The 144,179-nt window shown below is 33.9% G+C and overlaps 4 protein-coding genes, 2 long non-coding RNA genes and 1 pseudogene across 14 annotated transcripts; 4 read left to right on the top strand and 3 right to left on the bottom strand.

The window, feature by feature from the left end:
* The first annotated feature begins 52,699 nt into the window (after positions 1–52,699).
* Positions 52,700–113,977, top strand: LOC148599116 (cysteine sulfinic acid decarboxylase-like). Of its 5 annotated transcripts, none has more exons than XM_088560399.1 (13): positions 52,772–52,841; positions 94,411–94,525; positions 100,468–100,813; positions 102,054–102,144; positions 102,975–103,081; positions 103,936–104,051; positions 105,539–105,673; positions 108,902–109,083; positions 110,482–110,560; positions 111,670–111,869; positions 112,389–112,440; positions 112,932–113,021; positions 113,766–113,977. In XM_088560399.1, exons 3-13 carry the CDS (start codon positions 100,477–100,479, stop codon positions 113,937–113,939), a joined length of 1,563 nt encoding a protein of 520 aa, XP_088416525.1. In that variant the 5' UTR covers positions 52,772–52,841; positions 94,411–94,525; positions 100,468–100,476; the 3' UTR covers positions 113,940–113,977. The 5 variants fall into 5 exon arrangements, with proteins under 5 accessions (XP_088416524.1, XP_088416525.1, XP_088416528.1 ...); XM_088560402.1 differs by having other exon boundaries at positions 94,411–94,545; XM_088560398.1 differs by lacking the exon at positions 94,411–94,525 and having other exon boundaries at positions 52,700–52,841.
* Positions 77,517–78,338, bottom strand: LOC148599118 (uncharacterized; annotated as a pseudogene).
* On the bottom strand, positions 104,046–109,012 carry LOC148599117 (uncharacterized). The gene is made up of 3 exons (XR_015918372.1): positions 108,886–109,012; positions 105,714–106,948; positions 104,046–104,354 (listed from the first exon to the last, which is right to left on the bottom strand). It is a non-coding gene; the product is annotated as an uncharacterized LOC148599117 (long non-coding RNA).
* LOC148599115 (uncharacterized) lies at positions 111,204–117,578 on the bottom strand. The gene is made up of 3 exons (XR_015918371.1): positions 117,423–117,578; positions 112,523–112,577; positions 111,204–111,920 (listed from the first exon to the last, which is right to left on the bottom strand). It is a non-coding gene; the product is annotated as an uncharacterized LOC148599115 (long non-coding RNA).
* On the top strand, positions 116,663–128,906 carry LOC148599113 (uncharacterized). Of its 5 annotated transcripts, none has more exons than XM_088560407.1 (2): positions 116,663–117,377; positions 122,554–128,906. In XM_088560407.1, the coding sequence occupies exons 1-2, from the start codon at positions 116,732–116,734 to the stop codon at positions 122,589–122,591; spliced, it is 684 nt and encodes a 227-aa protein (XP_088416533.1). In that variant the 5' UTR covers positions 116,663–116,731; the 3' UTR covers positions 122,592–128,906. The 5 variants fall into 5 exon arrangements, with proteins under 5 accessions (XP_088416533.1, XP_088416532.1, XP_088416534.1 ...); XM_088560406.1 differs by having other exon boundaries at positions 122,539–128,906; XM_088560408.1 differs by lacking the exon at positions 122,554–128,906 and adding an exon at positions 121,160–122,501.
* LOC148599114 (uncharacterized) lies at positions 125,302–128,906 on the top strand. The gene is made up of 2 exons (XM_088560410.1): positions 125,302–125,666; positions 126,258–128,906. The coding sequence occupies exons 1-2, from the start codon at positions 125,302–125,304 to the stop codon at positions 126,310–126,312; spliced, it is 420 nt and encodes a 139-aa protein (XP_088416536.1). The 3' UTR covers positions 126,313–128,906.
* A 6,566-nt stretch (positions 128,907–135,472) lies between these two features.
* On the top strand, positions 135,473–142,730 carry LOC148599112 (acireductone dioxygenase-like). Its single transcript, XM_088560409.1, has 4 exons — positions 135,473–135,906; positions 139,715–139,825; positions 141,236–141,415; positions 141,606–142,730. The coding sequence occupies exons 1-4, from the start codon at positions 135,787–135,789 to the stop codon at positions 141,717–141,719; spliced, it is 525 nt and encodes a 174-aa protein (XP_088416535.1). The 5' UTR covers positions 135,473–135,786; the 3' UTR covers positions 141,720–142,730.
* Positions 142,731–144,179: the final 1,449 nt, after the last annotated feature.

Genomic DNA, 144,179 nt, shown 5'->3' with positions numbered 1-144,179 from the left:
AGTACAGCTCATGTATCTACCATGTCAGAATAAACCACAAAGTTGCTTAGTTTGATTAATGCAGCAGCTTTTTATCAAAAGTAATATTTTCTGGCTAACATTGAGATATTAGTCTTATGCCTGGAATAGGGTACCTATATAAGAATTTTAATAGAAAACTCATGTTTGTAGCAGGGCAATGATATTCTGAATTTTCAGTATGGAAATGAATACTCTAGCAGAAAAACAACAACTTTTAGGATTATACTGAAATGTTTATTAGTAATAGGTACCAGTATCATATTGCATATCCCTGAGCGGGTGTACGTCAAAACATGGATGCCATAAAAATATAGTGCATTTTCTTTTTGCTTCTCTACAAACTAATGTTTTGTCAAAAGACATGAACGTTGACTTAAAAAATAGAGCAAACATCACACTGTAAGATGAAGAACTTTTTTAAAAGAAAATCTAACATAATATCATAAAAATGTTCCACTGAAAAGGTTGGTTTGGTGAGTGCAAAACGAAAGTGAAAGTAGGGAAAATGGCTATTTATAGTTCAAGACTACTTTTCTGTCCAATCTTCGTGGACTCACCCTATTTTCTTTGCGGGAAATTATTTTTTCACATGTCCTTAGAAATGCTACATAAGTGAAAGTTTTATTGAATCAATTTACATATTTTTTAAAAAATCCTAAAAATATGCACTTCACTATAGAAGTCTATGGGAAAATTAATACGATACTGAGACCTAGTAAGCCAGTTTTTCAAGTAAAGTTGGATATTCAGCAAGTGGTCTTTACCAGCTGAAAAAGTAGTACCCCAATACAGGTAACACTTTTAAGATGAATTAGCCAACTTTTGAACCTGATTTTTTATGGTAGCTCTGGTTTTTTGCATTTATGGTTAATCTTTACCAAATTTGGAAATGCATTTTGTTTTCATGAATTTGTAGGATATCAGTTCAATAAAATTATTATCTTGACTATTTATGATGAGCACATCTATATTCAGGTAACCTAAAGCAAGTAATACTCCTGCATAAAGGATAGTTTTCAAGTTACAACACATTTTAAGTATGTGGTTAGGACTTGAAAATAGTCATTTTCCATACATTGCCTCTTATATATGAAAAAATGAATATTTTTTTTATTTTTTGTTTTTCTTTCAAATAAATAGCTAAAATGAGTTGCCATATAACTGTGTGGTTTATTTAAACACAGAAATGTCACAAAAGTCATCAGCCAATTTTTTAGTGGACTTTTTTTAGTGGTTCAAATGGACAGATTCTAATGCGGCAAGAAAAATAATGGTGTTTTTTCATATAAAAACTGAATTTTTTCAAAAAGTATCTAAAGCAGACAATTGTTATTATAATATTTATGCCAGTAAACTATATTTCTTGCATCATAGCTATCTGTTTTAAAGAAAAAGTCCTTTTCCTGTCACATTGAGGTCCATTTGTATCTGCCTGGGGTACCAAAATGGCTTAAAATCTGTATTTTCTGCATATGAAAAGCTATATTTTTTTAAAACTATGATATTGGTATAATTTTTTCTGGATTTATTATAATTGAAATGACCATATCTATAGTTTAAAACAGTTGGTTGTACCGGTCATTATACTTTACTTTAAACAAGAGGCTCCCTTGAGTTAAAGACAAAAAAGGAGGTTCGGATATTAATATTTCCATACATGGAACTCACAAGTGGGGATTAAATAATGATTTGGAACTCATAGTACAGCTCATGTATCTACCATGTCAGAATAAACCACAAAGTTGCTTAGTTTGATTAATGCAGCAGCTTTTTATCAAAAGTAATATTTTCTGGCTAACATTGAGATATTAGTCTTATGCCTGGAATAGGGTACCTATATAAGAATTTTAATAGAAAACTCATGTTTGTAGCAGGGCAATGATATTCTGAATTTTCAGTATGGAAATGAATACTCTAGCAGAAAAACAACAACTTTTAGGATTATACTGAAATGTTTATTAGTAATAGGTACCAGTATCGTATTGCATATCCCTGAGCGGGTGTACGTCAAAACATGGATGCCATAAAAATATAGTGCATTTTCTTTTTGCTTCTCTACAAACTAATGTTTTGTCAAAAGACATGAACGTTGACTTAAAAAATAGAGCAAACATCACACTGTAAGATGAAGAACTTTTTTAAAAGAAAATCTAACATAATATCATAAAAATGTTCCACTGAAAAGGTTGGTTTGGTGAGTGCAAAACGAAAGTGAAAGTAGGGAAAATGGCTATTTATAGTTCAAGACTACTTTTCTGTCCAATCTTCGTGGACTCACCCTATTTTCTTTGCGGGAAATTATTTTTTCACATGTCCTTAGAAATGCTACATAAGTGAAAGTTTTATTGAATCAATTTACATATTTTTTAAAAAATCCTAAAAATATGCACTTCACTATAGAAGTCTATGGGAAAATTAATACGATACTGAGACCTAGTAAGCCAGTTTTTCAAGTAAAGTTGGATATTCAGCAAGTGGTCTTTACCAGCTGAAAAAGTAGTACCCCAATACAGGTAACACTTTTAAGATGAATTAGCCAACTTTTGAACCTGATTTTTTATGGTAGCTCTGGTTTTTTGCATTTATGGTTAATCTTTACCAAATTTGGAAATGCATTTTGTTTTCATGAATTTGTAGGATATCAGTTCAATAAAATTATTATCTTGACTATTTATGATGAGCACATCTATATTCAGGTAACCTAAAGCAAGTAATACTCCTGCATAAAGGATAGTTTTCAAGTTACAACACATTTTAAGTATGTGGTTAGGACTTGAAAATAGTCATTTTCCATACATTGCCTCTTATATATGAAAAAATGAATATTTTTTTTTATTTTTTGTTTTTCTTTCAAATAAATAGCTAAAATGAGTTGCCATATAACTGTGTGGTTTATTTAAACACAGAAATGTCACAAAAGTCATCAGCCAATTTTTTAGTGGACTTTTTTTAGTGGTTCAAATGGACAGATTCTAATGCGGCAAGAAAAATAATGGTGTTTTTTCATATAAAAACTGAATTTTTTCAAAAAGTATCTAAAGCAGACAATTGTTATTATAATATTTATGCCAGTAAACTATATTTCTTGCATCATAGCTATCTGTTTTAAAGAAAAAGTCCTTTTCCTGTCACATTGAGGTCCATTTGTATCTGCCTGGGGTACCAAAATGGCTTAAAATCTGTATTTTCTGCATATGAAAAGCTATATTTTTTTAAAACTATGATATTGGTATAATTTTTTCTGGATTTATTATAATTGAAATGACCATATCTATAGTTTAAAACAGTTGGTTGTACCGGTCATTATACTTTACTTTAAACAAGAGGCTCCCTTGAGTTAAAGACAAAAAAGGAGGTTCGGATATTAATATTTCCATACATGGAACTCACAAGTGGGGATTAAATAATGATTTGGAACTCATAGTACAGCTCATGTATCTACCATGTCAGAATAAACCACAAAGTTGCTTAGTTTGATTAATGCAGCAGCTTTTTATCAAAAGTAATATTTTCTGGCTAACATTGAGATATTAGTCTTATGCCTAGAATAGGGTACCTATATAAGAATTTTAATAGAAAACTCATGTTTGTAGCAGGGCAATGATATTCTGAATTTTCAGTATGGAAATGAATACTCTAGCAGAAAAACAACAACTTTTAGGATTATACTGAAATGTTTATTAGTAATAGGTACCAGTATCGTATTGCATATCCCTGAGCGGGTGTACGTCAAAACATGGATGCCATAAAAATATAGTGCATTTTCTTTTTGCTTCTCTACAAACTAATGTTTTGTCAAAAGACATGAACGTTGACTTAAAAAATAGAGCAAACATCACACTGTAAGATGAAGAACTTTTTTAAAAGAAAATCTAACATAATATCATAAAAATGTTCCACTGAAAAGGTTGGTTTGGTGAGTGCAAAACGAAAGTGAAAGTAGGGAAAATGGCTATTTATAGTTCAAGACTACTTTTCTGTCCAATCTTCGTGGACTCACCCTATTTTCTTTGCGGGAAATTATTTTTTCACATGTCCTTAGAAATGCTACATAAGTGAAAGTTTTATTGAATCAATTTACATATTTTTTAAAAAATCCTAAAAATATGCACTTCACTATAGAAGTCTATGGGAAAATTAATACGATACTGAGACCTAGTAAGCCAGTTTTTCAAGTAAAGTTGGATATTCAGCAAGTGGTCTTTACCAGCTGAAAAAGTAGTACCCCAATACAGGTAACACTTTTAAGATGAATTAGCCAACTTTTGAACCTGATTTTTTATGGTAGCTCTGGTTTTTTGCATTTATGGTTAATCTTTACCAAATTTGGAAATGCATTTTGTTTTCATGAATTTGTAGGATATCAGTTCAATAAAATTATTATCTTGACTATTTATGATGAGCACATCTATATTCAGGTAACCTAAAGCAAGTAATACTCCTGCATAAAGGATAGTTTTCAAGTTACAACACATTTTAAGTATGTGGTTAGGACTTGAAAATAGTCATTTTCCATACATTGCCTCTTATATATGAAAAAATGAATATTTTTTTTATTTTTTGTTTTTCTTTCAAATAAATAGCTAAAATGAGTTGCCATATAACTGTGTGGTTTATTTAAACACAGAAATGTCGCAAACGTCATCAGCCAATTTTTTAGTGGACTTTTTTTAGTGGTTCAAATGGACAGATTCTAATGCGGCAAGAAAAATAATGGTGTTTTTTCATATAAAAACTGAATTTTTTCAAAAAGTATCTAAAGCAGACAATTGTTATTATAATATTTATGCCAGTAAACTATATTTCTTGCATCATAGCTATCTGTTTTAAAGAAAAAGTCCTTTTCCTGTCACATTGAGGTCCATTTGTATCTGCCTGGGGTACCAAAATGGCTTAAAATCTGTATTTTCTGCATATGAAAAGCTATATTTTTTTAAAACTATGATATTGGTATAATTTTTTCTGGATTTATTATAATTGAAATGACCATATCTATAGTTTAAAACAGTTGGTTGTACCGGTCATTATACTTTACTTTAAACAAGAGGCTCCCTTGAGTTAAAGACAAAAAAGGAGGTTCGGATATTAATATTTCCATATATGGAACTCACAAGTGGGGATTAAATAATGATTTGGAACTCATAGTACAGCTCATGTATCTACCATGTCAGAATAAACCACAAAGTTGCTTAGTTTGATTAATGCAGCAGCTTTTTATCAAAAGTAATATTTTCTGGCTAACATTGAGATATTAGTCTTATGCCTGGAATAGGGTACCTATATAAGAATTTTAATAGAAAACTCATGTTTGTAGCAGGGCAATGATATTCTGAATTTTCAGTATGGAAATGAATACTCTAGCAGAAAAACAACAACTTTTAGGATTATACTGAAATGTTTATTAGTAATAGGTACCAGTATCATATTGCATATCCCTGAGCGGGTGTACGTCAAAACATGGATGCCATAAAAATATAGTGCATTTTCTTTTTGCTTCTCTACAAACTAATGTTTTGTCAAAAGACATGAACGTTGACTTAAAAAATAGAGCAAACATCACACTGTAAGATGAAGAACTTTTTTAAAAGAAAATCTAACATAATATCATAAAAATGTTCCACTGAAAAGGTTGGTTTGGTGAGTGCAAAACGAAAGTGAAAGTAGGGAAAATGGCTATTTATAGTTCAAGACTACTTTTCTGTCCAATCTTCGTGGACTCACCCTATTTTCTTTGCGGGAAATTATTTTTTCACATGTCCTTAGAAATGCTACATAAGTGAAAGTTTTATTGAATCAATTTACATATTTTTTAAAAAATCCTAAAAATATGCACTTCACTATAGAAGTCTATGGGAAAATTAATACGATACTGAGACCTAGTAAGCCAACTTTTGAACCTGATTTTTTATGGTAGCTCTGGTTTTTTGCATGTATGGTTAATCTTTACCAAATTTGGAAATGCATTTTGTTTTCATGAATTTGTAGGATATCAGTTCAATAAAATTATTATCTTGACTATTTATGATGAGCACATCTATATTCAGGTAACCTAAAGCAAGTAATACTCCTGCATAAAGGATAGTTTTCAAGTTACAACACATTTTAAGTATGTGGTTAGGACTTGAAAATAGTCATTTTCCATACATTGCCTCTTATATATGAAAAAATGAATATTTTTTTTATTTTTTGTTTTTCTTTCAAATAAATAGCTAAAATGAGTTGCCATATAACTGTGTGGTTTATTTAAACACAGAAATGTCACAAAAGTCATCAGCCAATTTTTTAGTGGACTTTTTTTAGTGGTTCAAATGGACAGATTCTAATGCGGCAAGAAAAATAATGGTGTTTTTTCATATAAAAACTGAATTTTTTCAAAAAGTATCTAAAGCAGACAATTGTTATTATAATATTTATGCCAGTAAACTATATTTCTTGCATCATAGCTATCTGTTTTAAAGAAAAAGTCCTTTTCCTGTCACATTGAGGTCCATTTGTATCTGCCTGGGGTACCAAAATGGCTTAAAATCTGTATTTTCTGCATATGAAAAGCTATATTTTTTTAAAACTATGATATTGGTATAATTTTTTCTGGATTTATTATAATTGAAATGACCATATCTATAGTTTAAAACAGTTGGTTGTACCGGTCATTATACTTTACTTTAAACAAGAGGCTCCCTTGAGTTAAAGACAAAAAAGGAGGTTCGGATATTAATATTTCCATATATGGAACTCACAAGTGGGGATTAAATAATGATTTGGAACTCATAGTACAGCTCATGTATCTACCATGTCAGAATAAACCACAAAGTTGCTTAGTTTGATTAATGCAGCAGCTTTTTATCAAAAGTAATATTTTCTGGCTAACATTGAGATATTAGTCTTATGCCTGGAATAGGGTACCTATATAAGAATTTTAATAGAAAACTCATGTTTGTAGCAGGGCAATGATATTCTGAATTTTCAGTATGGAAATGAATACTCTAGCAGAAAAACAACAACTTTTAGGATTATACTGAAATGTTTATTAGTAATAGGTACCAGTATCGTATTGCATATCCCTGAGCGGGTGTACGTCAAAACATGGATGCCATAAAAATATAGTGCATTTTCTTTTTGCTTCTCTACAAACTAATGTTTTGTCAAAAGACATGAACGTTGACTTAAAAAATAGAGCAAACATCACACTGTAAGATGAAGAACTTTTTTAAAAGAAAATCTAACATAATATCATAAAAATGTTCCACTGAAAAGGTTGGTTTGGTGAGTGCAAAACGAAAGTGAAAGTAGGGAAAATGGCTATTTATAGTTCAAGACTACTTTTCTGTCCAATCTTCGTGGACTCACCCTATTTTCTTTGCGGGAAATTATTTTTTCACATGTCCTTAGAAATGCTACATAAGTGAAAGTTTTATTGAATCAATTTACACATTTTTTAAAAAATCCTAAAAATATGCACTTCACTATAGAAGTCTATGGGAAAATTAATACGATACTGAGACCTAGTAAGCCAGTTTTTCAAGTAAAGTTGGATATTCAGCAAGTGGTCTTTACCAGCTGAAAAAGTAGTACCCCAATACAGGTAACACTTTTAAGATGAATTAGCCAACTTTTGAACCTGATTTTTTATGGTAGCTCTGGTTTTTTGCATTTATGGTTAATCTTTACCAAATTTGGAAATGCATTTTGTTTTCATGAATTTGTAGGATATCAGTTCAATAAAATTATTATCTTGACTATTTATGATGAGCACATCTATATTCAGGTAACCTAAAGCAAGTAATACTCCTGCATAAAGGATAGTTTTCAAGTTACAACACATTTTAAGTATGTGGTTAGGACTTGAAAATAGTCATTTTCCATACATTGCCTCTTATATATGAAAAAATGAATATTTTTTTTATTTTTTGTTTTTCTTTCAAATAAATAGCTAAAATGAGTTGCCATATAACTGTGTGGTTTATTTAAACACAGAAATGTCACAAAAGTCATCAGCCAATTTTTTAGTGGACTTTTTTTAGTGGTTCAAATGGACAGATTCTAATGCGGCAAGAAAAATAATGGTGTTTTTTCATATAAAAACTGAATTTTTTCAAAAAGTATCTAAAGCAGACAATTGTTATTATAATATTTATGCCAGTAAACTATATTTCTTGCATCATAGCTATCTGTTTTAAAGAAAAAGTCCTTTTCCTGTCACATTGAGGTCCATTTGTATCTGCCTGGGGTACCAAAATGGCTTAAAATCTGTATTTTCTGCATATGAAAAGCTATATTTTTTTAAAACTATGATATTGGTATAATTTTTTCTGGATTTATTATAATTGAAATGACCATATCTATAGTTTAAAACAGTTGGTTGTACCGGTCATTATACTTTACTTTAAACAAGAGGCTCCCTTGAGTTAAAGACAAAAAAGGAGGTTCGGATATTAATATTTCCATATATGGAACTCACAAGTGGGGATTAAATAATGATTTGGAACTCATAGTACAGCTCATGTATCTACCATGTCAGAATAAACCACAAAGTTGCTTAGTTTGATTAATGCAGCAGCTTTTTATCAAAAGTAATATTTTCTGGCTAACATTGAGATATTAGTCTTATGCCTGGAATAGGGTACCTATATAAGAATTTTAATAGAAAACTCATGTTTGTAGCAGGGCAATGATATTCTGAATTTTCAGTATGGAAATGAATACTCTAGCAGAAAAACAACAACTTTTAGGATTATACTGAAATGTTTATTAGTAATAGGTACCAGTATCGTATTGCATATCCTTGAGCGGGTGTACGTCAAAACATGGATGCCATAAAAATATAGTGCATTTTCTTTTTGCTTCTCTACAAACTAATGTTTTGTCAAAAGACATGAACGTTGACTTAAAAAATAGAGCAAACATCACACTGTAAGATGAAGAACTTTTTTAAAAGAAAATCTAACATAATATCATAAAAATGTTCCACTGAAAAGGTTGGTTTGGTGAGTGCAAAACGAAAGTGAAAGTAGGGAAAATGGCTATTTATAGTTCAAGACTACTTTTCTGTCCAATCTTCGTGGACTCACCCTATTTTCTTTGCGGGAAATTATTTTTTCACATGTCCTTAGAAATGCTACATAAGTGAAAGTTTTATTGAATCAATTTACACATTTTTTAAAAAATCCTAAAAATATGCACTTCACTATAGAAGTCTATGGGAAAATTAATACGATACTGAGACCTAGTAAGCCAGTTTTTCAAGTAAAGTTGGATATTCAGCAAGTGGTCTTTACCAGCTGAAAAAGTAGTACCCCAATACAGGTAACACTTTTAAGATGAATTAGCCAACTTTTGAACCTGATTTTTTATGGTAGCTCTGGTTTTTTGCATTTATGGTTAATCTTTACCAAATTTGGAAATGCATTTTGTTTTCATGAATTTGTAGGATATCAGTTCAATAAAATTATTATCTTGACTATTTATGATGAGCACATCTATATTCAGGTAACCTAAAGCAAGTAATACTCCTGCATAAAGGATAGTTTTCAAGTTACAACACATTTTAAGTATGTGGTTAGGACTTGAAAATAGTCATTTTCCATACATTGCCTCTTATATATGAAAAAATGAATATTTTTTTTATTTTTTGTTTTTCTTTCAAATAAATAGCTAAAATGAGTTGCCATATAACTGTGTGGTTTATTTAAACACAGAAATGTCACAAAAGTCATCAGCCAATTTTTTAGTGGACTTTTTTTAGTGGTTCAAATGGACAGATTCTAATGCGGCAAGAAAAATAATGGTGTTTTTTCATATAAAAACTGAATTTTTTCAAAAAGTATCTAAAGCAGACAATTGTTATTATAATATTTATGCCAGTAAACTATATTTCTTGCATCATAGCTATCTGTTTTAAAGAAAAAGTCCTTTTCCTGTCACATTGAGGTCCATTTGTATCTGCCTGGGGTACCAAAATGGCTTAAAATCTGTATTTTCTGCATATGAAAAGCTATATTTTTTTAAAACTATGATATTGGTATAATTTTTTCTGGATTTATTATAATTGAAATGACCATATCTATAGTTTAAAACAGTTGGTTGTACCGGTCATTATACTTTACTTTAAACAAGAGGCTCCCTTGAGTTAAAGACAAAAAAGGAGGTTCGGATATTAATATTTCCATATATGGAACTCACAAGTGGGGATTAAATAATGATTTGGAACTCATAGTACAGCTCATGTATCTACCATGTCAGAATAAACCACAAAGTTGCTTAGTTTGATTAATGCAGCAGCTTTTTATCAAAAGTAATATTTTCTGGCTAACATTGAGATATTAGTCTTATGCCTGGAATAGGGTACCTATATAAGAATTTTAATAGAAAACTCATGTTTGTAGCAGGGCAATGATATTCTGAATTTTCAGTATGGAAATGAATACTCTAGCAGAAAAACAACAACTTTTAGGATTATACTGAAATGTTTATTAGTAATAGGTACCAGTATCGTATTGCATATCCCTGAGCGGGTGTACGTCAAAACATGGATGCCATAAAAATATAGTGCATTTTCTTTTTGCTTCTCTACAAACTAATGTTTTGTCAAAAGACATGAACGTTGACTTAAAAAATAGAGCAAACATCACACTGTAAGATGAAGAACTTTTTTAAAAGAAAATCTAACATAATATCATAAAAATGTTCCACTGAAAAGGTTGGTTTGGTGAGTGCAAAACGAAAGTGAAAGTAGGGAAAATGGCTATTTATAGTTCAAGACTACTTTTCTGTCCAATCTTCGTGGACTCACCCTATTTTCTTTGCGGGAAATTATTTTTTCACATGTCCTTAGAAATGCTACATAAGTGAAAGTTTTATTGAATCAATTTACACATTTTTTAAAAAATCCTAAAAATATGCACTTCACTATAGAAGTCTATGGGAAAATTAATACGATACTGAGACCTAGTAAGCCAGTTTTTCAAGTAAAGTTGGATATTCAGCAAGTGGTCTTTACCAGCTGAAAAAGTAGTACCCCAATACAGGTAACACTTTTAAGATGAATTAGCCAACTTTTGAACCTGATTTTTTATGGTAGCTCTGGTTTTTTGCATTTATGGTTAATCTTTACCAAATTTGGAAATGCATTTTGTTTTCATGAATTTGTAGGATATCAGTTCAATAAAATTATTATCTTGACTATTTATGATGAGCACATCTATATTCAGGTAACCTAAAGCAAGTAATACTCCTGCATAAAGGATAGTTTTCAAGTTACAACACATTTTAAGTATGTGGTTAGGACTTGAAAATAGTCATTTTCCATACATTGCCTCTTATATATGAAAAAATGAATATTTTTTTTATTTTTTGTTTTTCTTTCAAATAAATAGCTAAAATGAGTTGCCATATAACTGTGTGGTTTATTTAAACACAGAAATGTCACAAAAGTCATCAGCCAATTTTTTAGTGGACTTTTTTTAGTGGTTCAAATGGACAGATTCTAATGCGGCAAGAAAAATAATGGTGTTTTTTCATATAAAAACTGAATTTTTTCAAAAAGTATCTAAAGCAGACAATTGTTATTATAATATTTTTGCCAGTAAACTATATTTCTTGCATCATAGCTATCTGTTTTAAAGAAAAAGTCCTTTTCCTGTCACACTGAGGTCCATTTGTATCTGCCTGGGGTACCAAAATGGCTTAAAATCTGTATTTTCTGCATATGAAAAGCTATATTTTTTTAAAACTATGATATTGGTATAATTTTTTCTGGATTTATTATAATTGAAATGACCATATCTATAGTTTAAAACAGTTGGTTGTACCGGTCATTATACTTTACTTTAAACAAGAGGCTCCCTTGAGTTAAAGACAAAAAAGGAGGTTCGGATATTAATATTTCCATATATGGAACTCACAAGTGGGGATTAAATAATGATTTGGAACTCATAGTACAGCTCATGTATCTACCATGTCAGAATAAACCACAAAGTTGCTTAGTTTGATTAATGCAGCAGCTTTTTATCAAAAGTAATATTTTCTGGCTAACATTGAGATATTAGTCTTATGCCTGGAATAGGGTACCTATATAAGAATTTTAATAGAAAACTCATGTTTGTAGCAGGGCAATGATATTCTGAATTTTCAGTATGGAAATGAATACTCTAGCAGAAAAACAACAACTTTTAGGATTATACTGAAATGTTTATTAGTAATAGGTACCAGTATCGTATTGCATATCCCTGAGCGGGTGTACGTCAAAACATGGATGCCATAAAAATATAGTGCATTTTCTTTTTGCTTCTCTACAAACTAATGTTTTGTCAAAAGACATGAACGTTGACTTAAAAAATAGAGCAAACATCACACTGTAAGATGAAGAACTTTTTTAAAAGAAAATCTAACATAATATCATAAAAATGTTCCACTGAAAAGGTTGGTTTGGTGAGTGCAAAACGAAAGTGAAAGTAGGGAAAATGGCTATTTATAGTTCAAGACTACTTTTCTGTCCAATCTTCGTGGACTCACCCTATTTTCTTTGCGGGAAATTATTTTTTCACATGTCCTTAGAAATGCTACATAAGTGAAAGTTTTATTGAATCAATTTACATATTTTTTAAAAAATCCTAAAAATATGCACTTCACTATAGAAGTCTATGGGAAAATTAATACGATACTGAGACCTAGTAAGCCAGTTTTTCAAGTAAAGTTGGATATTCAGCAAGTGGTCTTTACCAGCTGAAAAAGTAGTACCCCAATACAGGTAACACTTTTAAGATGAATTAGCCAACTTTTGAACCTGATTTTTTATGGTAGCTCTGGTTTTTTGCATTTATGGTTAATCTTTACCAAATTTGGAAATGCATTTTGTTTTCATGAATTTGTAGGATATCAGTTCAATAAAATTATTATCTTGACTATTTATGATGAGCACATCTATATTCAGGTAACCTAAAGCAAGTAATACTCCTGCATAAAGGATAGTTTTCAAGTTACAACACATTTTAAGTATGTGGTTAGGACTTGAAAATAGTCATTTTCCATACATTGCCTCTTATATATGAAAAAATGAATATTTTTTTTATTTTTTGTTTTTCTTTCAAATAAATAGCTAAAATGAGTTGCCATATAACTGTGTGGTTTATTTAAACACAGAAATGTCACAAAAGTCATCAGCCAATTTTTTAGTGGACTTTTTTTAGTGGTTCAAATGGACAGATTCTAATGCGGCAAGAAAAATAATGGTGTTTTTTCATATAAAAACTGAATTTTTTCAAAAAGTATCTAAAGCAGACAATTGTTATTATAATATTTATGCCAGTAAACTATATTTCTTGCATCATAGCTATCTGTTTTAAAGAAAAAGTCCTTTTCCTGTCACACTGAGGTCCATTTGTATCTGCCTGGGGTACCAAAATGGCTTAAAATCTGTATTTTCTGCATATGAAAAGCTATATTTTTTTAAAACTATGATATTGGTATAATTTTTTCTGGATTTATTATAATTGAAATGACCATATCTATAGTTTAAAACAGTTGGTTGTACCGGTCATTATACTTTACTTTAAACAAGAGGCTCCCTTGAGTTAAAGACAAAAAAGGAGGTTCGGATATTAATATTTCCATATATGGAACTCACAAGTGGGGATTAAATAATGATTTGGAACTCATAGTACAGCTCATGTATCTACCATGTCAGAATAAACCACAAAGTTGCTTAGTTTGATTAATGCAGCAGCTTTTTATCAAAAGTAATATTTTCTGGCTAACATTGAGATATTAGTCTTATGCCTGGAATAGGGTACCTATATAAGAATTTTAATAGAAAACTCATGTTTGTAGCAGGGCAATGATATTCTGAATTTTCAGTATGGAAATGAATACTCTAGCAGAAAAACAACAACTTTTAGGATTATACTGAAATGTTTATTAGTAATAGGTACCAGTATCGTATTGCATATCCCTGAGCGGGTGTACGTCAAAACATGGATGCCATAAAAATATAGTGCATTTTCTTTTTGCTTCTCTACAAACTAATGTTTTGTCAAAAGACATGAACGTTGACTTAAAAAATAGAGCAAACATCACACTGTAAGATGAAGAACTTTTTTAAAAGAAAATCTAACATAATATCATAAAAATGTTCCACTGAAAAGGTTGGTTTGGTGAGTGCAAAACGAAAGTGAAAGTAGGGAAAATGGCTATTTATAGTTCAAGACTACTTTTCTGTCCAATCTTCGTGGACTCACCCTATTTTCTTTGCGGGAAATTATTTTTTCACATGTCCTTAGAAATGCTACATAAGTGAAAGTTTTATTGAATCAATTTACATATTTTTTAAAAAATCCTAAAAATATGCACTTCACTATAGAAGTCTATGGGAAAATTAATACGATACTGAGACCTAGTAAGCCAGTTTTTCAAGTAAAGTTGGATATTCAGCAAGTGGTCTTTACCAGCTGAAAAAGTAGTACCCCAATACAGGTAACACTTTTAAGATGAATTAGCCAACTTTTGAACCTGATTTTTTATGGTAGCTCTGGTTTTTTGCATTTATGGTTAATCTTTACCAAATTTGGAAATGCATTTTGTTTTCATGAATTTGTAGGATATCAGTTCAATAAAATTATTATCTTGACTATTTATGATGAGCACATCTATATTCAGGTAACCTAAAGCAAGTAATACTCCTGCATAAAGGATAGTTTTCAAGTTACAACACATTTTAAGTATGTGGTTAGGACTTGAAAATAGTCATTTTCCATACATTGCCTCTTATATATGAAAAAATGAATATTTTTTTTATTTTTTGTTTTTCTTTCAAATAAATAGCTAAAATGAGTTGCCATATAACTGTGTGGTTTATTTAAACACAGAAATGTCACAAAAGTCATCAGCCAATTTTTTAGTGGACTTTTTTTAGTGGTTCAAATGGACAGATTCTAATGCGGCAAGAAAAATAATGGTGTTTTTTCATATAAAAACTGAATTTTTTCAAAAAGTATCTAAAGCAGACAATTGTTATTATAATATTTATGCCAGTAAACTATATTTCTTGCATCATAGCTATCTGTTTTAAAGAAAAAGTCCTTTTCCTGTCACATTGAGGTCCATTTGTATCTGCCTGGGGTACCAAAATGGCTTAAAATCTGTATTTTCTGCATATGAAAAGCTATATTTTTTTAAAACTATGATATTGGTATAATTTTTTCTGGATTTATTATAATTGAAATGACCATATCTATAGTTTAAAACAGTTGGTTGTACCGGTCATTATACTTTACTTTAAACAAGAGGCTCCCTTGAGTTAAAGACAAAAAAGGAGGTTCGGATATTAATATTTCCATATATGGAACTCACAAGTGGGGATTAAATAATGATTTGGAACTCATAGTACAGCTCATGTATCTACCATGTCAGAATAAACCACAAAGTTGCTTAGTTTGATTAATGCAGCAGCTTTTTATCAAAAGTAATATTTTCTGGCTAACATTGAGATATTAGTCTTATGCCTGGAATAGGGTACCTATATAAGAATTTTAATAGAAAACTCATGTTTGTAGCAGGGCAATGATATTCTGAATTTTCAGTATGGAAATGAATACTCTAGCAGAAAAACAACAACTTTTAGGATTATACTGAAATGTTTATTAGTAATAGGTACCAGTATCGTATTGCATATCCCTGAGCGGGTGTACGTCAAAACATGGATGCCATAAAAATATAGTGCATTTTCTTTTTGCTTCTCTACAAACTAATGTTTTGTCAAAAGACATGAACGTTGACTTAAAAAATAGAGCAAACATCACACTGTAAGATGAAGAACTTTTTTAAAAGAAAATCTAACATAATATCATAAAAATGTTCCACTGAAAAGGTTGGTTTGGTGAGTGCAAAACGAAAGTGAAAGTAGGGAAAATGGCTATTTATAGTTCAAGACTACTTTTCTGTCCAATCTTCGTGGACTCACCCTATTTTCTTTGCGGGAAATTATTTTTTCACATGTCCTTAGAAATGCTACATAAGTGAAAGTTTTATTGAATCAATTTACATATTTTTTAAAAAATCCTAAAAATATGCACTTCACTATAGAAGTCTATGGGAAAATTAATACGATACTGAGACCTAGTAAGCCAGTTTTTCAAGTAAAGTTGGATATTCAGCAAGTGGTCTTTACCAGCTGAAAAAGTAGTACCCCAATACAGGTAACACTTTTAAGATGAATTAGCCAACTTTTGAACCTGATTTTTTATGGTAGCTCTGGTTTTTTGCATTTATGGTTAATCTTTACCAAATTTGGAAATGCATTTTGTTTTCATGAATTTGTAGGATATCAGTTCAATAAAATTATTATCTTGACTATTTATGATGAGCACATCTATATTCAGGTAACCTAAAGCAAGTAATACTCCTGCATAAAGGATAGTTTTCAAGTTACAACACATTTTAAGTATGTGGTTAGGACTTGAAAATAGTCATTTTCCATACATTGCCTCTTATATATGAAAAAATGAATATTTTTTTTATTTTTTGTTTTTCTTTCAAATAAATAGCTAAAATGAGTTGCCATATAACTGTGTGGTTTATTTAAACACAGAAATGTCACAAAAGTCATCAGCCAATTTTTTAGTGGACTTTTTTTAGTGGTTCAAATGGACAGATTCTAATGCGGCAAGAAAAATAATGGTGTTTTTTCATATAAAAACTGAATTTTTTCAAAAAGTATCTAAAGCAGACAATTGTTATTATAATATTTATGCCAGTAAACTATATTTCTTGCATCATAGCTATCTGTTTTAAAGAAAAAGTCCTTTTCCTGTCACACTGAGGTCCATTTGTATCTGCCTGGGGTACCAAAATGGCTTAAAATCTGTATTTTCTGCATATGAAAAGCTATATTTTTTTAAAACTATGATATTGGTATAATTTTTTCTGGATTTATTATAATTGAAATGACCATATCTATAGTTTAAAACAGTTGGTTGTACCGGTCATTATACTTTACTTTAAACAAGAGGCTCCCTTGAGTTAAAGACAAAAAAGGAGGTTCGGATATTAATATTTCCATATATGGAACTCACAAGTGGGGATTAAATAATGATTTGGAACTCATAGTACAGCTCATGTATCTACCATGTCAGAATAAACCACAAAGTTGCTTAGTTTGATTAATGCAGCAGCTTTTTATCAAAAGTAATATTTTCTTGCTAACATTGAGATATTAGTCTTATGCCTGGAATAGGGTACCTATATAAGAATTTTAATAGAAAACTCATGTTTGTAGCAGGGCAATGATATTCTGAATTTTCAGTATGGAAATGAATACTCTAGCAGAAAAACAACAACTTTTAGGATTATACTGAAATGTTTATTAGTAATAGGTACCAGTATCGTATTGCATATCCCTGAGCGGGTGTACGTCAAAACATGGATGCCATAAAAATATAGTGCATTTTCTTTTTGCTTCTCTACAAACTAATGTTTTGTCAAAAGACATGAACGTTGACTTAAAAAATAGAGCAAACATCACACTGTAAGATGAAGAACTTTTTTAAAAGAAAATCTAACATAATATCATAAAAATGTTCCACTGAAAAGGTTGGTTTGGTGAGTGCAAAACGAAAGTGAAAGTAGGGAAAATGGCTATTTATAGTTCAAGACTACTTTTCTGTCCAATCTTCGTGGACTCACCCTATTTTCTTTGCGGGAAATTATTTTTTCACATGTCCTTAGAAATGCTACATAAGTGAAAGTTTTATTGAATCAATTTACATATTTTTTAAAAAATCCTAAAAATATGCACTTCACTATAGAAGTCTATGGGAAAATTAATACGATACTGAGACCTAGTAAGCCAGTTTTTCAAGTAAAGTTGGATATTCAGCAAGTGGTCTTTACCAGCTGAAAAAGTAGTACCCCAATACAGGTAACACTTTTAAGATGAATTAGCCAACTTTTGAACCTGATTTTTTATGGTAGCTCTGGTTTTTTGCATTTATGGTTAATCTTTACCAAATTTGGAAATGCATTTTGTTTTCATGAATTTGTAGGATATCAGTTCAATAAAATTATTATCTTGACTATTTATGATGAGCACATCTATATTCAGGTAACCTAAAGCAAGTAATACTCCTGCATAAAGGATAGTTTTCAAGTTACAACACATTTTAAGTATGTGGTTAGGACTTGAAAATAGTCATTTTCCATACATTGCCTCTTATATATGAAAAAATGAATATTTTTTTTATTTTTTGTTTTTCTTTCAAATAAATAGCTAAAATGAGTTGCCATATAACTGTGTGGTTTATTTAAACACAGAAATGTCACAAAAGTCATCAGCCAATTTTTTAGTGGACTTTTTTTAGTGGTTCAAATGGACAGATTCTAATGCGGCAAGAAAAATAATGGTGTTTTTTCATATAAAAACTGAATTTTTTCAAAAAGTATCTAAAGCAGACAATTGTTATTATAATATTTATGCCAGTAAACTATATTTCTTGCATCATAGCTATCTGTTTTAAAGAAAAAGTCCTTTTCCTGTCACATTGAGGTCCATTTGTATCTGCCTGGGGTACCAAAATGGCTTAAAATCTGTATTTTCTGCATATGAAAAGCTATATTTTTTTAAAACTATGATATTGGTATAATTTTTTCTGGATTTATTATAATTGAAATGACCATATCTATAGTTTAAAACAGTTGGTTGTACCGGTCATTATACTTTACTTTAAACAAGAGGCTCCCTTGAGTTAAAGACAAAAAAGGAGGTTCGGATATTAATATTTCCATATATGGAACTCACAAGTGGGGATTAAATAATGATTTGGAACTCATAGTACAGCTCATGTATCTACCATGTCAGAATAAACCACAAAGTTGCTTAGTTTGATTAATGCAGCAGCTTTTTATCAAAAGTAATATTTTCTGGCTAACATTGAGATATTAGTCTTATGCCTGGAATAGGGTACCTATATAAGAATTTTAATAGAAAACTCATGTTTGTAGCAGGGCAATGATATTCTGAATTTTCAGTATGGAAATGAATACTCTAGCAGAAAAACAACAACTTTTAGGATTATACTGAAATGTTTATTAGTAATAGGTACCAGTATCGTATTGCATATCCCTGAGCGGGTGTACGTCAAAACATGGATGCCATAAAAATATAGTGCATTTTCTTTTTGCTTCTCTACAAACTAATGTTTTGTCAAAAGACATGAACGTTGACTTAAAAAATAGAGCAAACATCACACTGTAAGATGAAGAACTTTTTTAAAAGAAAATCTAACATAATATCATAAAAATGTTCCACTGAAAAGGTTGGTTTGGTGAGTGCAAAACGAAAGTGAAAGTAGGGAAAATGGCTATTTATAGTTCAAGACTACTTTTCTGTCCAATCTTCGTGGACTCACCCTATTTTCTTTGCGGGAAATTATTTTTTCACATGTCCTTAGAAATGCTACATAAGTGAAAGTTTTATTGAATCAATTTACATATTTTTTAAAAAATCCTAAAAATATGCACTTCACTATAGAAGTCTATGGGAAAATTAATACGATACTGAGACCTAGTAAGCCAGTTTTTCAAGTAAAGTTGGATATTCAGCAAGTGGTCTTTACCAGCTGAAAAAGTAGTACCCCAATACAGGTAACACTTTTAAGATGAATTAGCCAACTTTTGAACCTGATTTTTTATGGTAGCTCTGGTTTTTTGCATTTATGGTTAATCTTTACCAAATTTGGAAATGCATTTTGTTTTCATGAATTTGTAGGATATCAGTTCAATAAAATTATTATCTTGACTATTTATGATGAGCACATCTATATTCAGGTAACCTAAAGCAAGTAATACTCCTGCATAAAGGATAGTTTTCAAGTTACAACACATTTTAAGTATGTGGTTAGGACTTGAAAATAGTCATTTTCCATACATTGCCTCTTATATATGAAAAAATGAATATTTTTTTTATTTTTTGTTTTTCTTTCAAATAAATAGCTAAAATGAGTTGCCATATAACTGTGTGGTTTATTTAAACACAGAAATGTCACAAAAGTCATCAGCCAATTTTTTAGTGGACTTTTTTTAGTGGTTCAAATGGACAGATTCTAATGCGGCAAGAAAAATAATGGTGTTTTTTCATATAAAAACTGAATTTTTTCAAAAAGTATCTAAAGCAGACAATTGTTATTATAATATTTATGCCAGTAAACTATATTTCTTGCATCATAGCTATCTGTTTTAAAGAAAAAGTCCTTTTCCTGTCACATTGAGGTCCATTTGTATCTGCCTGGGGTACCAAAATGGCTTAAAATCTGTATTTTCTGCATATGAAAAGCTATATTTCTTTAAAACTATGATATTGGTATAATTTTTTCTGGATTTATTATAATTGAAATGACCATATCTATAGTTTAAAACAGTTGGTTGTACCGGTCATTATACTTTACTTTAAACAAGAGGCTCCCTTGAGTTAAAGACAAAAAAGGAGGTTCGGATATTAATATTTCCATATATGGAACTCACAAGTGGGGATTAAATAATGATTTGGAACTCATAGTACAGCTCATGTATCTACCATGTCAGAATAAACCACAAAGTTGCTTAGTTTGATTAATGCAGCAGCTTTTTATCAAAAGTAATATTTTCTGGCTAACATTGAGATATTAGTCTTATGCCTGGAATAGGGTACCTATATAAGAATTTTAATAGAAAACTCATGTTTGTAGCAGGGCAATGATATTCTGAATTTTCAGTATGGAAATGAATACTCTAGCAGAAAAACAACAACTTTTAGGATTATACTGAAATGTTTATTAGTAATAGGTACCAGTATCGTATTGCATATCCCTGAGCGGGTGTACGTCAAAACATGGATGCCATAAAAATATAGTGCATTTTCTTTTTGCTTCTCTACAAACTAATGTTTTGTCAAAAGACATGAACGTTGACTTAAAAAATAGAGCAAACATCACACTGTAAGATGAAGAACTTTTTTAAAAGAAAATCTAACATAATATCATAAAAATGTTCCACTGAAAAGGTTGGTTTGGTGAGTGCAAAACGAAAGTGAAAGTAGGGAAAATGGCTATTTATAGTTCAAGACTACTTTTCTGTCCAATCTTCGTGGACTCACCCTATTTTCTTTGCGGGAAATTATTTTTTCACATGTCCTTAGAAATGCTACATAAGTGAAAGTTTTATTGAATCAATTTACATATTTTTTAAAAAATCCTAAAAATATGCACTTCACTATAGAAGTCTATGGGAAAATTAATACGATACTGAGACCTAGTAAGCCAGTTTTTCAAGTAAAGTTGGATATTCAGCAAGTGGTCTTTACCAGCTGAAAAAGTAGTACCCCAATACAGGTAACACTTTTAAGATGAATTAGCCAACTTTTGAACCTGATTTTTTATGGTAGCTCTGGTTTTTTGCATTTATGGTTAATCTTTACCAAATTTGGAAATGCATTTTGTTTTCATGAATTTGTAGGATATCAGTTCAATAAAATTATTATCTTGACTATTTATGATGAGCACATCTATATTCAGGTAACCTAAAGCAAGTAATACTCCTGCATAAAGGATAGTTTTCAAGTTACAACACATTTTAAGTATGTGGTTAGGACTTGAAAATAGTCATTTTCCATACATTGCCTCTTATATATGAAAAAATGAATATTTTTTTTATTTTTTGTTTTTCTTTCAAATAAATAGCTAAAATGAGTTGCCATATAACTGTGTGGTTTATTTAAACACAGAAATGTCACAAAAGTCATCAGCCAATTTTTTAGTGGACTTTTTTTAGTGGTTCAAATGGACAGATTCTAATGCGGCAAGAAAAATAATGGTGTTTTTTCATATAAAAACTGAATTTTTTCAAAAAGTATCTAAAGCAGACAATTGTTATTATAATATTTATGCCAGTAAACTATATTTCTTGCATCATAGCTATCTGTTTTAAAGAAAAAGTCCTTTTCCTGTCACATTGAGGTCCATTTGTATCTGCCTGGGGTACCAAAATGGCTTAAAATCTGTATTTTCTGCATATGAAAAGCTATATTTTTTTAAAACTATGATATTGGTATAATTTTTTCTGGATTTATTATAATTGAAATGACCATATCTATAGTTTAAAACAGTTGGTTGTACCGGTCATTATACTTTACTTTAAACAAGAGGCTCCCTTGAGTTAAAGACAAAAAAGGAGGTTCGGATATTAATATTTCCATATATGGAACTCACAAGTGGGGATTAAATAATGATTTGGAACTCATAGTACAGCTCATGTATCTACCATGTCAGAATAAACCACAAAGTTGCTTAGTTTGATTAATGCAGCAGCTTTTTATCAAAAGTAATATTTTCTGGCTAACATTGAGATATTAGTCTTATGCCTGGAATAGGGTACCTATATAAGAATTTTAATAGAAAACTCATGTTTGTAGCAGGGCAATGATATTCTGAATTTTCAGTATGGAAATGAATACTCTAGCAGAAAAACAACAACTTTTAGGATTATACTGAAATGTTTATTAGTAATAGGTACCAGTATCGTATTGCATATCCCTGAGCGGGTGTACGTCAAAACATGGATGCCATAAAAATATAGTGCATTTTCTTTTTGCTTCTCTACAAACTAATGTTTTGTCAAAAGACATGAACGTTGACTTAAAAAATAGAGCAAACATCACACTGTAAGATGAAGAACTTTTTTAAAAGAAAATCTAACATAATATCATAAAAATGTTCCACTGAAAAGGTTGGTTTGGTGAGTGCAAAACGAAAGTGAAAGTAGGGAAAATGGCTATTTATAGTTCAAGACTACTTTTCTGTCCAATCTTCGTGGACTCACCCTATTTTCTTTGCGGGAAATTATTTTTTCACATGTCCTTAGAAATGCTACATAAGTGAAAGTTTTATTGAATCAATTTACATATTTTTTAAAAAATCCTAAAAATATGCACTTCACTATAGAAGTCTATGGGAAAATTAATACGATACTGAGACCTAGTAAGCCAGTTTTTCAAGTAAAGTTGGATATTCAGCAAGTGGTCTTTACCAGCTGAAAAAGTAGTACCCCAATACAGGTAACACTTTTAAGATGAATTAGCCAACTTTTGAACCTGATTTTTTATGGTAGCTCTGGTTTTTTGCATTTATGGTTAATCTTTACCAAATTTGGAAATGCATTTTGTTTTCATGAATTTGTAGGATATCAGTTCAATAAAATTATTATCTTGACTATTTATGATGAGCATATCTATATTCAGGTAACCTAAAGCAAGTAATACTCCTGCATAAAGGATAGTTTTCAAGTTACAACACATTTTAAGTATGTGGTTAGGACTTGAAAATAGTCATTTTCCATACATTGCCTCTTATATATGAAAAAATGAATATTTTTTTTATTTTTTGTTTTTCTTTCGAATAAATAGCTAAAATGAGTTGCCATATAACTGTGTGGTTTATTTAAACACAGAAATGTCACAAAAGTCATCAGCCAATTTTTTAGTGGACTTTTTTTAGTGGTTCAAATGGACAGATTCTAATGCGGCAAGAAAAATAATGGTGTTTTTTCATATAAAAACTGAATTTTTTCAAAAAGTATCTAAAGCAGACAATTGTTATTATAATATTTATGCCAGTAAACTATATTTCTTGCATCATAGCTATCTGTTTTAAAGAAAAAGTCCTTTTCCTGTCACATTGAGGACCATTTGTATCTGCCTGGGGTACCAAAATGGCTTAAAATCTGTATTTTCTGCATATGAAAAGCTATATTTTTTTAAAACTATGATATTGGTATAATTTTTTCTGGATTTATTATAATTGAAATGACCATATCTATAGTTTAAAACAGTTGGTTGTACCGGTCATTATACTTTACTTTAAACAAGAGGCTCCCTTGAGTTAAAGACAAAAAAGGAGGTTCGGATATTAATATTTCCATATATGGAACTCACAAGTGGGGATTAAATAATGATTTGGAACTCATAGTACAGCTCATGTATCTACCATGTCAGAATAAACCACAAAGTTGCTTAGTTTGATTAATGCAGCAGCTTTTTATCAAAAGTAATATTTTCTGGCTAACATTGAGATATTAGTCTTATGCCTGGAATAGGGTACCTATATAAGAATTTTAATAGAAAACTCATGTTTGTAGCAGGGCAATGATATTCTGAATTTTCAGTATGGAAATGAATACTCTAGCAGAAAAACAACAACTTTTAGGATTATACTGAAATGTTTATTAGTAATAGGTACCAGTATCGTATTGCATATCCCTGAGCGGGTGTACGTCAAAACATGGATGCCATAAAAATATAGTGCATTTTCTTTTTGCTTCTCTACAAACTAATGTTTTGTCAAAAGACATGAACGTTGACTTAAAAAATAGAGCAAACATCACACTGTAAGATGAAGAACTTTTTTAAAAGAAAATCTAACATAATATCATAAAAATGTTCCACTGAAAAGGTTGGTTTGGTGAGTGCAAAACGAAAGTGAAAGTAGGGAAAATGGCTATTTATAGTTCAAGACTACTTTTCTGTCCAATCTTCGTGGACTCACCCTATTTTCTTTGCAGGAAATTATTTTTTCACATGTCCTTAGAAATGCTACATAAGTGAAAGTTTTATTGAATCAATTTACATATTTTTTAAAAAATCCTAAAAATATGCACTTCACTATAGAAGTCTATGGGAAAATTAATACGATACTGAGACCTAGTAAGCCAGTTTTTCAAGTAAAGTTGGATATTCAGCAAGTGGTCTTTACCAGCTGAAAAAGTAGTACCCCAATACAGGTAACACTTTTAAGATGAATTAGCCAACTTTTGAACCTGATTTTTTATGGTAGCTCTGGTTTTTTGCATTTATGGTTAATCTTTACCAAATTTGGAAATGCATTTTGTTTTCATGAATTTGTAGGATATCAGTTCAATAAAATTATTATCTTGACTATTTATGATGAGCATATCTATATTCAGGTAACCTAAAGCAAGTAATACTCCTGCATAAAGGATAGTTTTCAAGTTACAACACATTTTAAGTATGTGGTTAGGACTTGAAAATAGTCATTTTCCATACATTGCCTCTTATATATGAAAAAATGAATATTTTTTTTATTTTTTGTTTTTCTTTCAAATAAATAGCTAAAATGAGTTGCCATATAACTGTGTGGTTTATTTAAACACAGAAATGTCACAAAAGTCATCAGCCAATTTTTTAGTGGACTTTTTTTAGTGGTTCAAATGGACAGATTCTAATGCGGCAAGAAAAATAATGGTGTTTTTTCATATAAAAACTGAATTTTTTCAAAAAGTATCTAAAGCAGACAATTGTTATTATAATATTTATGCCAGTAAACTATATTTCTTGCATCATAGCGATCTGTTTTAAAGAAAAAGTCCTTTTCCTGTCACATTGAGGTCCATTTGTATCTGCCTGGGGTACCAAAATGGCTTAAAATCTGTATTTTCTGCATATGAAAAGCTATATTTTTTTAAAACTATGATATTGGTATAATTTTTTCTGGATTTATTATAATTGAAATGACCATATCTATAGTTTAAAACAGTTGGTTGTACCGGTCATTATACTTTACTTTAAACAAGAGGCTCCCTTGAGTTAAAGACAAAAAAGGAGGTTCGGATATTAATATTTCCATATATGGAACTCACAAGTGGGGATTAAATAATGATTTGGAACTCATAGTACAGCTCATGTATCTACCATGTCAGAATAAACCACAAAGTTGCTTAGTTTGATTAATGCAGCAGCTTTTTATCAAAAGTAATATTTTCTGGCTAACATTGAGATATTAGTCTTATGCCTGGAATAGGGTACCTATATAAGAATTTTAATAGAAAACTCATGTTTGTAGCAGGGCAATGATATTCTGAATTTTCAGTATGGAAATGAATACTCTAGCAGAAAAACAACAACTTTTAGGATTATACTGAAATGTTTATTAGTAATAGGTACCAGTATCGTATTGCATATCCCTGAGCGGGTGTACGTCAAAACATGGATGCCATAAAAATATAGTGCATTTTCTTTTTGCTTCTCTACAAACTAATGTTTTGTCAAAAGACATGAACGTTGACTTAAAAAATAGAGCAAACATCACACTGTAAGATGAAGAACTTTTTTAAAAGAAAATCTAACATAATATCATAAAAATGTTCCACTGAAAAGGTTGGTTTGGTGAGTGCAAAACGAAAGTGAAAGTAGGGAAAATGGCTATTTATAGTTCAAGACTACTTTTCTGTCCAATCTTCGTGGACTCACCCTATTTTCTTTGCGGGAAATTATTTTTTCACATGTCCTTAGAAATGCTACATAAGTGAAAGTTTTATTGAATCAATTTACATATTTTTTAAAAAATCCTAAAAATATGCACTTCACTATAGAAGTCTATGGGAAAATTAATACGATACTGAGACCTAGTAAGCCAGTTTTTCAAGTAAAGTTGGATATTCAGCAAGTGGTCTTTACCAGCTGAAAAAGTAGTACCCCAATACAGGTAACACTTTTAAGATGAATTAGTCAACTTTTGAACCTGATTTTTTATGGTAGCTCTGGTTTTTTGCATTTATGGTTAATCTTTACCAAATTTGGAAATGCATTTTGTTTTCATGAATTTGTAGGATATCAGTTCAATAAAATTATTATCTTGACTATTTATGATGAGCATATCTATATTCAGGTAACCTAAAGCAAGTAATACTCCTGCATAAAGGATAGTTTTCAAGTTACAACACATTTTAAGTATGTGGTTAGGACTTGAAAATAGTCATTTTCCATACATTGCCTCTTATATATGAAAAAATGAATATTTTTTTTATTTTTTGTTTTTCTTTCAAATAAATAGCTAAAATGAGTTGCCATATAACTGTGTGGTTTATTTAAACACAGAAATGTCACAAAAGTCATCAGCCAATTTTTTAGTGGACTTTTTTTAGTGGTTCAAATGGACAGATTCTAATGCGGCAAGAAAAATAATGGTGTTTTTTCATATAAAAACTGAATTTTTTCAAAAAGTATCTAAAGCAGACAATTGTTATTATAATATTTATGCCAGTAAACTATATTTCTTGCATCATAGCTATCTGTTTTAAAGAAAAAGTCCTTTTCCTGTCACATTGAGGTCCATTTGTATCTGCCTGGGGTACCAAAATGGCTTAAAATCTGTATTTTCTGCATATGAAAAGCTATATTTTTTTAAAACTATGATATTGGTATAATTTTTTCTGGATTTATTATAATTGAAATGACCATATCTATAGTTTAAAACAGTTGGTTGTACCGGTCATTATACTTTACTTTAAACAAGAGGCTCCCTTGAGTTAAAGACAAAAAAGGAGGTTCGGATATTAATATTTCCATATATGGAACTCACAAGTGGGGATTAAATAATGATTTGGAACTCATAGTACAGCTCATGTATCTACCATGTCAGAATAAACCACAAAGTTGCTTAGTTTGATTAATGCAGCAGCTTTTTATCAAAAGTAATATTTTCTGGCTAACATTGAGATATTAGTCTTATGCCTGGAATAGGGTACCTATATAAGAATTTTAATAGAAAACTCATGTTTGTAGCAGGGCAATGATATTCTGAATTTTCAGTATGGAAATGAATACTCTAGCAGAAAAACAACAACTTTTAGGATTATACTGAAATGTTTATTAGTAATAGGTACCAGTATCGTATTGCATATCCCTGAGCGGGTGTACGTCAAAACATGGATGCCATAAAAATATAGTGCATTTTCTTTTTGCTTCTCTACAAACTAATGTTTTGTCAAAAGACATGAACGTTGACTTAAAAAATAGAGCAAACATCACACTGTAAGATGAAGAACTTTTTTAAAAGAAAATCTAACATAATATCATAAAAATGTTCCACTGAAAAGGTTGATTTGGTGAGTGCAAAACGAAAGTGAAAGTAGGGAAAATGGCTATTTATAGTTCAAGACTACTTTTCTGTCCAATCTTCGTGGACTCACCCTATTTTCTTTGCGGGAAATTATTTTTTCACATGTCCTTAGAAATGCTACATAAGTGAAAGTTTTATTGAATCAATTTACATATTTTTTAAAAAATCCTAAAAATATGCACTTCACTATAGAAGTCTATGGGAAAATTAATACGATACTGAGACCTAGTAAGCCAGTTTTTCAAGTAAAGTTGGATATTCAGCAAGTGGTCTTTACCAGCTGAAAAAGTAGTACCCCAATACAGGTAACACTTTTAAGATGAATTAGTCAACTTTTGAACCTGATTTTTTATGGTAGCTCTGGTTTTTTGCATTTATGGTTAATCTTTACCAAATTTGGAAATGCATTTTGTTTTCATGAATTTGTAGGATATCAGTTCAATAAAATTATTATCTTGACTATTTATGATGAGCATATCTATATTCAGGTAACCTAAAGCAAGTAATACTCCTGCATAAAGGATAGTTTTCAAGTTACAACACATTTTAAGTATGTGGTTAGGACTTGAAAATAGTCATTTTCCATACATTGCCTCTTATATATGAAAAAATGAATATTTTTTTTATTTTTTGTTTTTCTTTCAAATAAATAGCTAAAATGAGTTGCCATATAACTGTGTGGTTTATTTAAACACAGAAATGTCACAAAAGTCATCAGCCAATTTTTTAGTGGACTTTTTTTAGTGGTTCAAATGGACAGATTCTAATGCGGCAAGAAAAATAATGGTGTTTTTTCATATAAAAACTGAATTTTTTCAAAAAGTATCTAAAGCAGACAATTGTTATTATAATATTTATGCCAGTAAACTATATTTCTTGCATCATAGCTATCTGTTTTAAAGAAAAAGTCCTTTTCCTGTCACATTGAGGTCCATTTGTATCTGCCTGGGGTACCAAAATGGCTTAAAATCTGTATTTTCTGCATATGAAAAGCTATATTTTTTTAAAACTATGATATTGGTATAATTTTTTCTGGATTTATTATAATTGAAATGACCATATCTATAGTTTAAAACAGTTGGTTGTACCGGTCATTATACTTTACTTTAAACAAGAGGCTCCCTTGAGTTAAAGACAAAAAAGGAGGTTCGGATATTAATATTTCCATATATGGAACTCACAAGTGGGGATTAAATAATGATTTGGAACTCATAGTACAGCTCATGTATCTACCATGTCAGAATAAACCACAAAGTTGCTTAGTTTGATTAATGCAGCAGCTTTTTATCAAAAGTAATATTTTCTGGCTAACATTGAGATATTAGTCTTATGCCTGGAATAGGGTACCTATATAAGAATTTTAATAGAAAACTCATGTTTGTAGCAGGGCAATGATATTCTGAATTTTCAGTATGGAAATGAATACTCTAGCAGAAAAACAACAACTTTTAGGATTATACTGAAATGTTTATTAGTAATAGGTACCAGTATCGTATTGCATATCCTTGAGCGGGTGTACGTCAAAACATGGATGCCATAAAAATATAGTGCATTTTCTTTTTGCTTCTCTACAAACTAATGTTTTGTCAAAAGACATGAACGTTGACTTAAAAAATAGAGCAAACATCACACTGTAAGATGAAGAACTTTTTTAAAAGAAAATCTAACATAATATCATAAAAATGTTCCACTGAAAAGGTTGGTTTGGTGAGTGCAAAACGAAAGTGAAAGTAGGGAAAATGGCTATTTATAGTTCAAGACTACTTTTCTGTCCAATCTTCGTGGACTCACCCTATTTTCTTTGCGGGAAATTATTTTTTCACATGTCCTTAGAAATGCTACATAAGTGAAAGTTTTATTGAATCAATTTACATATTTTTTAAAAAATCCTAAAAATATGCACTTCACTATAGAAGTCTATGGGAAAATTAATACGATACTGAGACCTAGTAAGCCAGTTTTTCAAGTAAAGTTGGATATTCAGCAAGTGGTCTTTACCAGCTGAAAAAGTAGTACCCCAATACAGGTAACACTTTTAAGATGAATTAGCCAACTTTTGAACCTGATTTTTTATGGTAGCTCTGGTTTTTTGCATTTATGGTTAATCTTTACCAAATTTGGAAATGCATTTTGTTTTCATGAATTTGTAGGATATCAGTTCAATAAAATTATTATCTTGACTATTTATGATGAGCATATCTATATTCAGGTAACCTAAAGCAAGTAATACTCCTGCATAAAGGATAGTTTTCAAGTTACAACACATTTTAAGTATGTGGTTAGGACTTGAAAATAGTCATTTTCCATACATTGCCTCTTATATATGAAAAAATGAATATTTTTTTTATTTTTTGTTTTTCTTTCAAATAAATAGCTAAAATGAGTTGCCATATAACTGTGTGGTTTATTTAAACACAGAAATGTCACAAAAGTCATCAGCCAATTTTTTAGTGGACTTTTTTTAGTGGTTCAAATGGACAGATTCTAATGTGGCAAGAAAAATAATGGTGTTTTTTCATATAAAAACTGAATTTTTTCAAAAAGTATCTAAAGCAGACAATTGTTATTATAATATTTATACCAGTAAACTATATTTCTTGCATCATAGCTATCTGTTTTAAAGAAAAAGTCCTTTTCCTGTCACATTGAGGTCCATTTGTATCTGCCTGGGGTACCAAAATGGCTTAAAATCTGTATTTTCTGCATATGAAAAGCTATATTTTTTTAAAACTATGATATTGGTATAATTTTTTCTGGATTTATTATAATTGAAATGACCATATCTATAGTTTAAAACAGTTGGTTGTACTGGTCATTATACTTTACTTTAAACAAGAGGCTCCCTTGAGTTAAAGACAAAAAAGGAGGTTCGGATATTAATATTTCCATATATGGAACTCACAAGTGGGGATTAAATAATGATTTGGAACTCATAGTACAGCTCATGTATCTACCATGTCAGAATAAACCACAAAGTTGCTTAGTTTGATTAATGCAGCAGCTTTTTATCAAAAGTAATATTTTCTGGCTAACATTGAGATATTAGTCTTATGCCTGGAATAGGGTACCTATATAAGAATTTTAATAGAAAACTCATGTTTGTAGCAGGGCAATGATATTCTGAATTTTCAGTATGGAAATGAATACTCTAGCAGAAAAACAACAACTTTTAGGATTATACTGAAATGTTTATTAGTAATAGGTACCAGTATCGTATTGCATATCCCTGAGCGGGTGTACGTCAAAACATGGATGCCATAAAAATATAGTGCATTTTCTTTTTGCTTCTCTACAAACTAATGTTTTGTCAAAAGACATGAACGTTGACTTAAAAAATAGAGCAAACATCACACTGTAAGATGAAGAACTTTTTTAAAAGAAAATCTAACATAATATCATAAAAATGTTCCACTGAAAAGGTTGGTTTGGTGAGTGCAAAACGAAAGTGAAAGTAGGGAAAATGGCTATTTATAGTTCAAGACTACTTTTCTGTCCAATCTTCGTGGACTCACCCTATTTTCTTTGCGGGAAATTATTTTTTCACATGTCCTTAGAAATGCTACATAAGTGAAAGTTTTATTGAATCAATTTACATATTTTTTAAAAAAATCCTAAAAATATGCACTTCACTATAGAAGTCTATGGGAAAATTAATACGATACTGAGACCTAGTAAGCCAGTTTTTCAAGTAAAGTTGGATATTCAGCAAGTGGTCTTTACCAGCTGAAAAAGTAGTACCCCAATACAGGTAACACTTTTAAGATGAATTAGCCAACTTTTGAACCTGATTTTTTATGGTAGCTCTGGTTTTTTGCATTTATGGTTAATCTTTACCAAATTTGGAAATGCATTTTGTTTTCATGAATTTGTAGGATATCAGTTCAATAAAATTATTATCTTGACTATTTATGATGAGCATATCTATATTCAGGTAACCTAAAGCAAGTAATACTCCTGCATAAAGGATAGTTTTCAAGTTACAACACATTTTAAGTATGTGGTTAGGACTTGAAAATAGTCATTTTCCATACATTGCATCTTATATATGAAAAAATGAATATTTTTTTTATTTTTTGTTTTTCTTTCAAATAAATAGCTAAAATGAGTTGCCATATAACTGTGTGGTTTATTTAAACACAGAAATGTCACAAAAGTCATCAGCCAATTTTTTAGTGGACTTTTTTTAGTGGTTCAAATGGACAGATTCTAATGCAGCAAGAAAAATAATGGTGTTTTTTCATATAAAAACTGAATTTTTTCAAAAAGTATCTAAAGCAGACAATTGTTATTATAATATTTATGCCAGTAAACTATATTTCTTGCATCATAGCTATCTGTTTTAAAGAAAAAGTCCTTTTCCTGTCACATTGAGGTCCATTTGTATCTGCCTGGGGTACCAAAATGGCTTAAAATCTGTATTTTCTGCATATGAAAAGCTATATTTTTTTAAAACTATGATATTGGTATAATTTTTTCTGGATTTATTATAATTGAAATGACCATATCTATAGTTTAAAACAGTTGGTTGTACCGGTCATTATACTTTACTTTAAACAAGAGGCTCCCTTGAGTTAAAGACAAAAAAGGAGGTTCGGATATTAATATTTCCATATATGGAACTCACAAGTGGGGATTAAATAATGATTTGGAACTCATAGTACAGCTCATGTATCTACCATGTCAGAATAAACCACAAAGTTGCTTAGTTTGATTAATGCAGCAGCTTTTTATCAAAAGTAATATTTTCTGGCTAACATTGAGATATTAGTCTTATGCCTGGAATAGGGTACCTATATAAGAATTTTAATAGAAAACTCATGTTTGTAGCAGGGCAATGATATTCTGAATTTTCAGTATGGAAATGAATACTCTAGCAGAAAAACAACAACTTTTAGGATTATACTGAAATGTTTATTAGTAATAGGTACCAGTATCGTATTGCATATCCCTGAGCGGGTGTACGTCAAAACATGGATGCCATAAAAATATAGTGCATTTTCTTTTTGCTTCTCTACAAACTAATGTTTTGTCAAAAGACATGAACGTTGACTTAAAAAATAGAGCAAACATCACACTGTAAGATGAAGAACTTTTTTAAAAGAAATCTAACATAATATCATAAAAATGTTCCACTGAAAAGGTTGGTTTGGTGAGTGCAAAACGAAAGTGAAAGTAGGGAAAATGGCTATTTATAGTTCAAGACTACTTTTCTGTCCAATCTTCGTGGACTCACCCTATTTTCTTTGCGGGAAATTATTTTTTCACATGTCCTTAGAAATGCTACATAAGTGAAAGTTTTATTGAATCAATTTACATATTTTTTAAAAAATCCTAAAAATATGCACTTCACTATAGAAGTCTATGGGAAAATTAATACGATACTGAGACCTAGTAAGCCAGTTTTTCAAGTAAAGTTGGATATTCAGCAAGTGGTCTTTACCAGCTGAAAAAGTAGTACCCCAATACAGGTAACACTTTTAAGATGAATTAGCCAACTTTTGAACCTGATTTTTTATGGTAGCTCTGGTTTTTTGCATTTATGGTTAATCTTTACCAAATTTGGAAATGCATTTTGTTTTCATGAATTTGTAGGATATCAGTTCAATAAAATTATTATCTTGACTATTTATGATGAGCATATCTATATTCAGGTAACCTAAAGCAAGTAATACTCCTGCATAAAGGATAGTTTTCAAGTTACAACACATTTTAAGTATGTGGTTAGGACTTGAAAATAGTCATTTTCCATACATTGCCTCTTATATATGAAAAAATGAATATTTTTTTTATTTTTTGTTTTTCTTTCAAATAAATAGCTAAAATGAGTTGCCATATAACTGTGTGGTTTATTTAAACACAGAAATGTCACAAAAGTCATCAGCCAATTTTTTAGTGGACTTTTTTTAGTGGTTCAAATGGACAGATTCTAATGCGGCAAGAAAAATAATGGTGTTTTTTCATATAAAAACTGAATTTTTTCAAAAAGTATCTAAAGCAGACAATTGTTATTATAATATTTATGCCAGTAAACTATATTGCTTGCATCATAGCTATCTGTTTTAAAGAAAAAGTCCTTTTCCTGTCACATTGAGGTCCATTTGTATCTGCCTGGGGTACCAAAATGGCTTAAAATCTGTATTTTCTGCATATGAAAAGCTATATTTTTTTAAAACTATGATATTGGTATAATTTTTTCTGGATTTATTATAATTGAAATGACCATATCTATAGTTTAAAACAGTTGGTTGTACCGGTCATTATACTTTACTTTAAACAAGAGGCTCCCTTGAGTTAAAGACAAAAAAGGAGGTTCGGATATTAATATTTCCATATATGGAACTCACAAGTGGGGATTAAATAATGATTTGGAACTCATAGTACAGCTCATGTATCTACCATGTCAGAATAAACCACAAAGTTGCTTAGTTTGATTAATGCAGCAGCTTTTTATCAAAAGTAATATTTTCTGGCTAACATTGAGATATTAGTCTTATGCCTGGAATAGGGTACCTATATAAGAATTTTAATAGAAAACTCATGTTTGTAGCAGGGCAATGATATTCTGAATTTTCAGTATGGAAATGAATACTCTAGCAGAAAAACAACAACTTTTAGGATTATACTGAAATGTTTATTAGTAATAGGTACCAGTATCGTATTGCATATCCCTGAGCGGGTGTACGTCAAAACATGGATGCCATAAAAATATAGTGCATTTTCTTTTTGCTTCTCTACAAACTAATGTTTTGTCAAAAGACATGAACGTTGACTTAAAAAATAGAGCAAACATCACACTGTAAGATGAAGAACTTTTTTAAAAGAAAATCTAACATAATATCATAAAAATGTTCCACTGAAAAGGTTGGTTTGGTGAGTGCAAAACGAAAGTGAAAGTAGGGAAAATGGCTATTTATAGTTCAAGACTACTTTTCTGTCCAATCTTCGTGGACTCACCCTATTTTCTTTGCGGGAAATTATTTTTTCACATGTCCTTAGAAATGCTACATAAGTGAAAGTTTTATTGAATCAATTTACATATTTTTTAAAAAATCCTAAAAATATGCACTTCACTATAGAAGTCTATGGGAAAATTAATACGATACTGAGACCTAGTAAGCCAGTTTTTCAAGTAAAGTTGGATATTCAGCAAGTGGTCTTTACCAGCTGAAAAAGTAGTACCCCAATACAGGTAACACTTTTAAGATGAATTAGCCAACTTTTGAACCTGATTTTTTATGGTAGCTCTGGTTTTTTGCATTTATGGTTAATCTTTACCAAATTTGGAAATGCATTTTGTTTTCATGAATTTGTAGGATATCAGTTCAATAAAATTATTATCTTGACTATTTATGATGAGCATATCTATATTCAGGTAACCTAAAGCAAGTAATACTCCTGCATAAAGGATAGTTTTCAAGTTACAACACATTTTAAGTATGTGGTTAGGACTTGAAAATAGTCATTTTCCATACATTGCCTCTTATATATGAAAAAATGAATATTTTTTTTATTTTTTGTTTTTCTTTCAAATAAATAGCTAAAATGAGTTGCCATATAACTGTGTGGTTTATTTAAACACAGAAATGTCACAAAAGTCATCAGCCAATTTTTTAGTGGACTTTTTTTAGTGGTTCAAATGGACAGATTCTAATGCGGCAAGAAAAATAATGGTGTTTTTTCATATAAAAACTGAATTTTTTCAAAAAGTATCTAAAGCAGACAATTGTTATTATAATATTTATGCCAGTAAACTATATTGCTTGCATCATAGCTATCTGTTTTAAAGAAAAAGTCCTTTTCCTGTCACATTGAGGTCCATTTGTATCTGCCTGGGGTACCAAAATGGCTTAAAATCTGTATTTTCTGCATATGAAAAGCTATATTTTTTTAAAACTATGATATTGGTATAATTTTTTCTGGATTTATTATAATTGAAATGACCATATCTATAGTTTAAAACAGTTGGTTGTACCGGTCATTATACTTTACTTTAAACAAGAGGCTCCCTTGAGTTAAAGACAAAAAAGGAGGTTCGGATATTAATATTTCCATATATGGAACTCACAAGTGGGGATTAAATAATGATTTGGAACTCATAGTACAGCTCATGTATCTACCATGTCAGAATAAACCACAAAGTTGCTTAGTTTGATTAATGCAGCAGCTTTTTATCAAAAGTAATATTTTCTGGCTAACATTGAGATATTAGTCTTATGCCTGGAATAGGGTACCTATATAAGAATTTTAATAGAAAACTCATGTTTGTAGCAGGGCAATGATATTCTGAATTTTCAGTATGGAAATGAATACTCTAGCAGAAAAACAACAACTTTTAGGATTATACTGAAATGTTTATTAGTAATAGGTACCAGTATCGTATTGCATATCCCTGAGCGGATGTACGTCAAAACATGGATGCCATAAAAATATAGTGCATTTTCTTTTTGCTTCTCTACAAACTAATGTTTTGTCAAAAGACATGAACGTTGACTTAAAAAATAGAGCAAACATCACACTGTAAGATGAAGAACTTTTTTAAAAGAAAATCTAACATAATATCATAAAAATGTTCCACTGAAAAGGTTGGTTTGGTGAGTGCAAAACGAAAGTGAAAGTAGGGAAAATGGCTATTTATAGTTCAAGACTACTTTTCTGTCCAATCTTCGTGGACTCACCCTATTTTCTTTGCGGGAAATTATTTTTTCACATGTCCTTAGAAATGCTACATAAGTGAAAGTTTTATTGAATCAATTTACATATTTTTTAAAAAATCCTAAAAATATGCACTTCACTATAGAAGTCTATGGGAAAATTAATACGATACTGAGACCTAGTAAGCCAGTTTTTCAAGTAAAGTTGGATATTCAGCAAGTGGTCTTTACCAGCTGAAAAAGTAGTACCCCAATACAGGTAACACTTTTAAGATGAATTAGCCAACTTTTGAACCTGATTTTTTATGGTAGCTCTGGTTTTTTGCATTTATGGTTAATCTTTACCAAATTTGGAAATGCATTTTGTTTTCATGAATTTGTAGGATATCAGTTCAATAAAATTATTATCTTGACTATTTATGATGAGCATATCTATATTCAGGTAACCTAAAGCAAGTAATACTCCTGCATAAAGGATAGTTTTCAAGTTACAACACATTTTAAGTATGTGGTTAGGACTTGAAAATAGTCATTTTCCATACATTGCCTCTTATATATGAAAAAATGAATATTTTTTTTATTTTTTGTTTTTCTTTCAAATAAATAGCTAAAATGAGTTGCCATATAACTGTGTGGTTTATTTAAACACAGAAATGTCACAAAAGTCATCAGCCAATTTTTTAGTGGACTTTTTTTAGTGGTTCAAATGGACAGATTCTAATGCGGCAAGAAAAATAATGGTGTTTTTTCATATAAAAACTGAATTTTTTCAAAAAGTATCTAAAGCAGACAATTGTTATTATAATATTTATGCCAGTAAACTATATTGCTTGCATCATAGCTATCTGTTTTAAAGAAAAAGTCCTTTTCCTGTCACATTGAGGTCCATTTGTATCTGCCTGGGGTACCAAAATGGCTTAAAATCTGTATTTTCTGCATATGAAAAGCTATATTTTTTTAAAACTATGATATTGGTATAATTTTTTCTGGATTTATTATAATTGAAATGACCATATCTATAGTTTAAAACAGTTGGTTGTACCGGTCATTATACTTTACTTTAAACAAGAGGCTCCCTTGAGTTAAAGACAAAAAAGGAGGTTCGGATATTAATATTTCCATATATGGAACTCACAAGTGGGGATTAAATAATGATTTGGAACTCATAGTACAGCTCATGTATCTACCATGTCAGAATAAACCACAAAGTTGCTTAGTTTGATTAATGCAGCAGCTTTTTATCAAAAGTAATATTTTCTGGCTAACATTGAGATATTAGTCTTATGCCTGGAATAGGGTACCTATATAAGAATTTTAATAGAAAACTCATGTTTGTAGCAGGGCAATGATATTCTGAATTTTCAGTATGGAAATGAATACTCTAGCAGAAAAACAACAACTTTTAGGATTATACTGAAATGTTTATTAGTAATAGGTACCAGTATCGTATTGCATATCCCTGAGCGGATGTACGTCAAAACATGGATGCCATAAAAATATAGTGCATTTTCTTTTTGCTTCTCTACAAACTAATGTTTTGTCAAAAGACATGAACGTTGACTTAAAAAATAGAGCAAACATCACACTGTAAGATGAAGAACTTTTTTAAAAGAAAATCTAACATAATATCATAAAAATGTTCCACTGAAAAGGTTGGTTTGGTGAGTGCAAAACGAAAGTGAAAGTAGGGAAAATGGCTATTTATAGTTCAAGACTACTTTTCTTTCCAATCTTCGTGGACTCACCCTATTTTCTTTGCGGGAAATTATTTTTTCACATGTCCTTAGAAATGCTACATAAGTGAAAGTTTTATTGAATCAATTTACATATTTTTTAAAAAAATCCTAAAAATATGCACTTCACTATAGAAGTCTATGGGAAAATTAATACGATACTGAGACCTAGTAAGCCAGTTTTTCAAGTAAAGTTGGATATTCAGCAAGTGGTCTTTACCAGCTGAAAAAGTAGTACCCCAATACAGGTAACACTTTTAAGATGAATTAGCCAACTTTTGAACCTGATTTTTTATGGTAGCTCTGGTTTTTTGCATTTATGGTTAATCTTTACCAAATTTGGAAATGCATTTTGTTTTCATGAATTTGTAGGATATCAGTTCAATAAAATTATTATCTTGACTATTTATGATGAGCACATCTATATTCAGGTAACCTAAAGCAAGTAATACTCCTGCATAAAGGATAGTTTTCAAGTTACAACACATTTTAAGTATGTGGTTAGGACTTGAAAATAGTCATTTTCCATACATTGCCTCTTATATATGAAAAAATGAATATTTTTTTTATTTTTTGTTTTTCTTTCAAATAAATAGCTAAAATGAGTTGCCATATAACTGTGTGGTTTATTTAAACACAGAAATGTCACAAAAGTCATCAGCCAATTTTTTAGTGGACTTTTTTTAGTGGTTCAAATGGACAGATTCTAATGCGGCAAGAAAAATAATGGTGTTTTTTCATATAAAAACTGAATTTTTTCAAAAAGTATCTAAAGCAGACAATTGTTATTATAATATTTATGCCAGTAAACTATATTTCTTGCATCATAGCTATCTGTTTTAAAGAAAAAGTCCTTTTCCTGTCACATTGAGGTCCATTTGTATCTGCCTGGGGTACCAAAATGGCTTAAAATCTGTATTTTCTGCATATGAAAAGCTATATTTTTTTAAAACTATGATATTGGTATAATTTTTTCTGGATTTATTATAATTGAAATGACCATATCTATAGTTTAAAACAGTTGGTTGTACCGGTCATTATACTTTACTTTAAACAAGAGGCTCCCTTGAGTTAAAGACAAAAAAGGAGGTTCGGATATTAATATTTCCATATATGGAACTCACAAGTGGGGATTAAATAATGATTTGGAACTCATAGTACAGCTCATGTATCTACCATGTCAGAATAAACCACAAAGTTGCTTAGTTTGATTAATGCAGCAGCTTTTTATCAAAAGTAATATTTTCTGGCTAACATTGAGATATTAGTCTTATGCCTGGAATAGGGTACCTATATAAGAATTTTAATAGAAAACTCATGTTTGTAGCAGGGCAATGATATTCTGAATTTTCAGTATGGAAATGAATACTCTAGCAGAAAAACAACAACTTTTAGGATTATACTGAAATGTTTATTAGTAATAGGTACCAGTATCGTATTGCATATCCCTGAGCGGGTGTACGTCAAAACATGGATGCCATAAAAATATAGTGCATTTTCTTTTTGCTTCTCTACAAACTAATGTTTTGTCAAAAGACATGAACGTTGACTTAAAAAATAGAGCAAACATCACACTGTAAGATGAAGAACTTTTTTAAAAGAAAATCTAACATAATATCATAAAAATGTTCCACTGAAAAGGTTGGTTTGGTGAGTGCAAAACGAAAGTGAAAGTAGGGAAAATGGCTATTTATAGTTCAAGACTACTTTTCTGTCCAATCTTCGTGGACTCACCCTATTTTCTTTGCGGGAAATTATTTTTTCACATGTCCTTAGAAATGCTACATAAGTGAAAGTTTTATTGAATCAATTTACATATTTTTTAAAAAATCCTAAAAATATGCACTTCACTATAGAAGTCTATGGGAAAATTAATACGATACTGAGACCTAGTAAGCCAGTTTTTCAAGTAAAGTTGGATATTCAGCAAGTGGTCTTTACCAGCTGAAAAAGTAGTACCCCAATACAGGTAACACTTTTAAGATGAATTAGCCAACTTTTGAACCTGATTTTTTATGGTAGCTCTGGTTTTTTGCATTTATGGTTAATCTTTACCAAATTTGGAAATGCATTTTGTTTTCATGAATTTGTAGGATATCAGTTCAATAAAATTATTATCTTGACTATTTATGATGAGCACATCTATATTCAGGTAACCTAAAGCAAGTAATACTCCTGCATAAAGGATAGTTTTCAAGTTACAACACATTTTAAGTATGTGGTTAGGACTTGAAAATAGTCATTTTCCATACATTGCCTCTTATATATGAAAAAATGAATATTTTTTTTATTTTTTGTTTTTCTTTCAAATAAATAGCTAAAATGAGTTGCCATATAACTGTGTGGTTTATTTAAACACAGAAATGTCACAAAAGTCATCAGCCAATTTTTTAGTGGACTTTTTTTAGTGGTTCAAATGGACAGATTCTAATGCGGCAAGAAAAATAATGGTGTTTTTTCATATAAAAACTGAATTTTTTCAAAAAGTATCTAAAGCAGACAATTGTTATTATAATATTTATGCCAGTAAACTATATTTCTTGCATCATAGCTATCTGTTTTAAAGAAAAAGTCCTTTTCCTGTCACATTGAGGTCCATTTGTATCTGCCTGGGGTACCAAAATGGCTTAAAATCTGTATTTTCTGCATATGAAAAGCTATATTTTTTTAAAACTATGATATTGGTATAATTTTTTCTGGATTTATTATAATTGAAATGACCATATCTATAGTTTAAAACAGTTGGTTGTACCGGTCATTATACTTTACTTTAAACAAGAGGCTCCCTTGAGTTAAAGACAAAAAAGGAGGTTCGGATATTAATATTTCCATATATGGAACTCACAAGTGGGGATTAAATAATGATTTGGAACTCATAGTACAGCTCATGTATCTACCATGTCAGAATAAACCACAAAGTTGCTTAGTTTGATTAATGCAGCAGCTTTTTATCAAAAGTAATATTTTCTGGCTAACATTGAGATATTAGTCTTATGCCTGGAATAGGGTACCTATATAAGAATTTTAATAGAAAACTCATGTTTGTAGCAGGGCAATGATATTCTGAATTTTCAGTATGGAAATGAATACTCTAGCAGAAAAACAACAACTTTTAGGATTATACTGAAATGTTTATTAGTAATAGGTACCAGTATCGTATTGCATATCCCTGAGCGGGTGTACGTCAAAACATGGATGCCATAAAAATATAGTGCATTTTCTTTTTGCTTCTCTACAAACTAATGTTTTGTCAAAAGACATGAACGTTGACTTAAAAAATAGAGCAAACATCACACTGTAAGATGAAGAACTTTTTTAAAAGAAAATCTAACATAATATCATAAAAATGTTCCACTGAAAAGGTTGGTTTGGTGAGTGCAAAACGAAAGTGAAAGTAGGGAAAATGGCTATTTATAGTTCAAGACTACTTTTCTTTCCAATCTTCGTGGACTCACCCTATTTTCTTTGCGGGAAATTATTTTTTCACATGTCCTTAGAAATGCTACATAAGTGAAAGTTTTATTGAATCAATTTACATATTTTTTAAAAAATCCTAAAAATATGCACTTCACTATAGAAGTCTATGGGAAAATTAATACGATACTGAGACCTTAATATGAACGTGAGTTAGAGTAATCTCCCTTAGTACTATAGCTTTTGATATTATTTTATACTTTAGTTACATTGTTTATCATTATTTTGTCAACTTTAATTACTAATAAAAATTCACTGATTTACGGATTGGCATTTCTAAAAGCCATGCATCAGTTTCAGTGATATAATATTAAACACCCTGAATGTTCTAAAACTTCTGTAGAAATTGTATCAGGTTTCGTATGATCGGCAGTACGATTCGCTGTGCTGCCGTCATCGTTGTTTACATATACATCTGTCTTTTTCTCGCTTGATTTCCGCCTTTCAGTTTTATCAAGTCTATCTCGGAGGCGGATATTTTCCTGAGTTTCTACTTTCTTTGATTTATTCTCAAGTTTCACTTCGACCTCATCGTATTGAGTAATAAAACGTTCCAACATTGATTCAATGTTTTGAACCTTCGATGGAAGGAGTCTGCGGCCTAGACAGACCCAGAAACCTACATCGGTATCGTTTTTGCCAGAATGGAACCAAATTTGGCAAAAGGTGCATCTGATCATGTCGACGTCTGACTTATTTTCATTGCATATACACAGGCACTGATTACTGAAGACTAGTTTATCAGTCTTTTGTGATTTCTTGCTTCTCCGAGGCCTTGAATTTGTCTCCGGTTTGTCTGAATCTTCAGCTGATTTTCCTGTTCTTGGCGCTTCATCGGTTTCGTTTGACCGTCTTAGCAACAGTGATGCTGTGGTGTTCGTTGCCGAAGTTTTCCTAGTTCTTCTCGGAAATGTTACGCCTGCTCTTCTTCGTCTACCTATCTCATCCTGATATTCAAAAATGAAAATGTTGATAAATGGTCAGATTTCTAAAAGTGTTCAGTAATTATATTCCATTATTAATGTAAGAGCTTATTTACACAATATTCTTTTCCGATTAATATTTCCTAAAAGGTACATGCTTTCAGCAATTCTCCGTCGGCATTTGACAAAATTTTCAGAACAAACATATAAAAGTTACGTCTTTTTGAAAATATCTAGCGAAATGTCATATGTCATCATTTTCCGGGTTCGTTGAGAAAATTTCATGTTCCAACACAATTCTACTATCAATTGGCAATTTCTTCTATGAAATAATGATACTTTGTAATTGTACATACACTTAGGATTGCACATATTTCATTTTTTATGGTTTAAACCGTTTAAAACGGACGAAATTCGAACAAAACAAATAATTTCCGCTTTAGATAACAAGAACCAGACACTTATACTCGTCTCTGCAATTACAACTATAGAACATGCAACTGAAAGAGAAAAAAATCGAAATCAAGGGGTTATAAATGGACTAAAAGTATCTGTTTTTGTGTTATTAACAAACGAAAGAATAACACAAAAAAATATAATAAATTCTTATAGTTTATAGGAATTCGATCGGAATAAAAAGGTATAGGAAAGCAGAATGCTAATAGATGAAATGAATACAGAAGAGGGAGTCATCAAATTTTTTTATTTAGGGAAACGCAAGTGAGCAAATGAAATGAAAATCAATGAGCGGCTATTAATGGGTGTTGATGAAAGCCCGATTTTCTGATGAATAGAAAGCTCTTTCAATCGAAATACTAAGTTGTGAAAGGTCCAAATTCTAGTATTAGTACATGTAACTTTGTAGGTGCAGTTTTTTTGGGCATAAAGTACAAAACTTAACTCCACTCTAGGGTTCTGGATTATTTTATTACGAAGAATTTTGAAAATCCTGTAATGAAATGGTTATAGTTAATATATATATTATCTCTAAAAGTCTGAAAAATTCCCAACGATGTTAGAACTGTCAAATTTGCGATGCAAATTTTTGGTCGTTCCCTCTGCGGGACTCGAACTCGTACCGCTGTGACATCTATGGCAACACCGCCTGCACAAGTCCAGTGCCCTAGACGACTGGGCCAGCTAGGCTATATAAAATATAGCTTTCGCTGGCCGGGTCATTCCTCCTCGTAGGATTAATCTAGGGCTGTAACGTAGTACACGATGTATGGTAGTACGGGGCAGTTTATTTAGATGTTATTATGTAGGATAGAGGATCAAATTAATGATGCATGTCACAACAAATCAATATTATTTCATCCTGAAATTCCCGTGGGAAAATATTGCTTCTCAATCGCAAGTTGTCGATCCGTAAATATGCGTGGGGTTTTGCGGTGGCATACTCGCACGATTTCATAAAGTAGTTTGTTTTTTGGGAAACATTTGTTGGGCCATGGTCATGGGCAATGATACGTCTCTGGGGTTTCTAAACAGAATGGACATTCAGACTGATGGTTCTGTAATACTTTTTTTGTTGAACAGATTCTGAACCAGCAACATGACACTTATATTTTAAGGGTGAGAATATTTCGTGAAAAGATGCAAGATAGATTCGGTGACCGAATTCATCATATCGTCTAGAAAAAGCAAGTGTTTCTCCCTGGGATCCAAGGTGTCAAGGTCGGGGAGTCCTTGTACAAAGTCGACATCCTCCATGGTTCCATAAATCGTCTGGTACACGTCGTAGCACCACGTTATCCGATCAGGTCTATGCATCATCGTGTTTTTTCACGTTTCGAACGAATCGACGTACAAACATCCACTTCCGGTGGGTCCTGCTATGACTCACGATGGCTAATGTTGCGGTCACGATTGACAGCAGAACGACACTCCAGTCATTTCCACGATATCCAAATGAAAATCATAGTTTCTGTATAAAGAGCTAACACTCGATCGTAGATTGCGGTCAGTTTGACTTCTAGTATAAAGATGGACCGCAAATTCAATAGTCTTTCTTTTTATAGTCGCTTTCTGGTGTTTTGATTGGTCAGTTTTCGGTGTTTATATCTTTATTTACCGACCCGTGCAGTTCCGGGTGTCAAAAGAATGGGCCTGCAGCAGCGCTAAGCTTGTAAAAGACGACTAAATAGTGCTCAGAACCTTAGCCGGGGGCTAGGGCGCTCTGCCCACAGAGCAACTGGGTTGTGTGCCCCAGATGGTGGAATGGGGTACCCCTGATATGTAACATGATGGATTTGTCAGGCTATAATACGGAAAACCTGACCGCAAACCATAGTGATGCACCGTGTTGGGAAAGATGCCACGTTCCTCGCACGTTAAAAAACCTACTGTGGTATTCCCCCGGAGTAGGAATCATAGGGCTCCGCCACAGGAGGCTAAATTGCCCGACCCTACCCACATCTCCCTATTCCCAGTGGCAATCAAAATTTGTCGACCCCATTGTCATTGTGTCCCATCCCATTTTTCATTTCATGTTCATTTTATCATCCACTTCATGTTCATCGCCTGAATATAGCTGAAATATTGCTGCCCGGGCGTTAAATCCCCGACAAACAAACTAACATCTTTATTTACCAGGCCAGCCTCGAAAGCAAGCAGTGTCCGATGGGCCACGAACACAAAACAAAACTACATGTATGCCAGAGTCTTAGAAAGAAATATCTACACTCCACCAAGACTCTACCATAAGCGAGTTTTCCCCAATACAACAAAAATGAAAAGCATGCCCCATATAACAAAGCGTCGGACAGGAGGCAGTCGACACCTCGAGGAGCCATGTCATACCCTGGCCCTCTCCGCTCCGACCGCACTCATTTTACGACATTACACTACCGCAACATAAAATCATACATGTATATCAAAATGCACATTTTAACTTATCACAGGAGAAAGTTGCTTTGTTCCCTCTCTAGACAGAGTGTGCATATATGTTGCGGTTGCATTCCACGCTGCGGTGCAAGTGCATGTGCAAATTTAATTTACCTGTAGTATTGAAAATCAAATAATCAATATTCTCGATTTTGTAAGAAATTTTCATGATGTTTCAATTGTTATCAATCAAAAATTATTGTATATTTTGCTTTACTGTAGCAAGCAAGGAACGAAAGTGTCGACAAACGTCGAATTCTGACGTTACCGAATGTGCCGCAATAGCGTGCGTAACGTCGAAGCGAACGTACTATTAATCCGTTATATATCGATGAATACACTGAAAGGTAACCCGTTCATTACAATGATTGCGCAAGTGTGCACTATTTGTTTACAAATCAAACGAGTCATGCCAGGTTAGAAAAATATATAATAAAGTGTCGAAAAACTTTCTAAATCCTGATTAGCTCATTCTTATCTGATAACATTTAGAACAGCAGAAATCACTCTACTAATGCACGAGTTCTCCTGTACGAATTCGGTTCAGAGGTCGGTCCCGTATGTTTGAAAAAAGGAATACCTCTTCCCCAACATTCGAACTGTTACAATACCGTTGTTAAATAAAATTTTAAATAAAAATACATATATATATGTGTCATATCATCTATTGTATATTTTATATATATTATTTAATATTTCATCTGTACCTGATAACTTTCTATTTTTCATCGATTAATTGCATTGAGTATTTCCCCTGCTGAAGGTAATCCAATTCAGGATTGTTGGTTGTATTGCTTTTTTGCTTTGTGATGTTTTTCTTTGTTTTTTGTTTGTTTGTTTTTTTGGGTTTTTTTTTTTTGGATTTTTTTTTTTTGACATACGAGGGTTTTGAGTCTGTTTTAGGTGTATTGTTTGGATACTACATTTAAGTTAAGGCAAGGTAATTGTATTTTGAACCTAGTCCATGAAACAAGACAATTAGGCCTGTGCTTTCGATATCCTTGTCTATGAATTAACCGTTGTTTAAAAAATTTTAAAAAATGTTTTGCAATACATCGAAGAAAACTTAATAAGAAAACCTTAAGAAACGGTTAATATTTCAATCAGAAAATAACCAGATCCATCCATGTAAACTGGTTTCACAGTCAAAGATGATTTATACATGCATACATTTCAAAATACGACCCAGCTCACTTAGTGGTCCGAGTGGTCCTGTAACACAGTCCGAGTTGTCCTGTAATAGTCCTGTAACACTATCCGATTAGTCCTGAAACACGGGCGGAGTGGTCTAGGGACACGGTCCGAATGGTTCAAGGGCCGAGATATTCCTAATACAGGAAGATTTACGCAGATTTTACAATAATTCTATACATTTTCAGTAGTAAACAACCGAATCATTTTTTAATTGTTCAATTCATTAAAGTTGCCACATATTTGATTGACATAAGACAAGAAACAGTCTCTATTTTCCTGATACTTTAACATTTAAGTAAAAAATGAATTTTGTCCTCAAAATCAGCCAAGGAATACTAGGTCTGTTGTCGCCATGAATACCCTGATATCTGTCCCAGGGAATACCCTGATATCTACTAATTTCTGTCTATGAGAGAATATACTATAGGAAGCCGGAGGAGGAGAACCTTGGAGCCAACTCTATTGCATATAATAAATCTAAATTATTACAACTTTCAAAGAAACCGTCATGGTTTGGATCAACTGCTACTTAAATGAATCAATGTAAAACAGTGTAAATTCTGTCTTTAAAAAATGCAACTTCGGGGGATCCACTCCATAACTAAGCGATACCAGTCAAATAACATTCTTATAATAATGTTGAAGTATAGAGGAAATCTTAAAAACTCCGATAAAACTGCAATAGTGATTGTCTTTCTGTGTACACCAAGAATATATTTTCAAAATTTCAAATGAAGTTTTTCACAAAATAATCCAGGGAAAATTTAATCAAGAGAAGGATTCTCCTTTTTGCATTTAGTGCTAAATTGATTAAACATACCCCAAATATCACTTCCATATATTAGTTTACTTATGTGGCAACATCCCTTCAGCACCTTCTTATGTATACGTATCACAACTTATAAATACGTTATGCCAAAGCTTGTCGTAATTACACAGACTTTTTTTAACCGCGTTAGACTTCTTACAATTAGGCTTCTGGAACATGAATAAGCTGCTAGAAAATTGAATTCATTCCTAAAGAAGCTTTATGGTCGTCATCATGAACTCTTGGATCGTTACGGTGTGTCTGCACCATAAGGTGTTCTGTTCAACGTGTCATAGTTTTCCTTTCCTCTTTCGTCTACCCCGAACATAACTTTTTATGAGCAACTCGGCGGGTGCTTCTAGAAAAAGCAGAGGACGCTTACCCTACCGGTGCACCTGGTCCATTGTCCTAATATTTGGTAGTACAATACAGTTAGGTCATTTTACTCCAGCAATTCTTTGGTTAATTTGATATGTTCGTTTCGCAAATTTTAAAGGCCGTAATTTTATCAACCCGAATTACATACTCAAAAAGCTAACAACCCAATAAGAAGTTCATTTTAACTGCTTTTACAAAGGATTTCCAGGATTGTTGGATTTTCATTGGTCATTTGTTTTCTTCATTTTTGTCACCTTCTGCCAATGGTAAAGAAACTATACAAAGTGTTTTAAATGGCAAATAGTTAACAATAATTCTACCGATTTCAAGAAAGACTGAACGAGCTTTATGCAATATGGCGCTCGGAAGTAAGAGGTTGGGGTATGGAGGAACGGAATTCCAACCTCTTACGTTGTAGGAGTAAGGTCATTTCTGAAAATTTGGTCTCATTTTGTTGAAATATAGCTGTTTTGAGGCAGCCTGCACAGGAATTTCTAGTGTTTTGTCATAAAAAAGTGCATATTTTTGAAATCCTTGATGTGTGGAGGTTCAAGTCATTTATAAGTAATTTAGTGATTATTGTTATAAAATCCAGTAGCCATGGTAACATACTGAAAAAATATTACTGAGTTTTAGTACAAATCAGGGGTGCCTTTCCAAAACTTACAGCCAATTACCAATGTTTTATAAAATACCAGGCACTTAGACTCTACCACAGGATGAAAGCATGCATGGATTAGGTGGAAAAAGGGTAAAATAATAAGACCCTTTTGATTCATTCTCTCACAATTTTAGTTCCAAAGGTTCATGCGAAATAAGGTATTTTGAAAATCAGCCATCTAATGCCAAGGAGAGAACCTAATACGACAGGGGATTGAAACGTTCCGGATACCATTCTTTCTTTAAATTACACCTGTGTACCATTACACATATTACATCTGTCTATGTATAAATGCTTAACTACATTTAAACAATATATCCACCAAATTTCAACTTTTAATTTTAAGTTCTACAAAATTTGACAGGAGTAACTTGGTGTGCGAAGCAGTGCGCCTTAATGTAACTGTATAGTGCACCCTTAAGGAGAAGGGGACTGTTTAAGTGGTGTACGTCTTGTGTTTTTTTTTAAAGCTCTATTTGTATGGAAAAAAAATACCAAATTTATTAAAATTGAACATAGGATATTGATTCTAGAGCAAATCTAATACTTGGTCTGCTCCCCCAGATTGGGGATAATTCTGCCTTATGTTCTACTACATGCATTCATATAATGAAAAAGGCTGTATACATGGCAAAAATGAAAAATCACATTACGACACAGATTTTTTTCACACTCTGGGCACTGAAAACAGTATTCATTTGATGTATTTTATCTCATCATAGGTTTTCATACCCCAAAAATAGCATATGAGGATGAAAGTATAGAAAATCATGGAGTTTTCCCAAAACTTAAGACTGGGTACTAAAAGGCTTGTTTTGACTTTCTTTTCTGCATTGCAATACTTATTTGCACAGAAAAAATTTGTTCGGTTATCCATTTCATTTATTATAAGCTAAAGAAGTAACATTTTTTACTTAAAAGTGGTTAGAATAGAACATATCACAAGAAAATACAAGAATATCTTCTATGACGTCGCATTTGAAATGACCAAACTTCAGAAAATTTGGTTGCTAAGGACTTATTTGCACTAAACAACTAAATTTCTTGACACAAACTACATTTTCTTACTCAGTGCACCTTAACCTACACAAGAAATTGTGGTTTCTATGGTGAAAGTCCTATTTTTTTCAGATGTAGGGTTCCCAAAAACTTGCCATAAGGAAAAGGGGTATATGTCTGGTGATTTTTGGAAAGCTCTATTTGTATATGGAATTTAAAAATACCAGATTTATTAAAATTGAAAATAGGATGTTGATTCTAGAGTAAATCTAATACTTGGTCTGCTCCCCCCGATTAGGGATAATTCTGCCTTATGTTCTTATGTTCTACTTCATGCATTCATATAATGAAAAAGGCTGTAAACATAGCAAAAAAGTCTGATCTTTGTCCCCAGATTGCATTCCTTTGATTTCCACTAGAATTTTTTTTATACAATTCACTTTGAGCTTAGAAGATATTTCTACCACATATTTTTTTATAATATTTAAAAACATACACAGGCAAGAATATTTGGTCGCATTTATATTTTTGTTTCCAATTTGTAGATTATAGATTTTATATGTATACACAATTTGTAAGACCGGAATACATTCGGTAGCCATACAATAGAAGTTCCTCAGCAAGAAAATGGGAAGTTTACACACTGCTGGATCAATAAACAAAAAATGGATAAGAAGTAATTTTTAACATTGAAAATATACAGTCGTTTCTATATCATTTATCACAACTCATACATTATGTCAGAGCTTGCCGACTTTTTGTATCGCACTAAAACTCTAACAAATAGGCTTCTGGAACAGGGTTATGTTGCTACAAGATTGAAGTCATCACTACAGAAGTTCTATGGTCGTCATCACGAACTCGTGGATCGTTATGGTGTATCCATCTGCACCATGAAAACCGATTTATTCAACGGGTCATAGTTTTCTTTTCCTCGTTTGTGTACCCCGGACTTGACTTTTTATGAGCAACTCGGAAGGTGTTTCTAGAGGACGGTGCACCTGGTCCATGCTCCCAGGTTTTAGTGGAGTCCGAGTTGCTCATTTGCTTTTGTTACTTTGTATGTATGATTTTAGTTACTGTATGTTCTTTGTTGTGTATGTCTGTTTTCCATGTCGGGTTTTTGCCCCTGGATTACATTCTTTTGATTACCGCTATAACATTGATTCCCTTGATTACTCTTCCAATGCATCCCTTTATTTTTTTTCTAATTCATGAAATATTCATGGAAAAGTTCAGGAAAGGTTGCATGCACTGACAGGAAATTTTTGTGGGCTCCCTGGTTCACCCCACTTTTCTAGGTAATTCTCTAGATCCGCCTCTTGATATCATTTAAGTTTATGATATGGTATATAAGATATCGTATAAACTTTATAATATGAAAATGGGAGATGTGTAATGGTTGCAATGAAATTATCATCCACTTTAGGCCAAGCAATGAACAATTAAACTTCTACAGGTCACTACACAGTGTTCACTATACCATAAAGCAAGCTATTAAAGGCCGTACTATTCACAAAGATGAAAATCGATGTATATGTGATTCCAACTTTAAAGCCGACAATTCGAAAAAAAAATAATAAAAACAGTGAGCCTAAATCCGGCTTACGTATCTGAAGGATAACTTTCTACGTTGTACTTTTAAGAAGTTGTGCACTACTAATTCACGATCAAGAGACGGTTATTTTTAACATATTTGCTTATTTAAAAAAATCGGTCGAAAACTGAATCCTACTTTCTTCCATTTATGACGAATTTCTATACCACTCGATTAGGGAATTAAAAATATCATTTAATTCCCTAAGGGGCTTTAAAAGTCTTGTGCAGTAGATTATTTAAGGTCATGACCTCAAAATTCGTCGCCGCGTGCGGGTCCGGGTGTCATGTCAAATGAATAGGCCGGCGGCAGCACTAAGCTTGTCGTAAAAGGTGACTAAATAGTGCTCAGAACCCTGTCAGGGGGCTAGGGCGCTCTGCTCACAGAGCAACTGGGTTGTGTGCCCCACGTGGTGGAATGGGTACCCCTTGCATGTTATATGTTGGGGTCGTCAGGCCAAAATACGGAAAACCTGGCCGCAAACCATAGTGATGCAACATGTTTGGAAAATGCCACGTTCCTTGCACGTTAAAGAACCCCTTGTCTGTGGTATTCTACCGGAGTAGGAACTATTGGGCTCCGCCGATAAAGGCTAAATTGCCCGACCCTAACCACTTCTCTTTATTTTCCAGTGGCAATAAAAAAAATTTCGACCCTCTTATCCTTGTGTCCAATCCCATATTTTATTTCGTCATCATTTCATGTTCATTTTTTCATCGATTTAAGTAAATGGTTACATCCAACTACTAACTGGTTATATCCACTTACCAACTGGTTATAATCACTTAGCTGACTGGTGATATCGACTTAGCTAACTTGTTATATCCACTTATAATCAGTTAGTAAGTGGATATAACCAGTTAGCTAAGTCGATATAACCAGTTAGCACAATAAAAAAATCACCAGACACTAATCGGCTTCCAGTAATAGTGGTATCAAAATTTAAGGAATAAATCAGCAAAAAATGTTGATGATTTCACAGTCACATTTCAAAAATTTGGTCCATAAAATCATGAACAAAATTTTATCCATTCAGAAAGCGTGGTGCTTCTGAAATTGAATTATTTTAAAATGTTTCTCGCAGATTAAAATATTTCTACACTCTCGGTACTTAAAATCAAGGTTTTTCTCACATATCAAAATATCTCGACTGTAGAAATATTATAATCCACTAGAAATAGAAGGAGAATCAATATTTACATCTCGTTACATGTATTTACACAGCCGCCTGATCAATGTTCAGACAAATAACCTTGCCCTTCCTTCTATTGTCTTGACTTGTTTCCTATCACGTGCATAGAATATTTAAGGATAAAACAAATTCCCCGACTTGCATGTTTAAGACAGTGTATATATATCGTGTAACCCTACATAAAACTCGACCCGGAACACAGCTTATCTGATTTCACCCTATATATTTAAATCCTATCAGTCCTGGACTATTGATATTTCCTGAATTTGAAGTAATTTTCCATTGCCCTGTATATATACTATAAATTTTCAAGGTACACTTACTCATTAAAACATCACGTTTTCAGCAATTCAGCTATATTGATAAACTGTGCGGGGTCTGCGTCGGATGTTCAGGTAAGCACATATCAACTTTGTATTAGCTTACCATACGAAAAAAACTATATGCTGTGTCATCACGTTAGTAGTTATCAGATTTTTAATTGATAAATCATCGCCGTATTTTTAATTATTTATTTTGATTTATTCTACACATATAACTTTGGTCTAAATGAACAATATACATGCTAAAAGGAATTACGTGCGCACCTTCTTTAAGAAAGCAAATAACTTTTAAAATTTTAAAAACAAAAAAATATGAAAAAGTTGTTGAATTTTGCACTTTTTTATCATTTTTGGCCTTTAACTGGACCCTTCTCAGGCGCTGTCAGAAATAGACCCAGAATTCAGACCTTTGCTTTTTACTCCGATTAGAAGTCTCCCGTGAAACAATTGTTCCAAGATCGTATATTTCAATAGATTTCAATCATTAAAATTATTGGCGGATCCACGGGAGATTCGGCGTTTGTTTGAAAAAAAAGTTATTTTCGTGCATATTGATGAAAAAAAATAACAAATCTTCTAGTATTCAATCCCTGATTTACTGATTCTTTATTAGTTAACTCGATGGTGTAAATTATATAATTGAGGTACATGTAGTTTCCTTAAATAAAAAAAAACAATCTGCGCAATACTTATTATTTACATTTGTTGATTCATGTGTTTTTTATGTTGTCCTTGTTTTGATACAAGGTCATGTATTACAACAGTAACTGGAAACGAAGTTAAAATATAGTGGCTGTCGGTTGCAGTAATTCTACATAATTTCAGATCAATGTATGTTCACGTCTCAGGCTGATGGAGACTAAGGTCGGTTTACTAGATAAAAATGTTTGAATCGCAATTTGGTCATTTATATCTCTAAAGCTTTACTTTGGCTTCATCTGTAGACTCACTACTGAAAACAAATGGATGTTATATTTATAGCACGGTCTTACGAGTTATTCAACAAGTCAATTTGGTTAAGGTGGAAGGCGGTGCTATAATATAGTATTAATGTATGGCCTTTTCCATATTGGCCCTGTAACATGTCCGATGTATTAATAATGGCCAAGGATGACTCAATGGACCGATGCAACGCCGAGGGCCATTACATCCATCCGAGGCCATTATTAATACCAAGGTCATGTTACAGGGCCAATATGGAAAAGGCCATGCATTGATACTTTTATTAACCAACTTTATTCAAGGACATAGTCAGAATCTATTATCAATACATATGATTTCACATTATTTAAAAATAATTTCATATCTCGATGAATCAAATATTTATGAAAGTAAATCATTCATGAAGGTTTTGTTGTCTTTTCTAATAATCCCCCTAAAAAATCATAAATATATAGAAAAGTACAAGAACATACTAATAATTCATAAGGAGAAATTACGATCACCAAATATGAATATTCTTATTTATGGAATATTTGGGTTGTTTCCGTCATCGTTCAGTTTCAGTAATTTCTAATTAAAACTAGGACTCAAAAAACTTTTTTTTGTTGTTGTTGTAGTACTATCATTTAGAGATCGAAAAATCACCATGGGAATAGAGGTTGACCATCTTTTTTTCAACCACCATCAAAAGTTTGAAGGTACCGGAGGTTTTGCATTTTTTTGGTTCCGTACTCATTTGTAATATGCAGTCTTTTTAAAATTTCATAAACTATGCATTTTGAAGAATAAAAAAATAATAAACTTATTTTTTTTTAAATTTAATCCTTTAAAAATCTGAGAGAGAAAAATCATCATTACAAACATTGGCAGTATACCAATCTGTCCTTTCAAAGTTCTATTTCCGTTCATCTGAATAGGGTACACGATTGGTCAACCTAATGCAGGGAAATAAATACTACTATTTTCCCTTTTGGGTGCACTATACAGTTACATTAAGGCGCACTGTTTCGCACACCAAGTTTCCCGGTCATATTTTGTAAAACTTAAAACTAGAAGTTGAATTTTGGTGGATACATAGTTTAAATGTAGTTAAGCATTTATACATAGACAGATGTAATATATGTAATGGTAAACAGAAGTAATTTAAAGGAAGAATGGTATCCGGAACATTTCAGTCCCCTGCCGTATTAGATTCTCCCCTCAGCATCAGATGGTTGATTTTCAAAAAACCTCATTTCGCACGAACTTTTGGAACTAAAATTGTGAGAGAATGAATCGAAAAGGGTCTTATGTTTACCCTTTTTCCACCTACTCCATGCATGTTTTCATCCTGTGGTAGTGTCTAAGTGCCTGATATTTTATAAAACATAGTAATTGGCTGTTAGTTTTGGAAAGGCACCCCTGATTTGTACTAAAACTCAGTAATATTTTATAATATGTTACCATGGCCACTGGATTTTATAACAATAATCACTAAATTACTTATAAATGACCTGAACCTCCACACTCCAAGGATTTCAAAGAGTAATAAAGGGAACCAAGGTTATAGCGGTAATTAAAAGAATGTAATCCAGGGACAAAGACCAGACATGGAAAACAGACATACACAACAAAGACCATAAAGTAACTAAAATCATACATACAAAGTAACAAAAGTAAATGAGCAACTTAAAATATGCATTTTTTTTATGACAAGACTCTAGAAATTTCTGTGCGGACTGCCTCAAAATAGCTTTATTTCAACAAATTGAGACCAAATGTTCAGAAATGACCTAACTGTATTGTACTACCTTATTGACACTGTCCTAGTATGTGACCCGGGAAATTAAAAAAAAAAAACAAATAATTTTGCCATTTTTTACGTAAAACCCGTGTTTTTAAGTGCTTTTTGATCTGGAATCAAGCTTTTTTCTAATGTCGTGGGAACACTTTTGACAGAGCGCACAAGGTAGGTGAGTAAAAAGAAAGAGAAAAGAAATGTATTTCAACACCTGGATTCGTGCAAAACAATGAAATTTGACTACACATTCCCTAAATTACGAAAGTCGCCTTTTTCCTTTCGCATTTCTGTATAGAAGAGTATGCTCCCGCTTCGATATATTTCATTTTTGTTGCCTTTTCCAGTAAATTTAAAGCTCAAGATTAAACATACCTAATAATTTTATATACCTAGTCCAAGTACGATACTACAGACACTGTGAAGTCAGCCTCATATCTTGACCTACACTTAGAAATCGATGGTAAAGGAAAACTATTGACCAAACTTTACGACAAACGTGATGACTTTTCATTCAGAATTGTCAACTTTCCTTTCATCTGTGGCAACATCCCTTCGGCTCCTGCGTATGGAATGTTCATATCACAACTCATACGTTATGCCAGAGCTTGCTGAAACTACACAGACTTTTTGTATCGCGCTAGAACTCTAACAAATAGGCTTCTGGAACAGGTTTATGTTGCTACAAGATTGAAGTCATCACTACAGAAGTTTTATGGGCGTCATCATGAACTCGTGGATCGTTATGATGTATCTATCAGCACCATGAAAACTGATTTATTCAACGGGTCATAGTTTGCCTATCCTCGTTTGTGTACCCCGGACTTGACTTTTTATGAGCAACTCGGCGGGTGTTTCTAGAAAAGCAGAGGACGTTTACACTACCGGTGCACCTGGTCCATGCTCCCAGTTTTTAGTGAAGTCCGAGTTGCTCATTTACTTTTGTTACTTTGTATGTATGATTTTAGTTGCTTTGTGTTCTTTGTTGTATGTGTCTGTTTTCCATGTCTGGTCTTTGTCCCTGGATTACGTTCGTTTGATTACCGCTATAACCTTGGTTCCCTTCATTACTCTTTCAGCAACTTAAAATATCCTAATCAATTAATTGAATTGTTAGGTCACTCTTAATTAAAGTTGTCACTTATTTTAAGAAATGTACGCCATTTTGATTTAGTTCATAATGGTTCCGTATTGATGCCCTGTTTTGGAATTCGTAATGCATGGCTGTGATTTTGTAATGACTGGCTGTAGGAATTTCCGGTTCGTAATGACCAGTTGTCGAAATTTTCGGTTCATAAAGGATGGGCATTTCTATACATATTGTAGTAAGTTGGTTCATAAATGATTTGTAACTTGAATTGACAACACCCATGCATTAATCAATAATTGACCAATGAGAGATATGCAGGCACGGATAGCTCATGTTCTTGTTCCGCACGGAGTAATTTTCGTCAGAGACCGGGTTGTCTCAGTGCAATATGAGGTTGGATATTGCATGGCTGTTTTCCAATTGAGTTGTGTGGGAACATGTGACATTTCATGCAATATTATACAGGATATCTAGTTAGAGCACACTTGGTCTTTCTCTCATATTTATTTTGAAAAAAAGAACTAAAACTCAATTCATATTACAATGGTTTTAAGAGTTTTATTCAAGTTTTTTTATTGTTACTCATACATGTAATCCATTTCAGTATGGCATTAATAAATTGTTATTGCATATTATGTTTACAAGGATACATGTACATATGTACAAATGTACTTTACTCACCAATCCGTGGCCTACTGGGGTATTGTACAGAGTGAACGTGAAATTTAACGGTTACAATAAGAAAATAGAGTTACTGTATTGATTAAAAGTATTAAAGCAATTACAGAACATATTGTGTGTAGAATGGAATTATTTTCTGAGTGCACGTGTATAACAGTAATTTGTAATGGTTTGACAGACACAGCCTCACTTGCAAAGTCCCTTGTCCTTTTTTTTAATAAGGAAATTTCTTTGTACGATTTATATTAGTAATAATATATATTGGTCTGAATTTATACATGTATATTGATAAACAATATATCTATCTACGAAAATAAGAAAATAGAAGTAAGTTGTCAATGTTATCATGTTTATCCAGGTCGGTTTTATATCAATACTTGTATTTATTAATGAAAATGAAGTTCTTGACAAGTTAAAGATTTTAGACCAAAACAAATCAGCTGGTCCTGATGGTATTTCACCTCGAGTTTTTGAAAGAGGTTAAATTTGGACTATTTAAAGCCCTCACAAAACTTTTCAACTGCTCTCTTCGTTTGAAACGGGTACCTCAAGCTTGGGAAATTTCCCATGTTACACCTATTTATAAGGGTAGAGGTAGTCCTTATGATACTTTAAACTACCGACCCATTTCTCTTACTAGTATTGTTTCAAAGAATGTGGAGAAGATACTATTTAAGCACCTTTTTAACTACATGAAGTTTAATAACTACTTACTAAGTATCACTCAGGGTTTCAACCTGGTGATAGTACTGTGAATCAGCTCCTTGAGATTTCTTATATTATTATTTCCAAAGTTAAGCAGGGCAACGATGTCAGATTTATTTTCTGCGATATATCTAAAGCCTTTGATAAGGTTTGGCACAGAGGCTTAATACATAAACTTAAGTCTTATGGTATTCATCATAATCTTGTCCAGTGGATTGCTGACTATTTGAATGATAGATGTCTAAAGGTTTGTCTTGATGGTTTTGCCTCTAATACACAAGGTATCTCAGCAGGTGTATAATAAGGTTCAGTACTTGGACCTTTCTTATTCTTGATATACATAAACAGTATTGTTGATGATGTCAGCAATCACATTCGACTTTTTGCTGATGATACCTCACTATTTGCAATAATTGATGAGAATGTTAATTATGTTACTGAATCTTTGACAAATGATCTCGGGCATATTAATTCATGGGCAAATAACTGGGCTGTGAATTTTAACCCGTCTAAAACTGAGAGCATGACTTTTTCACGAAGAAATATAAACTTCCCGGTTATTTACTGTGGTCAAGGTGGAGAAAACATTGAGCAAGTTGACCATCATTGTCATCTTGGCTTGAATTTCCAAAACCATGCAAATTGGAAGTTGCGTATTAATACTATTTATAAAATTGTTTGTTTGTTGGGGTTTAACGTCCGAGCAACAATATTTCAGCTATATTCAGACGATGAACATGAAATGGATGATAAAATGAACATGAAATGAAAAAAAAGGATGGGACACAAGGATAATAGGGTCGACAAATTTTGATTGCCACTGGAAAAGGGTGGGGGGGGGTGGGTAAGGTCGGGCAATTTAGCCTCCTGTGGCGGAGCGCAAAGGTTCCTACTCCTATCGAATACCACAGCAGGGTTCTTTAACGTGCGAGGAACGTGGCATCTTTCCCAACACGGTGAACCACTATGGTTTGCGGTCAGGTTTTCCGTATTATAGCCTGACAACCTCAGCATGTAACACGCCAGGGGTACCCCATTCCACCACCTGGGGCACACATCCCAGTTGCTCTGTGGGCAGATCGCCCCCGGCTATGTTTCTGAGCACTATTTAGTCGCCTTATACGACAAGTTTCTATTTATAAGAATGTCTGCTCTAGACTTAGTTTATTGTGACAGTTGAAACATTCACTTGATAGAAAATCCCTTATTATTATTTATTTAGCATTTATACGACCAGTTGTCAAATACGCAGATTCTGCCTGTGACAATTGTACTCAACAGGAGTCAAATTTATTAGAGTATTCAAACTGAAGCTGCTCGCATTATAACTGGTTTAAGGAGAACAACATCTCTTAACAAGTTATATGCTGAACTTGACCTTGAGAAACTTTGCAACAGGCGAAAAAAAAACATAAACATATAACATTTTACAAGATAATAAATGGTCTTACACCTGACTACATGCGAGAAATGGTCGCTCCATATTATCAAAAGCAACATAATTATGCCATGTGACAGGAAGGTCAGAACTTTATTCTGCCTCAACGCCGGGCATCATCTTATTATAATAGTTTTTTTTTACCTGCTACTATTAGATTATGGAATGAACTTGATCATGAAACTAAGAATTCACCAACTGTAAGTTTATTCAAAGTGAAACTTGATAAAAAATATCAACCAAATACTCCATCAAAGCACTTTGACTATGGAATAAGGAAATTCAATATCATGCTTTGTCAGTTGAGAAATGAAGCCAGTGATTTAAAATCCCACTTGTTGCATGATTTCTTAGTAGATGATCCTCTTGTCCATGCTGCTCTAGTCCATGTGAGGATAATTTTCATTACTTCTTTGACTGCCCAGCATATATTGATATTAGAAACATTCTTTTTGAAAATCTGTCTTATGTGGGTGTAGATGTTGATCTTGATCTCCTGTTATTTGGTGACCCAAACTTGAATTATGAGAACAAAATGTTTATTATTAACCAAGTTCATCAGTATATTAGAGATTCAAATAGTTTTGTTTGACACTCTTTTATCTAGTTAAATGATATTGTGACTTTGTAAACCTTTTTCTCAAACATCTCCTATGACTACTATTTGTATATACTTTACATCTTTGTTCTTTTTATTTTCATTTTCAATTTATATCAAAATGAAAATTTTCTGCTATTGCCAAATAGCTTATTATTTACATTTCTAGTGTCTGTAATATCTATATTTTTCCCTCTCTTGTATTTGGTCCTTTTCATTTCATTTGAAACTTCCTTTCTTCTTTCCTTTGTTTTGTTCTCTCTCTCACAATATTTACACCATTGATATACTGATGAAGATAACTGTTGTTGGCCTTTGTACTTATCCTAGGTACTTTAAATCAGAAATTAAAATTTACAGTTTTTTATGTAATAAAAGGAAGTGGCAATAGGTCATTTCATATAGTGATAAATAATAAGTGATAATTCAAATTATTTATATTTCATTGCACTACTTGTGTTTACATATGTTACTCTAAAATCCATTGTCCAAAATGGTCATGGCCTGCTGCCCACATGTCTATTGATTAATAATTCATATATCAAATATTGTGTTAAATTGATAATTGTAATTTTGTACCTTGTATCATGGAGGGGGCTTTATTGTTTAAACATAAACATACTTGTATTCTTAACCTCAGGTTATCGCCCTTAAGATATGCCCTAATAAGAATCGGGGAAATTTGCTATTAGTACAACGACTGACAGTCGACTTTTAAAAGAACGGGTCAGGTTTTCATTGTGAATAATTTTTATATTACTTTTTGTAATTCGTATTTGATCTTATAATAAACTATCTCCATCGACTATAGTAAAATGGACGAAAAATGTACTTGTGTTTTAATTCTCTAAATTTAGTGAAAACTCATTAAAAAATTTAGAAAGTGACCGAAAATTCACTTAACTTTACATTCATTCATTCATTGCCTTTATTTCCTATATAATAATAATATGATATATAATAAGAATAATGTTACAATTCAACTTACATGACCTCTAAATTTACAGTTTATCTATATTACAACAAACTATATTTCATGATACGGACTAATTACTCATGGGTGGGGTGGAGGTGGAGTTGATATTTTCTGCATTAGCAAATCTTAGGAGCATATTATATTGTCCGAGGCTTTGCACCACATGAACGTGACATAGTCTCATAAAATTGAAGAAATCTATTTCATCAGATGTATTTACCAATTTACCCAGAAATATTTCAAATAAGTCAGATTCATCACGCTCGTACGGGTTGATAAACAAACACAACGGAAAATGTTCAATAATAAGGTCCCAAAAACAAAAAAGTATTGTAATGGTTTGGTGGCAGGGCAGCTACAGCAGACGTGAACATATATGTCAAAAAATAATCTCTTGCACAGAATACATAAACCAGCGGTTATATTTGGAGTATCAGTTAAGAGTTTTGTAACAAAATAATATTTTTATATCATACTGTGTTTCTGCTTGTTTCCAAAATGGTGCTAATTCGACGCTGTTGATGACATTTTGAAACCGAAGAAAGTCTCCTTCAACACTACTGCGGGATTTCCAGATAGTCTCTTGCACATGCCAAACTGAATTATTCACGATTGATTTCAATTCACGTTTAGTAGGAAAATGGCCAGTAAAACAAAATTCTTTCAGGAACCCATGGAGCTCATGATAAATAGAATTTCAAAAATGTCAGGAATGAAACCAAAATGAGTGCGTTCCGTATCAACGAGGAATGAAAAGAGACAAATAAGGAATATCTTCTTCATTAGGCAGTTGTCATCTAACGATACAACTATTGTTTTATACAAACGCACAAGAACATTCGGTTAATGAACTGCAATGAAGTTTATTCAACGCGAAGAATGCATTACGCCCTTTCCAGCAGGCATTCGTAGTGCGTTCTAAGGATTTGAATCCATAGTTCATTTGCACACCTAGGTGAACATGGGCATCTTATATTGGAACTAACTCATGGCTTATCTTCCACGGATAAAATAGTTTATTGTTACGAGAGTTAGTGATGAACTGTAGAACTGCTGATTTTTTAGCATTGAAGTGAAATCTCCATTTATGAGCATACTGCCAGCACACATCAAGCATTTTTCTGTAACCCCAAAGGCTAATACAGGAAATATCATCAGCTAATGTGGGGCAACAACTAACAACATGATAAACACCTGTGCTATTATTAAAAAACTTCTACGTTAGTTAGCATTTCATTAATAAAGACTAAGTAAAGCAAACGTGATAACACACCCCTTGTCTTACCCCTTGTGACGCAGGAAAGAAATATGAACAGGACTGATTAGCAACAACAGCGCTATACGTATCAGTATGCATATCATTGATTATACACCACAACTTATCTGTTATCCCTAAATTATGTAGTTTGTACATTAACCCCATTCTCCATATTGAATCAAATGCCTGCTTACTATCTAAGAATGCTATATAAACTTTGTTATTAGACATTTTGTTATGTTTGCGGCTGAGGGGTCGTATCAGGGCATCAGTCAGACATTATTTACAAACTAGGAACTACTTTAATAATCAATAATTGATCGGATCTACAATATTTATTCATACGCGCGGCGATACTAATTTAGAAACCAACATCGGATAGATAGTTGTATATAACATTTTCTCTTCCCTAGATTTTTAAATGTCAAAAATATAAAAATTAACTAGAATGAAATATTAACAAATAATATCTTAACTTTAAAGTTTAATCAAAATAAAATAAAACTATTAACCAGTTCTGACTAGATCATAAATTGTCTTGAGTATTTGAAAAATTTAATACTGAAGAATTTAAAATACTGTTCGGTACACATGTTCATGAATATTGATCCTAAGGAATGCTAATCACTACTTAAGCGAATATATACAAATAAGCACACTACACTATTCAAAATGGAAACCTTTTGGTTTCAATTGATGCACATGGGATTATTATACCAATTTGACGGTGCAATCAATCATAAATGAAATCATTCATTCTCTTTGGTTGTCTAATCTTTGTAGGATAACGCTTTTCCGGAGTAGGCGGTTTTGCGATAACAGTTGTGGTCTTTGTTGGTGTTTTAGCTGAAACACTGACAGGAGGTTGATTTACAGTTGTTGCCTGTTCATTATTTTCATTTGTTACATTATTGTCCAGAATTATTGTTGAAACTATTATATCGTTATCATGTTGGTAATTGTTAGTGGATATGTTTGAACTGATTATTTGATCTGCATGTCTTTTCCACGGAATAGTTGAATTGTTTATTTCCACACGGTATGACACTGGACCAGTTTTATGTTTAATTATTCCAGGTGTCCATTTCTCTCCGTCTCGATAATTCCGTACCTACTACCTGTTGTCCTTCCTCAAATTCTCTGGGTTTAGCATTTCTTCAGTTACGCATGTCCTCTTGTTTTGAGTGCACTTTATCAACTACATTTGGTCTCAAAAGATGCATTCTAGTTTTTAAATTACGACCATACATAAGTTTAGCGGGTGTTTCGTTAGTTGTGCAATGTACAGTGCTTCTGTATGCTAACAAAAACTTGTCTAATTTCTTACTGATGTTTCCTGGTTCTTTTGAGCCTGCTTTCATAGCTTGTTTAAAGGTTTGTACAAAACGCTCCGCTAAGCCATTACTCGCTGGGTGGTATGGAGCGGTTGTGATATGTTTGATACCGTTGGAAAGCATAAAGCTCTCAAATTCCCTCGATGTGAACTGCGGGCCATTATCACTGACAATTCTAGATGGTATCCCATTTCTACTGAAAACAGTTCTTAACACGTTGATTGTGTTTTCTGTGGTCGTCCTCTTCATTTTAATGACTTCGGGCCATTTAGAATGTGCATCTACCATGATCAGAAACATGGAGCCTAAGAATGGTCCAGCAAAATCTATATGCACACGGTCCCACGGTTTACTTGGCCATTCCCACGTATTTGGCGGTGCAACTTTCGGATCATTTTGAATTTGTTGACAACCGTTGCAACCTTTTGCTAATTCTTCGATTTCCTTATCAATCCCAGGCCACCATACGAAGCTTCTAGCTACTGCTTTCATTTTTACTACTCCAAGACGTCCTTCGTGAATTTGAGTCAAAACTTGTTTTCGTAGTTTATCTGGGATGATTACGCGCACACCGCACATGAGACAACTTTGGTGCATAGTTAACTCATTTCTCCTTGCATAAAATGGAGCAATCTTCCCTTCCTTAGCCATATTGTTCCATCCATCTTGTATATACAGTGATATTAGTCCTAAGATACGGTCCTTTCTAGTCTCTTGTTGTACTATTTTATTTGACACAGGTAGTGCCTCTATTTGCACAACGTGCAAAGCATTGACCATTTCAACTGAACTATCCAACTCTGTGTCTTTCAGTGGGAGACGAGATAACGTGTCTGCATTAATTTAGCGTGTTTAGCTGTTCTACGATATTCAATGTCATAATCATAGTCTGATAAAAAAATGGAGTATCTTTGTAATCGTGCAGATGCTGTCACAGGAATTCCTTTCTGTGGCTTAAAGATGTAGATAAGTGGCTGATGGTCGGTTATCAGTTTAAATTTACTGCCATATAAATATGACTGGAATTTCCTTATACCCCACACTATTCTAGTGCCTCTTCATCTATCTGAGAGTAATTGTTCTCTGCAGGTGCTAAAGTTCTTGAAGCAAATACAATTGGGCGTTCTGATCCATCAGGATAAATGTGAGAAATCACGCAACCTAGTCCATAGGCTGAGGCATCACACGCTAATGTTACTGGGACTTCAGAATTAAAGTGTGTCAACACTATATCAGATGATACTAAGTCCTTGACCTTCTCAAATGCTTCATTGCATTCTTTAGTTCTCTTCCAATGTGTGTCTTTCTTTAAATGTTTGTGTAGCGGGTTGAGTAATGTTGCCAAATCTGGCAAAAACTTTGCATAGTAGTTTATCAATCCTAATACTGATTTTAGTTGAGATACATTTTCAGGTGGTGGTGCTTTTCTGATGGCTTCGCCCCGTGCAGGTCCGGGTGTTAAAAGAATAGGCCTGCATCAGCGCTACGCTGGTCGTAAAAGGCGACTAAATAGTGCCCAGAACCCTAGCCGGGGGCTAGGGCGCTCTGGCCACAGAGCAACTGGGTTGTGTGCCCCAGGTGGTGGAATGAGATACCCCTGGCGTGTTACATGTTGGGGTTGTCAGGCTATAATACGGAAAACCTGACCGCAAACCATAGTGGTGCACCGTGTTGGGAAAGATGCCACGTTCCGCGCACGTTAAAGAACCCTACTGTGGTATTCTCCCGGAGTAGGAACCATAGGGCTCCGCCACAGGAGGCTAAATTGCCCGACCCTACCCACCTCTCCCTATTTCCAATGGCAATTAAAATTTGTCGACCCCATTGTCCTTGTGTCCAAACCCTTTTTCATTTCATCATTTCATATTCATTTTATCATCAATTTCATGTTTCACACATTGTCTGAATATAGCTGAAATATTGCTGCTCGGACGTTAAACCCCAACAAACAAACAAACAAACTGGCTTCTATTTTGTCCGGCGTTTTGTGCAGTCCATTCTTGTCGATGACATCACCACAGAATGTTATTTGGTCTTTAAAGAATTTGCATTTTTCTAAGTTCGCTCTTAGTCTGTACTGATCTAATCTCTTTAAGACATTTTCTAAGTTGTTAAGATGTTCGTCATCAGATTTTCCTGTTATTATCATGTCGTCTAAAATGCATGGAGTTCTTGTAACTCAATTCAAACCTTGTTCGATTGTTCGCTGCCAGATTGCTGGCGCTGATGATATGCCAAAAGCCATACGGTTGTATCGATAAAGTCCACGATGAGTATTGATGGTTAACATGTCTTACAGGGTTTACAGTTACTTTGAAATCTCCACATATTCTTGCATTGCCATTTTTCTTTAAAACTGGCACTATGGGGTAGCCCACTCACTATGTTGTACTTTTGTGCCTTCTTTAGTCCAATCTATCGAGTTCAGCTTCTACCGTAGAGCAAATGCTCAACCTTGGCATTAATATACCCTAAAGGCTTAATATATTCTCCTGAGTAAGTCTTTAGTGTTACAGTGGATTTCATTAACCCCATGTTGCTGAATGTCTTCTTGTAATCTTCTTTGGACATGACTGATACTACTGATCCAGTATCAAGTTCCATTTTAAGTTTCTTTCCTTCGACTGTAGGTGTAACCCGAATAGCATCTTCCAGTTTGTTTTTATTGTTCATTTCATAAGTTTCTAGACTAGCGATACAGTTATCACTGTCTGTGTCAGTTTCTAATGCATATACTCTCTTCTTGATTGGTTTTGTTTGTGGATTAGGTTTATCTACTTTGGACCGGCAAGCTTTCTTGATGTGTCCCCTTTTATTACAGTTATAGTAAACTGAGTCATTGAATCTGCATTTATGTGGTGGGTGCCGTGGTTTGTTACATTTGTAGCATGAGTTCCCTTTGTCATTTGTTCTAGTTGTTGGAAATTTAGCTTTGTGATTTGGTTTTGTCTGCATTTTGTATACCCTTTCAGCTTTATGTTTTGCTTGTAACTCTGTAGCATCTTTTGCTGCTGTCTCCATAGCTACACTTATCTCAACTGCTTTTTCAAATGTGAGTTTGTTTTTCAGCTAATAGTCTTTTCTGGATGTTGGGTTTCTTAATCCCACAGACCAATCTGTCTCTTAATTTCTCCTTTAACCCTGCATTGAAACCACAATTTATTGACAGTTTTCTTAATTGGACTCTCCCTCTTTAATATCACGTGTGTCAAATCTAAATCTTTCTGTGGATTGTAACGGTTTGGGTGACAGATGATCATCGTAGGTTTTGTCTGCTGGTTTATCGGGAAATGTGAGGTCTCGGAGTAGAGAATATAATTTTCCCCCGATTAGGCATAGCAGTGATAGTACTTTCTTTGCATTATCTATTTCTTTTATTGTCCAGGTCTTTCAATATATGATTCCCAGGGTTCAATTGATTCATCGAATGGTTCTATTTTCCCTATTAAACCGAATGCTGCCATTATTCTTTGATTGTACGGCAGAGTTTTTGTTTGGAGCACGTGGTAGGTCGAAACAAAGGATCGGGTCAATCACCTCAATTAAATGAAAAGTTCTATTAGTGGCAGTGGCGAGATTGTACCAATCTGTGGACATTCTTTAAGTTGTTTCTTGTCTTAGTTTATCCTTGTCGCCAGTTGTTATGTTTGCGGCTGAGGGGTCATATCAGGGCATCAGTCAGACATTGTTTACAAACTTGGAACTACTTTAATAATCAATAATATGTTTGTTTGTTGGGGTTTAACGTCCGAGTAGCAATATTTCAGCTATATTCAGACGATGAATATGAAATTGATGACAAAATGAACATGAAATGATGATGAAATGAAAAAGGGATGGGACACAAGGACAACTTGGTCGACAAATTTTGATTGCCACTGGGAACAGGGAGAGGTGGGTAGGGTCGGGCAATTTAGCCTCCTGTGGCGGAGCCTTATGGTTCCTACTCCGGGAGAATACCACAGCAGGGTTCATTAACGTGCGAGGAACGTGGCATCTTTCCCAACACGGTGCACCACTATGGTTTGCGGTCAGGTTTTCCGTATTATAGCCTGACAACCCCAACATGTAACACGCCAGGGGTACCCCATTCCACTACCTGGAGCACACATCCCAGTTGCACTGTGGGCAGAGCGCCCTAGCCCCCGGCTAGTAATATTGATCGGATCTACAATATTTATTCATACGCGCGGCGATACTAATTGAGAAACCAACATCGGATAGATAGTTGTATGTAACACATTTCAATATTGTGGTATATAGTTTCATGTACATTAAAGGAAGCTGTCATACAGCCGAGACACTGTTGAAATCCTTGCTGTTGGGGGTTTGGGAATTTTTCATATAGAACATGGGAGGTAATACGTGATCTTGGAACACTCTCAAATAATTTTAGGACAGCAGATACAAGACTAACAGATCTATAACTCTCCTGAGTAGTTTTACTTTTTGTTCCACCTTTATATATGGGAACTATGAGACCGCACTTCCACTTTCTCGGAAGTACAATACGATTAAACAGCGTAGTAATGAATTTCACCAGTTTTTTTACCACCATATTTTATATGCTCGTTCTGTACACGATCATGACCGGGAGATTTTTTTAGTTTAGTATTGCTTTAGAAATGTCATCTTCGGTAATCCATCCACCAGGGAGGTTTTCTACTTTACCACTGCACGTTAGTAAAATGTCATCATACATATTGTATATGTCACTTTTAAAATTAGAAACCCGAAACAAATGAATCATGATCTTTTTCAATGTAAATGTTTTCGAAGTATGAGACATTTGTTACAGTCTCAGGAGTATTACATACTTTGTTATTATATATAATTTCCGGGTAAAAACTAGACTTTTTTCCGAAAAACGTTTAAGCGACTTCCAGAACATTGGAATGTCCAATTCCGCATATCTATTTAAATCGTCATAACATTGTTTCTCAAAGTTTTCAAATGCAGTTTGTTGGATATTCTAAAATTGTATTCAGCCTTTTTTATAGTTTTTGTAGCTGTCAAAGTGATAACCCCGCGGTCTTCCATCGGACATCCATATTCTACGGAGTCTGCGCTCCTCTTGGTGCGCTTCTTTAACGTCATTAGTCCAAAATGGTTTTGTATTTGGGTTGAAACAGTTTTTTGGTACAGCACACTCTGACGCACCGAGGACGACGGATACAAATGCATCATATCCAGAGTCAGTATCTATAACCCCACTTTCTATATCCACAAAATAAAGAGTTTAAGGACTCCACTAAACACTGTTGATAATGATCAATTTGAGCGTCTGTTATACGATGCCATGATGGACGTTTATAACACTGTTCTAAAACTATGTGAGGATTCGAGTTTAATTCGATAGATACATATATTGGTAAATGATCGGAAGTACTGCTTATCTCCCCTTCAGCAATCCTCATCTGTCTGTCTACATACAACATCATCAAACAGAATATAGTCTAAAATTGATTTTTTTTTGTTTCAAATGTATAGTTTGGACCTTTGTAATGTATTTTGTTACCTACATATCGTAAATTATTTCTGTTTGTAATTTCAATAATTGATTTGATTTGAGTGCATTAGACACCAATCTATCTTTTGACAATAGACTGCAATCAAAACATTCCCTTGATTACTATAATATAAGTATAACATATCTAAGGAATTTAACACAGTATTATACTCGTCCAAGCGAATGTAAACACCAAATATATACAATGAACTGAATAATTGATTTTTCAACTCTATTCCTACAATTCTTTCTCAGTGTGTATCTTAAATTTCATTTACAGAGAATTGTAGAGAACGTTTATATAATATTTCTATGCCCCCTTTTCCACGGTATGCTTTATAATCAAGCAATCAATCAATCATTCATTCAGTCATGTCTTTATTTCCTCTATAAAAGAGATATGATACAAATTATACAGAGTTTACATAATAGAAAAAAGCAAACTATATCACCATAATTATATATAGAACAAGTAAAATATATGTATATACAAGTGTTGTTTAATACAATATTATGCAAAGTAACTACAACCACTCAAAATCTCCGTACAACCGATGTATTACAGATGACATTGCACGTCTTCAAGATAAAATCTCAATAGGTCTCTGTAAAGAGGCTAGAGAACGATTATATTCGGCAGCTGATTTTACAATATGTAAATTGCACAATGAACGAAAACTCTTTCAATCGGTGTCACATAGATAAGTAGATGGTAGTCTCCCAAGATGAATACGAAAAAAGTGTTTCGCTATCGTAATGAGATAGTTCTACATAGAGATCCAGAACAAAATGTATCGCGCTAGAAGTCTAACAAATAGGCTTCTGGAACAAGGTTATGTTGCTACAAGATTGAAGTCATCACTACAGAAGTTTTATGGTCGTCATCATGAACTCGTGGATCGTTATGATGTATCTATCAGCACCATGAAAACTGATTTATTCAACGGGTCATAGTTTGCCTTTCCTCGTTTGTCTACCCTGGACTTGACTTTTATGAGCAACTCGGCGGGTGTTTCTAGAAAAGCAGAGGACGCTTACCCTACCGGTGCACCTGGTCCATGCTCCCAGTTTTTAGTAGAGTCCGAATTGCTCATTTACTTTTGTTACTTTGTATGTATGATTTTAGTTACCTTTTGTTCTTTGTTGTGTGTGTCTGTTTTCCATGTCTGGTCTTTGTCCCTGGATTACATTCTTTTGATTACCGCTATAACTTTGGTTCCCTTCATTACTCTTTCGATGATTAAATCAAATAATGTATCGTTTAAATGTTTTGTAATTGAGCAGTCACATGTTGCATGAATCATAATGTCTACAGCACATAACTTCATTTCGGTTTCTAAAATCGAAGTCCATAATTTGGCTATGGAAAAGGCTCTACGAAGTTCAATTGCACTTTTTGGATATTTCCAAATGTTTGCCACAGATATCGAGTCATGAAGTTTATAGAATCTAGAGAATTCGGAGTCTATGGTCAAACGTGTAGTCCAATCATCGTGTTGTATAGAGTTGATGGCTGTTTTCACTGTTTTGTTCCACACAGATTTGTTGGGAAATTGTCCCGAGCTCAAGTAGTGTGTCACAGCATTAAATAGTCTGTATTTCTGTAGTATGTCAACAAGATCAGGTATAAATCTCATGTGTAGATTAATGTTAGTGAGGCACGTTATATAATCGATAGAGGAAAACTTTTTAGGGTAGAATGTTACAATCTAACGAACACAGTTTCCCGAAGAATGAAAGTTTACGTTTTTCAATTCGCAGAATATTGGAAGGAGTCCTACCATGCTCTCACACATGTCAGACCTGATACGAGTCGGTAGTCTTTACGCATATGTTGAAATCTGTTAAACAAATTAATGTCTTGATTACGAAGATTCGACTATATTTCACAGCCGTAAAGACAAGTTGGCAAAACAAGTTTTATAGTTTAATTATAGATGTAGGGTTGATATTTTCCATTCGTATATTAGCAACTGCAAAATATGTATTTCGACCTTTTCTGCATACGTTTTGGGTTCTGTCATAAGATCTGAAGTTACAATTTAACTCTGTTCCAAGGTGTTTATAGTTTTCAGTAACTGGTATATCTTGATGACAAATTGTCCAACCGTAACTAGGTCGCATTGCTCTTTTTGAAAAAACACATAATACAAGATTTCAGTCCATTAAATTCAAAACGCCATTTATTTGCATAATTTGAACAAACATCTAACATCTGTTGTAACTTTGGAGGCGATGTGGCAAGACATGCAATATCATCAGCAAGACAAGGTGCTCAACAGGTTAAGTTGTTAATATCCATTTTGTTATTACATTTTTCAAGGTCGACGAGGAGGTCATTAATGAAAACAATATATATATTGTAAACCAGGTAATACTTTCCCTTGTCTCACCCCTTCAGACATTTTAAAATATCTAGATTTACACTGATTTAAAGCTGTTGCACTTTCAGTATTACTATATAAGTCATTTATTATACACCATGCTTTACCTTTCACCTTTAAGTTATACAATTTATACATTAAAGCTTTACGCCATACTGTGTTAAAAGCTTTTCGACTATCGAGAAATGCAGCATATACATTACTATTCAATTCAAGATTATGATAAATAGTTTCATGTACAATAAATGAGGCTGTGAGGCAGCTAAAGCCTCTCTGAAATCCCTGCTGGAAGGGGTTTGGAAACAAATCGAGAGTTAAAATGTGCGTTTGTAATCGCTGTAGGATAATTTTCTCGAAACCTAGCCGGGGGCTAGGCGCTCTGCCAACAAAGCAACTGGGATGTGTGCCCCAGGTGGTGGAATGGGGTACCCCTGGCGTGTTACATGCTGGGGTTGTCAGGCTATAATACGGAAAACCTGACCGCAAACCATAGTGGTGCACCGTGTTTGGAAAGATGCCACGTTCCTTTTACGTTAAAGAATCCTGCTGCGGTATTCGATAGGAGTAGGAACCTTTGCGCTCCGCCACAGGAGGCTAAATTGCCCGACCTTACCCATTCCCCCTTTTTCCAGTGGCAATCAAAATTTGTCGACCTATTATCCTTGTGTCCCATCCTTTTTCCATTTCATGTTCATTGTCTGAATATAGCTGAAATATTGCTGCTCGGACGTTAAACCCCAACAAACAAACAAACATAATTTTCTCGAACACTTTTAGAACACAAGAGAGTAGACAGACCGGCCTGTAACTGTCCGGTGCAGTATTTTGGTTTGTCGCCACCTTTGTAGATTGGCACAATAAGTCCTTTTTTCCACTGACTTGGAACTTTTTTTTTCGTAATAATATTGTTAAATAGAAATGTCAAGCATTGATTAACAGGATAACCATCATGTACTAAATGTTCGTTTTGCACTTTGTCAGGGCCACATGCTTTTCGTAGCTTTAATGGTTTGATTACATTCGCAGTATCGTTCTCCGAAATCGAACCACCTGGAAGATAGGGAAAATGATCACTTTTGCAGAAATTATTTATTTCCGAATGGTTTGTTTCTAATTCATTATAGAAAGTATTGTCAAAAGTGCTTGCGTAATGGTTTCGGGAGTAAGGTATACGTTAGTGTCATTCCGTATTCCTGTGAGAACTTTGGATTGATTAGGCTTTTGCTTTTTCACCAACTTTCAAAACAGTCTTATATCGCATTCGGCAGCCGTATTGATATCCTCATACGTTTGTTCGATGTATTGTGTATAAGCCATCGTCTGGATGTTCTTGTAGTCTCTTTTCACCTTTTTGTATGCTGAATAGGAATCGTGCTGCATTCCCCTTGGTTGTCCATCTGAAATCCACATTTTTCCCATCTCACGTTCTCTTTTATGTGCTGATTTAACATCGGAGTTCCAATAAGGTTTAGTGTGATTATTAAAAGTAGAATTAGGAAAAGATGATTTCGCCGATTCAATTAGATAATTACAAAACTCGTACAGAAAGAATCATTGTCATCAATTTCGTATCCAGTATTTGCAATCAAGTTCGACAAACAATTTATGAGTCTGTTTTGATACACCAGTTCTGTTTCAGAGTTACATTTGTTCCAAGCTGTCATAGTACGATTTTAATTCGACATGTGGGTTTTCAGTTACTTTGATAGAACATAGAACTGGTAAATGGTCAGACGTTGAACTAAACGTCCTTTACGCAAGGATTTCATAGCAACCTACCTCTCTCGCAAATGAATCTTGAAAAAATATATAATCAAGCATTGTGTTCTTATTAAGGAATGTAAAAATGGCCCTTTAAAGGGCACGTAACCAACACAAAACTCGTTGTACAAAAATGCCTTTCTAAAAATTTCTGTAATTCATGGGATTTAAGCCTATTTGTGTGATCAGTGTCTCTTTGCATACATGAAGCATTAAAATGCCCAGCTATAATAACATTGCCATAATTTTCATAAGTCATCAAGAACAATTATCACCTCTATAATCATCAATCGACGAGTCAGAAGGTAAGTATGTACCACACAAAAATATAGGTCTAGATGCATTAGTGTGTAGTTTAATACCAACAATTCTTTAATTGTCTTTGTTTTCAATTTCACCAATTGCAGATTGCAGTGTTTGTATGAACATAATTCCTACTCCACCTTTACCATGGGTACAATTATAACTATCATTTAGGTAATCTGACTTCGCAATCGACATATATCTTGAATCAATACTATGCAAGTAAGGCAACGAATTTGGTTTTAACTTGTGCTCAGTTATAACCACAATATCAGGATTTATATACCTAAGTAAGTTCGAAAGACATAATGTGGAGGACATAATACCTCTAACATTCCAATTAATAATATTAATATCAACAGACATAATATACAATAATGTTACAGACAAGATAAACACTAGCGCGATTTTTATATTGTTTATTGTGTAATCCGTTGTTAATCGCTGGTTTTATCGTCATAATATCTATTTGACCATTCACGGTTATTTAACCATTTCCGACAACGTACACCATCAGGCCAAAAGTTCGATGTTTCTAGCATATGGGCGGACTCTATTTGGACTTCGCTGAAGTAAAGTTCGGATTATATTTTCCGTGAAAGAGTTGCAAATGAGTCACTTTAACACCTTTGCATTCAAGAAAGTGTATCATTCCAGAACGAGTCGTCCTAGCACCACAAGTAAAATCTGGCTGTACGTCTCCGCGAGACACCAACGAAAACGTTTTCCGATTCTGGGGTCTGAATATTTTCTGTAACACCTTCTACCCGAACCGGTATTTTGAAACTCGAATAATGTTCGTCGTTTGTTGTACAGTTATTTGTTTGGTTGTTGGGGTTTAACGTCCGAGCAGCAATATTTCAGCTATATTCAGACGATGAACATGACATTGATGATAAAATGAACATGAAATGATGAAATGAAAAAGGAATAGGTTACAAGGACAATGGGGTCGACAAATTTTGATTGCCACTGGAAATAAGGAGAGGTGGGTAGGGTCGGGCAATTTAGCCTCCTGTGGCGGAGCCCTATGGTTCCTACTCCGGGAGAATACCACAGTAGGGTTCTTTAACGTGCGAGGAACGTGGCATCTTTCCCAAACACGGTGCACCACTATGGTTTGCGGTCAGGTTTTCCGTATTATAGCCTGACAACCCCAACATGTAACACGCCAGGGGTACCCCATTCCACCACCTGGGCACACATCCCAGTTGCTCTGTGGGCAGAGCGCCCTAGCCCCCGGCTAGGTTTCTGAGCACTATTTAGTCGCCTTTTACGACAAGCTTAGCGCTGCTGCAGGCCTATTCTTTTGACACCCGGACCTGCACGGAGCCCCTGAGGACGAGGTTCTGGTTCACCACCCGGGCACATGTGGCTGGCTAACTGCATAAACCAAAGGCCATACGGGCAAACTCGAAAAGCCCATACTTGGTAATAAAGGCCGTTTTCGGGCGGTCAGACTCCTTAATTTCAACCTGCCAATAAGCAGTTAGCATCCAGTGTCGGAAACCAGACATTACCCGCTAGGGAATCAAGGCACTCTTCTACCAATGGAAGGGGGAAGACTTCTTTGCGAGTGAGGTGGTTGAGCTTGCGGTAGTCTGTACACCACTTACCCCACCATCCTTCTTACGTACCAATACTGGACGCCCATTCTGATATGGAAGGTTGGATCACCCCTGCTTCACACATTTTCTTCAGGTGGGCTTCTTCATGAGCAAAACCATGGGGGGGGGTGTGCGGCGCATACGCTGCTTAATTGGGGTGGTCCCCAGTGTCAATCGCATGCTCTATGTGATCAAAACTCCCAAGGTCAAATTTATTTTTTGCAAATACATCCTGAAACTCCTGTAGAAGCACCGCTAATTTAGGGTGGTGTTCTTCCCCAAGCATTCTCATCGACCTGGTATACAGTTCCCTAAGGTGGGGGGTACCTCCACACTAGAGTGGGGCGTGTCCTCTGAGCTTCATATCTGGCCTATAGTAGGACCCTTTAAACAGCCCCTCCCTTTCTTTCTTCAACACTCTCCACTTCCTCCGCATGAGCCAGCTCAATCCCCTTTTCTAGCTTTATGAACCTGTCTGACACACAATGGGCTCTGAGCTCTATTCAGTATACGTGGCATCAAGATCTCTTTGACCGTGCTTGCCCCTAGGAAATAATCCCGATTCAAAGTTTCGCTTAAGTTACCCTTCAGTCGGACCAGAGTTCGGGGGTATTTTTACTCTTGTATCCAGAGCCACCCTTGGAACTTGGGGACATTCTGAGACTGGCACACTGCTCATTGGGACTGACTCTCCCCTAACTGAAAATGTACCCTTAGCCAACTGCAGGTCCACCCCCTGCTGCTTCAAGAAATCAATTCCCAGCAACATCTCATCACTTATTGGGGCTACATGAACATCAGCTTCAAATGTTTGCCTACCAATCCCAATTTTCACACGCCCTGCTACTAACCCATTCCACTGCATATCTCTGCCTGCAGTGTTCATTACTACCTCCCGCTTAATGGGTGGTGGCCCCGTGCAGGTCCGGGTGTTAACAGAATAGGCCTGCAGCAGCGCTAAGCTTGTCGTAAAAGGCAACTAAATAGTGCTCAGAACCTTGGCCGGGGGCTATGGCGCTCTGCCCACAGAGCAACTGGGTTGTGTGCCCCAGGTGGTGTAATGGGGTACCCCTGGTATGTTACATGCTGGGGTTGTCATGCTATAATACGGAAAACCATAGGGCTCCGCCACAGGAGGCTAAATTGCCCGACCCTACCCACCTCTCCCTATTTCCAGTGGCAATCAAAATTTGTCGACCCCATTGTCCTTGTGTCCCATCCCTTTTTCATTCCATCATCATTTCATGCTCATTTTATCATCAATTTCATGTTCATTGTCTGAATATAGCTGAAATATTGCTGCTCGGACGTTAAACCCCAACAAACAAACAACTTTCAACAAGGTCGACAGAATCCCCCCGATTCCTTCCCTCTGTCACCCCCCTTGTCTCACCGGGTGATTTTATCCTATCCCCTACCGTTTCAGTATCTACTGCCCCATGATCCCGTATTCCTTGATCAAATTCCCCTTTTTGACCCACTAACATCTCCCAGATCTGCAGAGGGGAGGGCCCCCTTTGTTCACCTAATCTTCTCCTCATTTCGACCAATTTTCCAACTCAGTACTATCAATTGTTATCTCCCCTGCATTCAGGCGTATGGTGTCATCACTACCAGACGAATCGTCCCTATTGACTGACGCCCAAAAGAAGTACTGCCCCACTTCCTTATCCAACTCATCAGACGTATCAGACTCAGCCTTTTTCTGGAGTTGCGGTTACATTATGTGGGTCCCCATGGGATAGCTTCTTGTCCCTATTAGTGTCATGTGGTAACAATGTATAGCCACCTGGGCTTGCGGATCAGAAATTTCTGGGCTTGGGCTAGGAGAACGTTCTAGGCTTTGCTCACTATGGGCTGGACTAGATGTGGATGTGCTAACTAGTCCATGATTTGGATAACGAGTCACCCGCACCCCCTTTTGTGGTGATGGGCTGTAAGAACTGGCACGGCTTGACAAGTTTGGGTCTCCTAGGAGTGGAGTCCCAGATGGGTCCTTCCTATCGTTTCTCTAGGGTAACCTTGTTGGGCTCTACCCCACCCTGGAGACACTTGCCTAGGGTGGGGACTCTCCAACATTGTGTTTGATTCCAGTTGGGCCATGGTTTGAGGTTTTACCCCAGGTCGGGTCCTAGGATACTCTGGGGTAACTTGCTTCCCATTGCCATCCACATGAGCCCCCGGTTTAAGTTGCTTTTTTTTAGAATAGACCCTTGCACCCTTAGTGTACTGTCTGCCCTAACTGCTTCACTACCGGTGAGACCTTTGAGTTGAGGGGTCAAGTTCAGGCCTCGTGAACTGACCCGTTGCTGTTTAACGGCCTCTCTGAAAGACTTACGCTCTTTGGTTATGGCGAATCAGGCCTTCTATTTGGGCACTCCCTCTTAAAGTGGCCTTCCTGCTGGCAATGGAAACACGTTCCCCCTTTGAGCTAGGGGATGGGCTACGGGAGACTGGGGGCCTGAATTGACCAGCCATATTGGTAACCAGCTCCTCAATTTTTCCCTCCAGCCGTTCAATTTCATTTTTCCAGGGAGCCTGATTCGCCTTCCCTCCCCCTCTGCAGTTGCACATACTTGAAGAAGCTCTTCCCTCTCTGAGTGGCTGCACCACCCCCGTTCCGGACCCACCATTTTAACTTCCCTTACGGGCCCCCTACAATATATAGCTTGGTGGTTATAGTGAAACCAGCGCATCTTATCAACTGCCTCCTCAATGCTTGTGGGGCGTATATTAGAAGCATAGCTCCCTGCTTCTTTGTCTGCCGCAGCCTGAAAGTTTCAGAATTGCCTGCTGGTGCATGTGGGGATCAGGGAGAGACCTGAATGCCTTAGTAGTCAGGGTTAGTACCCTGTCAGCCCAGTCCTCAAGAGACTCTTCTGGGGCTTGTCGGGCATTATTAACTGCAATTGGGCCGTCTCTGGGAGTTCTTTAAACCCAAATCGTTAAAAAAAGTCCCCATAAGCCATATTGTGGTTGCGCTCCACCAGAAGTGCGTAATACTCACTGGCCTTTCCTCCCGGGGCCCAACACAACTGGTCCATGCACTCCTGTGGGAACCACTCTTTCACCTCTGAGTACCAGGAGAACTTGGCATATAAAGCTTGCCAGTTAGACTTCCCATCATATTTTAAGGCCTTTAGGATGGTGACACATTTGGCATTTCCCCTCCCTCTCTCATCTTGTTCCCAATCATCTCTACCCATAGGTGCTGAACCTGCACGACCCGAGTAGGGTTGCTCACTTATCCTGCCCGATGGTGTTTTATCCCTGTGGACTCTTACACCCTGGGGCCTACCCCTAAATACGTCTCCCCTACCTTCTCTATAAGGTTCGTCCCTACAGTTCCTCCCACCGGAGGGCGTACCTGTACCTCTCCCTGTTCCCCCCCCCTATTCGGGTCTGCTCTCCCACTCCACCTCTCTTTGAAATGACCCCTCCCACCTGCTGGTGTTTCCACCTCATTAGGTTCAAAGCTTGACCTATTCCGGTTGTAACCCCTACTACCAACAAATGTATCCCTCCTTGACCTTCTCTCCCCCTATCATAACCTTCCACCAGTGGGGTTTCATACGTCAACCTTTGCGACACTGACCTTTGTCTCTGGTGGGGGTATCTCGGGCCAGGAGTGGTGTTCCACCATGGGGTTGCCTGTGATGTGGGGCCAGGGGTAACATAAAACGCAGAGTCATGCTCTCCAATATCATCTAGGGATAGCTCACTTAACTCTGGGGGTGAAGGGGCTCTTTCTGTCTACGATTTTCCCTCACTACCGAACTCCCCTCCAAACCGGGTAGTGCTTAGGGTTACATAACCCTGTTGGCCAGGTTTGGACTTTGTCCTTACCAACTCGTCAACTCTTTTGACCGTTTCTCCATGCTCCCACGTCATCTTTATAATCCCCCTCTATTTCTTCCTCATATGGGGTAAAGTCCATTAATTCCACTAACTGTGGGTCACCCTTAAGTACGGGACCTCACTAAGGTCGTGAAAATTTAGGGATCCCTGTTCCTCCCTCAAATCAAGAATTTGCCCCGCTAAAATTCTACCTATACCTGGGAGGTCTAGAAGCTCTTCATATGAGCAGTAATTCACTCTTACCTGTGTACCCATCGTACGCTAAGTGGCTGATGGCTGCACCCTCTTCTATGTAAAAAAAATATCCATAGGTTTCCAAAATAGTCCAAAAATTGGGGAATAATTGGGCATGGGCTTTTTTTTTCTGTTATGCGTGTATGTAGGTTTTTTAAGGGAAAACTAGATTTTTCCACTAGGTCCCTTTTCCTGTGACTCAAAACAATGTTCTTTTGTAAGAGATTAACTGCTGTGATGTAAACTTATCTTCCCTATTCCTATATGTCCTAGACCTAGCTGTCCCACAGCGTACCAGCCCTTCCAGGCAATACCCTAGGATTTGGGAAAAATAATTTCCACCTGAAAATTCTTACAGAAAAGAAAAACGAATTCTCACTGTGCTATCCCTAACCGAGATAAACAGAGATGATTCCTCTAAATCCCTAAAACTTCCCGGGTGAACAACGAAAATCGGGAGCGATCGTAATGGCCGACCCTCGACCACGCGGTCAACGAGTTCCCTCCCTCAAATTTTGAAGAAGAAAAAAAACCAGAATTTTCCACTAAATCTGCGGCTGGAAAATCCCGCAGGTTGTAAATAGTCGCAGTGCCAATATAGTTCTTACGACTACTTACTATATATATATGTGTGTGTGTACACTGGACTGCAATCAACTTGATCTTGCTGTTAGGTTATATGCGTCTGGTTAGGCTAGAGTCTGGAAATCTTCTGCCTCGTTCCGGCTGGCTGGTTTTTGGCGGGAACAGTGTCGGGAATTCCCCAAAGCTGCATCCTGTTGGGGCGACCTAAACCCCGGACCACTACAGTATCTTGAGATAATCGTTTCAGTTTTGAATCATATAGAATAGACTTTCGAGTTACCTCGTTGTTCAACAATTCATGTTTTTCCTTCAGTTCATCTAAATCAGAAATGAGCTTTAGATTTTCCGCTTGTAACTTTTTGACAGTTTTCGTATTATATGCGTCCGTTTTCTCAAGCTGAGACACTTTTTCTAACAACATTTGGACGTTTACTTGCAAATCTACGACTAAGGCATGGTTGTTTTGACTTGGCTCAGGGGCTACTTTGTTTTGTTCATCACGCCTGATAACATCTTTTATTTGAGAGTTATCGCCTTGGATAAACATTTGTATTTTGTAACAGTCAATCGCATACTTTGTTGTTGCCGACTGTAAGTTAGTTGTTTTCTGTTAACCAAATTCCCCGTAGGGCATCACATTTTGCCAAATTAATAAGTGCGCTAAGACAGACTGTTGTAGACATGATACCCCTTACATTCCATGATACAATTTTAAGACTGTTCATAAATGATGGAATAAATAGCAACATAAACAGTACAAGTTAGTATAATGTACTTAATCATGATAATTGATACAAGTTGCACTGTGATTATACTGATAGGGGGATTCTGCTAGTCTCTTATGCCATTCAAGTTCGCTCAGCCATTCACAACAAGATACGCCGTTTGGTCAAAAGTTTTTGTCGCTTAGGACTTGAGCACAATCTTGGGAAACGTGTTATTAGCCGATATGAAGTGTTGCCCTTCGTATCTATTGAACAACCGTAGGTAAGTCACATTTGCACATTTACGATCCAAGAAGGCGAGTATACCTTCTCGTGTTGATTTCAATTCAATACCCGACAAATAGAATCTAGGAGTTTTGCTACGTTTCTTTACGCCCGAAAAGAACATATCGCTATAAGTAGATTTTAAATTGTCAGTTTTACCGCCTGATCGTACAGGGATATGATACGTAGTGTCATTAGGTGAATGTGACTTGGTAGATTCGTTAAAATTCGAAGTTCCGGTTCCGTTATTATTGCTTAGTGTAGCGCTTTTAGTGTTCTGATCGGAAGTCGAAGCCCTAGGGCTTTCACGTTATTATCAGATGTACTTGAGTTGTACCGTTAGGCGCAGACTTATCGGTTTACTTCACACTTATATGGCGGTTAACAGATTTTCACGGGTAGTTACAACTTTCGATTTTAAGGGTTCCCCTTGGGTAGCTGAAGCGTACGACTGTTGACATGATAGTTTTAAGTCTGACACATTTTTCTGTAAGCTACCGATTAACTTTGCTTGTCACACCGTTTCAAGTTCCGAAAGCTTAATATTCGCGAGATATTCATTGTAATCGAATTCCCCTATTGACTTCGATTTTTGCGTAAAAAGTTTAAGTTACTGTCGCATTGTGCACATTTACGGTCATAGCACGCAAGAAGATTGTCAAATTTCTCAACATACACAGATACTTCTGTCTTTAACGTTTGATTGCTTTTTTTTTAAAAGTTTCAATTTCTTTAAAATGTACTTTTTCATTCTTTTCAAGTTCACTTATCCTACTTAGTGCTGATTGAAGGGTGGATCTAAGCTCTATAAGTGTACAATTACTGTTGGCACTATCAGAATACGATTTTTGCTTATTGTCTGACTTAAAAATATCGTCGATACCATTGCACTAACTTATACAAACTGAACTTAATTTTTTTTTCTTTCTCTGAAATATGGAAAAAAAATCATTGAATATAGTTGCTAAATTATCCTGATTTTCACCAAATGTTGCTGATTACAATAAATTTTACTAAAGAATTTTATTGATATAAAGAGGATACCAATATTAGTAGTATTCAATAGATTTGCTATGATTTTGTTATGAGCAACGTCAAAGAGTAATCAAGGGAACCAAGGTTTTAGCGGTAATCAAAAGAATGTAATCCAGGGACAAAGACCAGACATGGAAAACAGACACACACAAAAAAGAACATAAAGTAACTAAAATCATACATACAAATTAACAAAAGCAAATGAGCAACTCGGACTCCACTAAAAACTGGGAACATGGACCAAGTGCACCGGTAGGGTAAGCGTCCTTTGCTTTTCTAGAAACACCCGCCGAGTTGCTCATAAAAAGTCAAGTTCGGGTTAGACAAACGAGGAAAGGAAAACTATGACCCGTTGAATAAATCAGTTTTCATGGTGCAGATGGATACACCATAACGATCCAAAAACAGGGAACAGGTATCTAGTTTAAAGGTGCCCTCGCTGACAGTGCTCAAAAGAATTATTTTGGACGAAATTCCTATGTTTTATTTAGAAAATGTGTTGCAGGATAAATTTATTTGTACTCGCTTCGAAGCAGTCAAACTAGCTTGGAGAACCCTCGTAATCCCACTGTTCCTGAAGCTCGTCACATAAATTTGATATTTTTTTCCGGCAATATACAGGTATTGTATATACGTAAGGAATATATTTAACATTTTATTGTCCATAAAACAAAAGGATTGGACTCGGGTTTTAACAACTTATCAATCTCCTCTCCATTTTTTAAATACATAAATTCATTATTAATTCCTGCAGTACATCGAAATCCCCTTACAGCCCAGGGTAGCTGAATAAGGGGTTCCCTGTTTTTACACCTCTCATATCCAGGGAATGTATGAGAGTTACTCCCGTTTCTTGATTTGTATACCTACTATATCACTCATGTCAACCAAACGTTCTATATATTATATGAACTGTTAAAGAATCATATATAAACAAATTAATCCAAGGACCGTAGAGTATCAATATTTGACCGTTATCTGAGGCACACGGACTTTAAATGTCATGCATCATTGAATTTGAAGGGATAGATTAGAGCACGTGGCTGAAACTTTTAAAAGTGTGTGGATATATTATTTTAAATTATGTAAGTAAATTCTATAATGATGAAGACTATATTTATACAAAGGTATCAAAAAGATGCACAATAATATGCCTAACTTGAAAAAATCATTGAAAACAACATATACATATAGGGAGTATTGATAACCCCGGGTAAGCTACAATAAATGCTACCCGTTCTTATACACGTGTAAAAAATTTACAAATTGCATGATATATGTCATCGCCTAATTCGTAATTGACGATATCTGAGAAAAAAATAATTTCATTTATTAACATATTTCGAATTATTACTTTGGTTACAACCTTCTTTTGGTATTTATTAGCATTCCTGTGCTTCCAAATTACCCACTGGACTGTTAACAGAATTGAGTCAATTATACTCGACGTCACACATATATATATATATATGTATGGAGGAATGACCCGGCCAGCGAAAGCTATATAGCCTAGCTGGCCGAGTGGTCTAGGGCGCTGGACTTAGTGCAGGCGGTGTTGCCATAGATGTCACAGCAGTACGAGTTCGAGTCCCGTGGAAAATCCCATACTAATATCCGCCAATATTGGTTTCTGCGGGACGATTTGTTTACAAACGAAGTTCGTAAGTTCCCGTCGAACTCCGATGACATTCGTCTGCTTGATAAACTTCTCGGTATTGTACTTTCTTCACATAGAATAAATCCGAACTAACGCCGAAATGCATTCTGGGTTCTTCGGTTTATGGACAAACATTTAAACGTAAAGGTGTAATACCGCTATTTTGGAAACCAGTCACCTGCACATAGAAGGAAGTAGTTATATTGCACACTATCATTCTCCTTGTTTAGTAGAGGTATACTAACTTGGTATCATCTGAAAGCTAAATGAATCATCAATACTCTAAAAACTTCATTTTCTTTATTCAGTGTAGGGTAAAACAGTTATGAACAAAAACTCTAGGCCCCTTGATCTGACTAAATTTCAAAATGAAAGTAGTGATTTCTGCACCTGTCTACTTTCACTTTACCATTCTTTCTTAGAAGGCACATAAGGTATGTTGGTATTTTTATGAGAGTTAAGGTAAAGGGTGACCATCATAATGATACCCCTCTAGCACCATCTGTACTGATGTAAAAAAAAATTTTGAGCCTTATAAAAAGCTGAATTTAACATAGAAAGTAATGGAGACCAGATATAGTGGTATGACACCTATTAAGAAATATGGAAAAAAATAAAAGTACTCAATTTTCATCTTTTTGGGGTAAGTTTAAGTGTTTGACACCTAAGGAATACTAAACAGACCATTCTTGTCTTCTGGTCTTCTTTTTTCTGGTTAGTAGCCTCATTTTATGCAAGTTTGTTGAAATTTCATAAATTTGGGGTCATATTTCAAATTTTGGGGTATTTTTCTCAAGTTAAGGTTTTAAAGTGTCATCTTCTGCCTAAAATCTCTTTGCAAGCTTGCAATATGTAGATTTATTAGTCATTGTGTATGCTAAGTCAGTTTTTTAACTCCTGGTGAGCTAAATAGTGGTGAGCTGGTGAGTTAAACGAATCTATAATATCTTGAAGCAGTCTATTACCTTGAAAGATATTACGACCCTTCACGAATCCCTTTTGATCAGTGTCGATGATAGGTAATACATGCTTTCACCTTTCTGCCATCAACTTCGAAATAATTTTACAGTCCGTATATAAAAATGTAATTGGACACCAGTTTTTAATATCTTCCCTTTCCCCAGCTTTGAACATAAGTGTAATTACTCCTTTATATTGGGAGTCACACAATGCATTTTTTTTCTAGTATTTCATTAACCACCTTACAAAAATCTTCTCCTATAAAGTACCAATAAAGCCTATAAAACTCACTTAGTATCCCATCCTCTCCTGGGGATTTCTCTGGTTTAAATTTATTTACAGCTTTTAAGATTTCATCCAAGGTTATGTCTTGTTCACAAAAATATTTGTCTTCCTCTCCCAAATATATATCTACGTTATGCAACAATGTTTCTGCTGCATCATTATCCCATCCCTCTGATGTAAAAAGATTTTCATAAAATGCTAATTGTGCTTCTAAAATCGCGTCTATACCTTCTCTGTAATCTCCATAAGCTGTCTTTACCTTTGTCCAAAGTTTTTGGCATCCCCTCTTTTTTTCTAAATTAAAAAAATACTTAGTGGGTTTCTCCCCCTTTTCATACCAATTTACCTTGGATCTTATCCTAGCTGCATCAGATGTTTTATTCAAGATTCAAGATTCAAGATTTTATGTTGAAACTCAGGCACATTACAGTGCAACATAAGCATGATATACAATACTAATCAAATATATAAAGACAATATAATATACATAGAATTACAATTAATGAATTCAAAAACATGGGGGATAGTGAGTTGACAGTTTTAAAATAATGGACATATTTGTTTAACAAAAGATGTTAAATTAATAAGAAATTTGTTATGACAATATTTTAATAAACCAATCATTTTGGTTTCACTGGGATTGTTGATATAATATCGAGGAATGTGCTTCAACCGTTTTTCAAGTATATCAGGGTACTGGCAAATAAATAGATAATGAAATTCACTGCCAACCTCTCCGGAATTACATTTAGTGCATATTCGATTGTCTCTTTGGACATTCCTCCATCGTCCTGTCTCTACGGGGAATTTAGTGTTTGATAATCGAAGTTTTGTAATATATAATCTTTGAGTAGGGTTTAGGCGAAGTAAATATGGTTCCAACACGAACTCATTTTTAAACTTAAGATAAAATTGCCCTCTCGATGTATTAGTAAGTTCAGCATACCACTTTTGAACGAATTGGTCTTTTAATATCTGTTTGGCATGAGTCTTCAGCCATAAAGAGCTTACATGTAGATAATCTGAGAAAATGAAAGTCAGACCAACTTCATTAAAAGTTGATTTAACAAATTTGATTCACTTTGTATCTAATAAACCATTCTTGTTCAGGTTATATAGTAAAAGAGCAAATTTTGCAGATAACTTATTAGAGCCAACTAAAGAGTTCCAAAAGCACAGTATTCGACATTTAATATCAACAATCAATGGAAACCGACCAAGTTCACCGTAAACTAGATGGCTAGAGGTTGTTGCTTGAACTTTAAGAATTTTCTTTAAAAATTGCAAATGCACCTTTTCTATAGTATCATTCTTTTCATACCCGATTACCTCACAACCATAGAGAAAAATGGGTCGGACTAAAGTGTCAAATATTTTAAGTTGTAAATCTATGGGTATATTAATGTTTCGTATCTTATAATATACAGAATACAACGCTTTTTGTGCTTGTTGAACAAGCTTTTTCTTAGTATTATCAAGATTACTATTATAATGGAACAAGATGCCTAAATAATTATAGGAATCACATGCATCAAGCTTATTATCATTGAACATAAATTTTACATTTTGAGCGATCTTCTTTTTAGAAAATATGACCACCTTTGTCTTCTCCACATTAACATTTAACTTCCATTCCTTACAATAATCTCTAAAAGTATCAAGCATTTTTTGCATACCTTCAGCACTTTCTGAGATAAGTACTGTATCGTCAGCATAAAGAAGTAGAAAGATTCTTAAATAAAATTCTAACATATCATTACTTAAATCGTCAATTAAACCTAGTGATACCACATCATTATTTTCTAAATACTTCTCTATATCATTTATGAAAAGTGAGAAAAGGAAGGGAGATAAATTTTCTCCCTGACGAACCCCAATATTACAAGCAAAAAAATCCGAGTTAATTCCATTTTTAGTTACACAAGATTTTACATTCTGATAGAGGTTGTAAATTACATTATAACATTTTCCGCTTATATTATTTTTGTGTAATTTCTGCCATAAGCCGGCTCTCCAGACAGTATCAAATGCTCGGCTAAAATCTACAAATGTACAAAAGATTTTTTTATTCTTTGAGAGATATAAGCTAATAAGTGAATGTAAAATAAAAATATTATCAACTGTCGAGTGAAATTTTCGAAACCCTGCTTGTGACTGTGATATAAGATTAACTTCGTCTGAAAACAGACATAACCTATTATTCAAAATACCAGTGAATACCTTCCCTAGACAGCTCATCAAAGTAATCCCTCTATAATTTTTGGGTTCTTTCTGACTCCCTTTATTTCTAAATACAGGGGTAATAATTCCTACTGACCAACTATCCGGGACAATTCCCGTATCAAAAATAAAATTGAACAATTTTTCATATATAGGAATCATAACATGTAATGAGTGTTTTATGTATTCGTTAGTTACACAATCCAGGCCACTTGCCTTTTCATTATGAAGATTCAATATAACATTTTCTATTTCTGCACGGGATATAGGAGAATTAAGAATCTCATTGCTCTCAAAGTTAACTTCATTATCTATATCTATATCGACATTCGGAACCGTGTCCTCGTCATCAAACTCGTTCATTTCTTTAAAATAATCAAATAAATCTTCCAAGGAGACTTCAATCGAACTGCTCTTATTTTCAGAAAAACGATTCAGCAGTTTCCAAAACTTTTTGGGATTTGACTTCGGGGATGTTCGAATTTCAGCAGTTATATTATTTTGAAATTTTTGAAAACTCCTGTTCATAGCGAGCTTGTATTCTTTACTCGTGTCCGCTAATATTAATCGATTTACTTCAGTTTTCGATTTATTATATTGCTTTCTCGCTATATTAAACTCGTGCCTCTTCACTTTACAAGTTTCGTCAAACCACGGACGAAGTTTCGTCGTACTCTTGCCGACCGACGACTTTTGTTTAATAGTACCGAAAGTGGCCTTAGCTGTTCGGTTAAAAAGATTATGTATGCCATCGACTATCTCGTTAATATTCTCCATGTTAATTTCACTACTCACATCCTCTAGATTACAAAGCTCATCGACCATAAAATTTAATTCAGTGAACTCTTCATCTTCAAGGATACGATCGATGAAATCATCATGCTTTTCGTTATCCCAACGTTTCGCCTTTTCTCCATGATCATTTCGCTTATCATCGTCATAACTTTCCGTTTCTATATTTCTGATAATATCTAAAGTTAAAGAAATCAGCTTATGTACGTCCGAGAACATGGGGGAAAACTCTCCTATCTCAAATGCAGATATATAAAACAGTAAATTGGATGAACATAGACAATAATCAACTATAGTTAAATCTTTACAAGTACGCTCACCTTTGAACCGATCATTACCTACTCTACCATTTATTATATAGACATTATTTTTTCTACACATATCTAAAAGTTTGTGACCATATGTATTTGGCTTGCCTGTACAAGTACTTTTCCTTTCTAGAGGAAGACTAGCCCGTAATAAGTTTTCATAGTCATACATAAAAGTTATAAGATCTGGATCATCAAACAAATCAAAAGTATCCAATAAAGAACTATCTGGTTGAACAAAATCTGGTAAATTACTTGTTTTGGCATTAAAATCACCTAAAAGACATATTTTTTCACCCGTTTTATAAAAATCAAACATTTCAGATTCTATCTCAGTAAAAGCTTCATCTGATGCATACTTTGTGTTTTCTGGTGGAATATAAATACACCCTAATAATAAATCATATTTTAACCTTTCACTTTTCATTCTCATCCATAATACAAAGTCTGACTCTGAATCTATAAATTCAATTACTTCTTTAAATAAGGTTTTATAAACAATAATAAGACCACCTGATTTTTTTGTACATTTTTTTCTATGTTTTGCTTTAAATGAATATCCATTAGGTAGTTCTAAATTGTCATACATATCAGTTATAGTTTCTTGAAACATGAGAATATCATAATCTTTTATAAATAATAAAAAATCTGGGTTCAAAAACTTTGACTTAAGTCCACATACATTCAGACAACCTATTTTTAATTTATGTAAGTTACAGAAATTGTTGTTTATATTAGGGTTTCTCTCTCTATCCCGCCTGTCCTACTTGAATCTGACATGCTGATTTCCTGGCAAATTTCTGTCTCGGCCCCCGGCTGTTTGCTGGCCTGGCACAAAGCGTTGTCCATCTACATACAGTTTGTCCACGACTATAGATGCGCGTTTCCCTTGATCTCTAAATTCTTTCATTATCGGTACAAGTTCCTTACGTCGATTGCTGATTTCCGGTGGATACTGTGAGTAAACTTTTTGCGGTTTCCCCCTTAGATTTTCTTGTGCTGCTTTTATAACCGATTCTTTGTCCCTAAAATGAACGAACCTAGCAACTATTCCTCGTGTTTTGCTACGATCATTATTTCTTTTGAGCCGATGTACATTTTGGAAGTCTATGTTGCCATCCAATTTCAGCTCATGGACTAGAAAGTATTGCAATACCGCCTCCGTATCTTCGTTCACATTTGGATCTTGATTAAATGTTTCATTAATATTTTCAAACATTAAATTATATTTCATAGATCTCGTTTGTTGATCCAACAGTGTTTCATGAAGATCGTTCGTGTGTGATTCTAACTCCCTACGGGAAAACTCTAATTCTGATATTCTATTATGAAACTGTGCCATATCGGTTTCGTTAACATTTAATTTTCTATCTTGATCCTGTACCGCCTGTTTTAACTGGTGTATATCTTTGTCAACAGCATCAAATTTACGCTCTATAACCGACAACCTTTCACACACGCTATCGAGCAGATCAAGTTTATTTAATTTCAATTGAATATCTTGTAATACAACTTGCAAATTCGGTTGCAAAGGATACCCTTGTTGTACCTCATTTTCATTTGTCAATTGATTTATCATAATATTCTTTTATTCTATTTTTTAAAGTATTTATTTTATCAATTAGGCCAGGTTCATTTTCGTCGATATTTTCTACTTCTCTTACCCATTCTTTAACTACTTTTTCAGAAATATTCAGTTTTTAAGAGACTTCAATAGAAAGACTCTTGATTTTAACTTTAGTGGCTTCCCACCATTCGGATATTGTGAACTCCACGAACTCCAAAAAGTTTCAAATACGTTTTTGAATTCATCTGAATGTACCACGGAGAAGTTCAGTTTCCAAATACCCGGTCCGCGCTGTGGTTCCATAAGTTTCATTTTGACAAGGACCCCGTCGTGATCACTGTACGGAAAATGTACTAATTTTGTTTTGTTTATCATATATTGCATCTCGCTGCTAATAAGAATAGTCTATTGGTGACTTTGAATTCCCTCTACTAAATGTGTACTGTTTTTCATTCGGATATCAGACTCTCCAGACATCGACAAGATTATTATCTTGTATGAGTTTTCGTAATTCCGAAGTACCAACATCGTCGTTTTTTTTTTTGGCACATATTTTCGATTTAGTTCCTTATTGAACGTGCAGTTGAAATCGCCCAGTAAAACGTGTTTCCCCAGCATTTACTCGAATTTTATCTATAAAAAATCGTCTGCGGTGTCCAGGTATGAATAGAACTGTTTATTCACCAATAAAGGGCCCATAAAGGGCATGATTACAATACAATTTTTTTTACATACAACAGTTTTGATTGAACATATATAATAACATATAATATCAACAGTTAATTCACAAACTAAATAATTGTCACATTTTTTTAGCTAGTACTTGCATTATGAGTAATACATCATAGTAATCAGCACAGTGTTTAGTTATCATACTGACACACCTCAGTTTCATTTACAAAATTGGATTATGATAATGGAGATTATAATTATGATCATCAAATTATTATATGAATAAAGAATGTAAATGTATATTCACTTAAGGGCATATCTATTTGCAATAGTGATAATAATGCATTAAAAATAAATAAATAAATAAATAATGCAGTGGACATAATTCTCACTAGAAGCCTCCTTGTGTCCAGTGCAGAGAAGCAAGTCTTTTGAGTTGCTTCAAGACAAAGGACACCAAGGGGCGGTGCTCTAGGCTTCAAGAATGAAAATTAAGGATCAACTTTGCATATACTGGGCTTTTAATTACCCAAAATTCTTACATTACATATTACAATATAAGCAGAAAAAGATATGGGAAGATATTAATGATAGATAAAAAAATAATAATAATAATAAATAACATATACAAAAAGAAAATAGAAAAATTATAATTTAAACACCACTTGATATAACAAGATCACTTAAACCAGATAAAATAATAGAGTTTTCACAATTTAAGATCCATATCAATTTGTTTTAATCACTGAGGTTAATAAAATGTGGACATGTAGATATTATTGACTCATATAGACATAAGTATATCTCTCTCTCTTTCATTTGGTGAGCATGAAAAAAGAAATTGTACTTCATCGTCTACTTCTCCTGAGCTGCACCTGCGACATAATCTATTTTGTCTAGGAATACCATGATAACGCCCTGTTTCTATCTCTAGTCTATGAGATGAGATGCGCAGCTTTGTAATTTTTCTCCTTTGCTCAAAATTGACTTGAGATAAGTATTTCTCTAACCCAAAAATGTTTTTAATTTTAGCATATACATTAAGTTTGCCTTCACTGTTCTTTCTCAAATTTCTTACCCATGTTTCTCTATAGTGCTGAGAAAGGATCAGTTTAGAGATTCGTTCAAATGAGAATTGAGTCATGTTTGTTAGACTATCTTTTATATCCTGAACAATGTTCATATTGTATTTTATTGATCCATACCATGAGTGTTTATTTTGTCTAAACAATTTTTTAGATTCTGCATAGGCCTGTTGAAGCAATGGAAAGTCCGACTGTAAATTTTCTAGTCTATACCAATACTTTATCACCGATTTGATAATATCAAAGTGAAGTGGAAAGCGACCTAGTTCTGACAATACTGCTAAATTTGTGGACCTTTTATGAACACCCAAAATGAATTTTGAAAATTTTACATAAGTTTTTCACATGTAAGTCTTTGGTATATATCATCGAGTGGTAAAACTTCTTTTTTAAGTCTAGTTTTGTATGGGTTAAAATATCCCCATATCTCAGCACCATATAGAAGAATTGGTTTGATGGTATGATCAAAAACTTTAATAGAAGCTTTATTGAAGGATTTAAAGATAAAAAATCATTTCTAAGCTTATGATATGCTTTCAATTCTTTTTGATATAACTCATTCTGAGCAAAGGAGAAAGTGCCTGAGCAACAGAATGTAATGCCAAGGTACTTATACTTGGACACACACTCTATTTGTGAATTATAAAATAAAAAAAAATATGTTTGATGAGTCTGCCTGCTTTGTTGAAATTCAAAATCTTTGTCTTCGAGGTATTAATATTTAAGCACCAATCTTTACAGTATAAGTGTAGCATATCTAATTTAGCCTGTATGCCTGTTACTGAAGATGACAGTAATACTATAGCGTCTGCATACATTAAACAGTGGAGTGGGCTTGAGTTCATATATACTGGGTCAGGAGTATTTTTCAAGTAAGCCGGCAAGTCGTTTATAAATATTTTGAATAAATTTGGACTCAAGTTGTCCCCTTGTTTTACTCCCAATTTTACTTCAAAAAATCAGTTAACTGGTTCTGAATTTTAACACAAGACTTACTTAGACTGTACATACTTTTGATGACATTATAAAATTTTGACCCAACTCCACTTTTTAATAGTTTTATTTTAATACCTGTGTGAATGACTGTATCAAAAGCTTTTTGAAAATCAACAAAGCAGGCAAACATCCTACCATCTTTTACATTACAATACTTATCTATTAAGGTTTTCATAATAAACATATGGTCAGATGTTCTAGCTTTTCGTGTAAATCCAATTTGTGTGTTGTCAATAACATTTCTTTCTTTTAAAAATTTATCGAGTCTTATATCAAGAATTTTGTTGAGTAATTTTCCAAGTGCATTAGTGACAGTAATTCCCCTATAGTTATTGGGACAAGAACTATCACCATTTTAAAGATAGGCGATATATATCCGAGAGCCCACTAGACAAACAAAGATTAAATATCTTATGAAGACTTTTCATGAGTGATAACTGGCCATGTTTTATCATGTTGTTGGATACATTATCTCGCCCAGGTGATTTGTTTAATTTTGTTTCAGAAATTGCTTTTGTTATTTCAGAAGGTGCTAATTATAAAATCAAGCTCATTAAATGTATCAATTTTCTCTAAGTTTTCTAGGATATTATCTAGCTCTTCAATACGTGTAATACAGCTAGATTTTGGGTCACTTAAATTTTTAAAATGTGACAACCAGCTTGATGATGCAACTGTGAAACTTTCATCCCTTCTTTCTTTGTCTTTCAGATCATTTATTAATTGCCAATATAATTTGTGGTTTTCTTCATTAAGCTTTTCTAGTTCGGATAGAAGGGATTGTTTATATTTTCTGCACTTAAATTTTCTAAGTTTAGTGTATTATCTGTAAAGTTTGTAAAAGTGTCCTTTTACAATTGGATCTTTTGGATATTTTGAAAAAAAATTTCCATAATCTATTAGGTTTTTTTCTTAAGGAAAAGATCAGTATCAAACCATTTCTTTTTCTTTTTAGTTTTTTTTACTCTATTTTCGTTTCAATAATTTTTCTGCAGCCAAAATTATGATTTTGGCAAGTTCCAGTGCTGCACCATCAATTGATTCCTGGGAATCTTCTATATGCTTTTCTTCAAATTCTGTAAGTTTTTGTTGAATTTCATCAGACAACAATGCTGATTGAAATGGTTCTGCAGAATCATCTGACCATATAAAATTTGGTGATTTTTGAGTTGTTGAAATATTTTTCACTAAGTTCAATACATTTATATTTTGCAATTAAAGACCATTCTATTAAACAATGAAAATCTGACAATAATGGTATAAAACAATGACAATCTGACAATAATGGTATAAAACAATGACAATCTGACAATAATGGCATAAAACAATGACAATCTGACAATAATGGTATAAAACAATGACAATCTGACAATAATGGCATAAAACAATGACAATCTAACAATAATGGTATAAAACAATAAAAATCTGACAATAATGGTATAAAACAATGACAATCTGACAATAATGGTATAAAACAATAAAAATCTGACAATAATGGTATAAAACAATGACAATCTGACAATAATGGTATAAAACAATGACAATCTGACAATAATGGTATAAAAGGTTAAACTAGAAATGTTAAAATGTTCTTTAGGATACTCTCCGACACAAGTGTGTAACCATTTTGCACCATTTGGTGTAAAACATGTGAAGTTACCATAGGGGTCACCCAGTGTTCGCCCATTCAATATTCTTAAATTATGACTTATGCAAAGTCCAACAAGCTCTTATCCTTTCTTATCAATTTTAGTATCTTTACTTAGACGTTTCAAAAGTGGGGTATCATGAGTATAATCTGAATGTAAGGGCATGTACATACTGCTGTCTCTTTCAATAAAGTCAAGTAGTGTGGAAGCGCGAGCATTCAATTCTCCACAGATTAGTTTTGTAGGTAAGGTGACACCTCTGGTGGACTGTATAAAACACAAGCAAAAAGGTCCTTTTGAAATCCAAAAAAACTTTTTCCTAGTTTCACCCACTGATAGTCAGCAACAGAAGTTTTAAGAATTTTCACATATGGTTTTAATTTCAGGTTTGCATAAAATTGCAAGACCTCCAAAGTGCCTGTTATTAACTTTAGAAGCCATTCTACATACAGTATGGCAGTACATCTTACCAATATTTGTCAGTGATTTATTTGCACCTTAGTGAGTTTCTGCCAAGAACAGTATGTCAAAATTGTTAACTTTATTTATGAAAGATGGGTCGTCTGTCTTATTGTTATATTTTGTAATCATGCCCCCAATGTTCCAAAACCCCATTTTAATTGAGGTCATTTTCAACAATTTAAGTTTACGTGCTACAGAAAAATAAAGATAGAAATCGGATTCTAATCAATTTCAATTACTGGGTCTTATGATTTATATCAATGTATACTTTAACTTAAACTGGGTCTTATGATTTATATCAATGTATACTTTAACTTAAACTGGGGCTTTAGAGCTTCTGTGTTCAATTGAGGAAAACTTAACAAACAGTTAGTGAGGAAATATTTGATGTTTCTTATATATACATGTATGTATGTGTATAATATAATTAACTCTTTGTCAGTTGTGATATTGCAAGTATTTACTTGTTTTTCCCCCATTTTTGTCTTGATTCCTTCAAAACTGTATGGATGTCAGTAACATATCATATAGACAATATTATAATCTGAACTAATGATTCGAAAAAACAAAACACAACGTAATGCACAAAGCTGACCACAGCATAATACTGGTAATATATATATATACCATATAAATTTGTGTGATACATATAGGGAAAATGTTTACATTCACTTCAAAGCATTTACATGTACGAAACCAAAAAGTATTTCACAAATCCTGGTTTACATAACAAATTAATAGTTTGTGTACATTTTGTAAATAAAAATATTTATTGTGAGTCTCTGCCTCTACCCCTCCCCCTTCTAGTAGATCTGGATCTTCCCCTTTTTTGTAAAGTTTGTGGTAGGGGTATGTTCAGTGCTGAATGAATCAATGAATCTTAGGAGCATATATGGTAAAAATATTTAGGCATAGTTCATTAACTGTTTTAACTCGACATGAAACAACCCTTCCGTGAGTATCACACCTAGTTTGTTCTATGTCATGGTTAAATTTGTCAGAAAATAAAATGCCAATCCCCCTAGATTTACTAGTTCCATGACACCACAAACTCTTGCCGACCCATTCGCGGGTCCATTTACTTTTTACCTCATTTGAACTATGCGTTTCTTGCAGGCATATTATATCGGTTTTGTTTTGTTCACACCAATTGAAAATTGCGCTTTTTATCGTCTACAATCACATTTAAAGTTATTAAGGAGATCATGATATAACAATCAATACAATCGATAGACATTTAAACCACAACAATATATGCAAACAATTGTGACCTTAAAAGACATGTACAATGTAGCTACAGAGGCACACTTTATCTTGAAGTATTTTTAGCTTGTTGTTTACTGATAGATCCTGGTGTAGAGGATTCTGAGCTGCGAATCCTTTTCCTTACTTGGGGGGGGGGTTATATTCACATTCAGCACTTGTATGCATGAAATCACAGAAAATGTCACTGATTATCTCAGCACCAGTATGACTTGTGTGGATCCCTATGAGATCTTTTACATCATATAATACCTTGTTTGGTACATTATTTGGTGTAAACTCTGACCATAAACCAATGAATTGTAACATTTGACTGTTTTTACATGGTTTTCTAGTAAAGTTGTTAACAAACTCAGCATTCTTATTAAGATCCTGAATATAAGCACTCTTGACTCTTCAAGGCATAACACTACAAATACCTATTTTGGCTGACTGATATTTTGCCTTTACCTTATCTACACAATTAGTGAGATTAACAATGACCTGTTCTAACTCATTTTTGAAGGTGCTTATATCATTTGTACCCAAGTTCACTATGACATTTTTCACTGATTCTGGTTCCACATTTGAATCTGACTTGTCAAATAAAATTTGATCGTTTTCTAATGTGGTTCCTGAAACTGCAAAGATATGTACATTATCAACAGCTTGTTCAAGTTCAATTCTTATGCAGTTTGACGCACCTAGAATTACCGACTGTTCGGGAATGGAGATTGGCTCATTTTCATTTTCCAGCACGGATTCAATAGTTTTATTATTACTTGTTTGTCGTGCTCTGTATGGACGGTCGCTTTAGTTTTGTCATCCGTACGGTTGGCGCTCCGTCCTTCCCGAATATCATGAATATAAACGCCGTATATCACTCGATCTTCCGCCACGCATTGGCGATGCCCGTGGCCCTCCACGCCGCACCGGTAACAGACAATGCCTGTATGTGGACAGTCTTTAATAGTATGTGTCAGACTGTTGCATCTATAGCATTTACGGTGGAGTTCTACGTGCAGGCTTTTTGGATGCATTTGTAGGAGGGATGGTCGGTTTTTGAGCAATAGAGACATCCTGTTCTGTTCTTGTCAGCAAATAGACGCACATCGAACCTTCCAAATTTAGTAGTATTTGGAATGACAGGGACACGATTCATAAGTTGGACATAACGAGAGCCAGTTTCCATGTTTGTTTCTTTTATTGTGCCCCTATTCATAGATCCTTGGACTACTTCTCCATACTTAGATATGTAACTTATTGTCATATCGCTCATTTCACAAGGAGCATCGTTTATTGTCATGTTTGTAACTTGCTTTTCAACATCAACCATTTTTATGTATCTGTCTTATAAGTTAATTCCTCTGGTAAGAAGGATGTGTTATGTTTTCAGGGTCATCAACTGTGACATTACATTCTCACAACCTATCACATTTAATCTTGTTTCAAGGGCACCAGTGTATACAGCTGGTTAACCCTGAATTACCCTTGGATTATCAATAGAACTGATGGAAAGTTTTGCAGAAGATGATGATATCAGAAAATTTTAAGTCGTGAACTTGGTCTAAAATCAGTAGCACATAAAGCAACAATCACTATTGCATGTCGGGTAAATTGGTAGTTTGCCATTACGGAAAAATTTCAAAACAGGTTATGTTAATTGATATCTATTTCATTAATTTAAGATGTTTTAAACTCGTATAATGTATTCCAAGTGATGGGTACTAGCCATGTGTGAATGGCTCACACAGTTCACGACCAAGTAATGGGTACTAGCCATGTGTGAACGGCTCACACAGTTCACGATTATTTCAACCAACCAAAACGTTCTCAGAGTAGTAGGTTGACTAAATCGTCTTTCATCGTTTATTTATTTTTTTATGCAGCATTGTTTCTCCTTTTTGACAGCTTTGTACTATGCTTGTACTAGTGTCAGTTAAGTTAACTTGGAAATTTATGGCAAGCCAAAGTGAACAAAAATGAGCATTTTCTAATATTAAAAAAATGATTTTTTTAATATTACAAATTCATTTTCTAACATTACAAATTGGATTTCTTATATCACAAAAACTTTTTTTAAATATTAAAAATTCATTTGAATTTCTAATATTAAAAAACTATTTTTGAATTTTAGAAATTGATTTTCTAATATTAGAAAATGGATTTGTCGTATTTCGTGACGCTTTTTTTAATATCAGAAAATCATTTTGTAATATTAAACAATGTGACTGATTTTCTAACATTACAAACTATTTTTTCTAATATTAAAAATTCGATTTGTAACGTTACAAAATGTATGATATTTTATATAACTAAATCAGAAATTTGTAATATTAGAAAATGATTTTTTTATATTAGAAAATGAATTTGTAATATTAGAAAATAAGTGTTCTCTAATATTGAAAAAAGTTTTTTTTAATATTACAAATTCATTTTCTAATACTACAAATTATATTTCTTATATCACAAAACACTTTTTTAATATTAAAAATTCAATTGAATTTCTAACATTAAAAAACAATTTTTTAATATAAGAAATTCATTTTCTAATATTAGAAAATGGATTTGTCGTATTCAGCTGCGATTTTTTAATATTAGAAAATCATTTTGTAATATTAAAAAATGTGACTGATTTTCTATTATTACAAAGTCATTTTCTAATATAACAAAATCATTTTCTAATATTACAAATTCAATTTGTAATGTTACAAAATGTGTGATATTTTATGATATTACTAAATCAAGAATTTGTAATATTAGAAAATGAATTTTTAATATTACAAATTGAATTTCTAATATTAAAAAATCTTTTCTAATATTAAAAAATGATTTTGTAATATTAGAAATTCATTTTCTAATATGACAAAATATTGATTTTTGTCCACTTTGGCTTGCCATAGAAATTCGTCCATTTCAGACTCATTCAAAGTGCTTAGTTCTAGTTGATGAAGTATTAAACTTTTTGATCAGTTTGACAAAAACCAGGGTCACCTTGTTATGTCAGGGGTCAACATCAGTATTTATGATAAGGAACATCTAATTTTCTAAGGCGTAGACTAGCAACTTTCGCCAAAAACATCTTACTGTCTTGAGAGAAGACCTTATCTAGGGAGAATACCTTATTGTCTAGAGTATATGGAGAGGACCTTATTGTCTAGAGAGTATAGACCTTATTGTCTAGAGAGTATAGACCTTATTGTATAGGGAGAATACCTTCTTGTCTAGGGAGAATACCTTCTTGTCTAGGGAGAAAACTTTGTTGTATAGGGAGAAGACCTTATTGTCTAGGAAGTCGACCTTATTGTATAGAGAGAATACCTTCTTGTCTAGGGAGAAAACTTTATTGTATAGGGAGAAGACCTTATTGTCTAAGGAGTCGCCCTTATTGTATAGAGAGAATACCTTCTTGTCTAGGGAGAAAACTTTATTGTATAGGGAGAAGACCTTATTGTCTAAAGAGTCGACCTTATTGTATAGAGAGAATACCTTCTTGTCTAGGGAGAAAACTTTATTGTATAGGGAGAAGACTAACTCTTGTTAAACCCCGTTTGATGTTTGTTGTTTACACAATTATAAATACATAATAGATTGTACCAGTTTGTTCGGCAAGATCGGTTGTCTCTAATCGTAAAGGTCAGGGGGTTCTATCGAATCGTGCCGAGTAGTAGCCATATACATTGTAGATGAATATTACATACATACTCAGTACAATAAGTTCATTGTGACAATTTAAGTACCAGTCCATATAAAATTCAGACACTGCCTGTCGTAAGGTGATTCACTGTATAGAAAAACCCACCGAATAAACGATGCTTTTTTGGTCCATTCATGCTATATTTTTATATAGATTTTACATGAAATTAGCACTTTGCAAGAGTTTCCTTTCTTGATTTTTGTTTGATTTGGTTGATTGTAGTGGGAGATTATAGCGCAGTTTTCTCAAAAATAAATATCCCAATACACAAAAGACTATTGTCTAATAAGTTTTTTATCTCACAAGCGCAATAGCCAAATGAACAGCTTTTGGTTAGGTGGTCTGTACTGTAACTGTTCCTAAACAAGAAGTGAAAGTAAATTTGGTGAGTTTTTGACATGCATGAATCACGTCCAGATTGCTTTTTATAAAGACTGCAACTTAATAAAAATATAAAACATTTCAGCAGCATTATATATTAAATACGACAATGCTTTTGAGCTCGACACACTACTTTTGAACCAATTCATTTACTTTTGCTATAAACTGTGGAAAATAGCCATATACATGTATATTTAAATTATAAATGTACAAATCGATAATACCCGTACACGTACAATACACCAGGTTTTTTTGTAGGAGTTCATATTGCAAGTGCCTAAATTAGTTTTTTTTGTTTTGTTTTGGTGTAACATCTTGTTCTATTGTATTCGATTTTCCACATTGTGTATGTAGATTGTCATTGTTTTCTGTGTTCAGGTCAAGTTTTGGGATTTTGACGTATTTGAATTATCCCACTGGTGACGGTACTTCTTGTTGCCGATATTTGATATCAGTCTTGTAGCAAAAACAAGCAGAACCTTGACTTAGAAACCATTGAACCAAAAAAAACGTAGATTCTTTTTAATCATTAAATTAGAAAGACATATTCATTTTTGGCATAAGAATATCCGGAACAAGTTGTATTTCGTCCATACCAGTGCATGCCTCCCCGACCAATCACTGTTTAAGAATGACTTACCAGTTTCTTAACTTATTCCAGTGAGTAAAAATGGAGAGCGGTCACGCGAAAGCAAATGGCGTAGCATGTAGTCCAACGAAGAAGACAAAAGCAGAAAAATCCAAGATTGTGCACTCGAACGGAACATCAAATGGCGCCAGTAACGGATTGGGACAAAATGGCGACCAACATTACTTCCTTACTAAGTTGTTTGACATGATGCTGACGAATGGACTTGATAAAGCGAACGACAGAAACAATAAAATTGTTGAATTTAAACACCCTAAAGAACTTGAACAGATGCTTGACCTCGACATTACAAAACCGACGTCGGACGATCGACTCCTGTCGGCTTGTGAGGATGTCATAAAGTATAGTGTTAAAACGGGTAAGAGTTTGGTGTATAATTCCTTTTCGTCTTGAACTTGACTGTGGATAGATTTTGTGTGTCGACATGTTTATTCCACCATGAAGACAGATTTTTTACACGACAACAAAAAAAAATGTGGTCGTATAATGGTGTGATGCTGTCGTCGTCGTTCATGTCCGGACAATTAATACAAATACAAATAAATTATTTCTAAAATCAAGGACCCACAGAGGAAGAGTAATTACAATAATTAGATTAGTTTAAACAAAAAATCTAACTTGACTAATTGTTATTGGATCTCTTTGGAATTGTAGTACAGTGTCATATCACACAAGGAAGGGTGAGATTGATTTTGAGGGTTGTGACTTATACAGTGCATCATTTAAGAATTAGTGGCAAAAAAGGGCTACAAACCAACTTTTTCATGATGTCCGTACAATAACCGGCGAATGAATCTCTTTGAAACTGTATCATAGGCTGTCATACAACCACAGAAAGTCTGTGATTGACCTTGAAACATTTATGCACTAAGGGCCAGAAACAAGCATTTCCATGGTGTCAGGACAATAACTTGACTATAAGTGAATGGTACAGTATCTCTCTGACATTGTAGTACAAGGTAGTACACCTCAAGGATCGTTGGGATTATTTGTAGATGTTGCCGCTTGAACTGATGAGGAATGAAGGGCCAAAAACAAGCATTTTGTTGATATACAGATAATAACTTGAGTGTCCCTGAATCGATCTTTTTGAAATTGTACCAAAAGTGTCATTCATGTACCCGCTAAAGGAAGGCTAGAATGATTTTGGGTTCGTGCTTATTCAGGAATAATGGGCCAAAAAAGGCACCATTGCGATTTTAGTCAAATTCTTTTCTTATGTCGAATATTCGATCGCAATCAAAATTCCGAGCAGCTGTATCAAGCTTGAATTGCCCCTACTGTTCAGTATTGGACATCTGCGATCGTATCAAGCTGCGCACTGCCAAGCATTTTATTTCAAGAATCATATTTGATTTTCATAGTATACGTATTGTTTACTTTGTTTTGTTAAATCAAAATTTTGTTTGTTTTTTTATCTGTTTTGTTTGATTTTGTTTTGTTTTTTGTTTTTGTTCTGTCGGTTGTGCTTTTCTTGCCTTTTCTTTTCAAATGAAATATTTTGTAAGTTTTTTTTTTACCTTAAATTCTTTTCGTTTTTTTCCTATGCGTGGATTCTAGCTTAGGCATCAACATTATATGTTTTTATTATTTCATAGGACATCCAAGATTTTTTAACCAGTTATATGGTGGCTTAGATGACTATACACTGGGAGGATCATGGCTGACGGAGACATTAAACACCAGTCAGTAAGTAAACGTAGCACAAGGACTCGTAATGCAGGTAACCTTTGTAGTTGCAAGATTTTTAAGAGAGAGTGTTGTGATCACGTGATTACTTTTAACTCCATTTTTTGGCGCCTGTCCCAAACCAGGAATTCATGGTATCTGTATTGTTTTGTTTCTTTTAACATGTAGTTTATTTTCATATTACTTGAGTATATAGGGGCAACTATTTCGATGTATCAGTGTATAATGATGTATGGGACCAGCTGCAGCCTGCCCTGTGGTGTGAGGGTTTCCTCGCCGTTCACTGGAGACCAATGGTTGGCTTTGGGCTGAAATTTTCCTCCAGGTGGGGTTGTTGTCTCTTAGACATATTCACCATACCTATTCTTGTTATAAACTTTAAATCTAATGCATACATGTAAGGCATTGTTTCAATGGCGACCTGACTTGTGAATAAATTATCAGTACTTCTATTCTTGGTATTCATTGGAAGTATAGCTCAAGTCATGAATCGTGAATCGTTATGGTGTATCCATCTGCAGCAGGAGAACTGTTTTGTTCATCTTGTCATAGTTTTCCTTTCCTTTTTCGTCTGCCCCAGACATGACGTTATATGAGCAACTCGGCGAGTGTTTCTAGGAAAGCAGAGGACGCTTGCCCTACCGCTGCAGTGTGAGTTTTTCATTTACTGTTGTTTCTTTGTACGTGTTATTTTGGTTATTTCATTTTTGTGTTGTGTGTGTATGTTTTCCCTGTCTAGTCGTTACCCTGGTAATATACATGTACTCTTTTGATTTCTGTTTGAATCTTGGTTCCCTTGATTACTCTGTAGATCAATATTTCTTTTTCAGATATACATTTGAAGTGGCTCCTGTTTTTATACTAATAGAACAGACGATAATTAAGAAGATGCTAAGTTTGGTGGGCTTTACTAACGGAGATGGTATATTTTGTCCAGGTACTGTCCTATTGTTAAATTCTCAATTGAAGAGGATGATAGTGGGAACGCGTTTCGGCTACAGGCTACTGTGAACAATCTAGATCTAATTAAATTTGTTTAAAGACGAAAAAATCATAAAAATAGGAAAATAAACCGTAGATTCTTGATATTAAGTTTAAAAATAAGTCACCACAGAGGCTTCCTATTAGCCATATTGAAAACTAAAAATTGCTGTCATTCCAAAAGGACCACCGATCAAAAAGTTTTAAAATTTAAAAATATTCGAAAAAAGTCTCAGAAACTGATTTTGGAGCCCATGTTTCAATGGGAATATTAAGGAAGAGTAATCAAGGGAACCAAGGTTATAGCGGTAATCAAAAAAATGTAATACAGGGACACATGTACATGTCGGCATATAACACAACTAGTATTTGATACAATTACATGTAGATTGTGCATACAGCCGAGTCGCATAAGAAACTTTTCAATAGGCAACCAGTTGTAGAGTGTAATAGTACTCTGCCTTCCTTAGGCCATTATTACTGGCTTTGGACAGATACTAGTACTTGTAACTGGTCCATAAAAAAACACATTCATTAATACGATCATAATAACCGGTACTATTGACCTTTTATACTATTATGATATACACTACCCCGGAGAAAAAATCTTTTGTTCTACCCAAGCCCTACCTCGTAAAAATGTAAATTGGACATGCTCATCAACTTAGCATATATAAAGGGTATATAACGAACTCTAGGCCGGGTCACTCTTAGAAATCTGACATAAAGAGGTCACCAATTAAAACAATCATTACTAACATTTTTTACCCTAATACATAATTTATAAGATTGTTTCTTCGTGTTTTACAGGTGGCTCCATAGCAAATATGTATTCATTAAATTTAGCTCGCTACCAGAAATTCCCTGACATCAAATCAAAGGGAATGCACGCTCTACCCAGGATCTGTGTTCTCACTTCAGAGAAGGTGATTGTTTGGATGTTTCTGTGTGTTTACAATAATTTTGACCAACTCATGATTTATCGATCTTTGCTTTGTAGAAGTTCATTTTAAATGTCATGAAACGTATGCGATCAAAACAAAACAAGTGGGTGAGTGTTCCTTTCTAGCCATGAACACGAGTAGTGTTGTGTTCCTTAAGCTTGAATTGATTCCGGAAGAATAAACCCTTTCGTGCTAATTTCTGAGAAGATTCGGTCAGGGTCGACTACCATGACGTATGAAACAATGTAAGAAATTTAAGGGAACTCGCGGAAGTACCTACTGAGCCTGCAAAGAAAAATTGCAAGAAAAGACTGTTGTATTTGATCCAGTAATTATCATTTCTACTTTCTTATTATAATGAAAAGCATAAGTACCTGTTTTATAGCTGATCTGATCAGAAAGAAAGAATATTGTTTGGCTAGATCCTTCAATCTCAGATTCCGCTATATAGATGACGTGTTATCTTTAAACAATCCTAATTTCGGGGATTTGATACATCGCATCTACCCAAAAGAACTTGAGATAAAAGATACTACAGACACTGTGAAGTCAGCCTCATATCTTGACCTACACTTAGAAATCGATGGTAAAGGAAAACTATTGACCACACTTTACGACAAACGTGATGACTTTTCATTCAGAATTGTCAACTTTCCTTTCATCTGTGGCAACATCCCTTCGGCTCCTGCGTATGGAGTGTTCTTATCACAACTCATACGTTATGCCAGAGCTTGCCGAAACTACGCAGACTTTTTGTATCGCGCTAGAACTCTAACAAATAGGCTTCTGGAACAGGGTTATGTTGCTACAAGATTGAAGTCATCACTACAGAAATTTTATGGTCGTCATCATGAACTCGTGGATCGTTATGGTGTATCCATCAGCACCATGAAAACTGATTTATTCAACGGGTCATAGTTTTCCTTTCCTCGTTTGTCTACCCCGGACTTGAGTTTTTATGAGCAACTCGGCAGGTATTTCTAGAAAAGCAGAGGACGCTTATCCTACCGGTGCACCTGTTCCATGCTCCCAGTTTTAGTGGGGTTCGAGTTGCTCATTTACTTTTGTTACTTTGTATGTATGATTTTAGTTGCTTTGTGTTCTTTGTTGTGTATGTCTGTTTTCCATGTCTGGTCTTTGTCCCTGGATTACATTATTTTGATTACCGCTATAACCTTGGTTCCCTTGATTACTCTTATCTGACGTCACCTCTACTTCCAGAAAAACATCATATGCTTTTCATTCGGACTTCGAAGATATCGGAACTCACGGGCTTACTCCCACTATCAAATATGCAGCCCGACTAGTATAAACTTCGTGTTTATATACTAGTTGGGCTGTGATCGGAGTATATTATAACCGTTTAACATATCTGATCATTATAACCGTTTAACATATCTGATCATTATAAGCAGGTATATTCATCTTTGTTTTTACTGTGAAGACGAATTTATTTTATCTGTTTCAAGGGACATTACTCTGTGAAGAAGGGAGCAGCATTACTTGGGATTGGTATGGACAATGTTATCCCTGTTACAACTGACGACCAAGGGCGGATGTCACCAGAAGCTCTAGAGAAATCAATCTTAGAGTGTCAGGAAAAGGTATCTCTAAACGTATGACGTCACTGAAAATGTTCGTTACCTTGAGGATGATGGATGCTCCATTTTCAATCAATTTTTCTCAATATTCAAGATACTTATATCACTCTGTATAGTACTGTAAAAAAGAAAAAAAATGTTGTACGAAATAATAAATACTTTCACCAAAAAGTTTTCATCAAGTGTAAACACACCTTTTGGTTCCATTATATAGAAAGGTCACTGTAGACAACTTTATGACAATTTGTGGAAATAAAGCTTTATTGAGACACTCGAACAAGCAAATCCAGCACTTTTTTCCTGTAAAAAGTATATATTTTTCAAAACCTTAAATTATGGAGATCCATGAAATAAAGATAGATATTATTTTCTATTTTGTTATGAAAATCTGTAGCCATGGTAACATAATAAAATTATTCATCAGTTTTCATAACAAATTTTGGGTGCCTTCCCAAAATTATTTGTCAAAAAAACAGGTTTTCTAAAATATCAGGCACTTAAAAACTGCCAGGACTATCACTTAACTAATGTGCAAATACTAGAAATGTAAACTATTGTATGTATTATGTCATCATATACAAGTATGCTTACTTCGCAACCGTAACATAATACCTTCCTATTTATATTACGGGAAGAGAACCGTGTTGATATTGCACTATCCCATATCTTATTCCTGGTCACGTGTTCCTGGTACTTTTCGACGGCGTGTTGAAGCGGCTATTCAAGTAACAAACGTCTAGTTGAAACTGATGTATTCTTTCTGGATTGTCAGTGAATAGACAGAACGGTACAATTTCTCATTATTTTAGGTTCGCCTTTTGTGTACCCTACTTAAGTAATTACTTCCGGATACTGTGATTGGACAAATTGTGCTGAAACCCAAAATGTTTTATCAATTCCAGGCTCTAACATTATTATATTTTTAAAAAATTGCATTATATTTTTTGAAAACCATTCATATAAACATTATGAATTTTTAAAATGTATGTGCCATTCCCAGAAAAAGGGGGGAAGTTTGACCCCAAACATTATCTGCTTAAAATACCAAAGAATCGAGGCAGTTTTGCTATGACTTTGATTGCAATTTTAGTTAGAGAAATGAAGATATCATTGGAAAAAAGTCAGTTTATAGCTCCGTCATTGTTTCAAAGGTGTAAATTTTTCAAAATTTTCACTGTTGTCGCCTATGGGAAATATATAGTACCGTTCTACCTATACTGATTTTTGGCAAAACTGAGAAAATTAATATTCCAGGTTTTTTTCTAATTCTTCCTGTACCTGAAATTGAAGAAATCATTCCAGATAGTTGAATATATAAATATTAAAATTATTTGTTGAGCAGGTTCATGAAATTTTGCTGAGTCTGCATTTCTTGATTTCTCCCATTATTCAACATGGGAAGATATAAAAAATGTTCTCAAATTAAGTTTTGTCTATTTTTTGCTCCATTTCTTATATTTTCATGTTGATTAGGTACTTTTCTTATATTTTAGAACTTAAAACAATGACATTTCTTCAACTTTTCATGTAATGATGCTTTTTATACCACCCAACAATGCATAATTTTGGCCCGTATATGGTCCATAATGCAAATTCAATTTAAAATTGCATCTTTTGAGGCAGTACCAAATTTCAGGGATTAGATATTCTATAATTTAACAAACTGTAAGGAATTGTAGTATTTTTTTTAATTTGCTGTTTGTTTATTGTGAAATATAAGGTAAACAAGAGGCTCCAGGTGGCCAAACTTGCAGGAAAAATGTGGAACTCAGTCTATTAAAAACCTTATATCAGCCTTCGATGGTGATTCTTCTTAAAATTTTGGAGATTTTGGGGTAAAATAGGCCTGAATTGAAATAATTCAAAGTTTTGCTTCCATTTAAATCACTTTTATGAAAAACATCAGTCATTTATAAACTACTTGCATGTGTCACTGAGCAATCTAGGAAATATGTTTAAGTTCAATGAGAGTATTTTTATCTCTATTTTTTTCTAGTTTTTAGGAGATATACTTCATTTTTCCTCTTTTAGTCATGCTTTATTTCTTTACAATGTAAATTCAGTCATCAATAATAGTTTCTGGTACTTTCTTGGTATGTACTAAAGTGTGGAATGGAGTTGGTGGTGTGGTTTTAGGAAATGGTACTAATATAAATAAAAGCTTTTTTAGCCTCATTTAGATGAAAATATGCATATTTATGCAGTATTCTAAGTGAATCTAGATTCAAAACAGGTTCTGACAACAACTTATGACGATTCCAAAGCATAAACCAGAAATATATATTGATACAGTCATGTCAAAAATCATAAGTAGGGGTAGGTATAGAAAAGTTCTTGTGAGGATAAGACAATTGAAAAAAAATAACTGATTTTATTATAGAAAATCTCAATAATAATTCGCCATTCATAAAGTGACTTTAATTTAAGATGTTAAGTTTTAAGCGAAACTCCTGAACTGTATAATATTATAATAGTTAAACTTGACCCCAAACACCTTTTATTACGGGTATAGATAACATACATGTATGTAGATGCACATGAAGCTCAGTTAAACTTCAGTGTTCTACATGTACTTGATTGCCGGTTTAATGAACTAACTTTAAATTAACTCAATAATACATCCTTTTCTTTCCATCTTAAGTAGTGAGCTTGCTCTTTAACGCTTTTGCGGTACACCCTAGCTTAAACAGCTAGCCGTTGACATAGACAGGGTGCTTGCCAAAACTAAAAACAAACTTTGTAACCAGTGAAACTCACTAAAAATCACTCAATGACATCACACGTTGTAAGAGGTAACGAACAGTTAGCCGGTACACGTGATAAAAAGACACGCAATAAGGCGGTACACATGATAAAACCTCAATCACAGTTAGCTGGTCACATCAAAAGGTCACCCAAAGTTAACCAGTAGACCTGATAAAAAGTCACCCACAGTTATTCCTTACATATGAGAAAAAAGTTACTCGCATATCGCTGGTACAAATGATAAAATATCAAACACACCCGGTACATGTATATAGGTATACAGTGTGATAAAAGGTCATTCACAGATAGCTGGTACACATTATTACTTGTACAACAATGTGATATTTTTCTAATTATGTGCGTTATATTCGGTACATGTACAATCTTTGGCGATACTTGTACAACCATGAGAGTAATATTTGGTACAAGAACAACCATATGAGATATACATGTACATGTATGTTTAATACCTGGTTTTTATTCCAGGGAATGGTACCATATCTAGTCAATGCCACAGGCGGCTCCACCGTGCTCGGGGCATATGACCCTCTTCCTGAGATTGCTGATATCTGCCAGAAGTACAAGCTTTGGCTGCATGTGGATGGAGCGTGGGGTGCTTCAGCCCTAGTGTCTGACAAATACAAACATTACATGAATGGTATTGAAAGGTAAGAACTAATATTCAGTGTATGATCTTAGAGGTTGGGGCCTGTTTTTCATTTTGAGCCAATCCCTTTATTCCCAATGTAACCATATCATGACAGACTCCTATACACGTGTAGTATATGACCTTTTTTATTCTGTCTCTTGTACTCAATATATGAGTGTGAAAGTTGTGTGGTTATAAGTAAGTGCGTGAATGTGAATGAGGTGAGAAAAGAAATATAAATTGTGAAATACATGTACATTTCAAATACATGTTATTTGTATCTGGTGGGTGGTACAACAAACACCATTTTATTATTGATTGAGTCTGTGATTTAAAAAAAACCCGTCTAAGTCATTAAAACCGAGTTTTTTACTACCTAATATGTTAAAATACCTAAGTCTTAATATTGTATGCGAATATTAAATTACAATGTTGACCAGAAAAAATATCTTTCGAGAGCCCATAATATCGGTTAGAAAATGGTTGGTGGTTCATTCTAACATATCATGTACTAAGTAATCAAGATGACACAGAACGCCAGGAAAAAAAATGTGGATATTCGTTTATCTAAATTAAGGCGATATTCTAATTTTTTGACAACTTTCTAATCCACTTAAAATCTCTCATAAACTCTGATAAAAATACTGACAGCATGTACTTTTGGAAAAGTAATGAACTTCAACGATAACAGTATTGCTGATTTGCATTAAAAATTTTCTGACTTTTTCCACCACAAGTCACAAAATAAGCATTGCTTCCTCCACTTTCCCTTTTTTTCATTACTTTGATCGGTAATTGGATGTACTTACATGTATAGTAAAAGAAAGTTGGCAAAAATACAGACATATCACCCTCTGCACGAGTCTTAAATGAGTCTGTATTTAAATCATGAAATAAAAAAAAACTTTAGGGCATGACATGAACCACAAATTAGTTAATTAAACCACTGTTATGGTGTCGGCATCACACGTGAAAGGAAATATGTGTGATGTTCGTTAGGTTTCTTGCTTGTATGAATCTAATTAGAGAGTTGTTGAATGTTAACGCTCCCTAACATATGGCTAACACTAAGAAGAGGGGCGGATCCAGAAAATTTGAAAAGATCCTACATGTAGTAAAATGGGGGGGGGGGAGTGTCCTTGGCTCTTAATTGCTAATTTTTGTTCAAATTTTGCACGTAGTTAAGAAAAACTTTTTTTCAAAAGAGGGGTTCCGAGCCCCGGAACCTCTTCCTTCCTGGATCCGCCACTGAGGAACAAATTTGATGAATCTAAGTCATGAAAGTGACAACTGCCGAGTGCACTGTAAGTAATCACATCCTATATAAACATTGTAATTATGTATTACTTGCCAAAGGTCAAATGTGGACACAATTCTAACACGTCCACCGCGATAAACTATTGTGCATATCGTTTAGGGCGGACTCACTGACGTGGAATCCACATAAGATGTTGGGAGCAAACCTCCAAGCAGCGGCATTTCTAACAAAACATAAGGTTTGGTTCACTATATAACACATTGTACGACCACTGGGGAACTGTAGTTATATGTTATGGTTTCCTATGCAATGTATATAGCTTTAGTTTTTACTTTGTATTTACAAAACTTATTTCTCGTTTATCATATTTAAACTTGTAGTTAGTTTTTAGCTCACTTGAGATTTAAGCGTCATTTTGCGTCTGACTATCGTTAAAATTTTCTTCTCTCACATCCATCCAATTCCTGTTAGCCACCTAGAGAATAAGGAAAGATAACTCGAGCTGTAAAATAAAACTTCAATTTAATAGAAATGATTAGTTGTTGTATAAGTAGAGGCAAAATGAAATGCAAATTTTAAGGATTTTTTTTCTGTTAAAATTTTAGTTTTAAATGATTTGCTCATTACAGAAATAACAGAATATAGAATTGATAATTTAGTTGCCAAACGACGTAGTTTGTGCTCTAGAAGTTGTTGAGCTTTTATTTCTTGTAATCTTGTAACTTATTGAGCGATTTCGATTCACTCGGTACTCTTAGACGTATACATTTTCTTGGTTTGACATATAGCATTAACTGAATGATCTTTTAATAATGAAGTAGTAGTGATACTGAAGGATCGTGGCGGGACACAATAACATATAAAGGACAACAGATGAATAGTTCACTCGGAAAAACGAACGTCACGAAACTCGTTGACTGAAAACAGAGAGCGACTCAGGTTCTTCGGAAGTCACTACAAAAACACATCTCAAGATAATAAAACAAAAAGACACCCCGATGAATGTTATGAATTCATAGCGGAACTCGACTGAATTCACGCCGAAAGTATACATTCGACAGAAGAAAGTGTGCTACAGTCGTTCTTTAAATATACTCATATTGTGCATGAAATCAAAACAATGTAAAAAATAGTAATAAAACTTGGAAATATGATTGTTGTAAAACAATGACAGTTTGAATAATACCAACTTGCGAAGGACCAAGGTATTGCAACGCTTGACATAAAAATAAACAAACAAAACCAGATTATACAGTCTGACCTTTCATATTTATGATGGCGTTTCTATTGTTTGTTGTTAGATGCCCAATCATCCCTAAAAGCTTTCATTGAGTTTCTGTATTTCAGACTTTGCTCTTAGACGCCCATTCTGCCAAGGCTAAGTACCTATTCCAACAAGATAAGTTTTATGACGTCACGTACGACACTGGAGATAAGTCCGTACAGTGTGGCAGGAAAGTAGATGCTTTGAAAATCTGGACGATGTGGAAGTCCAAAGGTGACGCTGGTATGGCCGCTGGTGTAGATCACTTGTTTGAATGCTCTAGGTTTGTCGTTCTTTATATACATGTATGTAGTATGTTCAGACCAAAGGCACCCTGGAAGGCCAAAGGTGGTTACCTTAACAATGTATATATAGACCGAAAATAGATAATACAGCTCTGTATAGTGTGATATTGGCTAATTTAGGTTTCATGTCACGTTCAATGGGGAATCAAAGAGGCAAAAGAAACATACACAGCTGTAACATACATAGAACCACATATCACCCAAAGTTGTTCAACTATTTTGTAAAATAGTTATTCAAAAGGCGAAACATGTTTCCCTTTTATTAAAATATGTTGAGAGTTTTATATACGTGTATGATAAATAATAACCCTTTCCGTGTGCCGTTGCTTTTTGGAATAAACAAATAGAGAACAAACGAATGTACAATAATTTGCAAAGGTTTGGTAGATTAAGATTCGCTTGTTACTTACTACCTCGTTTAATTCAAGTTAAAATGTTTAGAATTTAAATAACAAGTTTTGTCGTAAATGTGATGACATCCTTTTTATTTAATATAGATATCTGGCAAAACTTGTGAAGACGACAGAGGGATTTAGGCTTGTACAAGAGGTATACTGTGATCATTTGTTTACGGACGATATTCAAGGCCTTTACGCTACCGCCGCTACACAATAAAAAGTGTCGAATATACCTGTTTTTGGGATCTTCCGTACAGCTGATATATGCTATGTAGCCCGTATCCGTACCTGTAATGTATTAAGAAATTATAACCAATTTCAATTGTTGTAAAAAGTATTATAAACCTTAAAATTGTTTTTAACAAAATTGGCAAAAATCGTAACTTTTACACTGGGTTTTTAGAGGAAATGTTATATACGTTCATGGGTAAGCCATTCGAATTTTGGTTTAGCAAACATTCATTTACAGTAAGCCTGCATACAAAACTCAACGAGTATTGGAAAATATGTTTCCACAGCAAACATGTTAATATATGGCGTCATAATGACTTGACATTATTTTCATGAAACTGGTCACACAACTTTATGAAAAAACAGACGAAATCACATTAAGTGTATACTAATGTTTTCGATCATTTGTAGCCTCAGTGTACAAATGTGTGTTTCTGGTACATACCCAAAAAGTTCAGAGGTCAACCGGAAACTAAAGAGTGGTGGGAACAGCTGGGAAAGGTAACTTCATAAACCGTAACGTTATTAAAGTTTGTTTGGTCTATGTTAAGAGAGAGTACATTATTATGTTTACTGCTAACTCTAAAAGGAAATGTGAATTATCATCAATGTATAAGGTATAAAGTTCGAAATCTAACTTCAAATTTTATCATTAACACCATATCACGATTGACTAAGCCCAAATATGAGAACATAGCTTTTTGTAGGTTTAAACTGGTCTGGAGAGCTTGCATATCAGTTAACTGCTAGCTAACTGCTTGTAGTCCTTGGTGCATTTGTGTAAAGGTACAATCAGTTTCTTTATTTATATATTAAATAGGGACTCCCACCTTTTTCAGTTGATTTGAAGGTATGATTAATTATATATTTTTATAATATAATATTTTCTACAGTGACCAATTTTAAAGGGAGAGGGTTGTGACCACGCCAAACAAAGTACTTCAACACCGCCACATTTTTTGCGCTTGTCCCAGGTCAGGATTTAATTTCTGGCATCTATTTATCTTTTTCACGTTCAGTTTACTTATATGTTGCTGCAGCATGTAAATAATGTTGTTTTGAAGCCAGCTGCAGCCTGTCCAGTGGTGTTTCCTCATCGTCCTTTGGTTGACCTTGAGTAGACATTTTTCATCACGGTGGGGTTGTTTTCTCTGTAACATGTTTACTATATCCATTCTCCTTTGTAAGTATTTCTTTGTTGATGTAAAACTCAACAACAAATAACGAAAAGTAAAATTGTTTCAGGTAGCTCCAGAAATCAAACGGAAAATGGTTGAAAAAGGAACTCTTTTGATTGGATATCAGCCAGATGGTGACCTTGTGAACTTTTTCAGAATGATTTTTTCAAATATGGCCGTCTTGAAAAGTGACGTAGAGTTTTTGGTGGAAGAAATCGATCGGCTCGGTGGTGACTTGTAGCAGATATATGATTTATTTATAAACCTGGTGGCTTGTTGTTTGCTTTTGTTTTATTGTTAGGGGCAGTACTAATAAGAGCAACTGTAGAATTTACAATGCAAACTCAGCTGGCAATGATTCTTGAAACAGAATACGTAGGATAAGGCAATTGTGATCAATATGCCATATTGAATTAGGATTTTTTAATGAAATAAATATGACCATTCTCATGAATTATGAGTATCTTAAACGGTATTGCTTTAAAGCAAGGAGGCTGTCATCATTTCATCATAATGCATAACATTGTTATACATGTAGACATGATAATGGAAATTCAGATTCAGAGCCAAAACCTGACAGTTATTATATATATTTATACTACTAAACGCTGAATATCGATCGCTCATACCTGCTTATACCAGTAACAGACTTACATCGTATGGGCACCGATCGTTCATTCCTGAAATTTGTGCTGGTACCAGTCTTACATTGGGCTTTTTCCTTTCCTATTTACCATGAGAGATGGAGCTATTACAATGCTTTGTTACCATGACAGCTGTACTGGTAGCAGTTTAACACTGGGCACCAGTCTCTCTTTCCTTCCCCACTCATCTAGACAGTAATTGCTGTTACTGTAAATCAGTTTTTGAAATAAAATGTTCTGTTGAAATGAAGACGGATGAATCAGTGATACCCTCGCATTTTTAAATCATATTTGTCTATCCTCTTGTGCACCACCTTTAAACTCCTTGCAATGTTTTGTTATTTTTTTCCTACTGTTATATTAATTCTTGTTCAAATCAAAACGTTCATGTAATTGTTTCACTGTATAATATATATGTCTATTTACATCCGGGATGTTGCAAAGCTGGAAATATATCATCTACACACAACTCTACTTTATATTACCTCACTTACAAAAGTGGGTTGGTATATAATAACAGGATATGTGTTCTTCCTTCCCTCCGTTATAAACAGTACCCATCTCTTATGTGATACGCCTCCAAAACCAAATGGAATTTAATGAAATTTTCACAGATTATTTATTATATACGAAATGTATAATTCAGTATATCTTCTAATTTATATTTCAGTCAAATCAATTTTCGGGTTTCACATTAGCAAAATATGGAATTTGTCATTTATGAAAATGGGGACAGGGGGGTAACAGTCTTGTATCAGTTACTACTCGTACACCGGCCACTGAATGGAATATAATAATTTTTTAAAATATATGCTCAAAAAGTCATTTATACAATTCTCTGCTACAAATAGATTCACTTTGCTGATTTCCACAGCGACGTAACACTATTGCACTAAAAGGATTCGGGCCATCTTTCACTGTATCTTGTTTATTATTAAGCTTGAAGAATGGATTATATTTAGCTGACTGGTAAACACCGGGACAAACTGTTGTGTCCTTTGACAAAGTAAAACTAATCCATTACTGAAACAGAAATAGCAATATACTAGTAACGTTTTAACCAGCAACAATACAAAACATAAAAAATTGCCTCTTTAACAATGTATATAGAATGCAACTGTCATGTCAGTTGGACTACTGCTTTCTGTGTTTTATATTTCTAACAAAAAATACATTTTTTCACTTTCAACTTAAAGCACCTTATCAACCGTCTTGTGCTTTTAGACGATGTATTTTCCATTGCAATGGTTGCTACACTGCTTCTATGGATATTGCCGACTGAAAGAGTTCAATTTAGAGCAAAAATGTCGAAAACATATTTTCAACGACTTTTGTTGCGAATTTATTACTTTTCCTCTACCTGTTTTTTTTTTTTTTTTTCAAATTTACATTTTTGGGAACAATAGGTTTCTTTCAACATAATTTAATAATTATTTCGGATAATTGAACATTTTTTTTTTTAAATTGGCCCCACTTGAGGTCAGAATCCTTGGGAAAAATGGCCAGTGGACTATTTTTGTACGTTCTACAATCTGATTGGCTGAGTTAGTGGTCTGTAACCTTAAGTCGTCTGCCAACGTGTTACCAGTTGTATCCAACATCATGAACTCAATTGTCTTTACACTATCACTATGCCCATTAACAGTACAACAGTTTATTGACCATTTCTAAGTACTATTGTTTTGTTCAAAATAAATGACCATATCGGTCGTATGGCTGTACATTCGTGGCTTGCTTACCTTGAGTGCGGGAGGTCGTGAAATCGATCCGGATCTAGACCTTCCATGTTAACACTGCTCCTCCACCAATGACGCGACAAACAGAAAATAGTGACGACTAGTCAGAATAATGTTTCCAGGGAATAGGTGGATTTACATGGCTTCTGTCAGCTAGTGCACGGACTAAATATTATGCAGAGTTTGTTCGATTGTCTTTAGATTCTATTCAGTAACGTGTTAAAAGGCCGTACAACTACAGCCAATTCTCTACTACTCCAATCATTGCTTCGGTCTCATATTTTCCTCTGTCCATGCATATTGATTAAGGCTTTATTTCCTTTTATTGCTTCAACTGTGGTTTGGACTTAAAAATGAATGTGTACAATATTGCTTAGTTTTTGTTTTTCGCTTTTGCCAAACTTTGTACGTGTTAAAACAAAGATAAAACAAAGACTACTTGTACGACCACAATGCGGAAGGGGGATTAACGAGTTTATGAACTTGTATATATATCGTTCCTCATGTGAATATATATTTCAAAATATATCTACTGAAAAATTGCCAATGAATATTACGCGAATATTTAAATGTCAAAACCGACAATCAACAAAGAACGATAACCCTTGTTTGTTTACGTTCTAACCTAACGGCATTGGAATGTCATAGTAAAAATGAAGAAGAATGCTTTGCCGTTTGTAATTTCCTCTAAACCAGACAAAAACATAGTGCGTTGTTGTGGCTGCAAATCTCTTGTCAATTCAGACAGCCTTCGGCTAGGTGTTCAGGAGTACAAAACGACGTCTTGGTTCCACTACACTTGTTTCTGGACTAAGTGTTACTATAGAAACCATTTACGGGGAATAAATGGGAACATTTTGTCAGAGCTAGTCGACGGTTTAAACGAATTAGGACTAAGTGATAGAAATAAACTCGTCGTTGATTCAACAGCGACAACAGCAGAAGGCCGTAAGGTAAAACCGGAAGCAATCTTTGAAGGATCAGAGGCGGGTGGAGACTATGAACTTGACCCAAACACTTTCGATCTCGGTAATCTGCTGTGTGTTGCTGCGATAAAAATACAAAGCACTGTGTTGGTAAGCATTCGGAAATATTTCATTCCTAGAGGAGGTTTGATTGCCAAACCCACGAAATCCGGCATTACTCTGTCTAGCGATCAATGGCTAAAGCTAGAATCCTACTTCGACGATGTCTGTGATGCTATTTCCACTACACAAAAGTCAATTAAAGACAAAGAACAAGAGAAGCGTGGACAGAAAGATAAAAATAAAATAAAACAATCCGAGACAGACTCACCAGGTACGTTGTAATGATAGTAGACCAAGACGTATATGTAAAACAAACCATTGAAACTGAAAATGGAACCCGGTCCTTTGCATTGCAAACTGGTGCTCCATCCACAACATTCTTTTCCACCGAGTTTTCGTGTCTTATCTCTTTCTTACACTGTAAGGGAGAGATAGGACCGATAATTTACTCTGCTGAAGAGAATGATAGCTAGAGAAGGGACGGATAACTCTGTTGAAAAGAGTGATGGGGAGAAAGGACTGATAACTCTGTTAAAAGAATGATAGGGAGAGAAAGGACCGATACATGAAACCCTCTTGAAGAGAATGATATTGAGGGAGAGACTGATATGAAAACTCAGTAGAAGAGACATGACCGATATCTCTGTGGAAGAGATTGATAGGGAGAGACAAGACGGAATAGACATCAACCACTTGTTGTGTGCCGAACATCTGTCCTTTAAAGCATGATTGTTATGAAACTTAATGGGGTGTTAGATTACCATATAAAGATGTGCATATTGTCAGGAATTTTTGTTTGCAGAAAAATTTTAGAAATGAAGGCTGTTGGAACCCAGGCATTTTTCAGCGAAACCTGGTCAGATGCGTTGTCCGCAACTCCTCCTCAATATCTTGCATGATAGTTATGAAACTTTATGGGGTGTCATATTATCATATGGAGATGGGCGTATTGTCAGAAATTAGTCATATTCTGTTAATGTACTGTCAACAAAAAATGGTATTGATTGCTTTTTTGTATTTTTTTTTTTTAGAAATGACGGCAAATTTTGTGTCAAAAAGTGCATAGTCTATCCACCATTGAAATTGTGTCCAATATGAATCGTACGCCCAATGTACATAGTTTAACAAGCTGCGGGGGTGTAAGTCCCGTTAGGGGGAATGTCTAGTTTCAACGAATTCAAAATAATTCAACATAGTTTATACCAAAGGGCTTATCATTATTTATGAATTTCGAACGCCACAATTGATTTGTTTTATCCCCCTTTTTATGCAAATGAATGAACATGGATAGATGTACATCAGTGAATTATCAATCGTGTGTTCTGTTTAAAGAGGTATAAAATACCTTAACAATTGATTGTTGTAATGTTCAAACCAAAAACAAATGACCCCACATGTCCATTTGATGCTATGTGGAAATTTACCCTTTTCTTCTAATCGAAGAAAAGGATTGAAACCCCATTTCCAGAATAATAAATAAATAAAACTTCACCACCCCCTCCCAACATTTTGACTAGCCCCTCCCAGATAACTAATGATAAGTTTTCTGAAAATTTGGCTCTCTTGTGTTTAAAGCTGTGGGCGGATTTGAAGTTTGAAGATAGGTAGATAGCAGAGTAGAGCCCAAGTGAAGATTTATCTGCCCTACTTAAAGAGAATACGGTAATTGTTGTAATGTTTTACTGGGTAAATATTGTGCCACACCTTTCACGTTCTTTTTTCTGTTTCAGTCGATACTTTGCCAATTTTACGGAGGCTGCACGACTGTCGTGCCTCATTCAAATCCACCGCTGGTGACGTCTTTGGTTTATAGTCAGAAACAATTTCAAACTCAATACCGTTTTGATAAATCGAATTAATAAATTTTGATTAAAAGTAGAATCGAATGTTTTTTGGACTGTTTAATTTCTGACCAAGTTAAATATGGCTAACTAACGTAGGGATATTAATAGGATAATTGATTTGAAGGAGTGAATAACCAAAATATTATCACGAATGCCTAAGAACGCATAGATTTAACGATTTTAAAGTGTTCTTGGCATGAGTGATCATATTTTGTTATTCACGATAACTAATTGATTATCCTATTTATTATATAGAGTTCCTATTCGATGCTATTTTCAACATAAATTTCAAATTTTGTGAACGGCGGATTGATTTCAAAGTTGTGACGTTTTAGCGGGAGAAAGTCCGAGAGTGAAATTACCGAATTTATTTCACAGTGTGAATTATCCAAATTTATTTCACTGGGAACATTCGATAAAACACTGCTATCTATATAATAATTTATGTTCTATGACTTGCATAAATTGCAAACTCATAAATTCATTAAGAGTAAACTGTTCCAAAGTTTATGTTACCCATATCACGTAAGGCACCAACCAAGCGAAGAGTAGTCTTTGGATTTGTTTGAAAAAAAAATTCAAAATTAGAAAACCAAGTCAGCCAAAAGAATTTTTGATTCAATATTTCCACTATATTTTTTAAACGAAAACAATATATGATTCAATATTTTCTTTATTTCTTTAGACAAAAAATATATGATTCAATATTCCACCCTTTCTTTAGACGAAAAAATAAATGATTCATTATGTCACCCATACGTTAGACAAAAAAAATATGATTCAATATTTCCCCCATTTCTTAACCATGTAGATTATTTAAAAAAAAAAAAAACGCTTTTGTGAAAGATTCCTTTCACCGAACAAGCGTTCCAACCCCCAGTCCTACCCTTTGGAAAGGAAAAGGTCTGTGTCTAACTTGGTTAAAATCAATTTTAAAAAATAATCCTTATTTCGAACATTTATTTTTTAGACTGGATTTTATTTTCGTTGTCATGGAAACGCCGTATAGGTGTTTACGCTATAGGAGAAGAAGTTGTTGTTGACATCAGGGAGTTCTCGGAAGAGAAAACATTTTCAGAATCAGAACGAGGCATAAGGCTTACACCTGACCAATGGAAACGGCTTCAAGAAAATGCACACAATATAAATGCCTCTGTGAGAACTATTTAGGACTATTCTGTTTGATATAAAAATTCTAATTGATACAAACTTTTAAATAATAAGAAAAAGGAAAATATTTACTATAGTTGTTATTTACAGACAGCAGGTCCAGGGGCACTCTATAAAATATTCCGTCCCCATAATTATACATGTATATGAAACATATAAAGCTCAAAATGTCATTATTTAGAATAAAATCACACTGTAAACTACTCAGCGTTTTACACAAAACAACAGACAAGACTCATCTGTCCATAGATTCATTTAAGTATCCAACTTAACAGTATGGCTGCTCTTGTTTAAAATTGGCCGAATCTACTTATAATTTTAATTTTCCCCTCTACATTAAAAACAAGAAATGAATTCATGCCGGAGATATGTGGCGATCTGCATACCAGAAAAATAGCGGTCGTATTATGTTGTGATGTCGTCGTTGGTATTGTTTCTTTCGTTTCCTGCAACTGAAGTTGTAGTGAACTCAATGTCATTTGAAACTTTGATATATTGCTACATGTTGCTTGAGGAAAATTATCATTTAAAATGGGTCACTTGCCCATACCGTTCTGCAAAAAGGGCTTTGGGAAAAGGGTAACATAGGTGTTTATTTAAAATAAATGTCGAAGGTTTACTTTCATTCAATTTTGTCAATTCTTTCCTTTATTGGTATCATCTAAAATTTTGTTTTAAGAATGATAATCAGATTCTAAATTGCAATTATCATCGTCAGTCTATGGGGGCAAAAATGGGCCCATGCCCAAAAAACTGTTTGTTTTAATTTCTGGTCTGATTTTGAATTATTTTATTTTCCTCGTGAAATTCACTGCCTGTGATTTACAGTTATTTTTTAAGATATCTCTTACAGTTTCGAGTTATCAGGTGCCAAAATGGACCTTGCCAAAACGAAAAATAAACTTTTTTATTTTTGGTGCGATGTTGAAATATTTATATAGGATTCTTTATAAAAAAAAATCTCTGTCTAAATACAAGAGCTTTTTTAAAGAAAAATGCTAAGCAAGTTTTCTCTATCATTATTTACTGTTTTTTTTAGATAATGAGGTACCAAGTGGTCCATAAAAGTGCACTGAAGCAGAACTTTGTGCTTAATGGAATTCCAAAATATTGTGAAAATTTGTAAGCTACAATGTATCGTTACAATTCAATCAGTAATTCCGCCCAAATTTAACCAGCCTACGCCGGGTTGTGCATCCTCCGTGGAGTAAACAGTTTTCAGCATGGCTAACTATCATAGCTTCTCTCCCATTTAATGATTGGACACGATCTTTTGAATTTCTCTTTGCATGTTGCACTTTTCCGGTTGATACTGTCGTTCACACAGTTGGATTTTATTTCTTTTTTTGTGTTCATTGCATATGTTTCCCTTCGCCTGTTATCATTTTGATATTTCAGGTTGTATCTTTTAAGTTTTTGATTGTTTCTTGATCTTCTGTTGTCATAATGTCTCTTCGCCTTTTGCCATTTGGCCTTTCCGTTTACCTACTTGATTTGAATAACATGCACATAGCAAAAAAAGTCGAGTGGCGAATCATTTATTACAGAAAACTTATAAACTTATTATTTATAACAACTTATATAACAACAAAAGACAAGTAAATAAAAGTATCTGTATTAATTAAAAGTCCATTACACATGACACAATGTAAATCATGCAAAGGTTACAAGCAAAAAACAATACTTCCTTAGGCTACTGGGAGAGTCAATGAAACAATACTAAATTAGTTATGCTAATGGAAGGGTCAATGAAACAATACTCCCTTAGTCATGCTACTGGGAGAGTCAAAGAAACAATACTCCCTTAGTTATGCTACTGAGAGGGTCAATGAAACAATATTCCCTTAGTTACGCTACTGGGAGAGTCGATGGGAAGCTAGCAAAATTAAGTAGAAAGTATGAAGCGCATGGAATAATTTGAAAGCAAAAGTGAGCACCAGCATGATGCAAAAAAGGCGGTTAATGTAAAACTACGTGCTACATTAGACGTGTACATTGTTGTTCCTTTCATTGTATCTTAAAAACACAAGACATTTCAATGTAACAATTAAGACAAATTTATATATTTTTTTATAAGTAGCATAAACTTTAATCAAACGAAATCTTGAAAGTTTTACATTCATTTTCGATGTTGTCAGAAGGGTCTCTCATATTTTGTCTACTGGTTTTGTTGTATGTCTACTCCTGAATTAAAAGTAAAATATCATATACTGGTGGTTCTTTGAAATGAAGCTATTGTAGTGTTGCTTCATGAAAAAAATACGGTTCAAAATTTACCTGTAATGTTACATGACAAGTGAGACATGGTTATAGACCTTTATCTGCACTTCCCCACTTAAAGCTGCTTTAGCTAGCATTGTCGTAAATTCTTGTTTCTGTTGACATGTGCCTTAACAGAAGTATACATGAAGGTTTCAGGTCACTTTTTTTCAGGTGGAGCCATGAGAGCACCCCGATGCGCATGCGCATGACGTCTTATCCGGTGGTCATAAACCGGAAGTGACCCTTGGGTGTGACCGGAAAGGGAGGGGGACCGGAAGAGGACCTTGGATATTACCGGAAGTGGACCTTGGGTGACCGGAAGTGGGCTTAGATGGGGGACCAATAAAGGAAACATGGGGACTTTTGATGTAGGAGGGGCCTTATAGCTGAGATATTGCTGCTCGAACGTTAAACCCCAACAATCAATCAATCAATCAAAGGTTAGGAGGGGGAAACGACCTCCTTAGGTATCTTCATTAAGTGTCCTTATTAGTGTCATTATATAGTATGGTGTAAACAGGTAAATATAAAAAAAAAGAGGGCGTATTATGACAAGAGTTATCTTTCTTTGTTCATATTGTTTTTAAATTCTTTATTTTCATTAACGTTAATAGCTTTTTTAATTATTTTTTGTAAATTAATTGTAATTTCCTTGTCTTTGTGTAATAATGCCAAATTGAGTGGGAACTTTTAAAGTTTTATTTGAATTTCTTTGTGTTCAATTTGACTGTGTAATTTGAATAGATGTCTCACGGATTAGACAGATGTTTGAAACTTTCCATGTTACTGGTGATTTCAGTAGCCTATGTATTGATTTTTAGCCGTTTTTATTGTGCTTTATAAATACATTACAGGTGCAAGAACGTGTTGTGCAATGTTTACCTCTCGAACATTAATTTTTTATCGTTGTTTTAATTATTTTTATTTTAATATTTTTTGTATTCAGTTCGAATAATTAATGTTTCTATTTTGACTATACTGATTATCGTAAGGTTTACACGTTGTACAATCGGAACGTTAAGAGCTTTTGAATGGTGTATTGCTTCTCATTCTTATGATAATTAGATTTTTATAGTCGACTTATTCATCACCTATAACAGATGGATTCTACCTTTTCATTTTTATGGGGCTCTATCGGGTAAACCGATTTATTTTTCATACTTTCAATATTTACACGTCGCGTGTACTTGACCTGATGTTATGGGGGTCTGTTGGGTAAACCATTGACGGATTTTAATTTTCTCTCGATATTTTCAATTGTCGTTTGTTTTCTACGCTCTCCTTTTTTTGGTTTAAATTTGAGACATGTATTACCGTTTAATGTTTGTCTTCTTTTTTATAAGGATTTTGGACGTTTTTTCTGCTATAGTTTTCTTAATGTTTTCAAGTCACTTACACACAAACGTGATTTGACCCGTGTTATGAGGCTCTACCAGGTAAACGCTTGAGAAAGTGTTTGTGCTTGATATGCTATCGCTAACGGTTTTTGTACCCCCCTTTTTGTAAGGAGGGAGTCCATTTTTCTTTTTCTTTAGTGTAGTTGTACTATACAACTAGAAACACTTATTTTTATCTATTTTATTTACTATTTCATTGTCTTACGTCTCTCGCTGTTATTCCAAGACACATTTGGGCACCCATAATCGGAAGTGAACCACCGACCCTTTGGACTTTGACCATTCTAACCGCTGATTTTTTTAACCCTTTACACTCTTACGGACTTCCAGAAGAGAAAAGGTATGAATCTTAACCTCGAAGTTATCTTTTGGCACCTGGTTTCCTCCGGGTTTTGGGTTTATTGTGGTGTTTGTTTGTGTTGAACCCATGCTTGCTTACTTGCAGCCAGGGGCGCTTTTACGTAAGGTTTGGTCAGTCATGCCACTGTTGTGTCTTTTTTGTTATTTCAGATATTTTAAGTCATACCATGTATTACACGATAAATCTATCTTTGGAATACCTGCTTCGGCAAACATCGGACATTGACCTCGTAGATATAGTGATTGATATAATCGTGTATGAAACAAAACATAGCATTTTTTTTCATTTTGAATAATTAAATGAAATATAAAAGCATCTTTACGTTATAGCAGAGATTTTTTTTATTTTAGCTCAAATAATCTTTTTACCGTCCAGTTAAGTGTTTCGGTTTTGTGTTCTTGTTAGACAAATAAGTAGTGTACACCCGATGCAATTCTATGAATATAAATAAGTTTTATCATTTAGTAACAGTGTTTATCGAACCCAAACTTTTTTGTGACGCTTGTGAGCGACTCGGTGGGTGTTTCTAGAAAAGCAGAGGACGCTTACCCTATCGGTGCACCTGGTCCATGCTCCCAGTTTTTAGTGGAGTCCGAGTTGCTCATTTGCTTTTGTTACTTTGTACGTATGATTTTAGTTACTTTATGTTCTTTGTTGTGTATGTCTGTTTTCCATCTGTGATCCCGACATCACTCATTCATATTTAGCGGGTATCGTCCAGCCAATTCCGATTGGTTGCCTCTCTGGGTAGGAAGCACCGATGAAAATCGATTTAACATAAAATGTTTGGAAAGGTAAACAGCAATACGAGGTAATGGACGATCCGATATAGTAACTGAAAGTTGTATGATATCATAAATGAAGCAATATGATCAAAAATGATAACTGTAGATTCGGTTTAGAGTCTTTACTGAAAAAAATGACGTTATGTGTAGCCACTTTGTAAGATATATCGAAGAGTTTCTACTACGAGTGATTTGATTGGATTTTGGATCCGGGTTAAATTTAAGTAACTCACTAGATGGTGCTGGACGATACCCGCTAAATATGAATGAATGATGTCAGGGGTTTGAAGGAGCGAGAGCAGACTCAAAACCCTGACTTGGGAGGATGCCCCAGTACCAGTCCAGACCTTCTAAACACACATGACAATTACTTAACATGTTAAATAGACGTTTTTGGTCCATCAATGTAAAGGCAGTGTGCTTTGAATCTTTACCTCTTCTACCTAATCAGCAGATCAAAGATTTCCATGTCAAAATTCTGGAAAAGGGCTCGAAACTCAGTAAAACACCAAAAGACATGATTTCCCGATTTGTTAATGGATTACCAGACAAGTTAGCTTTTTTCGTGCGTGCTAGATCAATCACAACTTTGAAAGAAGCGTTGACATCAGCAAAGCTTGGAGAGACATACAGATATAGACAACAGAATACATCGGTGACAGCAGCTTCTAACAATACAGAAATGATGGACAGTAAAGTAAAAGACCTCTCAGACCGCATTTCGAGATCAGAAGTTCCAAGGTAAGATCACGTTCGTCGTCCTAACACCACTGATACGAGATCAATAACATGCTATAAATGTTCCAGGCTAAATTATATAGAAAGAATTTTCAATTTGGACGGTCGTGGTTGCAAATATCCGGAAACACAGTGTCAGTTGTGTGAACAATTCGGATATAGTGCTCCTACCAGTAACCGTTTTGGATTATCAAAACCGAGAAATTATAGACGGGACAGGGAAACGCGCCGTCGAGCCCAAGAAGTCATCAGCGTATGTAACTTGTGGTCCAGACATTAATTCTAGTGCGGACGATGATGTGCAGAGCCAAGATCCGCTTTTATATTAACCAGTAGATTTGTATAATTTTAAGATTTCTGCATTGCTGGATTCTGGTAGTAATATTAATATTATTTCTCATTCATTTTTCAAACGATTATCAAATTCAGTGATATCTACTTTTAGATCTACATCTCAGTCTGTTACTTCGGCTAATAATCAGGTTGTTGATATTTTGGGAATTGCCAAAATTCAGATTAAAACGTCCCTTTCAAGAGGCAATTATAATATTATAGTACATATTTTGAATGCCGTTTCTCATCCTTTAATTTTAGGTTGTCAGTATCTAATTTCTATGGGGATTATGCTAATGTATTCATATTATCGTGATGAAAACACCACTAAAGTCGTATGCGCCAAATCATTGTCAGTACCGCCAAAAACAGAACTAGCATTTTTGCAAAAGTGACTAAAAAAACAGAGGATAGGACAGCAAGGAGTTTACATTGCACATAAAACATTCACAGATATTTGTTTAATTTCCAAAAGCTTTCTGTAGTATTTCTAGTGACCATACAATTCCTGTGAGGATATTAAATGTTGGAGAGGTAATCAATTGTAAGGATACTTTATTAGCTTCTTTTCATTGCATTGGTGATAATTTTAAGATAGACAGATTAGAATGTGCAAATATGCAAGATACACAGGGTTTTGAAACTTTGTTTGAAAATTTCAAATTTAGTGTTAATATCAGTGGAAATCTTACTTCATGTCAGAAAGATGTTTTACTTGATAAATTGTACAAATATAAGTCAATTTTTGTGACTGATGATAACCCAGATTTGGGTTATACAAAGATTGTTGAACATAGAATTACACTGAAATCTGATAATCAATATAAGCATCACAAACCATACAGGTTGGCACCTGATAAAAGAGAGAGGTTTTACGACGTCAATTAAATGAGTTGTTAAAACAAGGTATTATTGTACAATGACAAGGAAAATCTTACTAGTCCAATTGTTCTTGTGTCAAAAAGGCTAAAACCAAAATATGAAATAACAAAAGAGTTTAGGTTGTCATCTTATAGATTTTAGATTTTTGAATTCTCAGATGGAAAAGTTTCATTATAACTTTCCCGTTTTACAAGAATTAATAGAGTCATTTGCCTATCTCCCCGGAGTCAACTAAATATACTGCATTCAACACGTGTTTTGGGAGATACAATTTGTCAGACTTCCGATGGGATTACGTACAAATCCGCAATCTTTTCAAATGGTAATGGACAAAGAATTAGATGGACTAACTTTTAGATGAATGTTATGCTATATATTTGAGAGATTAAAGGAATCGGAACTGAAGTTGAATCCCTCGAAATGTAAATTTGCAGTGTCAAAATGTGAGTTTCTAGGTCGTGAAATCTGGAAAGATGGGATCAAACCGCCAAGTCAAAAAATAGAGAAAATCAGAAATTTTCCTGTTCCGAAAAAAATTTGAAAGAATTGAGAAGAGTTTTAGGCTTATTTAACTGGTTTAGAAAGTACATTAAGAACTTAAGTATGATAGCAGCTCCTTTGACAAAACTAATGCGCAAAAGCATTAAATTCAAATGGGAACCTGATCACCAGTCTGCTTCTGATGAACTGAAACATTTTTTGATTAATTCACTGATTTTGTCATTCCCGAATTATGACTGTAAATTTCGAATTGCTGTTGATACTTCTTACAGAGGTGTTGGATACATTCTTTACAAAATTTATAAAGACGGAAGTAAAAACGTAGTCCGGTTTGGCTCTATAGGGCTATCCATATGGCTAAGGTCCTATGGTCCAACAAAATTGGAATTGTAAGGTATGGTCACAAGTATTCTCGATTGTGTTTCATTTGTTCGTGATAGGCATTTTATAGTCGAGTGTGATCATCAAGCATTAAGACCATTATTTCAAAAGAAATTCAAAGGCGCAATTTATGGCCGATGGCTCGCACTCTTACAACATTTCGATTATTTTGACATTGTTTATAAACTCGCAAATGAAATGAAATACCAGATGCTTTATCAAGGAAACCAGAATTTTCTGAGAACGTATCATCAAGTCCATACGAGAAAGACCCATATTTTCCGTATGTTGGGGAAAGGCTTAAATGTGGAAAATTGCCAGATGGTGAGCCGTTGTCCTAGTTATTACAGACTCCTAAATTGAGATTTGTAAAAGTCATCAATCATAATATACATGATGAGTACAGATACGGAAGATAATTTCCAGTTTCACAAGTCAGACTTTATATGCACCAAAGCGTCAAACAAAATCTCTTAAATATATACCAACGAGAGAGTGTACAAACGAATTTGGACAAAGACATAATATGCTCAAAACAATGGACTAGTTGTGAAAAAATGTCTGCAGATAACAATATTATTTCCAATAAATTAGGCACTGAACAAAACATTACACAATCGTCAGACTACCCATCTGGTGTTGATAATGAAAATCCACAGCTAACCACTTTGTGCAGCTAACACCGGTTGAAAGTTCATGTCCCGAGGATGATAAATTAATTAATGTTTCATCAGACATCATATCAGAAAGTGCTGATTACAATTGTCACGCTGATAGTGATAGTCAAACTGTTCATGCTTCATTATTGAAGGAATTTGATTTCACACCTGAAAAAATTTCTAAAATTGCAGCGAACTGACCAATACTTGTTACCGCTAATCAATTACCTATTATCAGGATAATTACCTAATCACAGAAGTTAGCCAGACGTACATGTGCTATTGAAACAAAATGACTATGTACTGTTTGATGTAATTTTATTTCATTCGAGAGTAGCGAAAGCAAAGAGAACAAAATTTCTAGACCAATATCAATTTGTTATACCTGATAGTCTTATTAAACAAGTTCTTGAGCTGCATCATAGCTGTTATAATACATGATTTCGTAATTTTTTTCCTATATTGCAAATAAAAATCCCCACCCTAAGTGCATGTACCTGTGATATTATAACGATTTACCATCTGATCACATGACAATGTTACGTGATCTACAAGCCAAAAGAAAGTTTCCGGAACTGATTCACAAAGAAAGACTGGAGCTTGCTCTCATTCGAAAACCAAATCCGTCACCATTTTTGTCAAGGAAGTCTATTTATAGACTGAACTTGACTTGGAGATCGTCGGCAACCAAATTACGTAACCAAGGTAGACATTTCACATACAACTACCAAAATAACACCCCGCGGGTTCTTTTCCTTGCAAAATGTGCTTTAAGATATCGCCCCGCCGCCGATCATACTCCATGTCAAATATGTGTTGTTTACTTTACGTACGAGATGGGCGTATGACGATATGAAGGCTATTTAATATGTGTAGAACTGCAAGATTTCAATGATTATATGATATTAACTATTTGAACTTTGACGAAGAGAGCTGGACTATTTTGTCAAATTGACACGAACATTCGCGGGGAGGAAAGCTCAATCGAGATTTGCCAATTTATTTTTCTCGATCTGACTCTTTTAAAGAAGATGTCGGGAGCTTCTAATGATGGATTTTCGGAGCTGCAATGTATACTTTTTGTGTAATAAGTAAAGATTACAGTGGCGGATCCAGGGGAGGGTGCATGTGGTCGCCAACTCCTCCTTTTAATTGGAAAATTTCATATGTGATTAATTTGATCCCAGGAATTAAACTTCTGTACATGAAATGCAAGCACTGTGTACACTTATATTAATTAGTACATGTACATGCATATGTACATAAATAAAATAAAATGGTAAATAGACATGTACATACATGTAGCAAACAATGAAGTGTTAAAAATGGAAAATAAACAGAATTTTTAACAGTAATCAAGGGAACCAAGGTTATAGCGGTAATCAAAAGAATGTATTCCAAGAACAAAGACCAGACATGGAAAACAGACATACACAACAAAGAACATAAAGTAACTAAAATCATACATACAAAGTAACAAAAGCAAATGAGCAACTCGGACTCCACTAAAAACTGGAAGCATGGACTAGGTGCACAGGTATGGTAAGCGTCCTCTGCTTTTCTGGAAACATCCCTAATAAAAAGTTAAATTATTATGATTTCAAAGCAGAGACATAAACAATTTCTCTGTTGCAACGGTAAGGATGGAAGTGGCATATTCATCACATTCGGTAAGTAATCTTGAACTGTCAAAAAAAGGGGTATCCAGTGAAATAAAGTAATGATCTTGAGACGCTAGTGGACACATGAGCCATGAAATTACACATACATGTACACTTGTACATGTTCTTAAAATCCAAACCTCCACACCGAACATAGACCTTTATCACATACCCTATATCACGCCCATATACCTTTATCGTATACCCTATATCACACCTCTAGACCTGTATCAAATACCGTATATCACACCTCTAGACATATCTCAACTTAATATCACACCTCTAGATATATCTCATACTTAATATCACACCCCTATACCTATATTGCATACCGTATATCACACCCCTAGACCTATATTGCATTCTATATCACACCCCTAGTCCTATATTGCATTCTATCACACCCCTAGACCTATATCGCATATCGTATAACACACCCCTAAACCCATTTCAAGTACCCTATATATCACACCCACAGACATATATTGCATACCTTATATCACACACCTAGACCTATATCGCATACTGTATGTCACACCCATGGACCTATATCGCATTCTCTAAATCACACCCATAGACCTATACGACATACCCTATAAACCCCAACAATCAATCAATCATATATCACACTCCTAGACATATATTGCATATCATATATCACATCTTGCACAGAACACAACTGAAGTACATTTTGTATAGGTAAAATATAAGAAAGAATGAACATGACATGCAAAAATCTGTTTGATATGCAGTATCAACCCTCGACCTATATCACCCCGCGGGCCAGTGGCCCTTGAGTTGACATAGGAGTCTCCTGTTGATAATGCATGTGATACAGATTTTGGCATGCACTGTTCAGTATTGAATTTAAAGAAATAGCAATACAATGTACATGTGTATTATATCCATGTAAGTCATAACTGATTATCAATATGGTTCTTTTTTAGTACATTGTCAAGATATACCAGATACATATATTTAGAATGCAGATCATGAAGTAAGAAACAGGATTTTCATGACACAAGAAAGACACTGTTATGTTAGAAATTCTGTGTCTATGAAAGTGCATTGAAAATGTGTTGGATATCATGGCTACCAATAGTAGACCTTTTCTAAGAGCTGATATTTATGGACATTCTTACATGTACAAGGTACTAAGTAAGTGTTGAAGGTATACATTATTTATTCATATACTTTGTATGTACACAGTTATTTAAAATTTTCAAAACTGGTGATAGGTATACTGTTTTTACTACTAGTGTAGAAAAGTGTAGTCATATTTCTTAGCAAAATTTGCAATTTACATTTGTGTGTCTGTGAATAGAAAATTTATACTGAAAACTACAAAAATACATGTAAATGTACTCTAACTATGGTTACTGACATATGCAGTACAGTATCAATTAAAGATTTCATACATGAAATTGTATTTGTAATATAGTAATACATGTATCTAATTTGTTTTTCTACTTTACAATGTGACATTAATTGCTCATAGGTAAATCTGAACATTGAAGGAATATAAATCAGCAGGTAGCTAAAATCATACATGGAAGAAGCAGTATCCTTAGCAAGCTTTCCATTTTCTGTATTTAGAAGGCTTTTGTCTGGTAAATGAAATGACTTTAATTTATTGTTTTAATCTCATCACTTCATACCACTTTTTATGATATATCTGGTTATGAGGGGATGTTGTTTTAACAATGACAGGTGAAAAGTAACCTGTTCTACTCTTACTTATGTTACCTGTTATTAATAGTTATTGAAACAAAGATGTGCTCATGAAAAACACTGTACATTTTTGTAAAAGTTTGTTATGTTATTTCAGATAAATTTGAATTATTTTAGAAAAAAATATTTTAATTTTTTCTTAATTAATACAACTGATAGAGATATTTGAAGAATAAAACCTAAGAACACTGAAATATAGTACATATATATTATATAAACATTTTTAATGTAGGACAAAAACTAGGAATGACAGAATTTCAATCGACTAGTATTGATCACTGTGGCAATATTGACCAGGTGGTTTAAAAACCTGTAAAAACCAGGGACTATTATAACCACCCAACTTTAATTTTTGCCTGATATGCATGAAATTATATGTACACGCAACAATATTTCCCAACAAGAGGGGGTTTCTCCATATCATATGGTTAAAGTACATGTATATTTTCATGAAGTTACATTGAAACATTTTGCATATATCAGACACTGTTATGATTTTTTTCCTTGATTTCTTTTCAGTGGTTATCACTTAGAAGTTTCACTGACAAGAGTGATAAGAAAGCAAAAGTAAAACATTTCTGTGCTGGGATATTATTTAAGCATGAAACAAAGTTCATGATTCTCAAGTGCTGGTACATGTATGTGTAGCATGAAGCAGCCATAAATGTATATGTCAACATCTCTTAATAAAAAACTATAAAAACATGAAACCTGACTTCTTAGCACTTATATATTTGCAAAACATAAGAGATACTTGTATTGTAATCTTAGACATATTTGTGAAATACAGAAAATGAAAGAATGCACATACGTTATTGAAGGTTTCCAACTTAATTGGAATCTTAAATTGCCCAAATCTAAAATATATATTGATAGACGGACTGTATAAATATACACTGCTTTAAAACAAATGGTTTTTCTTTTAAAGGATTAAGTTTTGATGATTTATTTAGCTTACAATTTTGTTATATGAATATTTTTGAGGTCTTCCTTGACTCAGTGCCTCGGCACTTTGATTTCAAAAGATGTCAAATTTCTCAGTGAGTTTAACCAAACGAATCTACCAATTGAATCGAAGAATGAAGAAGATTGAATATTCTGACAGAAGGCGGTCCGTTTGTCAACCTAGACAAACCAATCCGATACCGTGATAGTGATCGCGTACATCCAATCAGAGACATTCCAAGCTTCTCTGTGACGTCAGAATGATACAGATAGATTTCACTCAATAAAACGTGTATTGGCTCAATAACTACTGGAGGAAAGAGAGAATATTTAGTTCATATGTCCGAGGAGCCTGCTTAAAATGCAATACGAATTAAATATTAAGACAAAACTAGCTATTGAAAGGTGCCCAACCCCTATTTTGTAAATATTCGTATTGTAAGCAATTTGTTTTAGTAGATAAGAGTAATCAAGGGAACCAAGGTTATAGCGGTAATCAAAAGGCCAGGAACAAAGACCAGACATGGAAAACAGACATACACAACAAAGAACATAAAGTAAATGAAATCATTACAAACAAAGTAACAAAAGCAAGTGAGCAACTCGGACTCCACTAAAAACTGGGAGCATGGATGTCTTTAGATTTTTTAAAATTTGTATTTGTTGTTGTAAACAAGAGAAATAAGCTCTTGGTATATTTTGTTTAAGCTTTTTAAATCCTTTTAACCTTATATAATACAAAAATCACTTGACAAAATAGGAAACTATACACACATAATTATATACACGCTGATGCAATACCTTTTATACCATGTAAATAGTACTGTGTTAAAGAAGAGTAGATAATACACAATTTAGGTAGTATATATTGAGTATGATACACTTACACGTAATTGAATGTTAAATATTAGTATTGAATATTAACTCAAAAATAACTTTCCTGAACTTAGTGTACAATTTATTTATGTGTCCTGCGACGCATAGCATTAGCTGGTACCATGACAGAGTCTAGTTCATTAGCAAATTCGGTAATGCCACCAAAGGAATGTTATAAGAATATCATCATCCTCTTGGTTAAAATAATTTAACTGAATCGTGTACTGGAAGTAAGTCTACAATGCCGTAAAACATTGAGTTTCTATCATTCATAATCGATTCACAATGAAGTGTGGAATGTTTGACTATGTCGTCAGTAAATCGGTCACAAAGAGAGCATTGTCAACTTACAATAGCTAGCGACCCTAGATAAGGTAATACCATAAGTTCATTAAGTTCATTGCGTTTGCAATGGTGCTTGGAACAAAGTCTAATCAATCTGTGTTCGGTTAAAGAATGGTGGATTTTGAAATATCGCCAAAGGTCAGGTCGTTGTTGTACCAATAATTTCCATTTGTTTTCTTCATAAATAGTTATTGTTTCACTTACGACTTTTGACCAGAGTCTCGTGTCCGGAATAAAAGTTTCTTCAATGAAGTGCTCAAGCAATGATGACATATCATATTTCAATAAAGTTCGAACGAGATCGTAAATCAAAGATGATTTTGTCAGGTTTGCCAGAAATTACATTAGCGAGCCTTAGATTAAATAACTGTTTATGAGTTGTCGTCACCGACGCTCTACACAACCGACCAAAATAACATTTTAAACTTGTCTATCAACCCCTCTATAGACCACAGTCCTAAGTTACTTACAGAAGAAGCACTTGGTGAACGTTTGTCAAATCACAATATAAAACGAGTAAAGTATCTTTGAGTGTGTTCCAACATAGATGTTTCAGTTTTGTTCAAATGACCCTAAAGTTCACATCCGTAAAGAGCTGTAGGTAGAATTACACGTTTCAATACAACGGTATTTGCCACCGGTGACATGCCATTCGAGTTTACACCTACGGTGTATAGTGAGTGCAAGTTACGTTTCAGTTTTTTTACACGCATTATCAGTTCTATCAAACGTTCGAGCATGACAGTCTATGAGAGTTCCGGCATATGAAACTTTGTCTATCCTGTTCATAGTTTGATCACCAAATTGAAAATCTAAATTACTCTTCTGCAAATTTCTCTTAGAAGTAAACAGTAACACATCACTTTTCAAAGCATTGTATTTCAAACGCCATTTTTTTCGCATATTTGTGGACAATGTAAAGCGAGTCTTGCAGTCCCTTTTTAGAAGAGCTTAATAATGTTGTGTCATCAGCTAATAATATACCAGGAATGTGTAAGTTTTTTAAAAGTAACCCATTTTTCGATTCTACATGAAGTTTAATTAATCCATCGATAAATAACGAAAAGAGCCAGGCAGACATAACACGACCCTGTCCAACTCCCTGACAGATTTTGAATGATTTACTAGATATTGACTTGTACTGAACATTAGCACTTGCAGATTTGTACCATACATGTATTAATCTCCACATCTTTCCAGATATTCCTAACTTCCAAAGTTTGTATAACAGGCCATCCTGCCAAATTCGCTTACCCTACTGGTGGACCTGGTCCATGCATCCAGTTTTTAGTGGAGTTCGAGTTGCTCATTTGCTTTTGTTACTTTGTATGTATGATTTTAGTTACTTTATGTTCTTTGTTGTGTATGTCTGTTTTCCATGTCTGGTCTCTGTCCCTGGATTACATTCTTTTGATTACCACTATAACCTTAGTTCCTTTGATTACTCTTTACAAACAATGTATATATTTTGTAAATATGTTCTCTTACTATATAATTTTGAAATAGTTTTTAGAATATGTTTTATATTCTCTGCACATTTTGTATCTTTAGATAGCTTACCACCATGCTGCACGTCATAATAATCGATATATTTAGAACAGTGGATTAAATATTTGAAATAGTGGAATGCTAAGCTCCTGTTCATTATTTGGTCGATTTTTTTCCGGACTTGTAGTTTGATAGTTGAACAACGCGTCCTCGGTTGTTTACACTAGCTCACAAGCCACCCCCTTTTTCAAATCTATCCATGACCTCGTAACGGGGTCATTTTCTATTCCGTTGCTCGCAGCGTGATCAGAGCAAGTAGACATGGTTCAAGCGTGGTTGATGAATAGCTCTGAGGAGGACCAGAGGGCCCCCCACCACAGAAATCCTCCCCAATATCTTAGCTTGGACGATTTGAAAAAGATTGGAGTTTTATATTGGAAGGTAAGTTATTTCATCAACCCCTTTATCTTTATACACATTCGTGCATTACTGTTTATCTGTTAACAGCTAAATATAAACACTGTCAAGTACATATATAATTTTCGTACTACTGTGTCATTAGTGTATTCATTTGTATGACATTGATTAACACTGTACGAATTGTCTATGACGTTTAAATTAGTCTAAGAGAACGTGATACAATTAATATTTATAGATCATATATAGTAAATATCATCAATCAAATGTTATATAAACTATATATATACATGTATATGTGCTTTAGGTTTTTGTCTTCATGCAGCTTTTTGTTATAAATGGACTTTACTGTAAGAGTTTATGTACACATAATTATCTATACAGATATGTGTGTTATGTGTGTGAATTATTATTTGTATTCGGTCAATCGATTGTGTATTTTTGCTCAGATAACACTTATCCAATAAATTATTTTAATTTTGATGAAGATTGAAGCTTCAGTTTACTTTATATTCAGACCTAAATCATGATTGATTTATACGCTCTATTATATTAACCTGAGATTTAGTGTGCACAAATCAAGTCAGGTGTACATGTATGTTCAAAACTATGAGGTTTTAAATCATGAATGTATGAAATTCTAGTGAACCAGAAGAATTTCTGTGGTATTTAGTAGTGCATATAAAAATGACAAATGTGAAAGATCCAGGTGTATTATGATAGTTTTTGAACTTTTGAAATTATTCAACCTTTATAAGTTTGAATTTTATGTACTAAAAAATAACTATTTCTGTCTGGTTCTTATACCACTGCTAACATTTTCGGTCGTATAATGGTATGACGCTGTCGTCGTTTGTCGTCAGTGTTGTTGTCGGCGTTTTTAAACTCTGTTTTCGTGCTAAATCTTGAATAATATTAGTGATTTTTTTATTTAAAGCAAAGTTTCAAACTTCAAAAATTAGCATTTGGGATTGAGACTTGAACCGTTCAGAAATGAGGGGTTAAAGAGACCAAAAACAAGGATTTCATGATGTCCAGACAATAATTTGATTATTAGTAAGTTGATCTCTGATATTATATTATGAATTGCCATGTCGTCAATTTTCGGGGTTATGACATGAATGACCAAAAGGAAGGTTTTGGAGGTTGTGTCCGGAACCAGTTAGGAATTATGGCCAAGAAAGGGCTACTTCGGTTTTGGTCAAAGTATTTTCCTTTGTCAGTCATGTCATATATCGTAATCCAAATTCGAAGCCGTATCATTAGTCAGGTAGCACAGTTCCATACAAACATTTTCATTAAGAGGAGTTCACCTGGTCCATAAAACATTAACATTTGGGAGTTACTTTTAGTGACTATGCAAAATGGAACGATCACATAGAAAATCTAGCTACCTCGATTAGAAAGCATCTTAGTCTTCGAAAATTAAAATTTAAACTTTCTCGGAATCACTTAGAAAAACTATTCACAGTGTATATCCGACCTTTATTTGAATATGTCTCAGAAGTCTGGGATAATTGTGGGATAGTAAACAATCAAAAGCTAGAAACTTTACAACTCGAAGCTGCTAGAATAATAACTGGCTTACCTATATTCACCAAATCGGAGCAAGTATATCGAGAAATTGGATTGGAAAAACTAGAAGATCGACGAAAACGTAGGAAATTAAATTTATTTCATAAAATATATAATAAAATGGCTCCGGATTATTTACAGGATCTAATGCCACCGAAGATTCAATCTACTACAGTATATCCGCTTCGGAATGGTGAAGATGTTATTGTTCCCTTTTGTAGGCTGTCGGTGACTTGTGAATCCTTTTTTCCATCAACAATAGTTGAATGGAATAAACTAGACAGAACATTAAGGGAGATTCAGGCACCCAAACATTTAAATCGTTTTTACTGAACACCTGTTCCTAAACTTTTTTGCTGCGGCCCAAGAAATTTAGATATTGATATTCTTCATCCGTTTTAAACTTTGGTTTATATAGAGTCAATATTATATGAAGTCCGTCGTGTCATTGTGGTCATACGTACGAGACTGCTCACCATTACTTTTTTGTATGCCCTCTTTATAGCAATGCAAGAACCAAACTAATGAGCGACCTACAGTGGGTTCTTGAATTTTGCAATATAGACCTACATCTACTTGTTGGTCTTGCAGAAAATCAATCAGATCTATCTAATCATGTTGTGTTGTTGTGTTGGACCGTGTATATTCCTTCGTTAAATGCACGAAAAGATTCCTTATTGCTTGAGCTGAATTAGTACACATCACATCACATCTCACCACATCACCTAATGTTAAATTTTTACTGTCTCGCATTACTTTGTAAAACATAAATAACACTAGGGACTATTTGTATTTCTATACTTTATTGTAATTATTATTATTTAGGAGTATGGTATGGTATTTTACTTGTGTCTGATCCATTTTGTTTATTACAAATAAAATATGTTTAAACTAAACCGTAAAACCCAGTTGTAAGTGGGACCAGGTTTGCTCATTTATTCTTAAGTTTCTTGGTGTGTTCTTTTAGTTATAGTTTGTAATATTTATGTTTTTGTTATGTTTTCTTGTTTTGTTCTTCTTTATCCAAGGATCACGCATGTCATATTCCTTGTCTCTTTCACTTACTACTAACACTAAGCTTATGTACGAGGTGTGAGTAAATTAATCATTAAAGCTTGCCAACCTAAGTCCTTTTGGACAATAAACATTTTGCTCACTTTTTAAATTTGAAATAAAGTAACTATTTGATGAATAAAACCTGTGTCATCTGTGCACAGAATGCAGGATTTTGTACCATATTTTTATACTCTCCTGGCATTATATATACCCTAATAATCTAACCACAGCAATACATAATCTACCACAAATGGTGATGGTCAAAATACTTTAACAATTTATCTGCAGCAATACATAATCTACCACAAATGGTGATGGCCAAAATACTTTAACAATCTAACTGCAGTGATACATAACTACCGCAAAAGGTAATGGCCAAAATACTTTAACAATCTAACTGCAGTGATACATAACTACCACAAAAGGTGATGGCCAAAATACTTTAACAATCTAACTGCAGTGATACATAATCTGCCACAAATGGTGTTGTTCAAAATACTTTAATAATCTAACTACAGCAATACATAATCTACCACAAATGGCGATGGTCAAAATACTTTAACAATCTAACTGCAGTGATACATAACTACCGCAAAAGGTAATGGCCAAAATACTTTAACAATCTAACTGCAGCAATACATAATCTACCACAAATGGTGATGGCCAAAAACTTTAACAATCTAACTGCAGTGATACATAATCTACCACAAATGGTGTTGTTCAAAATACTTAAACAATCAAACTGCAGCAATACATAGTCTACCACAAATAGCGATGGCCAAAATACTTTAACAATCTAACTGCAGTGATACATAACTACCACAAAAGGTGATAGCCAAAATACCTTAACAATCTAACTGCAGTGATACATAACTACCACAAATGGTGATGGCCAAAAACTTTAACAATCTAACTGCAGTGATACATAATCTACCACAAATGGTGATGGCCATTTAAGAGTGAAATGTCTCGGACTTCTCGCCTTGAAGGTTTAAAATCAATGTTATACTTTCATTCAACATAACCTTAAATGAAAAAAAAGCTTTTAAGGTCTATGATTTATCAAAGGTCCTCGGTCAGAGACATAAGACCAACACCTTTTTGGTCCCCCAGTTGTCTTGTCCTTCAATACATGAAATACATTTTATTTTGATATTACATTAATGAGAGCTTGCTTTTTGTCTTAATGATCTTTTCTTAGATTCCAGTTGATAAACCGGAAGAACTCGATAAACTCAGATCAGAACGAGGCTATTCATATGAAGATCAGATCGAGTGCAGTCGCGAAAAACTTCCAAATTATGATGAAAAAGTAAGTACTGACATACAGACAGATTAATTGGTGGTACATGTAATTATAAATACTGACATACAGCCAGGTTAATGGGTGGTACATTTAACTGTAAATACTGAAAGCCAGGTTAATTGGTGGTGTAACTGTAAATACTGACAAAGCCAGGTTAATGGGTGGTGTAACTGTAAATACTGACACAGCCTGGTTAATTGGTGGTGTAACTGTAAATACTGACAGCCAGGTTAATTGTTGGTGTAACTAAATATTCAATTGAAATAAAGATATGAGGGATACCAGACGACACCACTAATATGAGCTAAATAGAAATCAGATGTCTAAAGCTCATGATTCAAACGTTTTTATATTTTGCGTTTGAAACTTCCCTTTACTCAGAAACAAAATAATGTCTTTCAATTAAGATAAGTAAAACAATATATTTACTGTTTATCAAGATAGTGCTATAAAGTCAAGCAGCGTATTATTTGTTCCCTCAAAGTTATTAGCACCAGGTCTGAACAGTAGAAGTCTGACAATGGTATATCAGTATACACCAGTTAGTTGATAATAAGACCTATATACATGTAGTCATTAATTTCAGTGAAACTGATGAAAACATACCCAATCATATTAAAGGGGAATCAAGGAAATTAAGATTCGAGCAGAAATAAAAACTATGATACAAGAATAAAGACCAGAGAGGAAAAACAGGCACATACAACAAAAAACTTGAAATAACAAAAATAACACGTAACAAGAAAAAAATCAATTTTAATATTTAATATCAAGTGCTCCCTCTAGTTATACGAAATAGGAAAGAAAACTATAACAAAATGAACAAGTCGGTTCTCATGGCGCAGATGGATACACCATAACGATCCACGAATTCATGATGGCGACTATAAATAAAACTACTGTAATGATGACCTCGATCTTGTAGCAACATAGCACTGTTCCAGAAGCTTAATTGCAAGGAGTCGAGCACGGTACAAAAAATCCGCGTAGTTACGGCAAGCTCTGGTGTAATATAAAAACTCCATAAGCAGGTGCTGAAAGGATTTTGCCACAGATGAAAGGAAAGTTGACAATACGGAGTGGGAATTCATCGCGTTTTTTGTATAGTTTTGTCATGAGTTTTCCTCTACCTTCTACCTTTAAGTGTAGGTCAAGATATGAGACTGATGTCATATTCTTTGTGTAGTATCCTCTAGCTCAAGCCTTCTGGGATAGATGCGATGTATAAGATCCCCGAAACTAGGATTGTTCAAAGACAATTTGTCATCTGTATAGTGGAAACTGAGATCAAAGGGTGTCCACCACACTGGACAAATATGTTGTCAATAAAAGTGTATAGATACTAATGACTTAGAGTTTGCTTTTATTGTCAAGTTTGTTGTATTGAGTAGCATTTAAAGTTCCATTTTTTTTCAGCTGAAACACTTCTTTACGGAACATATTCATTCTGATGAGGAGATCCGGTACATTGTGGAAGGAACTGGTTACTTTGATGTACGAAACAAAGCAGATGAGTGGATACGGATCCAAGTGGAACAAGCAGACCTTCTGATACTTCCGGCCGGTATCTATCATCGATTTACCCTCGATCACAATGTGAGTCAGAGATGTTTTTTTTTTTGACAATTCACTAAGAGTTGACTTTCTTTCAAGGACTTAATTTTGTTTTCTTTTTTTTCTGTTTTATTTGACATTGTTTTCTCTGTAGACTTTAACCATATACGTCTACTGTCGCATTGTATTTTATGTTACCATGGTAACTGTCATTGTTGTTTGCTATCCACAGAATTACATCAAAGCAAGAAGATTGTTTGTTGGAGAGCCTGTATGGACCCCTATTAACAGACCGGCTGATGACCATCCTGTCAGACAAGAATACATTCAATCCATTAAAAGATAACATTTCAACATGGCGTGCGTTTATTGCAGGATTAACTGCTTCATTGGCGAAGATGCTATGCAATATATATATTAGAAAGGGAACTTATGCCGGGAAAAATGCTTACAATTTTAAATGTTATGCAAATTTTGTAACCAAGCAACTTATGTAATTTTACTTGGTTCATTTAGGTTCCATTTCATTCATTGTTTTGTTTCAACAGATATTTCTGTGTTAAGTTTGGATAGATTTTTATTTAGTTGTATACATATTGACACAACACAGAACATCAATGGTTTATACAGGTTGTTTATATGGGGCATTATGGGGAATCATGGGTAGCTTGGTGTCCTTTAAAATTTTGAAATTGATTTTTTAATGCTATATTTTTATGTTTAGACATTGCAAAATACTCAGAAAGGGATGTAATTCTATAGTCAAGTGAACCCATTACTTAGCATTCTATTGCAACATAAGGGAATATGATACATGTTTTCACATTTTTTCTTGGGGAAAAGTTTGGGGCCTCAGGTAATTATTTTATAAATTTCTACATCCGCCACGGGTATTGATCAAGTTATATACATTGTATTACTTTAAGTGGCGGTTCCAGGGGTTTCAGGGAAATGGACCCCCTTTCCCCCTTTTGTTGGAAAATTATGTTAATTTCATGCAAAACGTGGGCAATAATGAGCAGACCTTTGGAACCCAGGCTTTCTATCAATTTCTTTCATTTATCAAGTCATCAGGGCTACAATATAGGCAGTAGCTGACTTGAGGAGGAACATTTAAACATGTTTATATAGCAGGGTTACTAGTTAACATTTCTTTGGCCAGTTATGTACTGTATATACGATTTCATCATTTTTATATCATATGTATGTTGTAATGACATTTTTGGAGCCTCAGAAACCACTGCTTATCATTATATTTGTGAAATCGCGATTGTTTTCAAGGAATTATATTTGTTGTATCATATTTTATTATAGGTTGTAACAAGGGAAGTCACTCAATAAATATGCATATGTTGTAGTTTCCTTCCTCTGCTGTAACAAGGGAAGTCACTCACTCAATAAGCATGTATATGTTGTTGTAGTTTCCTTCCTCTGCTTACCGCTACCAGATCTCAGTAAAGTGATTCACAGGGCGCAGTTTGATACAACCGCATACGTCGAACCGGGAATAGTTGGTACATGTGTGAATGGATACAAGTCTGAATTCGGAGTGCGATGAAAATTAATGTTTGACACATGCATTATCAGATTCATACAAAAATGAAAAGGTTAAGGACTATGAATGTGCAATTAGACAGGAGAAAATTTATGCCTAGTCGAACTCCTTTCTGGCACATAATTTTACAACTTTAGAGGGTCATTACCTTTTGGATTCCTTTTTGTAGTATGCAATCTTGTATTAAAATTTCATAGAGGTCAATAAAATTTTACTCAAGTTATTGCCAAGAAACTAGGAAAATGTTTGACTTTGCCCTTAACTTCTAAACCGTTGAATTTGTTACCTCGAAGTCAATTTCGGCTTTTCTGCTGTTGTATGGCACCTAAAAAAGAGATCTATACACTTTCACTTACGCTATTATCCGGATATTAAGAAAAAAGCTTGTTTCCGGCTCTTGACAGTATTAGCCTTGTAGTATAAACAGGAATGAGGATAATCTTATATTATTAAAATTATGCTAATAAATACCTGGGATTAAAGAACGCTGGGCAGTCAGAAATACCTTATTCAAAATAAACTAACCCCGCACTCACTGTTCCTGCCGGTCTGTCGTACCTTATACGATTTATACTCACATACAACAGTCTCAACCAACAAAACCAATCCACGTATGTTGTATGGCCTATTGTGTTTTGATTTTATATCGTCCTCCTAACGAAAATCAATATGATGTGAATTAACTTTTAATCTTAGAAGGACTGAAATCCCGATTTCAGTCTGACGGAATCCTGTAATACCAAGTTAGGATATGAGTTGTGTATCTTTGTTTACCCGTTGATAGCTCACGTCTCAAAGTTTTGTTAAATAATTATAAATGTTGATGTTAAAAGGCATTATTATTGTCCTCGTAGTAGTATTAAATAAATGACGTATTGCACATTGTACTTGAACTTCAAAGAGATTTATTTTAAGTTAAAATAGTTTTGGGTGTGTCTTATTAGCAACGAACACCCTAGCGCAAAGATAAACCTTCACAAAGGTTTATGGCACTTGTGTTATGTTGCTTTGGAAAAAGTGTACATCAAATCTGTACAAGTGAGCTTGTGTTCAGCAGGGAATTGTAATTTATTTATTTTTACATAAAATGATCACTGTGACTTACTGATTTAACATCAATTCTCTGTAAGAACCAGTTTGAACAAAGGCATGGCACACATGGATTTAGATATTTATTTTTTGCACATATGTTAAGTTGCATCCAAGAAACACAAAAATAAATTAAAATCATTGCATATACACTTGGTTGCT

The sequence above is a fragment of the Perna viridis genome, chromosome 14 (genome assembly GCF_037379345.1).
Source record: "Perna viridis isolate PV_CMFRI_1.1 ecotype Kerala chromosome 14, ASM3737934v1, whole genome shotgun sequence".
NCBI lineage: Eukaryota > Metazoa > Mollusca > Bivalvia > Mytilida > Mytilidae > Perna > Perna viridis.
This window is presented reverse-complemented; position numbering and strand designations above follow the sequence as displayed.

Excerpts from the sequence above, each read along its gene's own strand:
- LOC148599114 (XM_088560410.1), top strand. The coding sequence starts at position 125,302 with ATGTTAAATAGACGTTTTTGGTCCATCAATGTAAAGGCAGTGTGCTTT. Across the intron at positions 125,667-126,257 it reads TCGAGATCAGAAGTTCCAAG|GTTGTCAGTATCTAATTTCT; the intron begins GTAAGATCACGT and ends CTTTAATTTTAG.
- LOC148599112 (XM_088560409.1), top strand. The coding sequence starts at position 135,787 with ATGGTTCAAGCGTGGTTGATGAATAGCTCTGAGGAGGACCAGAGGGCC. Across the intron at positions 135,907-139,714 it reads TTGGAGTTTTATATTGGAAG|ATTCCAGTTGATAAACCGGA; the intron begins GTAAGTTATTTC and ends ATCTTTTCTTAG. Across the intron at positions 139,826-141,235 it reads TTCCAAATTATGATGAAAAA|CTGAAACACTTCTTTACGGA; the intron begins GTAAGTACTGAC and ends ATTTTTTTTCAG.
- LOC148599116 (XM_088560398.1), top strand. The coding sequence starts at position 100,477 with ATGGAGAGCGGTCACGCGAAAGCAAATGGCGTAGCATGTAGTCCAACG. Across the intron at positions 112,441-112,931 it reads GATTTAGGCTTGTACAAGAG|CCTCAGTGTACAAATGTGTG; the intron begins GTATACTGTGAT and ends GATCATTTGTAG. Across the intron at positions 113,022-113,765 it reads GGTGGGAACAGCTGGGAAAG|GTAGCTCCAGAAATCAAACG; the intron begins GTAACTTCATAA and ends AAATTGTTTCAG.
- LOC148599113 (XM_088560404.1), top strand. The coding sequence starts at position 116,732 with ATGAAGAAGAATGCTTTGCCGTTTGTAATTTCCTCTAAACCAGACAAA. Across the intron at positions 117,378-119,920 it reads ATCCGAGACAGACTCACCAG|ACTGGATTTTATTTTCGTTG; the intron begins GTACGTTGTAAT and ends TTTATTTTTTAG.